General features: G+C 42.5%; 4 protein-coding genes across 6 annotated transcripts; 2 read left to right on the top strand and 2 right to left on the bottom strand.

The window, feature by feature from the left end:
- Nucleotides 1–1,799: 1,799 nt before the first annotated feature.
- On the bottom strand, nt 1,800–85,641 carry si:ch73-374l24.1 (protein kinase C alpha type). Its single transcript, XM_034592534.1, is given in 19 exon segments — nt 1,800–4,146; nt 5,687–5,827; nt 5,952–6,059; nt 6,413–6,493; nt 6,854–6,992; nt 7,686–7,748; nt 8,488–8,579; nt 9,178–9,351; nt 9,459–9,599; nt 12,951–12,980; nt 14,448–14,541; nt 15,865–15,999; nt 16,281–16,437; nt 24,444–24,556; nt 24,558–24,570; nt 25,939–26,050; nt 55,115–55,197; nt 85,055–85,086; nt 85,363–85,641. Coding segments are annotated over 19 exon segments (2,040 nt in total). The 5' UTR covers nt 85,530–85,641; the 3' UTR covers nt 1,800–3,981.
- LOC117765923 (cuticle collagen bli-1-like) lies at nt 83,481–84,717 on the top strand. The gene is made up of 4 exons (XM_034592539.1): nt 83,481–83,630; nt 83,720–83,778; nt 83,851–84,619; nt 84,694–84,717. The coding sequence occupies exons 1-4, from the start codon at nt 83,608–83,610 to the stop codon at nt 84,710–84,712; spliced, it is 870 nt and encodes a 289-aa protein (XP_034448430.1). The 5' UTR covers nt 83,481–83,607; the 3' UTR covers nt 84,713–84,717.
- Nucleotides 85,642–87,819: 2,178 nt separating the features above from the next.
- LOC117766073 lies at nt 87,820–111,412 on the top strand. The gene is made up of 9 exons (XM_034592785.1): nt 87,820–87,935; nt 88,024–88,082; nt 88,155–88,431; nt 88,544–88,682; nt 91,948–92,456; nt 93,549–93,554; nt 100,977–101,007; nt 101,084–101,091; nt 111,041–111,412. The coding sequence occupies exons 4-9, from the start codon at nt 88,592–88,594 to the stop codon at nt 111,410–111,412; spliced, it is 1,017 nt and encodes a 338-aa protein (XP_034448676.1). The 5' UTR covers nt 87,820–87,935; nt 88,024–88,082; nt 88,155–88,431; nt 88,544–88,591.
- A 4,362-nt stretch (nt 111,413–115,774) lies between these two features.
- apol (apolipoprotein L) lies at nt 115,775–119,962 on the bottom strand. 3 transcript variants are annotated; one of them, XM_034592537.1, is made up of 6 exons: nt 119,793–119,962; nt 118,367–118,555; nt 117,962–118,303; nt 117,761–117,871; nt 116,331–116,914; nt 115,775–116,246 (listed from the first exon to the last, which is right to left on the bottom strand). In XM_034592537.1, the coding sequence occupies exons 1-6, from the start codon at nt 119,804–119,806 to the stop codon at nt 115,900–115,902; spliced, it is 1,587 nt and encodes a 528-aa protein (XP_034448428.1). In that variant the 5' UTR covers nt 119,807–119,962; the 3' UTR covers nt 115,775–115,899. The 3 variants fall into 3 exon arrangements, with proteins under 3 accessions (XP_034448428.1, XP_034448427.1, XP_034448426.1); XM_034592536.1 differs by having other exon boundaries at nt 115,775–116,270; nt 116,334–116,914; XM_034592535.1 differs by having other exon boundaries at nt 115,775–116,914.
- Between the last annotated feature and the right edge of the window lie 1,503 nt (nt 119,963–121,465).

Below are 121,465 nucleotides of genomic sequence, written 5' to 3'. Positions count from 1 at the left end.
ATCACATACTGGAGTGAGACATCATCTGCAGTGACAGGGTGATGCTTCCCAACCCCCCGGACACATGAATGATCTATGTGATGTGACAGAGGGAAGAATCACCTAAAGGACGGATTGACAGAGGAGAGGCTCGGTGGTACAGCTGATGATGAGCTCATTTTGCAAGAGATGAGCTGCAATAATTATTTCCACCTCTAGGTTCTTGTGAGTTGACCTTTTTTTCTTCTTTTATGCACCACAGCATGAATTGAACCCACTGAGAAACCTCTGAGATGCTCAAGGTGTAAAATATTGAGACTCACAAAATCAGCTTGCCTCTTGTCCAGGAAGGTCTCAGCTCTTACTTTGAAATATGTTAAAGGTTCAGTGTGTAGAATTTAGTGACATCTAGTGGTGAAGTTGCATGTTGCAGCTGAATACCCCTCACCTCACCCTCCCCTTCTAAACATGAAAGAGAACCTGTGGAAGTCTTCAGTTGTTATAAAAACTCAAAAGGTGTTTAGTTTGTCCAGTTTGGGCTACTGTAAGAAAAACACCACTGTATAATGTCTGAAGCAATTTGCAATAGCTATCGTATGTTAAGCCTGATATGAAAATGTAAATATTAGCCTCAAGCTGATCATTTAGTCCAGATTTTACAAAGCTAAGTAAAGTGGTTTTTGATCAGGACCCGGTCTGATGTGGTTAAAGAATGAAATAACCTGTCTAATGTCCCTGTATTATAATTTTTACAAATCAGATGAAGGTTTCACAAAATTCAAACTGTATTTTTATCTAAATACAGTGGTTTTTGATCAGGATTATGGATTATATAGTGTGCACACAGGACTGTGGGTTGAAGATAAACATCAAAACCTCAATGAAACATGATACTGACCAGTGAATAAGTGAAATACATCTAAGTCTCAACTCCAGCTAAGAACAAGCGAGAATTAAAAAGTGATCTCATTGCATGCTGTGTTTTTTTTCTGCTCACCTGTTCGAGTCTCCGCTAAGCACAGAGTGAAAGTTGTGGATGTAAAAAAAGATCCTGTGGCTCAGTGATGGAGGAGAGAAGAAGTGTTTGTCTGTGAAGAGACGATCAGAAGAGAAACAAGAAGCGAAGCTGCTCGGTGATTCTGTGATTCTGTGATTCTGTGATTCCTTCAAGACGAACAGCAGCACGTCAGAGAATCACAGCGTCTGCTCCTCATTCAGGCTGCTGAACATGTGTGAGAGAGAGGGAGAGGGAGAGAGAGAGAGGGGGGGTGTTAGAGAGAGAGAGTGTATGTGTGTGAGTGTGTGTGAGAGAGCGAGGGGGGTGAGGGAGGAAGAGAGAGACCGGTGTGTGTGTGTGTGAGAGAGAGGGAGGGGGGTGAGGGAGGGAGAGAGAGTGTGTGTTTGTGAGAGAGAGTGTAGGTGTGTTTGTTAGAGAGAGAGGGGAACATGTGTGTATGTGTGTGTGTCTGTGAGAAAGAGAGAGTGTGCGTGTATGTATGAGAGAGATGGAGAGAGTGTGTGTGTGAGAGAGAGAGAGAGAGAGAGAGAGAGAGAGAGAGAGAGAGAGAGAGAGAGAGAGAGAGAGAGAGAGAGAGAGAGAGAGAGAGAGAGAGAGAGAGAGAGAGAGAGAGAGTGTGTGTGATTTTACTGTCGTGACAAAGTGTTATTTATTCCCCTTATTTAACTGTTGTTTGTAAATACACTGTTCTTTGTTAATAAATCAATATTGTTCTTTATTCGGTTTCCAGTCCAAGCCTAAAGTTGTCACTTGTAACATGATGTGTCACATGTGTCGAACACAAGAAACTTAACACAGCAGATTCATATCTTTCGTAGATTTCATACTTTATTAATGCACAGTATCCATCATACCACAATGAACAGAGGGACAAGAAAACTCAGGTAAACAAAAGCAGGGGCAGTGGAAGGAAACATACAAACATCCCTGTGGCTCTGGTTTTCCCGCCTGTAGTGGTACTGTACCCTGGTTGATTATCTCTGTAATGCGTCAAAAGGTTTTTCTGTTGTTTAACCTCTCCTTTAATACAGATTCTCAATGTGAGACATGTAAACATTCATTTTTCTCTTAAGCTTCAAAGTAAATCTAATTTTGGTCCAGATGTGACAGCTGCAGTTTACTGTTAAGTAACTAATTCTGTGGTTAAGAGCTGTGGCAGCTAAATTTGGCAGTACTACAAAACGTCATGGCTTTGTGCTGTGCTGCAGTAGAAGCCTTTTACAAAAAACCCTGCTGGACAAACCTAACTGGAAACAAGAAGAGTCAGTTTGGCACCATTAAACAATAAGCCAACACATCGGCTATTCAACCAAACAGGTCGGGCTCTGTGACGGTGGAGAAGAAGATGATGAGCAGTAAAGCAAACAGTGCTCGTTGGACTGGTTTGTCTCATTCTGTGCAACAAGGTGGTGGTGGTGGGGGGGCTCCATGCTCACACACCAGGGATCGCTGTATCATGCAGGGGTCTTTCTCATGCTAAGATCAGGTCTCGCCGCTGGCATGCACACACGATTCACAACGAAAAAGACATGTTTCTGAAATCCTCATACTATCTGCGTGAATTCAGCTCGTTACAGAGGGAGTCAGCCCTGAGTCGTCCAAGGCAAGAGGGCGTTCAAATGTTCCACGCTCGGGAGGTGCTGCATATTCTCTATATGACACTGAGTAGTAGAAAATAACGGAGAAGTCGTGGAAATACATGTAACAAGGTTTGCTGATACCAAAGCTACCAAAGATTCAGCCAAACGTTATGAATACCTTTTCTTGGGAGGAGGGGGGGTCGTCTAAACATAGAAATGTCCAAACCGTCTACGGTAATAAAAGCACATTCAGTTCATAGTATAAAATCTGCAAGTGACTTCTCTTTTTGAAACATCTCGTTTGAAACATATTTACAAAGAAAGAGGGGAGAAGAAAGGTTGACATACAACAGGACTTAAAAGTTGAGTTAAGCAGAACATAAAAACAGGAACGGAAACTCAACAGGATAAGACTCCTCGAAAACATACGACAATTAACACAGTTTATATCATAATACTAAAATTTACAATGATACTAGACATGTACTGCATCCTAGAGTCTACTGCTCATACAGAGTCAGAAAATAAGCATGCAACAGAGATCTGCTTTGTGCATATGGAAATAGCGTCTTTATATTTGAAAATACTGTCTCTCTGATTTTCTGACCCCTAAATCCTGCTTTCACGCACCGTCGGCAACATCCACTGCTCTGGAAAGCCCTCAGCAGATTGTAACCAGGAGCAGACTGTGCTTCCGTTTGTGTAGAATCGGATTTACAAGAGTTCCACGTCCTACAGAAAAAGATTTCAACGCTCCCTGTGTAAGGGTCTCGCTATGTTGACACTGCTGGGAAGGGCCAGAGGGGGAACAACCTTTACAAGGACTTCAGCAACTGCAAAAGAAATGTATTCTCCCACTTCCACTTTGGCACTCATGTGTACTGACACAACCTCTTTGTTGAGTATATAAATATAATTTACACGTGTAGCAGTTCAGAAGTAGATAAAGCCGGGACAGAGCAGAAAAAACATGTTCCGTTCTCGTCGTGCATTGCAGCTTGTTGCGTAGTAAGATGGGGGGGGAAGATAAGTGGGATGACGTGGATCTTGCATGTTTCATATCTAATGAGAGAGCGACTGATACCAGGACACATTCATACACGAGAAAAAAGGCTGAGGAACAGATAACGGTGAAGAATAAAGAACGTCATATGAGATGTTTTGGGGAAATGATGTAAAAATATCAGTGCCATGTTCTTTTTCCTCTCACTTCAGATTGGACATAACATGATTTCACCACAGCTCCTCTCTCCTGTGTCATTCCTTTACGCAGTTGTCCATAACCAGCAGACAGAACACTTTAGAGAATGATACGAGTCTGTTGACAGTGGGACGTCGGTTGGAGTTTGGAAGGGTCCTGTATTTTACTGACAGTCCGTGATTTTCCATGTTTCCACGCCTTCCTCATACCACGCTGTGCAGGGCTGGATGGAGGAACTGAGGGTTGACGTACGAGAAGCCGGCGAACTCGCTCTGGTCGATGTTGGCGATGACCAGCTGGTCGGGCGGGGTCAGCACGGGCTGAGTGCGCGTGAAGAACTTGTCGAAGTTCTCCGCTCCTTTGCCGCACTGAAAGAGATTAAAAGACAGGTCAGATGTGGAGAGGATTGATCATTGTCTCGATCTCTGAAAGACTTCGAAAAGAAGATTGTTTGACGGTAACAGGATTGTGGAGTCTTGATTAAAAAGACTTCTCCTCATGAGTCTTTTATTAGAAAGCTCCCCAGCGTTCCCAGAGGGGACAGAGCCTGATGTGTAGCTGGGCAGAAGTTGTAATTAGATCAGAAGCTGACCCTTCCACAGCAGAGGGCATCAGCATCTGTGTGCGGCTTCACTCGGGGCTGTTATGGGTCTCAGGAAGCTAAATATATATATGAGAATATTGCTGTGTATCAACAAGCAAAGGAGACGGATTCCTTCAGAATGAGTGATACACAACAAAACCAAATCTGAAGTTTAGAGCGGAATTATGCAAAACATTCTCTCAGGAGACGCATCAGCACGTCAGGTTTTTTTCAGCTGCTCTGTCGTTTTTACTGAAGCTGAGCCATACGCCTCAGATGGATCTTTTCTTTGCGAATCCCCTCAGACCAATTAGTGACGTGGTGAATGGGTTCACAACTGCGATCCGCCACACAAAAGCCCCTTGAATGGATGCATCCGCTTTTAGGAAATGTTTTCCTTCCCCCTCCGTTAGCGGAGACATACATCTGCTGCGTAACCCTGCATTTATTGTGGCCCTTTTGTGGAAGCAAAAGGGAACTTTGCTCTTAGAGATCTATTTTTAATCCATTGTGGCAGCGCTTCTGGTGCTTCAGGCGCTGGGGGCAGCGAGGGGATGGAGGACGCGGGGGTCTGCAAACAGAAAAGCAGCGTTCGTGGTGACAGGAGGAGGTTTAGGTGTCGGCTGGTGGCTGCAGCTGGGATCCAGCCTCGAGCTACACTGGCTGCATAAAGAACATTACACTGGGCCGAGGATGAATGAGGGCACAGTCATACAACATGCATCCATTCATGTATACACTCTTACAATATGCATCCATTCATGTATATACACTTAAAGACTCTCGGAGGAAGTATCTGACCACCGGAGGGCGAGAAAAGACTAAACAGGAGAGAAATAAAACACACAAAATTTTATGAATGTTTTCTGATACTGTTGCGTCAATTCATCCTGCACACGAGAACCTGAATGAAAGAGAAAACCATCTATTTTATCATCTTTTTATTACTTTCATTAACGGGAATGTTTTGCTGCCACTTACATCTCAAAATTTTTTAATTAAAGAGCAGAGATAGAATAGAATCACAGCAATGCATAAAAAGTTCTCAATGAAAATGTTGACCAGAATGTGGATATCTGACCAGAGCCCATTGGGTTCGAGTTGAGTCGGTCACTGTTTGTCTGTTACTGTCTGTTACTGTCTGTAATCAGGGAAAACAAGCAGTAACCATGGATGTGACATACAGGGTGACACAAATTCAGTGCAGCAGGACAGAAAAAAGCAGTATCACTGTTGGGTTCAGGCTAGTTTGTTTGTTTGTTTTGATCACACAAAAACTATTAAACCCATTTTTACCAAACTTGATGGAGGGATGGGACACTCACCACTTTGGGTTTAAAGGGCGGCTGGATCTCTCTGTTGGCCAGGCGATCCCAGTCGATGCGTCTGAAGAAGGCCTGCTCTCTGATGTCCCTCTCCCCCTCTAGGCTGCAGCCAAGACGCTTCGACGGATGTTTGGTCATCAGCTGGGGACAAACAGAGCGAGCAGGTTTAGAATAATATGACAGGGGCTGTTTGGTGCTTTAGGGAAAGTTAAGAATATTATAGTATAGTTATAAAATACTACTTGGTCATTTAAACATAACTTACTCCCTTGCAGATGGACACGGCTTCTTTTGACATGGATTTGGGGTAAGAAACATTGTGCTCCATGATGGACTGGAAGAGCTCGTCCTCATCTTCTCCATCAAACGGAGGCTGAAGAAGGAAAAACACAACACACTTTCAAAATCTAAACATTTCTTGTTTTGTCTGAAAAACAAACTTAAAGATGTTCAATTTAGTGTGATAGAAAAACAAACAGCAAACCCTCACAGGTGTTATCTTAATTTTTTATATTTATATTTCACAAAAGGATAAATCAACAAGTCTTCCAGGTCATGGATTAAACAACAACTATAACAACAATATGAACAGTATGACAATACAAATGAAAAATTTAATAAAATGAAATCTAATTCACACAAATTAGTTTTTCCAAAAAATAGCAGGATGTAAAAAAAAAAAATACCCCAAAAAATAACAAACTGATATAGACTGGGACAAGTTACCTGTCCTGCCAGCATCTCATACAGAAGAACTCCATAAGCCCACCAGTCCACTGATTTTCCGTAGGGTTGATATGCTATAATCTGTTAAAGACAAAAAAGATCAAAGTGGAATGATAACAGACACAGATTCAGAATTTGAAAAAACAGAGCACCACAAACACATTCTCTCATATTAACTCTCACCAGATCAACCATTGTTAAACACGCAGAAATAACAAAGGCACTTTCTCCCACCATCCAATTTGTCGTCCCACACCTCCCTCCCACACACAGACACACAAACACATTAACAATCAAAGAGCAACAATCATACCTGCACTCGCTTTTATTAGAGATACAAATTCTAAACATTTTGCAAAAGTCACAATTTGTGGTTTTCGCTTTTGAGAGAAATACAAAACCCACATACACACACAATCTGGAAGTAATCAGATACCTCACCTCTGGTGCGATGTAGTCCGGTGTGCCGCAGAAGGTGCGTGTGGACATGCCTTCATACATGTTCTCCTTACACATGCCAAAGTCCGCTATCTTGATGTGGCCCTCGGAGTCCAGCATCACGTTGTCGAGCTTCAGATCCCTGCAGCCGAGACGGGTTGTGAACATTCATGTACGTGTATATTTCTGGATTTGTGACCACTTTAATACTTTATGTGTGTTGATGTCCAGACTAAAGAGGAACACTGAAGAGTCAGACACCACTGCCTCTATCTCCACTGCACACATCATTCACTAGGTAACAAACCATAATTTCCTGGCCTCAGAATCTCGTCCTGCCTCCTCTGCAGTTCTTTGCTCTTATAATTCAGCCTCAGTCTCAGTTCCTCAGTTTCATCCACTCTTCTGACAGTTATATCTGTCACACAGTATCGTCCGGATGCCAGACACAACGCTGGCAGGATATGAAGGATGGAAGTGAGTCCAAGAGGAATGGGATAACTTCAGTCTCTGTGGAGTGCTTCTTTCAGTCCTTTCTACTTTTGCTTTTTACATCAGGGTGATTAGTCTGGATTCAAGCTGTATGTGCAGTTTAATCACAGTGAGAGCAGCAAGATTACACTCACCAACCCACCTACTTACCAACCAACCAACCAACCAACCAACCAACCAAGCCTCCTTCCTTCCTTCCTTCCTTCCTTCCTTCCTTCCTTCCTACCTACCTACCTACCTACCTACCTACCTACCTACCTACCTACCTACCTACCTACCTACCTACCTACCTACCTACCTGGTGTGTCTGTCTGAATGTGATGCCTCCCTCCGTGTCACCCACCTGTAGATGATTCCCTTTCGGTGCAAGAAGAACAAACCGACAGCAATCTCTGCAGCATAAAACCTGCATAATTGGAGAACAGAAAAACATCTTCATGAAAGGTATTTATGACTTCGGAAAAAAATACACAAACACAAGCCCGAAATATTAAATATGAATAACACCTGTGATTTGGAGGACAAAGCTCCTGGTTCACATGTGAACGGGGACCTTTATTGCAATTTTGGGACATTTTCTGTCTTTATTAGATAACAATAGTAGAGTGATAGCAGCATATTAGGGAGAAGAGAGATGGGGAATACCACTCTGTGAAAACCCTGGACAAACGTTCCCTCTCACAATCACACCAACAGTCAATTAATAGTCTCCAGTTAAGTGCAATCCCAGTCTGTCATTGGACTGTGGGAGGAAGCCGGAGAACCCAGACTCTGGGTACCAGTTTCCTCTGACGGAGACACGGGGGGGAACATGCAAACTCCACACAGAAAGACCCCGGCTGAACTAAGAATCTTCTTGCAGTGAGGTGACAGTGCTAACCACTGCACCGCTGTGCCGCCCACCATGAATATATACACACAAAATATCAAAAGTTATATACAGTCTTATTTATTCTCCTAACTCGACTTAGCTGTAAAACATTTAACCTGGCAGCATATCCCAGGGCCAAAATTCAACCATTCACTCGATTTCCAGTCTCCAATCAACCTGTGAGGTGACAGAGCTAATCGGCGTGCCGCCTCACAGCAGGAAATCTTAATTTCAAACATACAGTATGTCTGTGTATGAACTGTAGTGTCCTTACACTGCCTGTGGCTCCTTGAACTTGCCCACGCGCTGGATATGATACATGAGGTCTCCTCCATTAATGTACTCCATCACAAAGTAGAGTCGATCCTGCAAAGAAAAGCTCATTGTACAAAGAGCAACTCGACATATAAATGCCACACAGAAGTGAGCATTACGTTTAAATGAGCTTCAGGGGGAAAAGCACGTTTAATATTCAGACGGGATCTTGTCGAACAGTCTGTACGACACGGTTGACTGTCAGTAATATAAAAATGCCAAACATTATCAATTCTTCCAGTGTAGCAGCTTGGTCAGGTTATATACCTGCATTATAAGCCAGAATGCTTTTATCTGTAAATGTATTTTTTTATTCGACGACTCCTTGAGTCACCCTGTCCACGCACAGAGCTGACGTCATACTTCGCATTCATGGCTGGTCTGAGCTCAGTATCAATTTTCTCTGCAGGGGCACTGGCAAAAGGGTGTGAATAAATGTATGAAAGTATGAAAGGAAAATACAGATGTAATGACAGACAGATGAACCCAGAAGGACGCTTACATCAGTTTGAAATGCCAGGGATTGAATAGGCGGCTGATGAGGGAGCACAATGGCATCCGTTAAATAAAGTTAAATGTATTTTTTTGGAAGCAGTGTCGGAAGTAGGAGGAAATCATGATTTGGGCAACGGGTGAAGGTTTTACACACCACAGTCTGGAAGCAGGAGTGGAGCTGCGTGAGAAAAGGTGGTTTGTCTCTCTGGGCCAAGACCCTCTTCTCTATCATCGTACATTCAACGTCATCATCCTGGATCACCACGTCTTTCTTCAGGATCTTGATGGCGTACAGCTCCTCTGTCGACTTCGTCTCTGCCAACATGACCTACAGGCACAACGGATCAAAGGTCAATGGATTGGGGAGATTCTGAGCTTTGACAAAGGCATCACACATCATCAATGTCCCGTTATGTCCGTGTCCGTGGCTCTCACCTTGCCAAAGCTGCCCTTCCCCAGCAGGGCCAGGAAGTGGAAGTCACTGAGTCGGACCCGGTCCATGTTACTTGAAGGCAGACTGAAGCGCCGGTGGTCTGACGGCGTGATCACTTTCTTACCGTGGCCCAGTTTGGCTTTCTGTGGTGGACAGAGCATGAACACACACACACACAAACGCACAAAATATTAAAACTTTCAATTTGAATTTGTCTACTGGTGTGGGTGTCAACCATGAGATTTTATTGACATTGTTTGATAGTTTAGCATTCACAAAAAAAGCAAATCCTAAACCATGAATAAAATCTCAGGCGCATCAATGAGTCTGTTTTAGAAAGTAGGTAAAGCTTTGTATGAAGTTTCCTCTTCCCATTAGACTTAAGAGGAAATGGGACACTGGGTCGTGTTTCAAAAATCTCTCAAAATGGTGTGAAAATGCAAAAACCTGTCAAGGACATGAACTAATGATGAAGTGCAACATGTAATATATTTACATAACAATGTCAAAATGGAGAATTAAGAAATGTATCAAATGCTGAATTACACCCTTTTTAAAACACTTCTGTAAAAAAGGACGACATGACTGCTCCCAAAAGTGAAGCCAAAACATCTTAATGGCCACCTGGTGGCTGGCTGCTGTATAGGTCATAAATCCCACCTCCTCGATGTTAGCTCAGAGGAGAAGGGCCCGAAATAAAAAAAATCACAGTACACATCAAATACATTTTTCTCAAAGATGGTTTCTGTCATTTTAAGTAGTTTGTATCACACTGATGTTTGTTTTAAATTTTGATGATATAAAATGGGGTGAAACATCATGATTGACAGCTAAGACAGGCCTGTAATTGGTCAAGCATGTGTATGGTCGGGACCTCGCTACTGCGGCTCCATCCCCCCAATCACGACTGCAGACTCTGGCTCTAAATCGGCAAGATGGCGGCGTTTGTATCGGGGATATTTTGGCTTGATTTCTAGATAGAGGGAGGAAGTGGCGATGCGTCGTCCATCTTTATATACAGTCAGTGGTTAAATATGATAAACTGACATTACTATTACATTTTCACTCCCATTTAAGATATTTTTGCCTGCTGGTCATTACATCTTTATACATAATGATAAGGTCGTTTAACTATCAGCAATTATTACATTGTCATTGGCTACGGGGCGTCATGATAACTGGTTAGCTGCACATCAGCAAATCCTACTTCTCTGCTCTATTTCTATAGAGAGAGAACATAGTGATCTATTTTTAACACTGACACGCCACTTTCTTTGTTATACTCAGGCGTCCTCACAGTCATTCCACAGGATCTGACTATTGGTGCGTTTTAGGGGGAAATTGTGAGGTGGAGCCGTCAGCAGGCGGGGGGGGCCACTGTTGCAATGTTCCCTGTTGTTATAATGACCGGCCTGCCAAGTCTCTTTGAACAAAAAGAGCAATTAGGACTCTGCCAGCTCCCTTCATGGCTCCAGCGGTCGTCTGTTTCTGTCAGATAGAGTGGAGAAAGCAGGCGACCAGCGGGGCCACCGAGAGGCTGTTACCAGGCCGACCAGTTCACTGCTCTTGATTGGAAATACACTCTACGTTGTAAATGTCGCATATTTATTTGACTCGGGTTAAGTGGCTCTTTACGTGTACACCTCTGGGTCAATTAACATCACATCAGCATTAACTTTAAATAGGTGGTCACTTACTGAGAAAATACGATAATAACATCAGCGTGGTGCTGGTTCTAAATGCTGCTGTTATTTGTAAAACCAATTCATTGCAAAATTCATTTATGGTGTAATTTTCAGCAGGAAAGACAATTAGCCGACACACAAATATGAAGAGGAACATATCAATCGTATTTTTAAAAGCCATGACTTTAATATTCTATAGTAATGGGGGTACAAATGTGACCACTTCTACCATTCATACCAATAATTACTATTTAATATTTGAGTTGTTATTGTGGGTTTCATTATTATGTGTGGTGGCTAAACTTGCAGTTTCTAACGCATGGGTCACAATCCCACAATAGATCTGAGACGACCCAAAAAAGATGTAAAGGAAAAAAAGAAAGTCTTACTTTTCTCTGGCTTTTCTCTAATTTTTCTTTTTTTCTTGTAAAATACTGGATATTTTCACTCCCTCCAAGCCTCTAAAAATCCTTAAAATGACAAAAACCCAGAGGAGAAATTACTTTTTGGTTTTACTTCTTAATACTTACATATCCCATGTTCACATTGATTAATTTTTCAGGAATCAAAAGTCAATAACGTTGGGAGCCTGTGACACAAACCCTTCCTATGCACTGCCATAGGGATGTTCTTCTAGTTTATGTCTAACCAAGTGTGTGTGTGTGTGTGTGTGTGTGTGTGTGTGTGTGTGTGTGTGTGTGTGTGTGTGTGTGTGTGTGTGTGTGTTTGTGTGTGTGTGTGTGTTGACAACAGTTTAAGTAAACATTTTTGTGAATGTCAGTTCTACACAAAAAAGTTTGTGATTGTTGCCTTGGTCATGTGTTAAAGTTCTGTCAGCAGTAAACATCTGAACAATGTTTTCATCCTGTGATGACTTTGTTTACAGCATCCACACACTACAGAGACATGTAGTGGTCATTTTCAAATGACACTTTCTTACTGTTGTACAAATTACCTACGTACAAATGAGAAAACTTCACATCATACAATCGGTTCACAAAAACACTTCTACCTGCTGCAACACAAGCAAAAGTATTCACATCAGAGTGGTCACACACAGTTGTTAATAGAAACACACACAGTGCAGCCACACGTCAGTCTTATATCTTATACAGTAAATGGAACACTGCCATCGTGTGGAGAAATTCAGCATGCACACCAAGACCCCCTGTGCATTCATTCATACACTTACAGTGAACAGGTGAGTCCATGCTTCATGTCCTAACAGCCTTCTATAGTCCACACAGGACTAGTAGAGGACGAGCTGTGGACCACACTGTCAGCCAATGAGGAGCAGGTGGGATGTTCTCTTGGCCAATGACAGAACATGACAGCACCAGAGGCCTGATTGGACCCAGAATTTACTAACAATAATGCTGTTTGGTGAGGGTGTGTAAGATAGGAAGTAACTTAAAGCTAACGTGCAACACTCTTTAAATGTTATATTCATATCAATATTAAAACCTTGGCTGCAAATGACAGATTTGGTTGATCTGCCCATTGCAGCAGGGGATAAAGGTGTGGCGATATCTGTAGGTGTGGGATTAGGATGCAAAAGCAGGACAAAGTTGTATAAGTGTGTAAGAGGAATTAGAATTAACAAAAAGCACATAACTCTAATTTGATGTGTAAATACGAATGAGCAAATTAAGCTGTTTCAGCTTTAAGCTGTTGAGATGAGCCTTTGTTAGTAAATCAGATTAATTTGTGGAAGCCCAGCGGAGATCCACAAACAATCCCAGTACAGAACGTCAAGTGAGCGTGATGCAGGCTGGGGGTGAAAGAAAAAGAGACAAAGCAGGCAGCTACCTTGAGATAGTGGATATTTAACTGGCAGGCCTAGAAAGAAGAAGAAACTCACTCATTAGTCCTGTGAAAAGGCAAGTTGATGTGTGCGTGTGTGTGTGTCTTGCTGTGAACAAAACATGGAAAACAATAAACCATGCTCGTGTAGAAATGATCAGTCGTTATTTTGATACGCTTCAATCGCAAAGTCCGCAAACAGCAAAGTGAATCAAAGCCACAGCTAGAAAACAGATTAAATCTTTTTCTGTCACATCTGGCTGTATCTCACACTAGTTTCCACGGCAACCGCACTGTTGTGTGAAGACGGCAGCCTCGGAGGAGAGTCAAGGTCATTGTTGTACAGTACAACGAGAAGCAGAAAATTTAAAACAACCAGACTGGACGCCTTGAGAGCTGCTGTAAGTAGATGACATTTACACCAAGTTTTATAAAACACCTGCATGAACACCAGGAGCAGGACGCGGATAAAACTGAACTCTTCTTTCTCTACATAAATCCCATATATTTTTGCGACTTGTTTATGTGGTTTACTTCTAACTGTGTGTTAATATTATGGGAGTAAAGAGGTGTTTGACTTTTACTTTAAGTGTGGATGATGTATTGAGTTAACGTGAGTCAACAGAAGCCTGCAGTCAACAGAGCAGCCACTAGAGGGAGCCTTAGCTGCAATAAAGTTTTCCTTTGAGTTCATAAAGGACCATATCAGTATTTTTGCATGTTTATTTAATTTAAAAAAAAAATTATGTAAATGTTTTCATTCATTTCATACAAATAAACGACTTACACAATGAAGATCATGTTTGCTTTTATTTTATAGTATTGTAAGTTCATTAGAGACTGTTCAAATCATCATATAATTAAAACTACATTCCCTCTGATTATCTCTAGGCTTGTTTCGGCAATAATATGATTTTCTGCCAGGAAGGTAGAACAGAGAGAATATATGATTTTAGTAAATTGGATTTAACCTGCAAAACACAGGCACAAGTCTACGAAGAGATAAACACTATATAATAATAATAAAATAATGATGCAATTAAAAGGCGACCAAAATGAAAACAAATTATTGGGGATTTCTCTGGGTTTAAACATTGCTAAAAACATTTTTGGATAATGTAACAACAAAATATATCACATGGGTCTGGTTGTTTTTGGATAATCTAACGTAGGATTGTTGCATAACATCTATTTGAGAGTGTTGACAGTTATTATGTGCGACTGTAGACTTGATTCCATTGTTGTCTTTGTGCCCATCTTCATTAAACTGTAACCTTGTGCCTTTTGTGAAACTTTTCATAAAAATCAAGAGCATTCACTTTAAAGCCAGGAGACAGTGATCTCCGTCTCTTGGCAAACAGGATGAAAATCACCAGTGGGAATGGGACAGGGTTACCATGGTGACAGGGGAGAGAGAGGAACACATAAAAGTGAGTGTGGAAAAAGAAAATCTACTTGTGCTTCTATTAAATATAACAAATTCATAATCGGACAAGTCCTCACCTCAAACTTCTGTCTTAGCTCCAGGTCGACGTCGTCCACCTCGGGGATGGGAACGTTGTAGTACTCTCCCTCCTCCTGGTTCAGCAACTTGTACCTGAGACAAACAAAAAGAGGGAGAAAGGTGAACGTTTGCTCTTTAATTTATCCCCGGGGCTGTAAAACTATACATTTCCAATTTACTTTTAATCCATGATCCATGCATTTCTTCCTATGTCTCCCCTCACAGCTATAAATCTTTGTATTTCTGCACCACGTGGATCATAAATAGCTGCTTACTTGAGTGTTTGCAGGTCTGCTCTGTGTCAGCCGCACCAACCTGACTCTACTTCCCCTCTAATGTACACATCCTCAGGCGCCACTTGTCTATGCTGACCAGCACACAGAGGCACACTGTGGTGGGTTCAGGGCCGCGTGTGCCAGGCGTTCTTACGGGCAGGTATTTCCTGGAGCTTGTAACTGTCCTCAAAGCAACAGTCGATCAAGCTGGGTATAGGTTAAGTTGCGGCAGGTATGCTAACACGGATCCGTGGAAGAGCGGCTGCAATGTCTCTGTGAGTGTGTGTTTGTCAGGACGGGACAAAACGGGGGAGTCAGAGTCAGAGAGACAAGGAAATGGCGCCAGCAGGTGCTGTTTTCCAGAGTGAACGACTGTTATATGATGCGCTGCTGGTCTCAAGTGAAGTCACAATGCATTCGAGGGGGTCAGTGTAGCGTCAAGTTAACTGGTGTAAGAGAGACAGGTTTCAAAGTAAAGCAACCGCTCTCTTAAAGAGAACATCATTGCCTTTACTGTAATCCCTTCCTCACTGTAAAAGTTTGGAAGATTTAAAAGAATCTGCTTTGTATTGTTCTTCTTGTTTTGTTTTTGTGTTATTTACTGAATATTACTGCTCTTCATTGTTCTGTATTGTTTATTAATTGTACTCTGGTCTCATTTAAAAGAAGAGATCTCAATCTCAACAGGACCTGATCTGATCAAATGAAGGTTATATAGCCAGTAAGAGCAGGGCTGAGATCTGGAAGTCTCCTGGAAAAAGTAGAATTACCTCCCTGCAGTTGGATGCCTCCGCCAACCAGTGCAGTTTGTGTCTGCTTACTTTTTTTTCATATGAAGTCACAGTGAACTTGACCTTTGACCTTCAACCACAAATGATCTTATCAGTTCATCTTTGAGTCTAAGTGGACATTTGTACAAACTTTGAAGAAATGGGACAAACAACCGGTAAAACATAAAAGCCTCCAGACGCTGGCTGTTGCCGGGGTGGAGGCATGACATTCTGAACTAAGCTGTACAAATGCATCATGTAAAGACATAATTTCTTAGCAGGGTGGATGTGACAACTGGGTCTCTCCATCTTCAGAACCTGAAACTTGAGGTTTACTCATTTTCTTTTGAAAGTGAGTGAAACAAACTGACCATCCACATGTGGGAGCTTTGATGAGCTCGGACACTCCAAACGACATGGAGCCCATGAAGTCATTCCTGGTGGTCCGGTCCCAGTCCCACGCCTCAATGGACAGACGGCGGTCCTTATCTGACGCTTTCAGCTTGCTGAGCAGTAAGAGTAAAAGAAAAAGAACATGTGATGATGGAGACTGCAAGAATCAAATGCTTATTTTTCAACTCACGGTTTTACTCTTGCAAATTTAAAGCTATACATAGTTTAGGAATAACAGTACACACACACACACACACACACACACACACACCACACACACACACACACAACACACACACACACACACCACACACACACACACACACACACACACACACACACACACACACACACACACACACACACACACACACACACACAACCATTGACTCACAAGCTGAAGGACTCGTTCCAGCAGGGGTTGAGAGATGAACGGATGGTCCTGGTCTTCTGTTTGGTTTCATTCTTTGGGTCTGGGATGAGCTTGAGTTTAACATACGGGTCTGATAAACCGTTTGGATCCATCGGAATCAGGTTCCTGGCTTCACCCACTAGGAGAAGGGAAGACGACACAGACAGCATTAACGTGTGTGTGTGTGTGTGTGTGTGTGTGTGTGTGTGTGTGTGTGTGTGTGTGTGTGTGTGTGTGTGCGTGCCACATTCAGATGCCATGACTCCAAACAGACTCAAGGGCTTGAGTCCCATGAAGATGACCTCTCTGTGTTTTACGTTTGTACTTAAATTACCGATCTAACACAACTTTTTAGTGTCCATAGATAAATGGGTCAGCTCATCATTCAACGAATGGCTCAAACATTTATTCACTTGAAATTTACAGTGTGGGTGTTAGGGCACATGCACACATAAAAATTCAAACTAAAAAGCTTAAAAGTATGTATAAAATAAGATGTTCAAGTCAATGAGACAGGTGATGATTAGTGAATGGAGTGAATGGATTTCTTGCAGTGTTCGCTCTCCCTCTCTCTCTCTTTGTTAAGAAATAGGTGAGTAAGGGAGGCGTGACGTTTCCTTGTGTCATAACTGACAAATAGGAAGAAAAAAGCCTGTAACATAGCAACAGGAGCAGGGGGACGGGATGGCGTGAGCATGTCACCTTCACCATGGCGACAACATCTACTGTAAGTGGCCGTGGGGCTGACTCCATCACTGCCCCACTTAGCAATATCATGTGAACACATGCACAAGTGGAAGCTCCAGGACAAGAAAGAAGGAAGGAAGGAAAGAAGGTGATAGGAAGAAAGCAAAATACAAGGTAGAAAATAGAAAGAAAGAAAGAAAGAAAAAAACATAACTATAACAGATGGCAAGCAGAATCAGGATCCCACCAATCCTCTAAAACTGTGCTCTTCAGCTCCAGCCTCCATCTCTGCATATTCCCTGGAACCAGGAGGAAACTGAATGAGAGTCAAAACTCAGTGTAAACTCACATTGGCTGAGTCTTCATTAAAACAGCGGCAAAGCACACAAAGCAAACAGAAACACCAGACAAATGTCATGTGGAGTCACCGCAGCTCGTTTAGCTGCGTCTTTGTGAGATGTAATCGTATTTATATTGACATTTAGTTCTGCTCATCACTGGATGTGACAACACGGTTTGTAAGGCAACGTGTTTGAAAGGGATTGAGAGTTAAGAATGAGGCAAAAAACACAGCATAAGGACTAAAGAAGGGAGGGAACAGAGTTAAAAGTGAATGAAGTCAAAATAAGGACAAAATCTACTTCCTCTTTTAAACATGGACGTGTTCTGCGATTTATGTTGTGATTATTTTTATATTTAAAATGTTTATTCTCAAAATATTGGGACACTAAGGTTTGAGTTCCTTGAACAGCAACAGGAAGAAGAAAAGTGAATTGTGAAAACATGAATAATAAATACTGTTATTATGCTCTAACATTAATTCAACTATGTTTAATAAACTTTAATAAAAGTAAAACATTTGTCAAGATTAGTTGGAAGGAAAAGAACAGACAGTTAATTACAGTTATAACGTGTTGTTTAAAAACACAAATGATGATGGGAAGTCGCTGAATCTTCCAGAAATATTTTCATATTTTCATGACATCACGTTTTTTTCAAGCTTGTCAAGTTCCGTGCTGTAGAGGGCAGTGGAGTCTCTCCTTCAGATTTGAATATTTTATGGAAAAATCCAGAGTTAGAAGCTTTTACCTTGTTCATGAATGATCTGCTTAAACCTCATAGTTCACTTCTGATCCAACACACACACACACACACACACACACACACACACACACACACACACACACACACACACACACACACACACACACACACACACACACACACACACACACACACACACACACACACACACTAAAACATCACCATCAGCAGTGATCAAGGACCATCTCCGCTCTCTGTTGTTGCTTAGATACAACAGGAGCTGCTTGCCTTCTCTTCCTCCCCTCTCCTTCCTCCTTATGAGGTTGTTACCAATACAATTAGTGTGTGCACTTCCTGTGTGTGTGTGTGTGTGTGTGTGTGTGTGTGTGTGTGTGTGTTTTGCTCTTATCACACGTTTAGTGTAAAACTGACATGATGTAGAGAAAATGCGGACACACATTACGTTTTCCGTTAACTTGATTAGAGACTTCGCCGGTGTTTACGTTATGCACACATGTCACAGAAGAAGCTAAACCACCACAGTACATCCACTCTGCTTCTGTCTGAAACCATCCCACGCACAGAAGTGAAATGTTCTGCTTCTCAACAAAACACAACAGCGGCACTTAGCCGACACCGTTAGTCTGGATCCTCTGTGGTTAAGAGATAATGAGTGACAAGGTTCAAGTTCTTTCTTCTCCAAAAACGGTTATTTATCGTCTTGTATCTCAGATAATTTACCTGAAGTGATACGTGTTATTCTCTGCACTTAATGCTACTAACGTTATACCCAAACACAACATCAGCTTTAAATAGCTTCTCTACAAAAGATAGTCTGAATTTAAACTTCAGTCTGCAAAGGATTGCAAACATTAATATTTCCTCAAACATATAAAAAATATCTACGCCACCTTCATCGCTTAACAAAAAAAATGTTTCCACAGCAATTAGATGACATCATTTGGATCCTGGGGCAGGTGAGTGCAGGACTGTGTTGGGACAGTTCAGTGCAATCTCCCGAAAAGGTTTTTGAAATTCAAATGTGCAGTTGCATAACAATGCCATGTGCACAGAGTGGATGTCTGATAATCTGCGGGGGGGGGGGGGGGGGGGAGCCATGCAGCCAAACGGGGGCTGGATGGATCCCTGCTGTGCAGCGTCAGGCATCTGCATGCACGCGTCACAGTGGAGGGAGCAGGAGAACCGGGATGAACCGAAAATTTGTATTTATTGTTTTTTGTCGCTTAAAGGAAGTGTAATCTGGAGATTTAACAGACTGGGCTTCAGCAAGACACTTTTCAGTGAAGCGTGACTGTTGCTTTGAGTTTGTGGTAAAAATCCACCCACTCTCACAGAATACAATTCACGGAACAACTAAGATTTTTTTAATGTGAGAAGAAGAATAAGTGAATTATTGAGAGTCTTAATACATCAAAGCCAAAAGCAGAAACCAATATACAGAAAAAATTCACACAATTTCTTCAGCTGAGATGTACTGATAATGAAACTGGGCGAAAAACTAAACACCCTCCCACGAATATGCACCGCAGCCTTGTCAGATGTACGAAAATTGCATTTGTATGATAATTTTGCCCTTTGAAGTTCTTCTTCTGCATGTGATTATCTCCTGGTTAGGATGCTACCTTTTAGCCTCGGAGCTGTTAGCTTTAGCATCTGTCTTTTAGCATGATATCATGCACAGTATGTGGCTGTAGACTGTGTAGAAAGATGGACGACATGACAGCTCCTCAAAAGTAAAGCCAATGTGTCTCAATCTGGCTGCGTTGTAGGTCATAAACCCCACCTCGTCTGTGTTAGTGGATGGAATATGGACCAAACTAAAAAGTCAAAGTACATGTTGTTTTTTTTTCTCAAAGATGGTTTATATGATTTTAGGTATTTCTTATCCATTGCTGTATGTCCAAGTGTTTAATTAAAAAACAGCTCAGACTGACTCATGATTGGTCGAGCGAGTTCATGACAGCATCTGTATCTGGTATATTTTGAACTCATTTCTGGATGGTGGGAGAAAGAAGAGACTCTTTATATACAATCTATGTATCTAGCAATCAAGTGTATTTCAAAGACAACACATTATATAATAACATTAACCAATGTATGACCAGACTTATTGAGTATTAGTGTTTTCTTTCTTTCAGATATCGACACATATATGTTTCTCATGTGTGTGAAAAGTCAAGAGGAAGAAAAAGCCTAATATCAGACATGAGGCTTTTGTTTGTACCGCAGCCCTGATGGTGCTGAGCTGTCAGAGGATGAAACAAATTCTTGTTTAACTATGCTTTAAACCTGAGGCGGGCATGTCAGCAGTAGGAAATCACACTGCTGCGTGCTCACATTGGCCTGATCCTCATTTGCCCTGTGTGTGTGTGTGTGTGTGTGTGTGTGTGTGTGTGTGTGTGTGTGTGTGTGTGTGTGTGTGTGTGTGTGTGTGTGTGTGCAGACAGGTCATGGAGGGATGTTTGCATGTTTTCCTTTTCTTAAAACCCCGAAATAGACGTCTGCTTGTGTCCGTAGGTTATTTAAGTCACTTTAGCAAGAAGAGGCAGTGATCAGGGGGAGGAGTAAGAAAAGGATGAAGGAGGTAATCAGGGTAAGAGGGAGAAAAATAAAGAGCAAGATTAACAATCCAAACAAGAGGAGGAACAAAAGAGACAGAGGGTGTAGAAGAAGAGACAGAGACAGAAAAAGACAAGTCCCTCAACTGGGCAATGATTTCAGCTGGTTGAAGAAGAGATGATGAAAGGAAAAAGAACAGATGTTGATTTCTTATTGAGGAAGAAAATAAAGAAATGAGTGAATGGACAGAGCTCAGCAAGTATACGGAGAAAATGGAGGGGAAGACACGCCGAGGTCTCGGAGGAGCAGGTACGGGAAGATACAGGAAATGTCAATATTGGAAGAAGGGATGGAGAATAGAGTTAGAGGGGGAAAAAGCGGAGGGAGGAGAGAGGAGAGGAGGAGAGAGGAGGCGAGGGGGGGGGGGGGGGGGGGGGGGGTGGCGGGGTAGTGAGAGCCTGGGAGATGTGTCTGTTTTCTTGGTTGGAAAGATTTAATCAAGTTCACATCGGTGCGGTGAACCACACAGGCCCGCCACTTGTCTGTGGGAGCCAGAGGGGAGCGGGAGGACAAGCTGAGGCTTCACTGTTCAGTCCGCTGCCATTATAGAGGAAGAAAAAATAAATAAATAAAATAAAATACAGCAGAACAAACTCCACAGCTGCCGTCTCTTCATGCTGTATTGTTCTCAGTATTGATCTTTGTCTTCTCTTCTCTGTCTGGCTCCATCATTTTAATTCTTTTACCATTTCTTTCTATCTTGAGCTTTGGGAATTTAATGAGCAGCACCTACGATAGAGACCTTGTACTTACTAATGAATCAAATTACTGTGTGTAATGTGAAAAGTCATGAACCCGCAGATGACTCTACAGTTTCCCCTCAGCTCTACAGTGTTTTAGCATCTTTCAGCTGGGTGTTTTGGATTTCTGGCCTGCGACATCACCAATCTCATCTGTGATTTCAGGAGTTAAATCTCTGATAAACCAATTGCTAGAAAATAGTTTAGTGAACACTGAGGAGCATTTAGCAACTAAAAAGCCAGATCAAGACCAAAACAGAGCTAGAATGAGGTGGCCAGAGTCTAAATGAATGTTAGCACTGTTTTGTGCCTTTTGAATGTGTACATATGCTACTGTATGCAAACATGATTGACTTATAACTACAAAATAAATACACTGTCTGTCACATAGAGTGTATGAATATAGACAACATGACTGCTCCCCACAAGTAAAGCCAAAGTGTGGATTAGATTAATACAGCCATTTACAGTTTATATAAAGATTGGCTCAACGGATCACAATTGACAAAACTTAATAAGACAATAAATTAATAAAACTTAGTTTTTAAATCCAGACTCTCAAATGCAGTCCTTTTCATACCACTTTAAATGTCAAGAAAAACTATTTAAAGATGTCATCGTGACATCAGGGACATTATGATGAAATCATGATCAACAGCCTAAAGGATAATAAATGACCATGTGCAGCTCTGATAAGCAGCCGGATGATGAAGAGAAAATAGACACAGTAGTCAAGAGTTATTGAAATAGCAGGCATCACATATGTTAGTAGCAGGTGCTGCGGAGCATACTGTCGTATGTTTCCTTGAAGTTGACACAGTGTAAAGTGGCAGCAACACTTTGATAAACACTGGAACACTGGTGGGTGGTTTGGTGTGTGTGTGTGTGTGTGTGTGTGTGTGTGTGTGTGTGTGTGTGTGTGTGTGTGTGTGTGTGTGTGTGTGTGTGTGTGTGTGTGTGTGTACGCATCAAATCAAGGACAACACGAGGTGCGGGGGGAGAAAACGCACATCAATTTAACATGGTAACAGCCGTCTCTCCCACTCTGTGGATGAATATGAGCCAGCTCAGTTTCAGCTCTGTCCGACTGAGGTAACCATGCCAACAGGACCACCGCTGTCGCCACTGTCATCATCACCGCGGTCATCACCATCACACGCCGCAGTCAGATTCAAAGAGGGTCGCAAACATTAAGCAGAACAGGTAGCTGCCTGTGTTTCGTTCAGCAGTACAACAGAAGAAAGAGCTGGATGTTGTAGTTTAGTGTTGAGCAGCGCAAATAAAATCACCGGAAAATAATAAACTGAGCAATGCAAGTAGAGAGAACAAATGATATAAGTCACACACACGCACACACACACACACACACACACACACACACACACACACACACACACACACACACACACACACACACACACACACACACACACACACACACACACACACACACACACACACACACACACGCACACACGCACACACGTCACTGCTGCTGGAAGTGCAGACAATTCCAGGTTGATCCCCACTGAGTTAGAAACACTTTATTGGCCTCAGCATGTTCCTCATATTCCCTGACCAGCACTGTCTCGCCATGCTGCTTGTGTGTATGTATGTGTGCATGTGCATGAATGTGTGTGTGTATGTGCTTGTGTGCGACAGCGAGAGAGGTTGTGGATGTGACCCAGCAGTGATTTCTCTCTCTACCAAAGGCGTTTTAACACCGGAGAGTTCTCCACTCCAGGTTATGCTTTTGACTGACAGGATAATTAGGTGGTGTTGAAAAGACACACACACACACACACACACACACACACACACACACACACACACACACACACACACACACACACACACACACACACACACACACACACACACACACACACACACACACACACACACACACACACACGTCATGAAGGCCGTCATGACTTATGCTGACGCAGATGGAAACCACATTGTGTGATTTAAATCTTAATTTTGTTACAGATTTGAAAAAGGTTGGATTTTTTCACAGTAGCCGACCAGCTCAGAATTTCTCCTACTCTGAAATCAACTGATGATTCAAGTTTAAATCTCTTTTTAAACAAAAATCCAAACCTTTTTTTTGCACGATTTTATCCTTGTACTTATTTATGGTCTTTATTTGGCAGCATAGAGAAACAGTGAAGAGGGTATGACATGCAGGAAAGGTCACACAGCGGAAGTGCAGCTGTGAACAGTGTTGTTATACTGTATGAACACTAACCACTCAGCCATAATTGACATACTTGGCAAAACACATTTACATTAATAATGATTATTTTGCCCAATAATGCAGTAAAATAACAACTAGGCAGTAGTAGTACTTTTTGTTCAGTTATGATCACAACGCTTCTTGGTGAAGGTGAGAGGAAAGATTGAGGTCTCATTCCTATAATAAACACTGATTTGACAGTTTGAGACAGTTTTGATTTTTATTGGAGGCAATGGATGAAACTATGAAAAGACAGTGAGTCGTTTGTCTGTGACGCACCGAAACGTTTCATCATTGTTTCTCAGCTGCTCTTTTTTGCAGTGACTGTGTATCAGCCAAATCCTTTCTGTGCCAGAGGACGTCACATACACCTGTTCCCAGTGAACTGCTCTACTTACATACAGTTTTAATGTACTTGAATACTCTATATTTTACTTTAGCACTAATTATTTGGTTTAATTACTGATTAAGATTTAACACTGTTAAAATGGATACATTGCTACAGATTAGACTATACCGCCTTTAATAAAATAGTCAAATAACCTCCACATTAACTGGCTACATTGAAAAATCATATTCATATAAAAAATGTTAAATCAGGAGCAATATGTAAACTATATGACACTGAATTGGGCCACGTGATTTATCTGATGGTCTGTATAAAGAAGAAGTAGCTCCAAAATTTGGTATCAATTATCTGTATGAGGTGAAAGAATCCCAGAATAGTCCTGGGCCAACATGAACAGTGTTGTCAGAGTTTGACCTTGAACTGACAGAGACGAGTTTCAGACCAACCTGTCACGTGTAGCCTGTCCCCGCTGACCTCGATCTTGAGGAAGAGACGACCCCGGCGCTCTGTGTGGTCCATCCCACACAAGCTCGGCACGTTGACCACACATGGTTGTGCCGTTCATGTCGCAGGCTAGACAGAGACAGAAAACAGAGGGGAACATACAGAGTGTTGACTTTATCTGTCTTAAGGCCCAGTGTCATGATTGTTACTGTGAAACATTTTGAGGGTGAATCAAACAAAGGAATGGAGAACACAAGTGTGCTTGTACATAGTTCAGGATTTATAAGTTTTGTGGAAAATGTTTTTGCCGTTCAAGAAAATATAGACGAGTTGCACAACAAAATAAAGCAGCTGGAGCTCTGCTGAATTTTTTTAACAAAAGAATGAATTAAAGATAAATAAAACAAATGAAAGCAGATTCCTAGAAAGACTACAGGTCTTCAAGAGGACACGGAGCTGTGGTTTATTTCACTAAAATCTAACTTAACTTTAACTTCTCCATTTGTATCTAACAATACACTAAAGTAAAATAAATGATGAGACGCTAGTTGGGCTTTAATTTTTAAATTTGTGTTGCTTGTGACTCGTTCTTCTAATCTCACACACACACTCCCCCAGACACACACACACACACACTTCCACAACAGATGAGCGACCAGAGGGAGAGTGAACATTTGTTCCTCTCTTCCCCCTCGTTTCCTCCTCTGTCCCTTTCTGCCCTCTAACTTTTCTCTCCCTTTCTTCCCCTCTGTAATTCCAATCCAACCATCCATCTCTCCTGCTTCCTCCTCCGCTCGGCAGGCTTGTCAAGCTGACGTGCAGGGAGGAGACAAGGAGGGACGGAGACGGGGAAGCAGCTCGTAATAGCGATGGCCTCCCCGCATCAATTTGTTCTGGTGTGCTCCCATTACCATCTGCGATGAGGCCGCCACCAGAGTCCCGCAGATGGATAGACAGAGTAAGGTGAGGGGGGAGGGAGGGAGGGATGGATGGAGGGTGAAGGAGATTAAGTGGAAACAACTAGGGGGGTGGCAGAGGAATGTAAGAAATGTAATGTAAGGGGAAAAAGATGATGAAGAAGTGGGGTAGTAAAGGGAAAATAATCAGTGTAGAAGAAAGTGAAGAACGAGAAAAGAAGGGAGGAAAAGGAGCGTAAATCAAAATGGGGAAAGCTCATTGCAGGATGGGGGTCATACATGCAAAGAGGTGGGTGTGAGTGAAAAGAATGGGAGAGCAGAGAGGACCCAGCAGGTCGGGCTACTGAATTCTGCCCGAACCTCGGATGGAGCAGAGTGTAGTACAGTACAAGTCTATTCCCATCTGTTCTCATTAGGGCCGACAGAAACCAGCACAGCACATTCGACACAGGTGCACACACACACAGAGAGAGAGAGAGAGAGAGAGAGAGAGAGAGAGAGAGAGAGAGAGAGAGAGAGAGAGAGAGAGAGAGAGAGAGAGAGAGAGAGAGAGAGAGAGAGAGAGAGGGTGTGTACTCACTGTCACATTTCATCCCCTGGTGGATGAGGCCGTACAGCAGCGAACCACAGTGGTCGCAGAAGGTGGGACTGCCGTACGAGTGGATCTTGAACTTGTGCTTGCTTCTGGGGTCCTGGGCAGCGAAGAGAAAATATTATGGAACTTGTGGCAGGTTTTAAGTTTTAGATGAACTAATGAGCCGTTTTTATTGGCTGTGGTGATGCTGGTTGGTTGAAGCTTTCTTTATGAATACTGCAAACGTGACCTGCAGTCACCTCTTTATTCAAAGTTTAGTGAAGCTTGACTCAGAACCCTGCACTGGGAGACTCAGTAGTTGCTGTGTTTTGTCGTGGGCTTAGATTTATTCCTTTTAGATCTTTTGTAGGACACATCGTTGTGTTTATGGACTTTGGCCTGGATTTTCTTGTGTTTTGGTTTTTTCATTTCCAGGTAATTGTTTCCTGTTTTACTTTGAAACTTCTTTCCTTGTGTGCTGCCTTGGTGGAGGAGGTGGAGAGAATGTAAAGGGCTGTTTGTCACTGTGCCTGTAGTTTCATTCCACCATCGTTGAATCCATTCTCGTGTCTAATGATCGTCTCGCTTTAACTATTAGTTACAAATCACACCAATACTAACTATCATACATTGTGCCCATCGTAGCATCCAAGAATAACCCCCTCCCCCGAAAAGAACGAAACAAATAAACAAACAAAAAGACACATCCAGCTGGAAAGGATTTTGTCAGGTCGTTATCAGTGCGTGGGAACGTGTAAGGTTCATGTGATTTCGTGCTTGGTGTCAGTTATCTCCATCTTGTCGTCCTGGAAGACGGCCCCAGCAGCGTCCTCCCCGATTCAGGCTACAAATGTTCAGGCACAAATAAGCACCGTGCAGCGATCCTGTATGTGCCAGGAGCGAGCGAAACTGAGAACTGTTTAACTTGGCCTGACACATCTGGCTCTGGGGCTGAGTAAAAATTGAGCTGTAATGAGCAAATGGGGATTGATGCTGTGAGAGGCTTCCAAGAAAACAGGCAGGACAGTAGTGAACTGGTTGATATCATGATAAGTCTTTAAATGTTTTCTGCAGCACACGTGCATGAACGGTCAAAGCATCTGTGGAGGGATCTCCTCAGGTCTGTTCTGCAATTCTGCAGTGGCGATCGATACATACATTTTCCAGTCAGTATTTCCAGGTTTGCTAATTCCTACAATCACCACAAAACAAACATGGCTGTAATTAAAACCCTGCAATTGAGGCTGGATAAAGCCCCCCCCCCACTAGCATCGCCTCCATCAAGCTGAAACGTGTCAGAACGGCTGCATGTGTAATTATACAGGCCACTGACTGAGTAAGTGGGCCTGCATCATTGGAGAGTGCACACAAACACGCTTAATCAAGCAAGTAACATGACCCAAGAAGAAGACGGCGAATAGAGAGATGTAGAGGAGATGTTTGTGTATGGAAAACAGAGGAAGTTGTAGGGTGTGACTGACAGAGGATCAGTGAATAATCTGAAAAAAATTGCATATTCTCCTTTAAGTGAGCTTGTCTATATTTGATCTTTTTTCCTGGAGGCTTTTCTCGAGACAGAAAAGAAAACAACAAATGGCATAGTGGTCAGGCTCCTTGTGTCCTGCCTGCGTCTTCTCTCCCTCTGCAACCCGCATCCCATTTTCACCTCCACACTGTACGAACGCTCATTCGTTTCAACTTTTCAGAGGAGGCTTGCTCAGTGAACAACAGACATCCCGGACACAGGCAGCCACAGACGACCCAGTGCCTCCTTTACTCTCTCTCTCTCTCTCTGTCTTTGACTTCATCAGCCCTCTTCCTCTCTCCACGTCTCTGGATGTTTTTCACTTTTACGGCCGGCCGTCTCCACCCTCTCTCATCTTACTGCTGCCTTCATATATTTTCTCACCTTTACCCGGTGTTGTTTTCTCTTTGTATTCATTCCCCCCGTGCTCTTGGGAGTCACAGATAAAATGAAAGTGGAGGGATGTCCACTCACACCTATAGTTGGGTCGATTTCCGTTTTTTTTCTGCGGTCCAGGAGCTGATGCAAACCGGCTGAACTGTCAATTTACGATGTGACAGATTCTGTATCAGGAGCCTGTACCACCAGCATCACAGAGCTAAATCCAATTTGTACTGCAATAGCAACTAGAATGGCGCTCTGAGAGTGTGAACCTCGGCCAAGGCTCAACACTTCCCTTGAGAAACCATCCGGTCCTGTGACATGCCAGACTTGTTTCATGAAGAACCATGAATTATTCTATGAGAAACAAAGAACACTGTTGACACCTTGTGGCAAAATTTTTCACATTGGTCCGATGTTTGGCTTTATATCAAACCAGTAAGTGTGTTCGACTCGGTGCAGCCCGACGCAAGGAAGAGGCAGAGTACGAAGACACAATCCGTTCACTGCCCTCGACTTCAGCGTGTGTGTGTATGTGTGTGTGTGTGTGAGTGTGTACGCATGCTTTTACTCATCTTTGAGTCTTGTGTTGGTGCAAAAACCTGGAAAAGTGTGGATGCACGGTTGCAACCCTATTTTGTCTCTTCTCACCTCATCTGACCCAAAGTGACCAGTCCATCTTCTTGCTCTCAAAGCAACAATATAAATATATGATATATATCTAAGTTTAAGTATTTATATAAGTATAAATTAGCAGACGGCATATCACATGCAGCAACACGGAAAGGATTACACAGTGTAGGTCAGGAACCACAAGTATCTGGCTCACACCAGTATAAACTTCAGGTTTTGGATTTTGCCAGTACAAGAACGATTGCGAGCTGTTTCCTGCACCTTGAAGGATTTAAAGAGGTTGATCACTTTCCTTCCTTTGTTTTGATTATGTATCAAACATAATAATATGCATAATATCAAATGTGCAAATGCGTGAAGAGGTGGAACACTTGGCAGCTTTCATTCTGGCCCACGCTGCCACATCCATTTTTTCTTTTGGTGAAGTGAACACAGAGTTGTAGATGTTTTTGATTTCTTCCAGCAGAGTCAGAGGGCCCTCATTGCATGGTGCCAAACATGTCCAGCAGGAACACACTACTTATAGCAGCCATGATGGGGCTGTTTGGTTCTGACTGACCCGTTTGACAGTAAAACAAATTGTTCATAACTGTCTCTTCACACTGAGGCCATGGATAAAGGGCCCTTTGGACCTCTGGGTTTGGTTTGGCAAGTATTCAGTGATCCGTCCATGGGGAAGACGGAAGGAATCTAATCCTTGCTTTTGTTTTGCCACATGAAAACAAGCATGCACCCAAAACACACCTCAGCACTTTCCCTTTGGGTTGTTTCAGGTGATCTGTTTACGAGACACGCGAGTCCCTGACTCACAGTCAATCACGAATCACAGATGATACTATTTTGTTCTTGCAAAAACACATAAAAAACAAACATCTGAAAGTGGAGTGGCGCATGTTTAAAATTGTTATTTCCAAGCAGCTTGATGAGACATCACTTCAGACTGTATCTATCAAACATCCTGTCAGCCAGTTAAATACCGGACATCATGCAGCGCTGGGCAGAGACGCCGGCGGACAAACCGTTGACGCTAACAGACAGAGCTGCTGAGGCAAAACCAGGGGGGAAGATGGCTGCAGTGAGGCGAGATGATGCCGCTGCCGAATTCCTCGGAGCGTAACAAGAGCCCCATGAAGCAGAAGATGAGCGAGAAGTCGAAAGATGAGAGCAGAGTGACAATGAGTCAAACAGAGGATAGGGTAATTATAGTCAGGCATTGATGGGCAACTCATCGCAGGAGGTAACGATATCTAATTACTAATCAGACATTGTGGTCATAAAAAGTGAAGCGTAGCGCAAAAGAGCTGATGTGATTCATATCTGAGGTTAATTGGTTAACAAGCAACTCTTTAGAGCTCCATTTACATCTGCTTCATACAGTTTGGGTGAGTAATGTGTAATTTCCTCTTATGATGTTTCATAAGCAAAGGACTTTATTCAATCTGTGATATTCATCCTTGTTTGATTTGATGTGCATATGATGAGAAGCCTCCCGCCCACTGAAGTGTCCCTAAGCAACACACTCCATCTCCCCAGAGCCGCTGGGACGGAGAAAAGAAAGGGCAGTTTTTCTGCAGAGTCCAGTGAAATGTCACCTTTGTATGGAATCACACACATAGGCCCGACTTAAAGCTGCACTGAGGTTTACAAGTGAAAAACAACGTTTACTTTCAGTGATTCTCACCAAATTACAGTGTGAGTGTGTCCTTAACATGAACAAACGTGCTTTTGTTCCTTATAAAACATTTACATCTGCATTTGATTAATAATAATAATTAAATAATTGCTGCTTTTGATTGATTAATTCTATATTATTATTATTACTACTACTACAACAATATAAAGTGTAAACATTTGATTTACTGACTTTCAGAGTCACCAGGTACTGGCATTAATCAAAAGCATTTTGGGAAATGTGATGTGTGAGAGATGAAGGAGTTAAACAGAGAAGAAGATGACGTTAGCCCGCCTCTATCTCAACGTGGTCGAAGTGCTGCTACTGGAAATAGTGGGGCAAAAGTTATATAAACGATATTTATGGATTTAGACATCTTAAGACTTCACAAATAAACATATAAACAGACAAGATGACTGATTTGCTAAAATTATTTGATGCAGTGAAGCTTCATGTGGGATTTTCCTATTTGTTGTTTTACCCAACGGTCATTAGAACTATTTATGTACCACACAAACACACTTTATTCTAGAAAAATGATCCCGAGACATCACGATGAGGAATTTATCATCAACAAACACAAAAACTCTAAAAGTATTTAGACCAGAGTCATAGTGAGTGTGAGTGTGTGTGTTTGTTAGTGTGTGTGTGTGTGTGTGTGTCAGGATGAGGGACAAATGAACAACTGTACAGTTGCCATGGTGATAATGTCTTACAGAGGATTCTATGATGGATTGAGTCAGCGGAGAGAAAGCAAACAGAGAAGGAGGAAGAGAAGTAGAGAATAAATGAATTTGTGGTTAGATAAAAATTAAGTGTGTGCAGGTTTCGGCAGACATCTGCATGAAAGACAGCACAGCATCAAAGAGCATGCAGCTAGAGGTAAACTAAAAGAGGAGGTGAGCGCCATGGAGCAAAATTAGAGCAAGACAAAAGATGCAATGTTCTTTCTCCTCAAGGCTGGAGTTCAGCTGCTCGGCGGAAAATAAAGAGAAGATCAGGCAGCTGAGAGCATTATCAGATAAAGGTGGTCTGTTGTGAGTAAAGTCCAAACACACACTGCCCACAGCCATGATGGAGCAGATCTGACCTGTGGTGGAGAAGCGCACACACCACTTCATCAATGACCATCTCAAATAGAGTGTGTCTGCATGCGAGTGAAGGAGAAACAGACAGAGAGAGATTTGTACAGCGTTAACAAGCAGCCGACTGTTTAGAGAAATGAAAAAGATGAGAAAAAAGAAAGTCAGAACTGCAGCAACAGATCGAGAGGCAAACCAGAGTCACATGGACAGAAGAGGAGATGGATGTCAGAGACGAGGCTCGGCGGTGTCTGTTCTGTGGGTGTGTGGGTGGCATCCAAGTCACACCAAATCTCCAGGCCAAGAGTTGACACTTTGCACAGTCAGCCAGCCAGCCAGCCACCGTGGGCCCCGGCTAACAGTCGTGTGTCCACATTGTGGAGGCAAACTGTCACTCGCACAATTACACAGACTTAAATAGATGCAATTACACTTAACCATGACTGACTGCAGTTTGTATTTTTTGGGCCGGCGAACAAATATGAAATATTGAATCTACAAATGTCTGTGTGACTAACCCTCACATCCACTGTAAACTGCTGCAGTCTTCACTGAGCTTCATCTCCACTGGGAGCGTTTCAGAAAAGATCTTCAAATAATCTGCTCTTCAGCTGCCACATTAACAATATCACCTCGAGTCATTCAGGGCTACCACTAATGAGCATGTTCATTATTGATTAGTCTGCTGATTTGCTTCTTGATTCAAAGATTCATCATGAAATGTTGGAAGAGAGAGAATAATTACCCCAGCGAATATTCCTTCTTGTATCCAACTAACAGTCTGAAACTCAAAAATATTTAATTTATTCTGTCATATGAGGAAGTGATGCATCAAATCCTCACAATCAGAGAATATTTGACATTTCTGGTTCAAAACGACAAAAAATAGTATGAAAATATAACTTTTTTTATGTTGATCAGCTTATCAATATGCAGCTCATTTATTATCATTGCGGTAACAGATACTTGTATTAAACTTGGCTGATATAATAAATGCAGCTTCAGATGCTTTTGAATGTAAGGCGAAATAATAACATGAAAAAGCCAGTCAGAAGGAAGTTAGTGAAATCATTAAATATAAATTGTCATGTAAAATTTTCTGTGCAGAATTTCAATAAATTCAAGAAAATGTAACTATCAAGAAGGAGCTGAAACACAACGTTAGTGAAAAACAAAATGTATTTTAGCAAAAATCACAGATCCACTGGAAGTTCATTCTAAATATGCCTAAAACAAAGTGCTGATTTATTGTGTTTAAAACCTTTTTAGTTTGCTACAAAATATTAGCTCAAGTTCACTTATGCCAAATAGACCAATAATAAATTGTCTATAATCACTCTATCACACAAACAAAATCACACTCAAGCACACACTGAGCTATTCAAATACAGCCCCTGACAGGCACCCGGCTGGAGATTGCCCTCCACGCGATCAATTGTGCCACTTGCAGGAACTAATCTGTCTTCTGACACTGATAAAAACAATAATGAAGCAGTGACTCAGTCCATGAGAACAGAGGAGGGAGGACAGTGGTTGGAAAGAGCTGACATGGGATATATCAACAGTGGGAAACGGCAGCAGACACAGTGACTGAGGAATCCGGGCAAGACTTAGAGGAGGGAAAGAAGCAGACGAAGGCAAAAGGCTGGGAAACACAGATTTGGAAAACCTCATTATCATCTCTGCTATTATCTCACAACCATGACTGTGTTCTTTATCTGCAGATCATGTGCCTGTTCACGCTGTGGCTGTAAAAGGAGAAACTGTTGTATTGACAATCAATCACTGATCTAATTAGCAGGATGACATGTCTCTCCCTCTCTCCACCTGCAGCCACCTGTCAGTGTTTAATGGGCCGTCGCCTTCAGAATCTCCCACTGTAGCCTCATTATGTACAAGACACATTTATGGGCTGTAAATGAGGCAGCAAACAGAAACACTGATATCAAAGGAGTCGTATTAAACACGTGTTCTGGACTGTTTTGTTTCAGCGTGTGTGTGTGTGTGTGTGGTGTCCAGGTTTTACTCATTTTGTTGGGACCTTAAAGACTTGTCAATCTCATGGTCCCCATAACGTTACTCATGGGTACAGGGTACACCATGGACAGAGTCTCCAATTAGCCTAACCCCAATCTGCATGTCTTTGGAATGTGGGAGGAAGCCGGTGTTGGCGGGGGAAACCCATGCAGAGACCGAGAGAAGATGCAAACTCCACACGGAAAGCCGGGTGCTGCCCTTTTATCACATTGCATTGTACATTTTTATGTAAAATCATTATCTGAAAAGTAACTAGTGACTACAGCTGTGGTGCTACAGTATTTCCCTCTGAAAGTACCTTCCCACCACTGAGACAGACACACACACACACACACACACACACACACACACGCACACGCACACGCACACACACGCACACACACGCACACACACGCACGCACGCACACACACATGCACACACACACACACAGGTACACAGTAAAGTGAAACCGAGCAGATACTTCTGTCGGGTGTGTAATCCTTCCCTGCCGTGCTCTAATTAATGGTGGAGGAGAGATCCAGTGTTCGGTTGCATTCGCACTGCACCTCTGAACACCACGCACCCTTTCATCACAGCCCAACTTTCATCATCAAACACAGCATTTAATTAGACTGACTGGGATATGAGTCTGGCTTTCATATGCATGTGTGTGTGTGTGAATGTGTGTGTGTGTGTGTGTGTGTGTGTGTGTGTGTGTGTGTGTGTGTGTGTGTGTGTGTGTGTGTGTGTGTGTGTGTGTGTGTGGGGGCCTCTCTCTGACACAAGCTGCAGCTGAACCTTTGTTATATTCACACAGAGGCTTTCAACCTGTGAGAGTATCATCACTTCCTGGGTGGTCCTCCATCTGCCTGGAGGTCTCTGTGGCTGCCGTTGTCGGGCCCCGTTAAGAGACACCGGTGCTGATGGCTCCATCTCTGCTCGGTGGTAATTGAGCTGCGAGAGTGGCTGAGCTGTTCAGAGGATAGTTGACTTAGTCAAGAGGAAGTGGAGGATCCCACTCAGGGTGTTTCGAGTCCAGGCTTGGCACTGTGCCGATTCCAAGCAAACACACATGGCTACATACAGAATGTAAACACAACCAACAACTGCCTTTACCAATCAGACCTGGGAGCTGAGCTTTAGGTGGTACATTTATAAATGCAAATCCCATGGTAATTTGCAGTAGGTTAAAACTACATTATTCCTTTCGAGTTTCTCTCCATGATCTTCCTATGATGAAAAGTGCACTGATACCCTCAGATATCCACAGCTTGTGCGCACGCTCAGCGTATCTGCAAGTCTTCAAAAGTCTTTAAAAACACTGACTTCATTCTGATAAAATTCTCTGCAGGTAACAGGTACTGTATCTTGTTTACTGACAACGCCTGTTTTCATTATATTACATCATATGAGAGCTGTGAGCTTGAGAAATGAACTTGTGAACAGAAGGTTAGCAGCTTCATCCCTGGACCGGACAAATCTGGATGAGCAAAATAAAGGTGAAGCCTCCTATGGATGCCTTTGAGTCAGGCCCGTAACCCTTTGTAACCCTTTAACCCCCATCAGCTTCAAGCTCAGATCTCAGAGACTGTGGTTGTACCGAGCAGCTCCCAGCTGAGAAGAAAAGAAAACTGAGATAAAAATCTCATCTAAAATACAGAATCATTAAAAGAGGAGGTAAGACTGTAACAAAGGTGCCTGTGTGTCTTAACAATGAGAATGAGCCTCACATTTTCTGTCTTTATCAAAGGCTGCAAACATTTCCAATTAGGAACAGTCAGGAATGAACTAAATATAAAAGCTTCAACAACATTATGCAGATGAGGGACAAAAACAACAAGACCTTTAGTGAGCAGGTAGAGCTAAAAAAGGAGACATGCACAGAGTAATTGCTGCTTAAGGATATCTTAAGTGTTCTTCCTCACTTTTCCTGTTTGCTGCCGACATGTCTGACTCCGCTCAGCGGTGAATAATTATACAAGTCGTGTTACTGCACTGGATTTTCACATTGGGCAGTTTTACAAGGACTCAAGCAAACTATCTCTATACTGTCGTAAAAGTTCAAGAAAACAAAGGTAAAGCAAGGAAACGTTTCCGCTCATTTATCACCTGCCTTCCCACGGTGGGCAAGCGTCCCCGTTTTACCCCCCACTTCCCCCAGCGTGGTTATTAAAGCTTTGACTTGCGAGAGAACCGGACGACTGGCTGGTAACATACCTGCGCGTTAATCACTGCGACATCGCCATGGAAACCAAGGAGGACAGGCCCCAGGTGGCCATCTCGCTCTCGCCCTCTCTCACACACACGCATGTACATGGACACACACGCACGCGCGCGCACGCACGCACGCACGCACGCACGCACGCACGCACGCACGCACACACGCACACACGCACACACACACACACACAGAGTACTATCCATACCAACCACTAACAACTAAATTAGCTACTGATACTTTAAATCCCCCATTTATCATTTTAAACACATAAATGTAAATGATAAAACACTATAATGTATTAATCTCAGCCGCAGTCTAAAGTGTTTATTATGTTTTTGTCGGCAAGTATACAATCAAGGAATTTATAGGTCTCCCATGATGACATGTATTATAACAACTGAATTTATTGCCATTCATTATCTGTTTATGCATCAGACTCCATTTACTGGTGCCCCCTTGAGGAGTTACAGTTCAAGCTGAAGTTTCCAGTTTACATATAATATATATAAACATAAAATACGATATAAACAGAACATAGCCATGATTGGCAGAATAAATAATAAATACTACAGAGATTAAAAACAGCAGCTAGAACAAAACAGTGTCCAGTAATGTCATTTTCTCCATATTGTTAATGTGAGCATGGAATATGATTCAATATTTCAACTATATAAGCAGTGCGAATGCCACTGTGCCACTGTGCCAATCTAACTGTAAGAACAACAAGAGTATTCAAGTAAAAGTAATAGTGTATGAATATATAAATACACTATAGTGTTTCTGCATCTTTATAAACAGCCTATGAAGGTTAAATATAGGTGGACTTCAAGTATGTGGCCCCAGACCAGAGCTAAAAGCAACTTTATACAGTCATATATACAGTATATATCCTACTGTGAGTAAATAAAGTTGAACTCGTGGCTGTTTGTGACGAGCTGGACAGTAATTTGAGCACGTGTGCGGCATCATTAAGCTCCTGATACTTTACACGTCCTTCAAGATGCAATCAGCGCACCCACAGTATTCGATAATAATCATCTCTTTGATAAATCCCTCGGTGTTGATGAGCACCAGGAGTGCAGCTTTACACAAGTGCTTATAGGCCGACGAGCAAACAAACCCAGGAAATTGGAGAATGCACATCCAGCCTATGGAGTACATTAGAGAGATGGATAGCTAAAGCCCATAGAAGCAGAGGACTTAATTACACACATGGTAATCCTCTATAGCCATCTGTGAAAATAATGTGCTTGGAGGATGTTGGGGAAGATGAAATTATATTTCGTGGCGCAGCTGTTCGCCACATTTGGCAGTTGCCCGCCCCGGTTGGACCATTTTATTCTTTAATTGGGTGGATAAAAATTGATTTGGGCAGGTTGATATCATTTGGGCCACTTTACCATCGGGGCTGTTTCCATTTAGAAAACACTTGAGGTGCCGAGGGAGAGACACGAGACAAACACGCACGCATGAATAGTTATTGTTGTTGGGTTTTTCAATATAATCAGTGGTTGCAGCAGTGGCAAGAAAGTATTTACTCTAAAACACCTTGAATTTGTGTCAACAATAAAGTTTAAAAACCAAACCTCCAATCAAAGAACTTTCATTCTGTGTAGTTGTCAGTACATCCGATGGTGCAACTGCTTATCATGAATTTGATGAGTTCAACTTTAAGATTCGGGCCAAGTTGTAGCCCATATCCATGGCAACAATTCTAACCATGATTTACTTTCATCCTTCCATCATCTATACCACTTGTTCTTTAAGGGTCGCAGGTTAGCTGGAGCTAATCCCAGCTGACATTGGGCGAGAGGCGGGTTACACCCTGGACAGGTAGCCAGCATGACGCAGGGCCAAAATATAGAGAACAATTTACTCTCACATTCACACCTACGGTCAGTATCCAACTAACCTAACGCGAGTCTGCATGTTGGCTCCTCTGGGAGGAAACTCGAGAACCCGGAGAAAACCCACGGAGACAAGGGGAGAACATGCAAACACACATTTAGGCCACCAAACCGGGATTTGAACCAGCTATCTTCTTGTGATCTGAGGATTCCAGGATAAACGTCCTGTTGCCTGGAAAAGATTACACCTGTTCATGCAAGTGAAGACTTTTAATGTATAATTAATTATCATTATTACGTTTAACCATGATTAAGCAGTAACTCCTAAGGTTGTCGATATTCCCTAAAGTCAATGCAACTAATTATTGTAAAAATAGAAGATGTTTGCAAAATCTTTTTCAAGTCTCGGTAGCTCGCTGTAATTTTACCACATTGAATGGACAAGCCCTTCAGGGGTGAACAAAACCTAACAGCATGACTGCGGAGTTCCCAAATGTTAGAGCTAGATGTGTTAAATTATTAATTGTGCAAAACCAAATCTGTGTAGGAGGTTTTCCCCTGTTGTTGGAACTGTATCAGTGTGAGCAGGTTATACAAGACAATATGTGCTTCAGGCAGTACTGCTCTTCAACTCCTTGCAACACCAGCCCTAAAACGTGAGTCAACCACTGAGTCTTAGGCATTTGTTACCACAAATATGTCCATACAAATGTTATTGGTAACTCAAGTGTGTTTGGAATCAGAAGGCTTCATTCTAGTGTTGTTATATTTTATATTTTCCTCACACATGAAGTGAGTTCAGTTGGACTTTAAGGTGTTTCCATCCTCTCAATATGTAAACAGATGTTCTGGTGTCCTCTGTCTTTCTGCTAGATTAAGTCTGTGTGTGTTGTGATGTCATGTGTCCTAAACCCTCTGACGTCAACAGTGTGTGTGTGTGTGTGTGTGTGTGTGTGTGTGTGTGTGTGTGTGTGTGTGGATTATGTCAGATGCCCTGTAGCTGGCAGAGAGACTGCTTTGGCCCCTGATGTTTCTGTCAAGCATCCAAACAGCAGACGATTACCACTGTGCCACCTGATTGTGTGTGTGTGTGTGTGTGTGTGTGTGTGTGTGTGTGTGTGTGTGTGTGTGTGTGTGTGTGTGTGTGTGTGTGTGTGTGTGTGTGTGCGCATGGCTGCAAACATGCGTCCCTTACTATTTACGTCTCGACAATTACATAAGGAACCCAGCTGTTCTCTGTCACTTTGTCTTTCCTCAGTACAAATGCTGAATATTCAGCTTTGCTCCTGCCACTGTCCGGAGTTACGCTAAGTTTACGACCTCATGCCCCCCCCCCCCTGCTTCACTGTAGTACGTACTGACTTAAAAGCTATCAGATCTTGTCAGAGATATGCAGCTTTAGGATGAAGCGAAAAGATCAACAGCTGGCCCGTCAGAGGGCTGCTAATCCCAGAGGTGTTAGTGATATGGGAACATCCTCGTAAGGCTTATCCATACGTACCATACACCCTCATGATTAGACAGAGAAAACATCACTGATGATGAGATGAGACGTGTGGGTCTTAAATAAGATGAACCTCTAACCCCTGACTGTAAAACTCATCACAGATAAATGTGCAGTGCTTCAGTGCAGCAATACAAAATAAGTATTTGTATTAAAGTAAAAGATATTCACTCTATCGCCTCCCAATACAAATCCTGTTATGAATATCAAGTGTGCCATAAGCAAATGTGACTATTTCTTACAATATGAAGGATTAAGATTATCAGACAAGGAGATTCAGATCTACTTCCCCCTTTTGAAGCAGATTCACATTTCAGACTTTATATATACAATGTCGTTAGTAATATAATATCTTAATATCTTTGCAGCAACTCATAGATTCATCCGTCCCTTTTCCAAATGGGCTTTACATCTGTAACATGTGCAGGTGTAGTCTCTGTAGTACGACGGAGCATGAGGACTGCTTAAAGCGAATAAGAACGTGAGATTTTGAGAATAAAGAGAAAAAGTCTCAAAATTACAAGACTAAAGTAATAATATTTAAAAAAATAAACTCATTATATCATTAGGACAACGTTGTAATTTTAAGCTACATGTCATTTTAGAGGAGGAATATCAGAAGATCATCATCTTGTTAAATTATACTTTTGCACATAGGCACAACATTATTATATCAGGATTTTATGAAGACTGTGCAGGAAAGAACCACACCGACTGGAGTGGAACTCCAACAAGGAGCTGATTAGTTCTTAAAATTATGTTTTTTCTTTCTTTATTCTCAAAATAAAATGTATTCTCAATTAAAGATATATTCTTTTACATCATTATACTTAAAATCTCAGCTTCTGTAATATGGCCCTAATACTCCGCTACGTACAGTAGCTTTTGAGCTGTGAAAAAATGGAAAGAAAAACAACAGAAGTGACTAAAAATATTTAGTGATTAAAACTGATTGCTGATAAAAAGAGCAGTGAGTATGACTCAGTTGTTGTTCTTCTGATTGTATCACTGAAATCATTCACAGTGTATTTAAATACCTGCCTCTATCTGAGCATTTAATATAGAACAAATACAATATATCATTTCCAAAGAGAACATCTGTCCATGCTGAGCATGATATCTATGACATCTGATTACTTTATCTAAGACCAATTCTCCAAATGACAAACAAATGTCATTACAACAATCATAATCATCATAGAATTTTGCCTTGATACTGCCGACCAACTCTGACCTGACCTTTTACCCTCAATAGACTTAATGTACAGGGCTATAATACACTAAAATACAGTATATATCCATATATATATATATATGTTTTTTCCCTCTTCCTGGAAATCCTCATCAAAGAAATGTGCTCACAGTACCATTTAAACTGTAATAAGATGTATGAGGTGGTAAACTGATAATACAAAATAACGAGGACATTATGATGTGGTAGAAATACAGACCCCTACATACGACACCACGACACATAATTAACCCACTCATGACACAAATGTGTACATGCATGATTACTTCACACATCACATTTTCACGTGGCGCGGTTGACCTGATAGATCACTTAATACGGCGGTGGCGTCTGCGCCGGCTTGATTGCGCCCAAGACATTTAGAGAATATTAGAGGTTTGGGGGTTTGGGCAGATCTATTCTTGTCAGACTGGGTGTCGCAGACAGCGCTGACTAATGATCTGACGGGCTTGGCCGCTGCAGGAGGGATCAGTGACAGCTTAATGAGGCCAGAAGGCTTCTGTGCTTACAGAGATAGAGGGAGGAGGGTGGTGTGGAGGGAGATGCACAGAAAAAGGGAGGGTAAAAATGAACAGAAAAGAAAAAAACAGACAAGAGCAAACTGGAGGAAAGACAAAGCGAAGGAATGAGCAAAAAATAGAGATAAATAAGAGTGTAGGGACCATGCAGTTAAATGAATGGAGAAGGTGTAAGGTGTCCAGTGATGTCCTCCCACTCCTGACGTGTGTGTGTATGTGTGTGAGGAGCATCCCCAACTGCTCTGTGCATTTAATTAATCAAAAAGTGACAACTCTAGCGGGAGCTTTTTTTTTTGCATCCATCTTATCCCCCTCCTCCTCTTCTTGTGTTGGTGTGAGATGAGTCACCCACAGTAACAGTTAGGAAGGGCTGTCCCTCCTGTCGTCCGATGCTGGAGATGGGAGCTCTATCGCGGGTGCGAGGGTGGTTAGGCCTGCCTCGGCACGTTCGCCACCAAGAGACAGTCAGAGGAAGTTGGCAACCGACAGAGCGGAAAGGGAGAAAGAGAGTGTGGATGAGTGAGGGACGGAAATGTTTACATGACCAAAAATAATCACTCTTGAGTTCACCTGTTTATAAGTTTGAAACCTGTTGCTGCCTAAACCTATGTCATAGGTTACTCAGGACTTGCACGTCTGCGTCGGCCACGTCAACCGAAATGCTGCTCATTCACTTTGAATGGGGTGACGTCATGCGTTGCCAAACTGCATTGTGGTTCCGTTGCATTGCATTCTCGTGCTGCGCGAGTGGATGGAAGCAGCAGCCAATCAAATCGTGTTTAAACGAACACTCAAGTCAATCAACTCATGTCAGTTACTGCATGGGAGCTGTGTCACTACCTGAGACAACAAAGTAGGACGCGGATTGTGGCTGTTCTCAGTGGAGACCATCTTGGGTCATACAACCCCACCAGTACCACCCACTCCCCTGGGCAAAAAATATTTAAGGTGCACACCCGGGAGAGATAAAACACAAACACACATAGATGGACACACACACAGACGTTCACACATTCTACCTAATTGCACCCTGAGGACTTAGGCCCAGGCCTTGGGACATTTATTTTTCTTAATATAGAGGAGTACATAAGGTTAAACTGATTTGTGAACCAGTGAGTGATGATAATGTGTGTGTGCATGTGTGCATGTGTGTGTGTATGTGTGTGTGTGTGTGTGTGTGTGTGTGTGTGTGTGTGTGTGTGTGTGTGTGTGTGCGTGTGTGTGTGTGTGTGTGTGTGTATGCTCGGAAGGAAGACAGGAGGAGAGGAAGTGACGTCCACAGTGGAGCAACACACACTGAGGTGGCTTTGTTATAGAGACAGAGGCAGACAGAGTGGAATCTCAGCCCTGGCGCCTCATGGAAACTGATGGCTCTGTTTCAGCTCTAGATTTACCTGATGGCTGCTTTTTCAGGTCGTGGGTGATAAAGTGCGGCAGTACATCCAGGAAAAAACAAATCACAGCATTGGCATCACGCCTTGTACAGTGAACACTTCAACAAGTTGTCTCACTTTCCCAGGAGAAAAGCTGGTACTGTATGTGACACATCTCAGCCTGTTTTGGACATCATCATGCACACGGGAGAGGAATGTGTATTCTTGGACTGGAAATGCAGCAACAAACCTGCTACATCCCTTCCTCCTCCTGGTCTTCCTCCTCCTCCTCCCACCACCTCCCCAACTCTCCTGTGGTCCCTCCCCGGTGCTGACATTAAACATTGAGTGGCCGCGGCCTCCAGTCTGAGGAATAGGTCAGCTCCCTGGCTGCCGTCTGCCCACAAACACGCACTATTTACCATCCTGCAAATACACACACATGCACAGGCAGGCCACGAGTAGATACAGAGGCTCATGCACATACCCACTCATGCACATACCCACACATGCACACACACACCAGGTGTACTGTGGGTCTATAAATCTTTCATAAAACTCTCATCTGATAAATTCAATGTCATTACTTGATTATCCTCAAGTGGTAAATAACACTATTTATGATTTTGGCCTCAGTCAAGCTTTTTTTTTCCCCTTTAAAAGGTTTTGCAGATTAAGCTTGAGATTTACTTTTTATCTCATACTGTATATCTTCTTTCGGAGTTCACCAGCAAGCAACATAGAGGATTTCCTTTCATTTACTCTGCTGCATACAAACAATGTTTTTTTTTAAACGTGAGGTTTGCATGTCACATTTTAACCATAAACTTTATAATTCACAGGGTAACCCAGTCATTGTGGATTAGAGTTTGTCCGAGTGAAATATTTGAGCTAGAACTGTAAGAGTGTGAACTTTCGGAAAAGCAAAGCTAACAGTGTTGATTCTTCTGCTGACCAAATACTTAGTACACCAGGGCTTGAGGCAGAGAGAGATTAAGAGTGAGTGAGTGTGTGTGTGTGTGTGTGTGTGTGTGTGTGTGTGTGTAGTGTGTGTGTGTGTGTGTGTGTGTGTGTGTGTGTGTGTGTGTTGTGTGTTACTACAGCACGTCGAGCAGTGCATTATGACAGCAAAGCAACTTTTGTGTCCCTGGTTCAGTCTTTGCTGTTGCCATTTGTGATGACTGAATGACAATGGAAGCAAACGCAGGAGGGTGCAGGAAAGAAGTGAATGAACTTGAGGAAAATAGTAAAGTATGAGGACAAGGGGGAGGAAAGAAAGGAGGAATGGGGAGCAACGATTGTACAAACTCAATGTTATAATTTTGCGATTTACCGAGGTTCAGATTCCTAACCCACTGCGATGAGCTCATCCGTTTCATATTAGAGAAATCAACCTAAAATACCAAATACCAAAGAGAAAAAGACAGTGGCATTTAAATGAAACTCCACCTGTGTTACCACAAAACTCCGTGCACTCCAACGTATTGTTATGCACATTAATCATCGAGGACACAACCTAATTTGCGCTTTATGAAATTAGGCTCAGCAGTGAGGTGTTGTTCATGAGCAGCCATTAAGTTCCTGAATCAGGTTAGGCTCTGCGGTGCGCTTCCTCATCTCAAACACTTCCCATCAGGCCACTCAGAAGTCTTTCACCCGCTGAGGGTGCATGTTTTATGACTATTCATCTTCTGCACTTCACCTCAGCGGGAAGCGGGATGTGGCACCATCGTTAGTCTGTCTGCCCTAAATGAGCTTCCATTCATTCAGCAATTAGACCCAGCAATGAGTGCTTGTGTGTCTGGAATGAATAAAGACAGAGTAAGCGCCTTGTACATGAAGCACGGAACTAAAGATGCAGTTGTCGTGTCGGGGAGAGTTTGTTAAGGATCATGCAATTTAACACCTTTCATTCAGGTGAGCTGACTGTATGGAGGAATGAGTGCAAGGTTTCTTGGTGTAACATTAAATATTAAATTATTTCTTAAGAGACTCAAAGTTCAACTGGTATTAGCCACTTGCAAATTTTCCAGCTAATGTGATTTAATGGACCGAGCTCCTCAGGTAAACAGCATTTTCAGCTTCAAAGCTGATCTCAGGCAAGTTTAGTGTGGGGAGTGCAATGGGTCACGATAACAGAGCGTGTCGACCCGGGAGAGGAAAACATGTCAGAGAGGCTAAGAGTCCACCTTTCTGAGCAACTCTTCAGTAACACTGCACCAACAAGCACCGGCTCAGACTGACATTTCTGGGGCAGCTATCAGCGTGTGGGCGTGCGCTGTGTGTGTGTGTGTGTGTGTGTGTGTGTGTGTGTGTGTGTGTGTGTGTGTGTGTGTGTGTGTGTGTGTGTGTATGCGTGTGCGTGTGCGTGTGCGTGTGTGTGTACCTTACAGAGAGATGTACCCTAAGATTTGGTCTAAAACCAGTAGACTTTACATTAATAATGGGCTGAATTCAGGTGTGAAAGGTTCCTCACACCACGGCCCAGACTAACCGACCAAAACGAGGGGGCCTCAGTCGGGATCAAACTGAACCATGGTTCGGTTTGTGTGAAACATTCAGACCAATTGCCTACTGGTCTCTTCAGAATCGCAGTTGCCAAGGCTCGCATGGTTACTATTGTCTATATTGTTGAACAACGAGGACTTTCATTTAGCGCATTTGAGCTAGTGTCTAGTACTGCGCTCTCTTAATTTTCTCCATTCAAACGGAAAGTCCTCTACAGTAGCCATAGAGCTGACAACACTTCTTCTTCTGCCTCTTTCCAGGGCATCCCAAGGTGTTCCCCGACCAGATGGGTTATGCAATCCCTCCATCATGTTCAGGGTCTCTCCCTTTGTCTCTGACCATATGGACGAACCCTGTCTACCTCCACAGGGACGCATCCATGTGGCATCATAATTCAACCCCCAAACCACCTGCACTGACTTTTTTTTAGCCCCTTTCTGAAATCCTGCGATGCACTATTTCCTTCTGTCTCGACGCAAAATATATAACTCACCTAATACTACCATACTGTTGACTTCCAGAGAGATGGTCTACCTTATCTCATCGTCATTCAATATGCAACACAAGGAAGAAATGCTTCAAATGTTCATCTGTATTAGAAACAAAACGCAGATCTCTTATTTAAAGCTTTATTTAAAATAGGAAGGCACCGATCTTATTAAATCAGTTAATTGATTAAATAGTTTCTCCAGCCCTGACAGACTTATGTGATGTTTCTGCTTTCATTCCCATAGAAGATTGAGGGTTATAGGTTATAAACTTAAGAAAATAAGAGCTGGGATCAAACTGGCAGTTGGTTTTGAGTAATAGTAATTGATAACTTCATCTCAACAGGGATTTGTTGTTTGAAACTGTAAGGACTTGTTGAAATTGATTATCTTTAATCTAATCCAATAAAATGCCTCAGTTTCAAACTAAAACGCCTCCCTACAACCCTGGAAAGGATAAGTGGTACACATATGGACGGATGTCTTTGATGCCCTAAAAGAGGAAAGAGAGGACCAAGTGTTCTGATAACTCCTAAAAATGAGGAGAGAGAGCAGATGCAACTGGCAAAGAGGGAACACACACACACACACACACACACACACACACACACACACACACACACACACACACACACACACACACACCACACACACCACACACCACACACACACACACACACACACACACACACACACCATACGGCACAGCAGAATGTGGAGAACACACCAACACTGGCATCCAACAGTGCGACTTGCACATGTACAAGGACACAAGGGTGATCATGCTCCGTGTACGTCATCATCTGACCATCTCTACAGTAACTGTCAGAGGGTCTGTGCATGTCGGCCACTCACAGGTCACTCGGTCTCCTCATGCTCCTCTCAGGCTGTGCTCATTGGCCTGATTACCGCTCCTCCTCTTGTTCATCACAGCCCAGCAGGGATTGGCCTTTTGACACGCACAACATACTACAAACCACACTCTCCTCCTCCTCTCCTTCACTGCATATGACACATCTCCCTAATTTTCTCCTCCATTGTCCCTGCAGGCTGAAAGCCCTCCAGCTCCCAGACTTCTCCCTTTGCTCTACTTTTCCTTCTTGAGGGTTCATGCAGAGGGAGGTGACAACCTTGTACATTTTCCTCTTCTGTTTAACCATCTTTGCTCAATTTCCATGTGCTAGTTTGTACTTCGCATTACCAACTGTCCCTCCCCCTCTTCTTCTTCTCCTCCGATCAACATCTCCCTTCTCCTCTGTCTTCATTATCCACTCCTCCTCCCACTCTCTGAGATTATTTTAAAGACCAGGATGTCAGGTGCAGCAACTCACTGTTCTTTTCCCCGGGAGAAGATTCACTAAATTCCTCTTAATTTAATAAAACTTTGAAGGGAACTCAATGCCCTGACCTCATAATTCCCTCCTACCCTATCTTGATGTCTCAGTTCTCCCTTTATACATGGTCTCACTGTCTTTTCCTGCATGTTTGGGCACATTTTGAATTCCCCTTATAAAAAAGGAGAAAATGAATTCTCATCCAAACATGACCTACTCCCATTAATTAACATTTCAGGAGGAAGTTGGACATAATTGGCATGCGGGGCATGTTGCTCAGCACAATGAAGCTTTATCTGCGCTGAAATATTATCCATTTATCTTGGAGATGATAATTACGCTGCATAAAATAAGGCATTGGTCACACTAGGCTGCAAACACTGTGAGGCTTTAATAGGATGCAGAGGAAACACTTCTGCATTAGCTCTTTTACTCTTTAACCGAAAAACAACATTTGAAACAAAGTGTCCCGTGTGTAACATACCGGCTGTGTGGGCTTAAAACCAGCCCGCGGCTTTAATTATGGCAAAGTCCACTGATATTAAGCTGCTTTCTGCTTCGCTCATAATTCACTATCATTCTTTAACTTTATTACCACCGGAACAGTCTGACCCAAGTGTTCTGCTGAAGCTCTACTAACTTTTCTCCCTTTTTTTTAATTGCCTCACACTCGTGTCTTCATCCCCGGCTCCCTCTCCTCTTCAGGTCTTTGGGGTTTATTAAGGCAGAGGGCTTCTGTCATTGTCGGCCTACAAGTGGATTTTAATGAGGCACGCTGTTAATAACATCCACTCATCACACATGCTGCGAAGCACACACACGCATAGAAACATATTAACGTACAAACACACGCAGTGGGGTTACGTAATAACTCTATTAAACATGTTTCAAGAGCAAAGCACACAGAGGGAAGTGTAGGAGACTGTTTTATGAGGCTGTTATGTAAATATGTTTTGGTTTTTTTTACAATTTTCTAATATTAGTTTCTTGTCAACACAATGGTCAGTGCAGGTCAACAAATTTGATATTTTTTCGACTCAGTGACGAATTGATCGATGTAAAAATGGACAGATTGCTTGATAAAATGAAAAATATTGTTGGTTAAAGTCCGTCCAGCAAATGTAGTCCGAGGCAAGTCGAGTACAAAATGCCAGCTGTGAGAGGCTGATTATTGGCCCACACGGCTCAGACCTTTTAAACTGTGCCCCACCCACTGATGGAGGAGCGGCGCTGCTGTAACAGAGGCAGGCGTTTGCAGAAGTCAGCTGGTGGCTGCGCTTCTGTACAGACGCCCCACTGAGTGTGTTTTGCTAAGGTGGCCATTTTCCGACGCGAGTGTAGCTGGGTGACAGATAATTAGGGCAGAGAGACCTGAGGTGAGGAGAGGAAGACTATGAGTGAGAGCCGACAGAGTGTTTTCCTTTTCTCTGCAGCGCAGCCTGGGGACAGTCAGGCAAACGGCGTTCTTCACACTCCAGCATTTAGACGTGCCGCATTTAAGGAACGTGTGATGTTTTCATTTGCACACCCTATCAACAACACCAAAAAGAGATCATCTGACAGCTAGTGTATTCTGTCCCCGTGCACCACTCACACTCAGGCAGAGGCATAAACATGGCAGGGATAAAAATAACAAGATTTGTTTACAGTAGAAGATGATGTCACAGTTCTCTTCTGTTTATATGAACGTCTTACACAAATTACAGTGTCTGTGGTTGAACGTCCCAGTGAGTCAGTTAAAGATCCCACTGGGAGCCGTCACTGACTGCAGGTGAAAACAATGTGTCCCCTTCAAGCCCAAATATTCATTTACTATCTAACTAACTAACACACTGGCTTATGTAACCAGGCATTAGGCCCATAACTGCAGATTGCAATTTGATATCTGTAATTAAATCAGCAGCTTATGTAATCACTCAGATTTCTCCAGCTGTTCCAACATCTGAGATTTGCGAACGTATTGATGGTTGTAGCAGGAATATTCATGCACATATTCGTATCCCATTACGTGTAATATCAAATATATGATGACCTAAACCTGCCTCATCTGTATTTACTTTTTAATCTTAAGCATTAACACTGTTGAAACAGTGGAAACACAATATTTCCTCCCATTAAGAGCAGTGTGTGTGAAATGACCAGAGGCCGTGTCAGCCTGGGACATCTGGTGAGCCTGAAGTCATGTTGCTTACTACTCAACAGTCAGACAGATTGTGATTTTTGGCTGAAGAGCTGCGTCATGTCCACAGCCCCTCAGTGCAGCCATGTTACATAATCTAATCTAAAGAACTGATCTGCTCCTCTGGGTTAATAACACACAGACGGGCTTTCATCTGCTCAGCTAAACTCTCTGACTTACTGCACATATTGTATAGGTTACCACAAGTTACTTCATCGTCTCTGGCTGCTTATCATTTGCCCTGTGTTTTGCACCGCGCGCTGAACGGGGTTTGACTCTCTAATCTGTAATCTGCTCTCGGTGCATTTCGGCATTAACATGTGGAGAGATTTGACATTGTGTAAGCTGCTGAATCGGCCGTGTTATTGCGCGAGCTCGCCCAGCTGTTGCAGCAGGTTGGAGAGCTGAGCTGCTGGGAGGGTAATGGCTCGAGACTGGCACAGTAATGGTGCAGGAAGCCACGGGAAATGTGGACTAGTTTGCTAACAAGGCCGGGCCGACGCTACGAAGGAACTTTGCTGAATCCATGATACCTGTGCAGGAGGAAACCACTGGTATCTGAGTTTGAAAGTGAAGTTATTCAGTCAAGCATATAATAATCAGCTACATGGTGATTTTACAATGACCATGTTTGGAAGGGGAGGGTGGGGTGAGGGGTATTCAGCTGCAACATGCAACTTCACCACTAGATGTCCCGAATTTCTACACACTGAACCTTTAAGTGAAGGTGACAAAGTAAGTGAAAGAAAAGTCCCCAGAGCTGCACTGATGCCCAATAACTGCGTCGGAACCGAGGCTGCGGCCTCTGAGGCTGAAAAAACAAAGCAGCGTTCAGCAGTCACAGCTGCCGACAGCAGGACGAGGAGGCAGAAGGAACAAGGGATTTGCCATGTTTCACCTCTCCACCTGTCAATGTGTCAAAGTGATGCAGAAACATGCAGGAACTCAACAGCTTTCATCTGAGTCACTGTGAAGCTTTGACTCTGTCTTTCAGTGCAGGTTGACAGTAGGCAGATGACAGCTGACAGGTACTGACACCAGACAATAAACCAGCCAGCAATCCTGTTTTTCTGCACAAATAAGTGGGACATCAACAATATGAGTTCCCCTGGGGAATCAGGCTCGCTTTGAGTATTTATGAGCACATAATCGTGTCATATTTGTCTCAGAAAAAGCGGCAGTGATATATTAGGGAGAATTAGTTAAACGCAGCTAAATAACCTAAGCCAATGGTTGGAGCAAGTAAATCAACCAGCAGGACATGTGGCTGTGTGTTGTTTTCTCTGCCTCTTTCTCTTTGTGGGAGAATAATACTGCACGTGAGATGGACACAATAGACACATTTACATAGACAGCAATGTTCCAATATTAACCCATATAGTCTGAATAAGACACGTAAACAGCATTTTCTGATTACTTTCATCTGAATAAGGTCATACTCTAAATAAGCAATAGACCAATAAAGGCCTGTGGATTGTTCTGATCTTAGACATCTATACGTATTAATTACATGATGGCATCCTAATGGAGTTTTCACATCATTTTCTGTTTACATCTGTTTACATGTATTACCTCATGGAATTGCAAATTCACTGAAATCTAATTAGATCCTCTAATCCTCATGGGGTACCTGTGTTGGTGAACCCCAAAACAGATATTTGATGGTGAGTTCCATTGATGCATCGAAGTCCCTCCCCCAAACAAAATATATTCGGGACAGCTCTGAAACTGAGTCCTAAAAAGAATTTTCCTCATTGTTCAAAATAAATGTCAGCAGCACACTAAATCCCACGAGTATGTCAAAGATGTCATACGTCCTGTGAAGCAATAACACGTGATAAATAAAACACATGGAGATGGATGAAAAAAAGAAAAGCCATCTTTAAACTACACTGTGCAGCAGTGTTGATAATGAACAGGGCAAAAGACAGATGGCAGGAAAGAGGATTTGCCAAAGAGAGTAACGGCAATATAAGCATGTAAAGCATAATCTGCCCGTGTCACACTAATCAAATCTGTCACTGCAATGAAGTCATATCACCCCCCAAAAAACAGAAAGGAGGTTCTCAAAGAGACTTGATCTGGTTAGAGGTATTGGCCCATTGTGCTGATGTAAAGTTGATTGTGAAAGCCATATTGTTTCTCTATGGATGAGTCACCTTCATTCACTGGTTCCAGAGAGATCCTTGACTGACAATACAGCACTATTTACCACCTACACATCACTACGTGTTGAATGAGAAACAGAGAGAGAGAGAAGAGAGAGAAGAGAGAGAGAGAGGAGAGAGGAGAGAACTTTTCACTCAAATGCTAATGTGAACATCTCTCCCTCTCCATCTCTTCTCCATGTTGTTCTGTGAGTGGATCAAAGCATCTGCGGGACAGATGACGCCATTCACACACCAAGGCGGATACAATGGGGGGTAGAGGATGTACGTGTGTGTGTGTGCGTGGTTGTGTTGTGTGTGGTGTGTGTGCTCGCTTTTGTTACCTATTCAGAACCGTTCGAAGCATAAACAAAGGAACAGTGGACCTCATGGGGACCAAAGCTCAGTCCTAATGACACAAAAGTTAATTTCTGAGGTGCTGGTTAAGGTTAGAGGTAAGATTTGAATTGTGGTTAGGTTAGGGTTCGGCATGAATTTGTCATGGTTAAGTTTAGGGTTATGGTTTTGGCTGTCCACAATCAATACAGTTCAATACAAGGTCCTAATGAGAATAGCTGCGCAAACCTGTGTGTGTGTGTGTGCGCAAGTGAGTGAGAGAGAGAGAGAGAAAGAGAAAGAATCTCTCTCTATCCGAGCTCCAAGCCAAATTCAAAGTGTCACCACGTAGATTCAGATGCTGAGGGGCAGAGATGGAGGAGTGAAGATGGAAGGAAGGAGAGAGGGATGGAGGGATAGGTGTCCGTGACTCACTCACTCAATCCCTGCTCAGTTGTTCTCGCTGAATTCAAAACATAAAACCATATTAATTAATAAATCATGGACAACAAACCACGTAGCTCGGCCTAAAATGCATATTTTTGCTGTTGGACCGGCTCCTGTTGGTCACAAGAGTATTCAGGCAGTAAGTGCAACACAGAATTTAATTCATTATTAAGGACTTATTTTAACAAACCTTATGCCTCATGTGTAACACTGAACCTAAAAATTACTTTGGTAAATTTTATGTGAGTAATATTTTACAGCTTATTAGCCTACAGAACTTGGTGCTAATTCTAAAGGACTTTCTAGGATCATTTATATACCTATTTATATACCTAAAGCAAATTGCATGAGACCATTCTATACCACATCACTTTAAGGGAAATTAAAAATAATGTTTTCTGGAAATTAGCTGTTAAACGCCTGAAAGATGAAGCAATGCCATAATTTTCATTATTGATTATTCAGCCGATTTTCTCGATCAACCCATCAATCAATCTTTTGTTCTACAAAATATCTGAAAACAGGTCGTTAAAGCCAATGAGGACATGTTAATATGTTAATGTTATGGTAAGCAGTTTAGCCAATGGAGGGTTTTCCTCCACAAAGAAATGTTAGTGTGTGTGTTTCTCAGATTCATAGAGTCATGGATTTATTGAGAATAAGGAAGAATACAGTAAAGGACAAACTGTTGTTATTCTGAAAAAGTGTGAAAAACTGACTGGAAATAAAAGAAAGAAAAGAGTGGTTGTGCATGAGCTAATCCCATTATCAACATTTGGAATTCAAAGAGGTCCCTCCCCAATGGGCTGTATTCACTCTGTGCCAAAGCAAAAGCCACGTGGGTAGATAATGAGCCACAGAAACAGGCAGATTCAAAATTCACAATGGGCAGTTGAAGCCAGTGATGTAGGGTCTGTGTGTTTATGTGTGTGTGTATTTGTACTGATATCTTTTCTGAGGACCATTTTTACGTTCGGGTCTTATGAAGTGAGGAAACTTTTGCCGATCCTCATTTTTTCATTGGGCTGTTGAGGGTTAGAATTAGGTTTAGATGAGGGTTAGACATTTAGTCGTGATGGTTACGGTTAGGCCGAGGAGCTTGGGAACACATTATGCTAATGAGTGTCCTCACTAAGATAGAAGTACAAATAATTGTACATAAGAGAAAGGGAATAAATATATAAAAGAAGAGTAGAAAGACAGAGAATTTTTTTGCGGCTGGGACGATGGACAGAAAGAGCTGAGGTAAAGAGTGGTTAAATAACAAGAAGGTAGCCTAGCAGTGATAAAGTGATAAAATGAAAAATAGGTCAAGAATAATGAGCCTTTAAGACACAAAGATGAAGAGAAGCCAATACAGAGCCACAGCTTTGATATAGGTTGATAAAACACCAGACGTTAACGTTAAAGTGTGCTCTTGATCAACTGGGACGCTGCAAAAGCATCACTAAACTGCATTGACTTTCCGTCCATTTAACACATTGTAATGACTCCTGATAATATTTAATGAGGAGACGATGGGAATCGCTGCGAGGAGTCTCGTCATTGCAGTTAATCAAGTGTATCAGACAATTCAGATGCTAAAAAAACACAGGTTTTGATGTTGCCGCTGTGTAAACATGAGAGAATAGTGGTGTGGGCATGTTTCTCCATCTTAATTGGTTAGCAAGGGAAAATTCATTAGTTGGTATTTCAGTCTGATGAAGAGTGAGGATTACAGTGTTTAATTGGCTTTTTGTGTTTGCAAATGTGCAGTGGTGATGCAGAGAGTAGTGATTTACATGTGTTCCAATACCAGCAGTGGAAATTACTCAGATACTGACAAAAATGGTTGGGCAACGGTGGGTACACAAATCTATTAAAACGACCCAAGATGGTTTCACACAAACAAACGGCAATCACTTCTTATAAGTACTTATATAGTACTGTTTGAAGAGTGGCGAAAAAGAAGTGATTCTGGTAGCGTAGTCAGAGCTAGATATAATGTCACCAATTTGGCAACATTTCAGGAACTGGAACTTCCCACACAAGTAAAACGGCGACGTGTACGCATGAAAGACTTCCGTTTCGAGGGGTGGCACTGGTGTTGCCAATTACAACACTAGCAATAGGCCATACAACAATGAATAACGTTGTGGTATCGGACTCGGTTCTCTGTATCAGCCAATACGTGAAGTCCAGGTATCGGAATAAGTAACGGAAGGAGCATCTCTGCTACTGATGAGATGATACAAAGGCTTGTCCTCTAAATGTGAGCATGGACTATAGTGTTTCTTGGTTTACTTTCTTTGCTGATGCGTGTTTGAACTAAACAGACACCATGTGCATGTTGCAGCTGTGCTTAACCTCCTCTCTTATCTAACCAAGGACAGATCTCTTTCCTGGCCGGAGGGAAGAGGAGAGCGAGGTTCAACTTTTACAGCAGGTTCACACGTGGACCCCCAAACAGAGCTATTACACCTGGAGGGACCACAGAGGTCAGACTCCAACACTGATAAAACATCACCACTCTGCCCCCGACAGCATCGCATCAGCTGGGGGGAAAGAGAGGAGGCTGATGAGGGACGATGTTATCGAACCTGACGCGTGGATGCCACAAACCTGCTGATACAGAAAAATCAATATGGTGATATATTGCTATACACTCGTGTCATAACATAATATTGATTGAAATGGCGTAGAGATGAGAGAAGCAAACGAGAGAGACTCTATAATCACTTTACCCTGTAATTGTAATATCTGTGCCAAATTCAGATTTGTAAGCACTAACAGGACAAAATGACTCCATTAGTTTCCACTCAAATCATCGAAATAAGGCACAGAGTCACATTAAACTTGTTTGTTCACCATATGGAAGCAAGTCGTGCCCATAAAGATTTGAATCTCATAAGCAACCAAACTCTGTTCAACTTAATCATCACTGAATAAATAATGTTGAAAATTAATATTTAATAGCAATTAAACATTTTATTTTGAAAACCATCCACGTATATGTAATCTGAATTAGCCTCTTTGACCTTTTCAGTTTGCATTTCCGTTTCATCTTAGTTAATCAAGTGTATCAGACAATTCAGATGCTAAAAAAACACAGGTTTTGATGTTGCCGCTGTGTAAACATGAGAGAATAGTGGTGTGGGCATGTTTCTCCATCTTAATTGGTTTAGCAAGGGAAAATTCATTAGTTGGTATTTCAGTCTGATGAAGAGTGAGGATATAGTGTTTAATTGGCTTTTTTGTGTTAGCCTCTTTGACCTTTCAGTTTGCATTTCCGTTTCATTCAGCCTCCATGTGAATGGAGAGAATAAGTGAACCAGTTCATTTTGTTAATTTCATCATGGTTTTACTACCAGCATCTCCAACGTCAAGCGCAGTACTCAACACTCGCTCAAATGCACCAGATTAACATCTTCGTTGTTCAGATGTGATATTGTCTGAGGCACTTTCTTCACTACTTCCTGTAATTAGTCTGGAAGTCTGAATTATTCCAAAAAGTGTTTTCAAACTGCTAACAAAGCAAAGCATGGTTCAGTTTGATCCAGACTGAAATCCCCCTCTTAACACCTTTCATACCTGTTTTTTTTGGTTCAGACTAAACCAAAGTCTGCAGGCCCAGACCAAACAAGGTAAATCCTCTTTGTGTACTGAGGGACGTCCTCAGGTGTCTGGACATTTGGAGAAAAGGCTGAAAGGAGAGGTTGTGTATAAAGTATCAACTTACGTCTGTGTCAGGGCCCTTGTCGGCTCCGGGACAGGAGAAGGTGACAAACTCATGGCAGCGTTTGTGAACCACAAAACAACACACTAAGAGGAAAGAGAGAGAGAGAAGAGAGTTTATAATACAACATTGTGAACAGTTTGTCTCATTTTGTTCTTACATGCGCATAATGTGCGCACACCTGCCAAATCTGCCTCTTAAAACACAAACACACACAAGTATTACATCCTTCTGTCGAGTATTTTATGCAAGTTGTCTGACAAATGGACAATTATTTTCAAATCATTCTTAAAATGAGTCGAAGCCTGTCCCATATGGACTCATAAGAAAATGCAAACAGATAAACAGACTCACACACGTGTGCACCCACACTCACACCCACACAAATAATGTCACTGTGTTCTGCAGCCCTCAGCTCTTTAAAATCTGTTGGGTTGACGCCGATTGCATCATTGTCTCCCACTGAACTCGTCCAAAGTGTCACTCTGCGTGACATGACTGACACGACACCTGATGCTGCTGTCACGTCAGCTACGGTGGCATTTACATTCGGACCCTGCCGCAGATTTTGGGAGGGAAAAGCAAAAGTGTGGACATCTGTGACAGCTAGAACACAAGCCGACTCTCTCCGACTCGCACTCTGTGTTTCCAACTGTATTTTCTCCTGCCATTAGTTAAAATTCCTCTTTCTTTCTTTGTCGTTCTCACACAATCTGTCTGTGTCTCTCATTGTCAAGCTGGCGGCTTGTTCATGTGCACTTCTGTGCTCTAGCACCCTCGTGTTTGTGTGGATTTTTGTCTCTAACTCTGCCAGCTACGTCGCAGTTGCCAGAAAATCTGACGGGCACTGGTTAAACGGGAGAAATTAGTTTACGGAGAAGTCCAAAGGAACAGCAGGGGATCAATTCAAAAGGCTTTATTGTATCAAGATGCTCAGTTAGATTTATGATAGATAGATGGGTGAATGGAATGATGAATTCTGAGGCAGTAGCAGTGAAGAGCTCCAGTACAAATCCATTCATTTGAGTAATAAAGAGGAAATTAGGCAGCGAGAGAGAAGGGGGTTATTAAGCTCATCAAAATAATAACACTTGTTAATCTGAGCTCTAATGTTGACGTCTGAGCCGTTTGTTTTTGCACAATGTGCATTTTAAAAATGACAGAGTCAGGTTGAGTTCTACGTACAGCTAGAACCATCTGTGTGAAATATCACCTTAAAGTTTTAGCTAGCTCTGTCTAACACTACTCTACTGGAAATCACTTCCTCTTCGCTGCTCTAAAACGGGTACTTGCCAGTGAAGTGATTTCTGGGAAAAGAAAATTTCAGTAATACTTTTGCAATTTACTTTTAAGATGTTGTATCAGATCGGTACATATATAGATTCATGTACTCGCTGATGCCTTCAAATGCCTTCAAGATTTCCCCCATGGGGAAATCTTTCTTGGGCCACAGAGAACAGGACATTGTGCAACAAACGACAAAAAAACAGTTCAGAAGGACATCTTGTGTAAGACCCAGAAAAAAAATGCAGAATAAAAGTGAGTTGAATGTTGCACCTGCCCTAAAAACACTTAAAATGATAAAACACTAAAAGTATATAATGCTTGAAAGATGAAAAACTTGCATTAAAACCTTAAAACCAGGGTGTGAAATGTGCCAGACAAAGTGCAAAGGTTATTGATATACATCAAATCAACATGTTTCCTTATTGTGTAGTGTGATGGACGTTGGGATGAACATCTCGTGTTGTTATTAGATTCTAAAAGGGACCTAATTCAGATTGGATTCAGTAATTACTCAATCATATTAACACTATATATTTGCACAGTCTTGGGTTTATTTTTTTATTTCTCATCACAGGTTGTGTAAAAACAGACAAAATCCAGTGTAGAAGCTTTTTACTTTTTTTCCAGCAAGTCTTTAGAAATCTGTGACTACTGAGTATATTAGCAGTTGTTTTGGTAGTGACCTCAGAGCCTTCATTCCCACATCACATCCACCCACCACTCACCCCGAAGTCAAACTTTCAATCCTCCCATCCCACATGCTGCCCACTCTGCTGTCAATGAAATTAAAATATTTGCTCACATGCAAAGAAGAAGTAAAAAACACATGATATCTGCTCAGTATTCTCATCCTGGGTGCAGCAACTCTGCAACAAACACTTTTACTCAGCGGGATTAACTCTGAGCGCAACCGTCAGGTTTCTCTTTTCCTCTCCACAGCCTACTTACAGCATGTGAAGCACGGCTGTAATGACGTTCAAACTACTTTCTCTCCCTCCATCTATCAGGGCTCCTCACACTCGCAGCCACACACCCACTGGTCCATCGCCACCCCTGCTTGGTGCTGATCTCAGACCAGTTTCTGTTCATGCTGTAGTGTGGAGCTGAGCAGACTGACTTGACACTGATCTCAGATCAGAGGTGAAGAAGGGGCAGCTAATCTATGTACAGTGGAGGGGATAAATCTAGTTTTGGAGTGTATGTGTGTAGAACAGTCAACGCAAAGGATTTTAGTTGGAGAAAATACACTGTCTCTGTCTTGTGTAAGTCTGGCTAAGCTTGCCTGACACACACACACACACACACACACACACACACACACACACACACACACACACACACACACACACACACACACACACACACACACACACACACACACACACACACACACAAATCTAAAAACTGTTTTAAGAAACCAACATGCTGCAGTGGCTGAAACACAGATGCATGCTGGGAGCTTGTGGGGCATCAAATGTGCCCACCAATGAGGAATAATAAGAAAAGCTTCCTCATACACCGCACATCTACACTTTCTCTGTGTTGGCTGAATCAATAAAAATGTGTTTATCCACACTCCCATAAAAAGAGAGAATAACAACAGAAGAAACATGCACTAATGCGAGGGAAACTCAACAGGGAGAATTGTCTCAGTCTCCAGGTGGTTCAGTCGTCTTAGAGGACAGAGTGAAGCAGCAGGAACAGAGGTGACATAGTGACATAGTGTATCATCAGGGCTATTATGATTAATTACCTTGGGCTTTGTTTCAGCAGCTTAATTGCATAAGCACATAGATAAGGGGCTTTGGCATTACAGAGCAGCTTACACAACCCAAACACTTTATTTCGAGTGAAAGCACATTATACACTACGTTTGCATGCATAATTTGAGCGTTTATCTCTACGGGTGGCCATTTTGTGGCACGTTTTCACGCATGCAGTGTTGCATGCAGGTGGCATTTCTACACCTCTCCATCCTCTATCCCCCTGTCTCCCCACCACTGATTCTTTAAAGTGTGGATTTGGCCCTGGGTAATCTGGTGAAATTGGGTGCCTATCAAGCCACTGTTAATAGAATTATGCAGCGCTGCAGCCCAGAAGAAAAGGCTTGCAGTGGAGATAAGGGAGACAAGGCCGGACACCTGTAGCGCCAGACCAACTCAATACCCTCCAGACACCTTCAATTGATCTGGCCCCCAGAGTGCATCTGAACACAAAGAGAACTGAAGCTTTGATCTGAGATCCACAGGAGGAGAGCAGGGAAGAGTGCGAGAGAAGGGATGAACGGGCGGAGATGGAGGAAACAAGTCCCCAGGGGTCAAGGCTTCCTGCGACTGTAGAGATGGATGTTCCGAGGAAGTCTAAAACGTCTTTATCTGCTCAAACAACTGTGTTACTCTTGCAGCTACATCAATTTTAGTGGCAAAAGATTGCAGAGGTGAAGTAAGCTGACAGCTTTGAAAATGACAGAAGCTGACACAAATTGTCTGGAAATTATGCACAAATATAAACACAGACAAAGACGAGCTTTTCCCTCCTGGTGACGGCTCGTGCTCTTTCTTTAAATTGTCATTTCAGGTTAAAAAAAAAAAGAAAAATGGCGAGAAGAGAGTGGAGAGGAGGGTATTTTGTCCTTGCTTGGTTATTTTTAGGCTCAATTCCGGCCAGAACTGGAACAAGGTGTATCGAACCCCACCATGGCAGCGTGGAAGAAAAAGAGGGAAGACATTTCCTCCACACCTGGCCAGTGGATACTATAAATACACAGGCGACACGTGTCCATGTACAAACACCGTGACATACATAATCACAGGCCGGCGAATGATGAATGAAGAGCTATTCCTGTCACGAGCCTGTGTAAGTGCTGAATGAGAGAGGTAGAAAAAGGCTGGGAGAGAGCCATAGAGAGAATCAAACAACGGGGCCAACGGGAAGCGCTGTAGCCCACATGCAGCGGCGAGACCTACTCATAGCCTGTGTCAAGTTCTCGTAAAATTTTGATGGAGTTCAAGGGTCAAAGAGAAACGATATCTGTCTGTTGTTTACCGTCCAGATCATTTTCACAACCCTCCTGCGCTCAAGCCGAGACACACACGATTTCATCTGCACAGCACATCAGTCCGCACGTTTACTGCCTGACATGAGGCTTTACAGGCCAATTCCATCTCTGTCCAGCACTAATCTAAGTCCACACTGTGGCCAGATGTGATATTCATGTGTACAAAATGTCTGTCAGCACCGCCACAGAAGCATAAAGCAATATTTCACACAAGTTTCATTTCTCTTCCAGAGATCTCCAAATTCAATAGTGACCTTTGAACTCCCACCGCTGCAGAGAGTGACACATCTGAAGTTCCCAGAGCCCCAGGTCACATGACCCATAACCACCAGCTCTCTCTGGAGGCCGGTGTAGATGGATGGCTTGTGACTGCAGACGGACTGACAGTGAGGACAGTGAGGACAGTCAGAGAGGCCAAGCAGTGGCCTTTCTACACAATATGCCTGTGGATATTTTGGGACAGAGATTTGAGTTGCCCTGGTGTTTCTCCTGTATCTATAATGTACACACAATGTTTGTGGGTCATTTATATCTGTAATATTTCCATTGGCCGTTGGCAAAGAACTTACATTAGCCAATGAGATCTCACTGTTTCCATCATTTTCATCATACAATAGGGCAATGCACAATGAAGATATAGAGAATAGAACTCTTTCTGCTTTCAGATATTTAGCCATATTCTTTTTTAAGTAATAGCTGCCTATATAATGTCTCAGATAATTTTATATAATATATGATCTAATATTAGTGATCACGAATCCAAGCGACCAAAATGAGTTGGACATCTGTGGGAAGCTCAGAGTAGAACTGCTGCTCCTTCACGTCGAAAGGCAGTCGAGGTTGTTCAGGCATCTAACGACAGTGCCAGTACGATGCCACCTGGGCACTTTCCAATGGAGGCTCACCGGGTACGCCCAGGTGGGCAGTGACCCCCAACTCTCTGGAGGGACGACATATCCTATCTAGCCTGGGATCCCCAAGTGGGGCTGGAAAATGTGGCTGGGACGAGGGATCCCTGGAACATCCCGCTTAGCCATCTGCCACCGGTAAAGTGATCTCAAATGAGCCGCGGATGGATGGATGGACAGACGAACAGATGGATGAAAATATTAGGTTAACTATCTTCAGTCAAATTCACTGGATTTACAAAAGCAGACATTCCCATCTGGTTATTTCTGCCGATGTATCCTATCAGGATATGGGTCGATATCATGTTACATACTATACATATAAGACACTATAAATGTCATAATGTATGTATTTTATATTCCTTTTACTTATTTTGTTTCATTTATTAAATGTATTTTATGTTTTATTTCAGCTCGGTTCACAGTTACACAATGGGACAACACTGTAGCGAACTTAATTGCCTCAGTATATCACAATATAAGTCTCTGTCCTCTTTCCGCCACCCGAGGGAGATGCAGTGTGTGTGATACACTGTATACCGACGAACAGTGTTCACCTGCAGAGGGAGGAAGCGAACAGAGCCACGGCGACAACAAAGGCATGGAAACTCTACTTCAGCACATACATTCAATTATGCATGCTATAGGCTCATAAAGGACAAAGACGTCCAGAACCCCATGTGCAGAACTAAAAGTGATTACATGACCCTGAAAGCAACAGCAAAGATGTTCCACTGATGCAATGAGTTACAAGGAAAAGGAAAGAAGAGATGGGATGGGACGGGCGAACGAATACAGCAAAGATGAAGAGATAGAGAGAGACAAGATATGATGATGAGAACAGAAAAGAGCAGAATACATTTCCTCCTGCTTGTGTCTCCTCAAGGAGAGCACATGGAATTAGTAAAACTTCCTAAGAATTCTGTTTGTGTCTGGCAATTATCTCCATCACCATAATATTGTGCTCTATGAATATGGATGAGTGTGTGTGTGTGTGTGTGTGTGTGTGTGTGTGTGTGTGTGTGTGTGTGTGTGTGTGTGTGTGTGTGTGTGTGTGTGTGTGTGTGTGTGTGTGTGTGTGTGTGTTTATATATATGCCTATGTCAGGAATTATGCAATTTCTGCATGGGACCAGAGAATCGCAGGGAAGAGAGACGAAAACACCTCAGGAGATTCGACACAGCAGGGAGGCTGCTCAGTTTTTAACAAAGCAAAACAAAACCATCACGACAGACGCAAGTGAATCACTGTGTTCATATTCAGTTACAGAGGAAAGGGCCTCATAGCATCTGATTGGCTGAGAGGAGGCGTTCGAGGAGGAGTTCAAGGTGAATTTTTCTATGTAAAACTGCGTCACAGTGCTTCTGTGGTCGAAAAGGTCCTCAGTCTCCCCCCCAAAACTGTGATGCAGGTTGGCAACATGTGGCTTGGGACGCATTTTTCTGTCTGAACCCGTCTGAGCCCGAGAGTAAATGAACTGAATCCGACCCGAACTCGACTTGAGCCTGATGTAGTTGTAAGCTGCACTGAGTTTGTGTTACCACATGGGTATTTCTTATTTTTTCCGATAACAGACATGTGCAGTAAAGAAATTTAGCCCAGCCACAGTGACTGAAAATTTCCGACCCTTCCTGGCCTGACAGATCCAGATGGGTCCAGACGGCCTCGGGTCAGGTATCCACACTGTAGTTGGCAGGTGATGGCAGTTTTCCCCTAGGCTTGCTCTGTGTTGGATTATGCATGTCTGGATAGCTTAGACACACACTAAGGAAACGGTCACAAATATGTGAATGTAGAAGTGGAAAAATGTTGCTCTCCTGTTCACTCCATATCAGGGTAACATTTCTAAGACTGCTTTTTTGCTCCTGGGTGAAGGTTGTTGTTTTAAATGAGCAAATAATGACAAACACTTGATAAACAGCAAAAGAATTTACAAATCTGAGAAAGATTCATTATTTGTTAAACCTCCTTCTCAACAATAAATGAGCATTATAGCGATATATACTGGACTTTTGTTATATCGCTATTGACGGAAATTAAATTGCTATATCTATTGATATTCTTTCACTGCCCAGCCCTAACCCAGACAATAAAGAAGATGCCCCCAGGGTGTATGCTGGTGTTTTTTTCTGCACGAAAGAGCTCCACCAGAGGACAGTAAAAACTGTAATACTCAAAATATGCTAACGGCATGGCTCTATGGATGATGATGTGGGTTTGGGATTTTATTTTTTCTCAGCAGCCATTATATTGCCCTGAACTTTGTACAGACCTTGGTCCCCAGTGGATGAATTGTAATAACTCTGATCCCCAGACCTGCTCTTTTGTTCAATTCTTATATTTATGACAAAGTACACCAAGTCTTTCTTGTATAATAATTACTTGCTTTTCAAAACTTTCAGCTTCGCGTTTCGTAGCCGTCTCTTACATGCTGAAAATGGCGTAAATGTACATTCAGCCCACACTCTTTACAGCACTAATAGTGTTTGTATAAGAAATGGCCACAGGGGGACTGGATCAATTATTCCAAACTACAGGTGGGAGTGTTTGGCTGCCAGACATCTCTGAGTCACACATGGGAGAAGTGATACTGCCTCATGAATTAAATATGACTCAGACATGCTCACATACATAGGATTAAGCAGGGAGACGCATACTGTTGTGTCTGTTATGAGTTGGCCCTTAAAATTGAACTGAATTGAATTCCTTTCATTATAATTCATTCTTCTTGTTTATGAAGCACTTTGTAACCTTGTTGAGATGAGTGCTATACAAATAAAGTAGTTATTATTATACTACATACATAATGTGAATACACATTTATGCCATTTGATTTGATTTGATTAATTTGTACACAAATGTTTATGCACACAAATGCACACAGATGCTCATTGTAATACGCAGGCATGCAAACATACACACATTAAAACATGTTTATTCAATGCCTTTGAGTAAGTACACATACAGTGTACACTCACTACGTCTGATTCTCATGTCTCTTCATCTTAGAAACACACACAGAAACACACACACACACTAGCAAGTGATGTATCGCCTGCAGTGGTCTGGCTCAGAGCCCCTTGTGTCCATGTATCAGGTGTCACAGTGGTAGTATAGTAATGAGTCTGTGTGGCTGTGGTCCACACAGTAGCTGTCAGACTGTCAAGGCAGCGCACAGACAGGACTGAATTAGATCATACAAAGGACCAACTATCAGTGGGAGCTGTAAGCAAATGAATACATGTAAAAACAGAAAACCTATACAAGCATACATCCTCAAACCCAGTCAGTCGCTAGAGGTATTGGTTTACTTGACTATGGCTTCTTTGTGCACAGCCTACACACACACAGAACAGGCGGTTGGGCAAATGGCAAAGGTCACGGCCAAGTCCAAGTCTGATGCCTGGGGACAGGCTGATACCACACATCAGCATCAGAGCATCTTCCACTCCTGCGGCACTGCATGTCCTCAACCAATTTGTTTGCGACCAGTGAAGTCAAGGCTAAATTTGTCTCAGGACATTTTGAAACATAAATAACTGACTTTGTTTCCCCCTCATTTCACTCACTTTCCATAAATCCTCTCAACCACTCGTTTTTCATCTTTTCACCGTCTTTCATTTTCTCTCTCAAACACCAAATGAAAGAGAAGCCAGAACGAAACGTGTTACAAAACAACGACCTTCGTCAAAACTCACTTCTTGAAAAGCGGGAGAAGGAATCATTATGTATAAAAATGTGCTTTAATTAAGACATAATAATAATGCGGCATAGTCCAAGGCACACTATTCAGTGAGTATATACAAATGTTATATAATACTGTGGATTATATAAGATGCAAACAAATGAGCACCAAATTCCACTTCTGGCCATAAGTTATGTGAAGCTACAGGCAGACAGACAACTGGAAGGCTTTAATGTCAACTCAATACGATGTGGCAGGCTTTGATGTTTCCTCTTGACCTTTGTCTTGCCTCGTGCTGTTTCTTACACTTTGACTTCTTCTTATACTTAACGAGCAGAGATTTTTTTTTACCTCTTCTGTAATCCTGATTATTTTTCTTGCATTTTCTTACAGCAACAACCGTACATGCTGATGAGCTTCAGAAATCTGAGCCACGTACTTCACACACACACACACACTGCTGCGGATTCTTCTTCGCCACCGGGTGAAAGGGTTTTGTTTTCTTGGATCTTTAGTAAAGCAGTTTTTATAATAAGCTCCTGAAAACTTCGTCAGTGTGTCCAGCATTAAAGTGACTCTATGTAACTTTTGAAAGAAGAGAAGGCAAATGTGCTGAATTCACTAGAATTAAAAAAGACATTACAAAAATACCCTCAGTTTTTTTTTTTAATCCTCCTACAGCCTTTGTTGACCAGTAGCCCGATGGCTAATACTAATGTGCAACTTCATGTAACTTAATTTTTTACCACTAAACGTCACTGCATCACTTGGCTGACTTTAAGACCCTACTGTTACATTTCATTTTGGTATGTAAAACATGACAAACGGCTTCAGCTTTGATAAAAACTGCACTTGACAATTTTTTTTACTAGTGGTGCTCTCGCTGAGCTGAATGAATCATACTGAATTTATGCATGAATCATCTTTCTACCCCTGTGATAAGCGAAGTCTAACTCGAGTCAAATGAACAAACACAACGCCTAAATTACATGAATCACCACAGCCTATTGTGAGCATGAAAACACCAGGTAGTAAATCGTGACATTATAGCAGTAACAAATAATTCTGAGGTATTGTAGCACACGGTTAAAGATAGTAGAGGCATCAGAGACACTGCTGATTATCTATCAAACTGGTATAGTAATAAAACAGGATAAGACAACAGCAGCAAATAAGCTGAATCTATAATAGAGAGGAAGGGTGTGAAAAGAATTCTATGGAAGGAAACAAATTGAGACAGGAGGCACTAAAGTAAATTTTGACTTTGAATTATCTGATTGTGAGTCGGCAGGCAGACAACAAAGTAGTTAGCTGTTTCCCTCTTCTCATTTTAATGAGCCAATGATCTGATCCTGGGTCAGCTGGGGCAAGTTTACAGCACAGCAGCCAAGTTGTCAAGAACAGGCAGGACAACTCTCACCACGAGGCCTGCTCTCTGCCCACACGTACACACAGACACAGACGCACGCACGCACGCACACGCACACGCACACACTAGCCTCTAACCTTAACCATCACATCTAAATGACTAACCTTAAAACCAGCCAAACTGTCCTCACAACCTCAAAATGTCCTCACAATGATGGTATTGAAACAAAATTGTCCCTCATAACTATAGATAGGCATGTGCACACACCACACACACACACACACAGATATGCACCCACTCATACATGCACATATTGTACATATACACACATCCACACACAAACACATGCTCTTATCCAGATGTTGGGAGAAAACTCACAGATGGACACTTAAGCTGTTTTAAGACATGACCTATGGGTAGAGACCGGAGAATCAGTTATGGAGTTTACCCGTAGTTTGCCTTTTACACATGCACAATGCAGCATCAAATCCTCCGCATTATTCAGGAGAGAGGTGGAGCAGCCGGGTGTAGAAGACAGAGGCAGGAAGTGAGGTATTAACCCCGCTGCCGAGATCACGTGATCATGTTTACAACACCCCGAGACCGTCATCAGCTCTTATCGCCACAAACTCTCTTGACATCTTCGTCGGTGTCTTCTACGTGTATGACGCCGCTTTTTCGCCAGGAGATATTTGTTTTCTTTTCGGGGTTTTTTCACTTTTTGCGTCTGTCGCGAAAGTCCGCAGAAACTACGGAGCGTCTCACTCAGACATTTGCGTTCACACATGGACCTCCGCAGAAAATACAGAAGAACTGCGGAGTCCAGTGCATGTCTGAAAGCAGCTTTACACATTCCGACACAGCCTCCTCAAAGATGCAGAGACACACTCTCTCTCTCATACACACACACACACACACACACACACACACACACCCTCCCCCCCCCCACACCCTCACTCTTTGTCCCTCTCTTAAGCCGACCAGAAATTTATTTTTGTAGCACGAAAACTGCAGAGCCCCAGAGAAACACAGTCATGCTGTATTGAGGTCAAGAGGCTTGAGCCAGAAAACCTGGCCATTGTAAGTAGCGGAGCAGTCAGTAAACTGTAGTGTTGCTGCAGCATCTTTACTGCTGATTAAATGGTACTCGGCTGAGAAAGGGAGCATGACTCTTCTCATCACTGGGCGTCTCAGTGCTTGACTAATTAGCCTAGTTAATCCACATGCCTGCATTCAGGCCTGCGTAGAGCGATTAGTCAGCCTGTCGAGCGCCTGGCACGTACCATTTGGAGCCGAATAAGGGAGAAAAAAAAACGAAAGGCAGCAGCTGTGGTGAAATGGTATTCTGTTCTTTCTGCAAGATGGTTTCAATTAGCACTTGCTACCTCCGATGCCACCCATTCTTTTACCTCTGACTCTTTTTTCTGTTCAGTTTCAGCAACAATGAGTTGACCTTTTCCGCTCCGCTCCTGAGAGGGCATTAAAGATGGCAGTGTCGACCAGGTCAGTCAGACCTTATTGCTGCTAAAAGGGCTTTTTGACACTTTTTGTTGTTTGCGTAGCTATGCATAGACTAATCCATGGATACATGCGCATCCACAAAACTTTTAGTCTACGTGAGTGACTGAGGATGTATTTCTTAAACTGAGAAAGTCAAGAAAAGTCAAAGAGATCAGAGGGAGATAAAGAAGCCTATACCTATTATATATAGTATATGTGGTCAGCTCTTCTGCTGTCTCCTGCACTAAATAACTCATGATCCAACTGAGCAGACAGGGGACTATATGTCAGTGAAAATGGAAATGCATGAGCTTGACTTGTATCCCTTTTAACATGTCACACAGGTTGAATGGATGATTTGATGATACATGAATGCCCACATTCACCTTTTGTCTTCAGTTATTTGATAGTTTTAAAGGAACTTTCCACTGAAAGCATGTATATACCCTCACTTATATTTAGACATAACCCAAGGTGCTCAATGTACAACCTTTGACCTTCAGGTGACGCCATAAAAAAAGTCTGTTTGATTGATTGTTTGACTGTTCAAGCCTTCGTGACAAAGATTTACATAATTCTATCAGCAGCAGTTTTAGGTCAAGGTTACAGGCTACAAAGACCTCATCAGTGCAGACCACACACTGTACACAAGAATGAATGACATGACAGCTCCTAAAAAATGAAGCCAAAGTGTCTCCATCTCCCCTAGGTTGCTAGCTGCAGAATAGGCCCTTCCTCCTCCATGTTAGTTGATGGGACATGGACCGAACTAAAAAGTCTAAGTACACGTCAAATACAATTTTCTCAAAGTTGGTTCCTGTCATCGTACGTAGTTCTTATCACACGGATGCATGTTCAAGTATTAATTTTCGTTTGATTGTTATGTTTGATATCGATAAAAACTACTAAACTGATTTTCATGACATTATGTGAAGGGGTAGGGCATGAGCCAAGGAAGAAAGCATTACATTTTGGATCTGATCCGCATCAGAATCCCTCTTTATATACATTGCAGAGATGTCCCTCAAAGCCTGGCGTAATAAACATATTCTTTACAAAGAAATGCCCATGATTTCAATTGGTTCTTTGTTGCAGGAGCACAAATTCCCAGCCACATTTCACACAAATTAGCTTTACCTAGACAAGCATGACCTTGTCTAGGTAGCTGTGGCTCCACGTGAAGAGCTTCTCTTACAGATGGAAGCCTAATTTCTCACTCAACGGCTTCCACCGCCACACTGTTCCAAAGGGATCTGCTCCGTCCACACTGCCGGCCCGAGATCAAAGAGCTGTTGACACAGTCTGAACTGACTTGTCAAGGCTACCGTGTCTGTCTGACATTCAGTTTGCATTACAGAGCCTGCAAGGGTGTTGCAGAGATAATGTGCTTTTGTATTATCTGCTAGATGGAAACAGACTGCAGCGTGTGAAAGACACAGCAGCCGTCCACCATAGATGAGTCCGTGCATGTGCGTGTACAGTATGCGAGTAGGTGTGAGCGGCCGTGTTGTCCGTTGCCATGCGGGGTGTGGTTGATGCATTGCTTACTTTCCCTGCTCTGCAGAGAGATATGTTGGTCCTTTCTCACCAGCAACAGCTCCTACGGAGTCTGTTACAGGAAACTCGTGAACACGTGTTCATGCAACATAGTTACCAAATGCAAAATTAAAATGAATTCAATTAAGATGCATGACCACAGCTAAAAAAATTAGTTGATCAATTTTATCAACACAAAATAATTGGCAACAGCTCTGACATTAAATTAATGATTGAAGTCATTTTCTAACCCAAGCCAAACATTTAATGGATCAAGCTTCTTGCAGTAGCGATCGGGAGATGGAGGTAAGGAGTTCCCGCGGCTACACGCACTCGACCAATCACAAGTCAGTCAATCATGACGTGTCACCCCGTTTTTTATATCATCAAATGACACAAACCATCTCTGAGAAAAATGTATTAGACACGTGCTTTGACTTTTTAGTTTGATCCATGTCCCATCCACTAACATAGAGGAGGCAGGGTTCATGACCTATACTGCAGCCAGTCACCAGGTGGCGATCAAGACACTTTGGCTTCACTTTTGGACGGCAGTGATGGCGTCCATCTTTCTATACAGAGGCATGGCTGATGGTTTGTTAATATCCTACTGAAAATCTGTGTAGTACTTATTACCTTGCCCTTTGAAAAAGAACATAATATATAAACAGGTCAAATTAAGGTAAATGGAGATTCCAAATCAATACCAACAAGGCTCAACACAGACTACAGCAGCAAACTGAGCTTCACTTCCTCTTTCAGTCATGCCAACAACAGACTTATGATCCTAATGACACATAACAACTAAGAGCTCCTCATTCAGCATTAGCATTTCCTCCCTCTGGCTTGAATACTGAACTAGCGGGGCAGCCCCTTCCATCATTTTGCATGTTTATATTTCCTGTCTAGACACAGAGCAATAAAAACACTGTACAGTCATTTGTGACTGAAAACAAGTTTGTGTTCATTTTCATGCTTTTCTTGCCTGCTTTCATTAAGTCCCTAAAATCTTTCGAATCGACACTCTTGCCAGGACGCTGGCTCTCGAATATGACAGTTGGTTAGAAACGATGCAACCGCCTGAAGCCCACACACGTCCTTTATAGGACAGCAAAGGTAACAGTGTTAATGATTAAATGTTTTAATTCTTCTAACTGATAGATTTTACAGAAATTACTGTATTTGTGTCTGATCAAGCATTATTTGGGCTTTTGTTCTGAATTTAATCTTTTTATGTTGTCCAAGATAAAGTGAAGAGGCTGTTTACACAAAAGACATGAGAGTTAAAGAAGGACACACATAAACAACAGAGAGCAAAGAGTCTAAGAAACACTCTCCCCATAATTTCATTAGTGGAGCCCTGGAGACGATAAACACAGATCAAAAGGGATAAAATTCCTTCCATTCTACCATGCAGATGCCAAAAAAAACATGGTCGCAAAGCGCTGACTCTCCCCCGTGGTGCCTGTTGCTATATTTGCCCAGAGTGGAGCGGGGAGGCTGGGAAAGACGAGGAGGGGACACAACCGTGACACCTTCAATTAGAGGCTCGGACTTGACAGGCCCGGTCTCCTGTCCTCACCCTCCCGCTCCACCAGGGGAGAGCGAAGTGAGAACAAGATGGAGTTCCTGTGAACGGGCATGAGAATGCATGCATGTAGAGGACAGAGTGGATGGAGGTGGAAGGTTCCTATGTGCATTGATGTGTTCAGACAAGCGGCTGCGTCTGAAATAATTCAGTTCGTCATTGAAGCAGCTTGTAGCACATTAACAGCCTGTCAGAATATAGGCATCTGATATCATACAGAACGACTATGTGCATTCTAGTGTGTGTGTGTGTGTGTGTGTGTGTGTGTGTGTGTGTGTGTGTGTGTGTGTGTGTGTGTGTGTGTGTGTGTGTGTGTGTGTGTGTGTGTGTGTGTGTGTGTGTGTGTAGTTTACTCTTGTGTGTTTCCCCTTTCATGTGGGCCTGGAGCCTTCTCTGGACATTTCACTTATCATCACAGTATATCATCGTCCTGCAGTTTTTCATGACATTAACTCACGTCTGTTGCTGTTTGATGTTTGTTTTTTTACACACAGATAGAAAAACAAAACCCTTACTCTCCATAAATGTGACAAATGTGGTCACCCAGTAATAGCTCATCAAGCAAGAAGAGTGGGAAACCCCATTAAAGAAAAAATGTAGTGACTGCATATCTGGAGTGACGACAGAAATCTGACTTTTTGACATAACAGAAATTGCTATACTTTAGAAACGTGTCATTTTTGAGGGAGAAAAAACAATATGGGAATTTCACAAGACCTATAGAGACTGAGGTAAAAAACAAACTACTGACACTGTTGTTAGTAGCTGCTTTCAGACATGCACCGAAGTCTGGATATTCACTTGACCTGGACACATTTTGGGATGTTTTCTTGCCAGCCCCCAAATAAAAGTGTCGGAGTAAGCCCATGTGAGAATACAGCAGGAAACTGTTCAATTCACCAGCAAGCGAGTGGGCGCATTGCTGATGTTTTCTAATATTTGATGGATACTATACGCAAAAAATACAAATATCTACAGAAAGAATTGAGAGCTGTTGATGTGCTGTAAACAAAACCCTGTGATCTCTGCAGCTGGACTTTCATGTCATGTCCTGCCTCCGGTGATAGCTGGTGAGACAGTCTAAGTTAAAGCTAGTTCAGCAACATTTCTGTTTCCTTGAATAGACACGTTAGTTGATACCCGACCAGACCTGAGCCCAACAGGACCAACAGAGACAAGTGTGGATGAATATTTAGAAACGATGCTTTGGTTTGGATCTTCCTACTTGACATGGTGCTTCAAGGTCTCTTTAGTAAAAAATATAGTGTAAAAATAAATACAAATTATGCAACTTCTTTCATGTTAGTCTACATGACAACACAACAATGCAGCCAGACAGGCACTAAATACTCACAATGTGTGAATGTGCTAGAACACACTATCTATAGCTTATATTATACAATTGCCTTTTCATGGCCATTTACAAGATGCCCACACATGTGTAATCACGGTAAACAGGAAAGTTGTGACCATGGCAACAACAAGTCAGATAAATATAGGTAAAAATAGGCAATGAAATGAGTGTACCAAGTGTACAAAATATACAACTTTATCTACAGACAGATATTATGGATAGAAAAAGTACATGAAGACAGTTCGGTGACATAGGATAATTGTGCCCAGATTTAACAGATACAGTATGTGGGTTGTATACTGTATTTGTGCATATAATAATGATAATACATTTTATTTATACAGCACCTTTCATACATAAAATGCAGCTCAAATGCTTCACAATAAAATTAAAGACATGAAATATGTATAAATGAAGATGGATAGATATGAATAGGTATATAATATGATATTAATATAAAAATTATATATATATATATATATATGTATATATATGTATCATTACTCATAAATGTAAAGTAAAGATAAAATAAAATGTGCGTAGAAGTGGGTAATCTTGTGTGAGCAAAATTGATATGTAACCATGAGAGGAAGCAATGGTGAGTAGTGTTGTGGTTTTGTGATATGACAGTAAAAAACGAAACTAATCCTGCACAAAGTAAATTATTACCTGACAGAGTACAATGTTATCAGTGTTCTGGGATTCTAGTGGAATTAATTTGGTTACCTTTTAACTCACCTATCTAAATATATTTCAATTGAATATGAATCTATCGATTCGTTAAGAATTTATTAATTTATATATTTGGTTGAAATGGACAAAGACAGCAGACGAGAACACATTTAATTTTTCTCTGTAGATTGTCAAATAAGGGAACAATATCTGATCATGTTTTATAAAAGGTCTGCGAATAGAAATCAGCATAAAAAGGTAAAACACTGAGGTTTCACAACTTATGCTTCAGTTATACTTTAAACCTGCTTTTTTCCCTCAACTCTCTTTCACTACTGCCATTGTAGGTAAAATACTCAGGCTCATTTAAATTTCCAAGCTCATCCTGCACAGTACCTCGCATTCAGTTACAACATTTGCATATTTTAATTTGTTTACAGTGTGGAATCCGTATCCGCTGGTAAATATGTAGACAGATGGACTGTCAGGTAAAAAGGGGAGCGAGGTGTGAGGATGACTAAGAGCCTCGCTGCAGTCTCTTACTGGGTGACCCTCACGCTGTACAACACACACACACACACACACACACACACGCTTACAGCACCACAGGAGCAGGAAGAGGGAGCGCACGCTTCAGAAAACTGGCACACACATTTTCTAACCCTCTGCCTCTCCCTGTCTGTCCCCCTGCATCTTTGTCCTTGCACAGAAATAGCAAAAAATATGACTGGGGCTGGGAAAGTCCCATGTGTTCATCTTAGCCCCACACTCTGTGCTTTTTCTCCATTACGTTGCATTTAGTCACATTTTATCTGCACCTTTCTCATCTCGCGTTTGATTTGTCTTTTTCTGTAGTGACTATAGCAAAACATAAGAAACCAACAGTCCCCTTATGATACCACATTTAAATTCACTGGATCCACATTCTGATTTTGATCCAGTGAATTTTGAATGTTTCTTGGATCACCACCAAAATGGAATGGGTTCTGCTCAGTGCTGAAGAATACGCATGATGACATTATATTAAGGTTATTGATTTTCATCCCACAATGACCTTTTCCTGGATAGACAACTCAGACGATTGCAACCTTTTGTGCGAAGGTGAATGCGCAGTATGAGATCACAGAGAGGAGCAACAAATTAAAACTAGATTGTCATGTTTAGCTTTTCATCCCTGGACCCGAGGACACTCTCGTCACACACAGCGGCATGAGATACAGACCCAGCGAGCTCCAAATCCTCCCGAGTGCACATTGTGATCACCTTATGTGGGTCAAGATGTGATATCTCTGACTTAAACCATTCCCGAAATAGCTGTGGGTGTAATCACCGCTGAATTCATTCAGTACAGCTGGAGTGCGGAGACACACAGAGGTGAGCACTTGAGTCTTTCTGTCTAAAACAGACAGCTACGTTTTTTTTGCACACTCCGCACACAAGCACACACTTTATTAATACGCTCACCTTGAGTTTGCGACCAAGTAACATTTAACAAATTACACGTCGTCATGGCAACAGATGGTTTCAGTGGAGTGACGAGGTTAAATGGCCGATGCTTGAGTGTAGGTCTTATGTGTTGATGGCGTCTTTTATTAGTATATATCACTGGTGAACATCTATAATGGATGAAGGTTCAACATGCTGCCAATCTTTTTACTCAGATAGAGGAAAAGGCTACTCCTCACCTCTGTCTGCACATGGATGAAATAATACAAGACGGACGCAATAGCATGAGCATTCAATAATCTACCAACGAAGAAGTCATTTTGTAGCACAAGTTCTAAAAGTGTGGGGGAAAGTTATCAGCAGATTTGCGGCTGCACTCGGAGCCAGACGTTTATTGCATCTCGTCAGGAATCTCTTCTGGGTCTCCTCTCGCTGCCATTTTTGGAAACAGCACAGATTAAATCACAGCACAGTGACTGCTTCTGTCACGCTCTATTGTTGTTTATGCACAGAGCACAGGCAAATGCATTTATACGTTTTTCGAGGATAGTATCACGCACATCTTTCGAGAATCTGCAGCACACTCTCTCGTCTCTAAATAGCGTCCCTCCCAGCCCTCCCTAAAAAATGGTCTTTGGCCTTTGTTCGTTAAAATAAAGATTATGAGGGAACAGCATGTGTCATCGCATTACACTTTATTGTGTCACAGCGAAAACACACAGGCAGCTCCCCGACAATTAACTACCCACTCTCAGCTGAGTAATGCCGAGCCTCCAAAAAAGACCCCTTTTTAATGTCACCCCATGACATTGTGTTATGCAAGCAAAACAATTTGACATGATCGGCTGAGACAGTCTGTTAAAATGAAAATATTGCACTCGTGGCGGTGACTGCTGCACTGAAAACGGGGGCAGAGTCTGTCCAGAACTGGATTCTCCTCCCCTGTAGGTCTGGGATTTGAGCTCTTCATTCATATCTTGATTTACATACTGTCTTAGCGTTTCACCCAGACAGGCTCACAAACGAATCGTCATTGCTACTGAGGCCTGTTTTATTTGCATAAATGGAGGCTGAGGAGGTGATGCCAAGCTCCCGTGTTGAATCATCATTTAAGGATTATTTGGAAACAAGGGGTGTTTAATGTTGCGTTCTTTTTTTTTTTCGAGAGGGAAGTAATCGCCTGGGGTACGTTACTTGGCACAGATTTGGCACTTCACAGGCAAAGCGAGGGGCCAAGAACTGTTACCATGGTAACTTTGACACACCATATTGGCATATTCGGTAAGAAATTACAGTAGCTTTTTCATGATGAGTACAAATATATCGACAAACTATGGAGTTAGTTGAAGAGATTTCGTGACATTTAAAGCAGAAGACATTTGAGTGGGAAAGGTGACTGTGAACATGCAGTGAGCTGCAGGGCGCTTGTTCCTGCTTATAAAAGCAGTTGCATTTCTGCAGAGATTGTTATCAGTGTTTGGAATCCCAAATGCTGTTTGTTTTTTTTTACTATTTATTGCATGTTTCTGCAGAAAGTAGTAATTACCTCTCTTAAAAATAGTCGTCCTTGTAAATGGCAACTGTTCCCAAACTAGATTCAAATTCTATCTACGCACAAGGGATCCACATTAAAATATACATGCATATTAATACTTTTTAAAAATGTTATCTCAATTTCATCAGCCTCCTGCAGTCACATCCGAGCCGATGCAAACTGTCTGCTGCTGCTCCACGTTGAAAGTGTTTCACTGGCAAAACGCAAGCCTGCTTTTTTTATGACAGAAAATTTAATGTATCTGTCGACATACATCCACTAAATGGAGGCACTTGCACATCAACCGTGACACAAATAAACGACACAACTCCAAAGTGAATTTTGTGACTATTCACATTAAGCGTGATTTAGCAAATAAATTATAAAATGTCAACAAAAAAAAAAGCACCTGGAATGGAATCAACATTAAGCAATGGTGATCTGGTACAAGACCCAATATTGATGGAGAGGAGAACTGATGGTTTCAGGAGCTTACACTGTATCACAATAGCTAAAGGATTCATTTGAGTTTCTTGATGAATTAATTTGAGGTCCCCTTTGTTTGTTAACAGTCCCATTCATTTCCTACGACAGGAGTTGTGTCGCCTGCTGCTTGATCCCAGCTTCAAGTCGGCTACATCATCCTTTTAAAGACAAAAGTAACTGTGAGACAATTATTTTAGATAAATGAAGAAATAAACTTATGTCAGAATGCGGAGGAATTGGCTCTTCTTATACTAGTGCTTTCAAATGTGACGTCAACAACGAGCACTCTGATTGGTTGGATGTGTAGGTGTCAGAAGAGAAACCTTGGAAAAAAAGAAATCGACCTTGGTCCACAAAAAAAAGAAAAAAGCCTCAATATCATGCAGTTAAATTCTGCTGCTGATGTGAAAGCTCGCAGTGACTGGAGTGGATAAAGATTAATATAACGAAATAAACACTTCTAGTGTGCCTTGAGACAACAATCATATGGTGTTAGGGCACTGGCCAGCTTACAGTACAGTACGTATAAATGCTCTAAATCATCACCTAGCCTCCTCTATGCTTCCCCCTGCCATCTTCCTTTTATTCTTGGTGCCAATCCGCTCTTTTCCTTATCGTCACCCCCTCTTCACAGTGAGGAATTAGAAATGAGAGCTCTTTGTCTTGCACCCAGACTGTGGCAATCCCCTTATATTGACACATAAGAAGGTCTTGTGTCACTGTGGCTTTAGGGGAGCTAACTGCCACACATCTAAATGCCTTTTGGGTGCAGGCTGTTAAGGTTCTCCATCTGACAAACCCCCCCTCAATGCAGACAGAGGATAATGCGAGTGTGGCTGCATTTGAAGATACACTCAGTATTTCAATCTATAATGTACAGATCATACTAGACGTTGTGTTTGTGGTTTGTTTGTAGATGAGAGAAAAGACCACCAGTAGTATCTGAATGAAAATGCAGTGCAATAGTACATTTTGAGTCTAGATTCTGTTGAAAGGGGAATTACAGAAACACACACACACACACACACACACACACACACACACACACACACACACACACACACACACACACACACACACACACACACACACACACACACACACACACACACACACACACACACACACACACACACACACACACACACACACACACACACACACACACACACACTTCCTAAAAGGTCTGAACAGGAAACATTGCACTCTGTGGTTGTTAAATATTGCATGTGATTTTAACTGGCCAAATAAAAAGGACCGAAGGGCTCCACCAAGATTGGAGGAGATCCGGTAATGTAAAACACACATTAAAACTGCCCAGAAGAGCTGTTACCATGATAACAACATGCAAGTGGCCCACTTTGTTGCTATAGTCGTCTTGAGTGAAGGAGTGGAGAGAAAGAGAGCGAGAGAAGGAGAGTAACGGAGGGAGGGAGAGAGACCCAGCACTCAATAGTACAAAGGGGCATTTTGAATATGGAGCAGAGACGAGCAGAGGGAGAATCAGCCAACACATACAGTAATTATCCCAGTCAGCTTAGCCTCCACTATTAAGCTGTTTTCAGCCATGCACTGAGGTCCAGACATGTTCCTGAAAATCATCCGGAGGGGCTGAATGTGAGAACGCAAATGTCCTAGTCAGTTTGTTACAAGTGACGGACGCAAAAAAGGAAAGAAAACAAATATCTCAGGATGACAAAGAGGTCGCACGCACGTAGAAAACGCCAACAAAGATTGGCAATTTGACAATAAGGGCCAATGTCAATGTGCTGCTCCACAACGGAATTTATACGACATGTCCTGCCCCCCTGCATCTTCTACTATGTAGAAACTGTTCAATGTATTAAACAGTGTGTTATCGTGAATTTCTTTTCTTGCGCCGATTGGTTTTTCTGTCGTGAGAGACAAAAGCTTGTATTGAACAGGCTTCACTTTTCTGGCACATGTAAGCTATTATATAAAAAAATACAAATCCAGGGCTTTTAAATTAATGGATTCTCTAACTCGTGCAGTTTCCCACGTGGCAGAATGATCAGTCAAGTACAGCAAAACAACACCCACAATGTTGAGGAGGAGATTGATATGTATATCTTTTTTTTAAATCCATATTAAACCAACAAAGCATAGATCTGTTTCATAAAAAAGATTGAATGAATTAACATATCCAGGCCATGTTTACAGTCAGAGCAGAGATGGAGCAGGAGGACCCTTCAGATCTCAGCCGCATCACTTCAGAGGAGCGGCACTGAATCGTACTACTGTGTAAGATGTTTATTGTTTGGATCCCCCCACCCACAGCTCTCGCCCTCACTTCCTCTTGATTGGTAAATGAGGTACCGCCGCTCCTTTCTGAGTGCAGAAAGTGATTGGCTCCGCTTCCAACCTGCCATTAGGGCTCAGCGACAGCCGTGTTAGAGGCATGTGTCAGCCCTCCTCATGCTAACTGACACATACATGATGTCACCCACTTGGGCAACAAATGTCTCAGGGAGCGGTGGAGGAGCCCACACCGAACACCCTCATCGTGATAAAGATCTCATCATTACCACTTGATGAGCACTGGGTTGGAGATGAGAGGAGGCAAACTGGCTGCATTTCACATGCAAATAGATTTCAAACTGAACAAAACGGGCTGCTTACAGTGATGGAGACGTCACCATGGAAGCAAAGAGTGGACTATGCACAGCAATATCGGACAGTAAGGAGCAGTAAGGCTGCAAACATCTACTCTGCTAGATGTCCTGGGAAATAAAGCACTGATCTCTACGATACAAACAATTGATTTGTCTTTATCTATATGATTTAAGTTATTGTAATGGTTGTGTTAATTATTTGAGGTATAAATAGATATTACACCAGGAGACCCCAGAAAGAGTGTTACAATAGAGTGGCTAATCGAGATCTAAATTAACTTTAAACTATATTAAAAGGATTTTAAAGTCACAGATGGCCAGGTACAAAGAGCCTCTAAATTGTCCATGGGTGTAAACGTGTTGGCCCTGCGACACACTGGCGACCTGTCCAGGGTGTACGCCGCCTCTAGCACAATGTCAGCTGGGATTGGCTACAGCCCCCTTCCCCTCCAACCCTGAAAGGATAAGTTATCTAGATAATGGATGGTTAGGAGTACTCTATAGATGATTTTAGATAAACAAGGCATGAAAATACCCTGGAAATGTGAATGGGGTGAATGGCCTCCTATGAACTTACAGTGAATTATCACCCGAGTCTGCAGCTCTCCTCTGCTTTACAGATCAATATCATGATTTCAGCTCATTGTTTAGCTGTCCATCCGCAACTTAACAGTTTTGGTTCACCCTCACCGCTCTTATTGCATCTATTTTCAGCTGCAGCACACAGCTGTTTGCAGCAAATAAGCTCTGAACCCATTGAACCTCCTGTACTACAACCTGCTCAGCACCAAACAGCTCACAGACAGCTGATGAACACAGTGGAGCTTTTACTACACGACTGAAAATCAATGTTGCCCTGCCTGCTGGATGTGTAAATAAGCAAATCAACTGTAAGTGTGATTGTGAGAGTGAATGGTTGTTTCTCTCTCTCTCTCTCTTGCTTTCTCTCTCTCTATATATAGTATATTGGTCCTGTAATACACTGGCGACGTGTCCAGGGTGCACTTTGCCTCTCACCCGGAGCGATAAGTCAAGTGGCGAAAAAAGTCTCTTATTGCAGCTATAAGTCAAATTGATCCAAACGCAGCTTATAAAACAGCTTTAAGACCATATTCGTGGAGCATGATCAGTGCAGGCGTCGCTTCGACAAGAACTGCTACGAGTCTGAGAAGAAGAGGCCTTTCACCACCTTCCGCACACAAGACAATCCCAGACATGACGACTTAAGATGTAACTTGGCCACAGTTTATAATCGCTCATCAAGTCGACATAATATCTACAACTGTTTTCACTCTTCTCTCTTTCATCCGCTCTGAGTAGTCACACTGTTTGCTTTATCTTTGCCAAAACTCTGTAGCAAGAAGCCAGACTGTGTGAAAGGCCTCTTTCAATTCATTGTCTCTCTCACCCCAACACTGCCACCCATGCAACTGCAGATCCTCCTGTGTTTATTTAGTCTCCTGTGTTCACCTTTGCACATTCTCGCCTTCTTTCCACCCTGTCTACATTGTTGCATCCGCTTCTTCTTCTTCTACTTCTGACTGCCTCTCCCTCCATGTCTCACCTTTCTTCCTTGTGTCCAGACAGAGTGCTCGCTTCCCCTGCGACGGGTTCCCAACACTCCAGATGACACAGTCACTTCCACAGATGCGCAACTTTAGCGTGGGGGGAGGATGGGGGAGGTGAGGGGGAGAGCAGAGCATCCACCATGGTGTTGGTGAGTGAGTGATCCGGCAATGAAATCGCTCTCACTCTCACACCACTGGTTTTAATGAGAGGATCTGACGTCTGGTGAAAAGTTCAGAGATCAGGCAACACTGTTTAACACTACGACATTTGGGCAGTAACAGTAATCCGACAGAAATTGATCATTCACATGTCAGACCTCAATTAAACTAATACATGTTTAACTACCTGTGCCAATGAGGTTATCTCATCTCAGTTGATGTGTCTGTTATACCTCTTATACACCAAAATTAGCAGTTATATGCAGTTTTTTTAAACGTGGGTAAACGTGCAAAAAAATTAATACATTTCCATTGCAGACAAAAACTAGATGTAAGCGTGTTTTAGTTTTGTTTTTTTTAATTAGCTTTACTTAGGAGGATTTTGCAAAAACTACTGGACAGTTTACCACAATGCAGAATGGGTCAGAGAAGAACCCCTTAAAGGTTCAGTGTGTAGAATTTAGTGAGACCTAGAGGTGAAGTTGCATGTTGCAGCTGAATACGCCTCACCTCACCCTCCCCTTCCAAACATGAAAGAGAACCTGTGGTAGCCTTCAGCTGTCATAAGACTCAAACAGTGTTTAGTTTGTCCAGTTTTGGCTACTGTAAAAAATATGACGGCCTCCTTAGAAAGGACCCGCTCTAGATGGAAATATAAAGTGTTTAAACATGAAGAGCCCATTCTAGGGCAAAGAAAACAACAATTCCTACAATTTAGATGATTACACCCTAGTGAAAACATCACTAGGGATTTTCTATATTCATCTTCTAGCCTAAAGATCCCTTTCACCTAAATCTTACACACTGGATCTTTCCATTTTGTTGTGGTACCGGATCAGGGGGCAGATCCAGGTATTGTTTTTCACTTCTTTAACAGTGTGAGATAGATAATAATTCACAGATCTTGATCGGCATGTTCAGGGGACAGTGATGTAATGGTAAGGTGAGTGTATAATGGTCATGCATGTATAGGACATAACTCAGCATGTCCATATGACAGGATGTATCACAGTTGCAGACTCTCCACAGTGGTCCAAGTCACAGCCAACGAGACTCACACATTGTCCCTCTCTGAAAATACAAAACACCGTACTGCAATTCAACTGTCAGGTAAAATGACGTGGTTTTTTTTATATACTGAGGTGAGTCAGATCTAATAGAGTTCCTATGGTGACCAGAATAAGTAAGTTACAGTGAATGTGAAGCTTCTGAACAAAACATTATTACATTTGATGTTGGTTATTAAAGCTGGAGTGTGGGAACTTTAAATGCAAAGTAACGCCAGTAACATTCAAGCTCTTGCCCAAACAAGTTCACAGAATACTGGCAGGTAACTCTCTCTCTCTCTCTGTATATGTCTGTGGCGGCACTCCCATGCTGTGCATCAGCAGCGATGCGTTTTACTTCTACCAGCAAGTTTGCTAAACCTGAAGATGGGAACAACAATAGCGATGGAGACTGAATAGGCCAAAGCAAATGGGAGAATGGCAGGGGAAGCTCAGGATGCATCTGAGGTCTCTGATGCTCAAGTTCACTTTTTTTAGAGGAAAGGTTAGAGTCTAACACAGGAAGTGATCAATGGAAAAGACAAACCCAGACAATGATTGGAGTGTATTTTTGGAGTGCAATTAGAAGAGAAGGGACGGAGGGACGCCACCCTACTGTTCCTTGACAAGTTGAAATTTGTAAAATATTCGTTGTAGGATATGTAGCTATTACATTTACTAATATAATTGTTGTCTTAGGACTGCAGACATTTCTCTGATTGTGTCATTCCTCTCACTGCCAGAAGGAGGAGACAATAGTTCAGAATTAAGTAATTCATTCATCTGTAATTCTGTCACACGCATCCTTCATCCCCAACCAGGCAGAAGGAGAGGTTAGGAACTGCAGTCCCCCACCCACACAGAGGCATTTCCTCTACTTTGGGTGGCGCTCCACTTCTTGCCATTATGCAGTTGAGTTGGGCGATCACAGGAGACTAAAAACACATCAACTTATATAAACCCTGAAGGGAAATTGATAAAGATGAATGATCATAGGAGCCGTGCTTACTCATCTTTTTAATAACTCTTAGAAGCCAGGTGAGCTGTACCTCATTCAGGGAACATTTTCACCATCAGCGGCATATATTACAATGATCGCAAGAGGCATAAATGCTTAGCTTAGTTCTTAGCTTAGCTTAGGAGTTTGCGGCTCTTTGAGGATTTGCTCTTGAGCCTTTTGCATGAAGTTTTCACTCACAGAGAGAAATATGCCTTGATTTCCAGTCTTAAAAGAACATATATTTGAGCTACAGTCTCTCTGCCCTTGGCTGACTCAAAGCCCCATGCAATAACAATCCAGTGTCGTATGTCTGTATAGTGTTATCAACAATTACAAAAGTCATTATGCATCGAAACCATAAAGAAACTAGAATTCTATCCTTGCAGTTGCATCTTGTCTGCAGTCGGTCAACTTATATCCAAGTCTGTTCGGATTCTTGTGAAGACTTTGAAGGAATATAATAAAACATTATCATAATTAGCATATTAATTCTTGAGTTATGGCCCCAAAAAGTATTCCGGAAGTTTGCATTGACCTTGACCTTAGACCTTTGACTTTTAACTACCAACGTCTATTTAGTTTGTCCTCACGTCCAGGTGAACGTTTGAACAACTTAGACAAAATTCCCTCACACCCTACCCAGAGATATGGCAAGAATTGGACAGAGGGAAACACAAAGCCTGACACATAAAGAGAGAGGCCTGTACATGATGGCCTCTGGAGGATTATCCCACTATACGCTTCTGGGAAAAAGCAATGCATTCCTTATGCACACTCTGCAGGAACAAGCCCCGTCTACATCCAAGAACACAAACCTGTCAGCCCACTTCCATAATATATTCAAACTCTGCTGGAAAACAGAGCAGCAAGAAGACAGGTCATCCCATGCACACATACTGTATGTACACACCTAACCGGAAAGTGAGGAGTTTGAAATCGTTTAGGAAAAAGGCAGGTGAAACATAAATCAGGTGCAATGTCATTACTGTTATTCAGTCATTTTTCTATCTCCTATGGCTCCATGATGCAAAAAAACACTGTGGTTTTCTAAAGGTGGAGTTAAAGCTTTTGCTTGAATGCATAAAAAGCATAACTGTCCATGTGGATGTGGTACAGAGAGAGAACGTTGTTCAGCCAGAGAGTTAATTAGAGCCACAGATCTTTTCACTGAAGCGTGTCTCTGTAGCATGACCCTGCACAGTGACACTCACTGGATTGAGAGGACACAGATGCTAGTTACTGTGGTGCAAAGACACCAGGACAGGTCAGTGGGGACTAGATGCTGGTGAAAAATAAACGTGATTAATGATGGGTCTTTTAAGGATTATGACCGTTGACATGTAATGTTTAAAATCAGAGAATGGAGGTCAATGTTCTTCAAATAGACAAACATCAGAGAAGGTTTCAGCATAAACACACTGGGCACAATAATAAGTCTGGATTTCCAGCTGACCAGTGGGTGGCAGTGTTGTCCGGCTGCCACACCTGTTAATGATTCGGCCGCAGATTGCTCTGCGTGCAGCTGCTGGCAATGTTCTTCATTAAGTGAGACCTGATAAGAAGGAGACACGGGACAAGCAGAGGTTACACTCGGGTTCAGTCAGTCCTTGGGATCACTCATACCACAGCTTCTGAGGAGGACAGGTGTTGCGTCTCAACTAACAGCCATGGCTCTTGGATGCTTTTTGTGGTATGTTTTCTGAGCGGCATGAGTTTCTGAGCACTTTTTAAAATAGTGACTTTAATTAGATGGTTGTGCTTTACTGGCTTCTCTTGCAGGATTTCAGGGATTTGCTTTTTGCTGTTTAATGGCAGTGTTGGTTTACCAGCCATAAAAGGTAATGACTCTTCTTAATTACCACATCAGGCCTCAGGAATATCTGTTTAATCTATAATTGTTAATCCTGCAGGGTATGGATATCCGTACATAGCTGACTCACGCAACATGGAAGATGAAGCGCTGAAGTTTGTTGACTGGCAGGCTTCCAATGGCCAGCCGAGTGGCGCTGCTTACACAAGCTACAACAATCCTTCAGCTGCATGGCAGCCGGTCGCAACTCGACAAACGGTGCCTAGTGCTCCTGCAGTAGAGAGCTTTGTTAATAGTGAGTCAGGGGACTGGAACCTGAGGAACTCCAACGCGCCACTCAACTTTCCTTTAAGCCACAAGCCGAGTAACCCAGCAAGGCCTCAGCCAGGCCCCAACACTGGCTCCAGTACACATGGCGGGGGCTCCCAAACTGTTCCCCATCTTGTCTATGAGGAAGTCTTTCAGTATCCCTCAGAAAATGCGGCGCAGTCCCCAAGTACTGGTGGTGTCTCTAATACTGCAGGAGGGGCCGGTTATATGAGCACAGGTTATTCCTCAGAGCCCTCCTACCAAAAGTACCCAGCTAATGCAGGACCCCAACAGGTCGCTACATCTGCTCAAATGAGTTACCAACCACAAAACCCAGTCGCCAGCCCAGAGAAAGAGGTTTCCGTGAGAGTGAGTGAACCTCTCCTCCCTCCTCCTCCACCTTCATCCTACATTGTCCAGTCCAGAGATGCCTACCGGAGATCCAGGTACCTCTTCAACAAATCCAGATACTCGCCAGGATTTGCCCCTCCACTGGCTGTAAGATCAGTGCCTGCAAGGCGTCAACCAGCTGCCCCTGTGGGTGTGAAGAACCCTCAAGGGTATGTCCTCCACTTAAACGTGACGTCTCTTTAACGCTTGTGAAAATATGCCTAATCATTGCGTTTCCTTCCAGACCACGCATACATGGATAGTGTCCTCAAAAGGTAAATGTTTTGATTTTAACATTAAACATCTCAAAGTGAAAGCTCCAATGACTAACACCTGCCTTCTTGGTTGCAGAACGATGTGTGCTCCAGAAAATAAACTTTTTTTAAAAGTTCAACAATTTGCTGTGTGCTTCAATGTGACTAGATTACCAACCTCCAAGCAGTATTTGCTTACAACACAATTGCACATGCTTAATGGTAGATAAGCAAAATGAAAGAACCAAACAATGGTGCAACTTTAGTGGTAAATTTCATATGGGTGTCCTTTGGGTCAAATGCAGGTTTTTGACATTGCACTGTTGCTGCCTCCTGTGTTGAGTCATTTACCTTGGCATTGAAATCCTTGTTTCCCAAATCCCCTGCAAGAAAAAGGCACAAGTGTTAAAACAAATGGGAGGTGCCCTGTTCTGTCAGTGAAACGTAAAATCAACTCAAACTTTGTCACCAGTTTATAAAAGTTATTTTATTCCAGTTTAATATCTGCAAAAGTCGACCACAGCAGAAATGTGCTCATGACTTAAACGTACATCTGCGTTACTGATGTAAACACTCACTGCTGCACAACTTTTGCATAAAGAAATTCACTTCAACACTGATCAGAGGCATTGAAATGACCGGTGGTGTGTGTCTCTTACCAGATGAAGTCCGTGCAGTGGCTGCAGAACGTAGGCTGCTTGAAAAACCTCGCGGTGAATTTGTGGTTTTTCACTTCGTGCACGTTTTTCTGGCGCAAAGCACCTTTGCGGGCGAACCGGTTTCCGACCCCTGCGGAGTCATTGTAGTGTAAAAGGTGGTCAGCCATGATGGAAAAGAAAAAAGGGGGGGCAAACTCTGCAGCCCTTGCCGTTGTCCCGACAGATGAGTGAAGGTGCTGGTTGTGTCCTCACAGCTCCGGAGGAGTGGCGCTGTTCCTCAGTCCGGGCACTCACCTGCTCTGAGCCTGCACCGCAGCTCAGCGCGTCTTTTTCATTCACTGTGACGTGGGGCCAGTCCGCCTTCACGTGCTGTGGGAAATTCTCACTTCAGCAGGGAACTTTTGGAGAACGTCAAACTGACCACGACGATCAGTGTATTTCATAGATACTAAAGTGTGTGGGGGGGGGGGGGGGAGCCTTTAACTATAGTATGAAACACTTAATTACTTACAAGGCATTCATGGTCGGACGTATCTTTAATCCCAAAGTTGACCTGCTCTGGCAGAGGCTTTTAACAGATCCAAACTCTGAGCTATAGAATTAAAGAGGGAAGAGCTTAAGAAATAAAAGTTGTAAGACTCTGGGACACTTTGCCTGTGGAAAACAGCAGGTTGTGTCCGTAGCTTCCTTTTGAATCCAAGCTTAAAACAGTTTTATTGTATCCCACATTCTGTGATTTTACAAATGTAATGGTGGTCCTGCTTAAATTTTAGTTTTTGCTTATTTGTTATATTTTATTTTGAAGCATTTTTACTTTATTTCGAGAAGTGCTGCAAATATATTATTTCAGTCATAACTTCCTTTTAAGCATCTTGAAAGAAACCTAATCTTGGCCTCAGACATGGCCCTGATGAGCTTTCAGTATGAAGGACTGTTTTTGCAATACACTAAAATAGGTGAGAGACTTAAGATAAGGAACTTATTGATCCCACACTGGGGAAATTTAACTTTTTACAGCATCACATTGTCAAAATACAGAGAAGTATGTATATAATATACACTTTCACTACAGGCAGTATAGTATATATCCTATTCGTGTTATGTATAGGGAGATCTTGAAATAAATGTATGCATATAAGCATATATACTTGTATGGTGTATGAATATAAAAATGTGTTATACATGTTTGATTTCTATTCAAACACTGTAGAATGTTGTGTTTTTTTAACAAGCAGAATGTAATTTTACTGAAGAGCTCAATCTGTTCTGACACAACTCGACAAATTACACCAGAAACACAACGAAAGAAAAACATACGAGGAGCACTTGAAGGCGACATGTTTCTCCATCCGTTGCTGATTATACCACAAACAGCGTTTGTTCACCACCCAGTGGAATGAATATACGCTGCAGGTTTTGATGAAGCTGAGAATCATGTATCAGCAAAAACAAATGTTTTCCGTCCTGATTGAGTGTGTTTTAGTTAAAACAGCGACATGATGAAATCTTAGGCTTTAAATTAAATCAATACTGTAACACAGTTTATCTTTTGGTCTCATAAATATCTTGCCTTAAAACAAGTTCAGAAGTACAGATAACTAGCAACCAGAACAAGTGAAATGCAAATAAATGGTTTCAATATGTGATACAAAGTCAGATAGTATTCAGACTTTCTGTACACTTTATTATGTTGCACATTTCAAATTAAATGGATATAAATGTCATTTTATCCTATCAATGATCCGTCCCCACTTCGTTAATATATTCAAACTCCGCTGACAAACGGAGCAGCAAGAAGGCAGGTCAGCCCATGCACACATACTGTATGTACACACCTAATCGAAAGTGAGGAGTTTGAAATGGTTTAGGAAAAAGGCAGGTGAAACATAATTCAGGTGCAATGTCATTACTGCAAAAAACACTGGTTTTCTAAAGGTGGCGTTAAAGCTTTTGCTTGAATGCATAAAAAGCATAACTGTCCATGTGGATGTGGTACAGAGAGAGAACGTTGTTCAGCCAGAGAGTTAATTAGATCCACGGATCTTTTCACTGAAGCGTGTCTCTGTAGCATGACCCTGCACAGTGACACTCACTGGATTGAGAGGACACAGATGCTAGTTACTGTGGTGCAAAGACACCAGGACAGGTCAGTGGGGACTAGATGCTGGTGAAAAACAAACGTGATTAATGATGGGTCTTTTATAGATTACTGACTGTTGACATGTAATGTTTAAAATCAGATAAAGGTGGTAAATGTTCTTCGAATAGACAAACATCAGAGAAGGTTTCAGCATAAACACACTGGGCACAATAATAAGTCTGGATTTCCAGCTGACCAGTGGGTGGCAGTGTTGTCCGGCTGCCACACCTGTTAATGATTCGGCCGCAGATTGCTCTGCGTGCAGCTGCTGCCAATGTTCTTCATTAAGTGAGACCTGATAAGAAGGAGACACGGGACAAGCAAAGGTTATACTCGGGTTCAGTCAGTCCTTGGGATCACTCATACCACAGCTTCTGAGGAGGACAGGCGTTGCGTCTCAACTAACAGCCATGGCTCTTGGATGCTTTTTGTGGTATGTTTTCTGAGTTGATGAGTTTCTGAGCACTTTTTAAAATAGTGACTTTAATTAGATGTTTGTGCTTTACTGGCTTCTCTTGCAGGATTTCAGGGATTTGCTTTTTGCTGTTTGATGGCAGTGTTGGTTTACCAGCCATAAAAGGTAATGACTCTCCTTAATTACCACATCAGGCCTCAGGAATATCTGTTTAATCTATAATTGTTAATCCTGCAGGGTATGGATATCCGTACATAGCTGACTCACGCAACATGGAAGAGGAAGCGCTTATGTTTGATGACTGGCAGGCTTCCAATGGCCAGCCGAGTGGCGCTGCTTACACAAGCTACAACAATCCTTCAGCTGCGTGGCAGCCGGTCGCAACTGGACAAACGGTGCCTAGTGCTCCTGCAGTAGAGAGCTTTGTTAATAGTGAGTCAGGGGACTGGAACCTGAGGAACTCCAACGCGCCACTCAACTTTCCTTTAAGCCACAAGCCGAGTAACCCAGCAAGGCCTCAGCCAGGCCCCAACACTGGCTCCAGTACACATGGCGGGGGCTCCCAGAATGTTCCCCATCTTGTCTATGAGGAAGTCATTCAGTATCCCTCCGAAAATGCGGCGCAGTCCCCAAGTGATGGTGGTGTCTCTAATACTGCAGGAGGGGCCGGTTATATGAGCACAGGTTATTCCTCAGAGCCCTCCTACCAAAAGTACCCAGCTAATGCAGGACCCCAACAGGTCGCTACATCTGCTCAAATGAGTTACCAACCACAAAACCCAGTCGCCAGCCCAGAGAAAGAAGTTTCCGTGAGAGTGAGTGAACCTCTCCTCCCTCCTCCTCCTCCACCACCACCTTCATCCTACATTGTCCAGTCCAGAGATGCCTACCGGAGATCCAGCTACCTCTTCAACAAATCCAGATACTCGCCAGGATTTGCCCCTCCACTGGCTGTAAGATCAGTGCCTGCAAGGCGTCAACCAGCTGCCCCTGTGGGTGTGAAGAACCCTCAAGGGTATGTCCTCCACTTAAACGTGACGTCTCTTTAAAGCTTGTGAAAATATGCCTAATCATTGCGTTTCCTTCCAGACCACGCATACATGGATAGTGTCCTCAAAAGGTAAATGTCTTGATTTTAACATTAAACATCTCAAAGTGAAAGCTCCAATGACTAACCCCTGCCTTCTTGGTTGCAGAACGATGTGTGCTCCAGAAAATAAACTCTTTTTTTAAAAGTTCAACAATTTGCTGTGTGCTTCAATGTGACTAGATTACCAACCTCCAAGCAGTATTTGCTTACAACACAATTGCACATGCTTAATGGTAGATAAGCAAAATGACAGAACCAAACAAAATGGTGCGACTTTAGTGGTAAATTTATTATGGGTGTCCTTTGGGTCAAATGCAGGTCATGTAGGGAGACTCCCACTGTATTGTGACGACACAATACATAGGAAGCTCATTCCAGTCACTCAAGCATGACGTTTCTGACGTAGAGTAACCATAACAAAACGTACGAGTGGTATTTTTTTTTTCAGTGTTTTGGGGTTGGTAGACATGCCAGATATCCAAATTAACGTGTAGAAGCACTAAAGTGGAATTTTCATAATGTCCCCTTTAAGAAATAAAAGTTGTTAGACACTTTGCCTGAGGAAAAAAGCAAGATGTGTCAGTGGCTTCCATTTTTGAATCCAAGCTTAAAACAGTTTTATTGTACCCCATGTTCTGTGATTTTTACAAATCTAATGGTGGTCCTGCTTAAATTTTAGATTTTGCTTATTTGTTATGTTTAGTTTCTATGTAGTGTCTTATTTTGAAGCATTTTTACTTTATTTCAACAAGTGCTGCAAATATATTATTTCAGTCATAACTTTTAAGAATCTTTTGAAAGAAACCTTATCTTGGCCTCAGACATGGCCCTCATGAGCTTTATCAGTATGAAGGACTGTTTTTGTGATACACTACAATAGGTGGGGGACTTAAGATAAGGAACTTATTGATCCCACACTGGGGAAATTTTACAGCATCACATCGTCAAAATACAGAGAAGTATGTATATAATATACACTTTCACTACAGGCAGTATAGTATATATCCTATTCCTGTTATGTATAGGGAGATATTGAAATAAATGTATGCATATAAGCATATATACTTGTATGAATATAAAAATGTGTTGTTAAATTTCTATTCAAACACTTGAATTTTTTTTTTTTAACAAGCAGATTGTAATTTTAATGAACTAAATTTTTTTCTTGCAAATATCGACAAATTACATCAGAAACACAGCGAAAGAAAAACATACGAGGAGCACTTGAAGGGGACATATTTCACCATCCATTGCTGATTATACCACAAACAGCGTTTGTTCACCACCCAGTGGAATTAAAATACGCTGCAGGTTTTGATGAAGCTGAGAATCGTGTATCAGCAAAAACAAATGTTTTCCATCCTGACTGAGTCTGTGTTTTAGTTAAAACAGCGACATGATGAAATCTTAGGCTTTAAATTAAATCAATACTGTAACACAGTTTATCTTTTGGTCTCATAAATATCTTGCCTTAAAACAAGTTCAGAAGTACAGATAACTAGCAACCGGAACAAGTGAAATGCAAATAAATGGTTTCAATATGTGATACAAAGTCAGATAGTATTCAGACTTTCTGTACACTTTATTATGTTGCACATTTCAAATTAAATGGATATAAATGTCATTTTATCCTATCAATGATCCGTCCCCACTTCGTTAATATATTCAAACTCCGCTGACAAACGGAGCAGCAAGAAGGCAGGTCAGCCCATGCACACATACTGTATGTACACACCTAATCGAAAGTGAGGAGTTTGAAATCGTTTTGGAAAAAGGCAGGTGAAACATAATTCAGGTGCAATGTCATTACTGCAAAAAACACTGGTTTTCTAAAGGTGGCGTTAAAGCTTTTGCTTGAATGCATAAAAAGCATAACTGTCCATGTGGATGTGGTACAGAGAGAGAACGTTGTTCAGCCAGAGAGTTAATTAGAGCCACAGATCTTTTCACTGAAGCGTGTCTCTGTAGCATGACCCTGCACAGTGACAATCACTGGATTGAGAGGACACAGATGCTAGTTACTGTGGTGCAAAGACACCAGGACAGGTCAGTGGGGGACAAGATGCTGGTGAAAAACAAACATGATTAATGATGGGTCTTTTATAGATTACTGACTGTTGACATGTAATGTTTAAAATCAGAGAATGGTGGTCAAAGTTTTTCGAATAGACAAACATCAGAGAAGGTTTCAGCATCAACACACTGGGCACAATAATAAGTCTGGATTTCCCGCTGACCAGTGGGTGGCAGTGTTGTCCGGCTGCCACACCTGTTAATGATTCGGCCGCAGATTGCTCTGCGTGCAGCTGCTGGCAATGTTCTTCATTAAGTGAGACCTGATAAGAAGGAGACACGGTACAAGCAGAGGTTACACTCGGGTTCAGTCAGTCCTTGGGATCACTCATACCACAGCTTCTGAGGAGGACAGGCGTTGCGTCTCAACTAACAGCCATGGCTCTTGGATGCTTTTTGTGGTATGTTTTCTGAGCGGCATGAGTTTCTGAGCACTTTTTAAAATAGTGACTTTAATTAGATGTTTGTGCTTCTCTTGCAGGATTTCAGGGATTTGCTTTTTGCTGTTTGATGGCAGTGTTGGTTTACCAGCCATAAAAGGTAATGACTCTCCTTAATTACCACATCAGGCCTCAGGAATATCTGTTTAATCTATAATTGTTAATCCTGCAGGGTATGGATATCCGTACATAGCTGACTCACGCAACATGGAAGAGGAAGCGCTTATGTTTGATGACTGGCAGGCTTCCAATGGCCAGCCGAGTGGTGCTGCTTACACAAGCTACAACAATCCTTCAGCTGCATGGCAGCCGGTCGCAACTGGACAAACGGTGCCTAGTGCTCCTGCAGTAGAGAGCTTTGTTAATAGTGAGTCAGGGGACTGGAACCTGAGGAACTCCAACGCGCCACTCTACTTTCCTTTAAGCCACAAGCCGAGTAACCCAGCAAGGCCTCAGCCAGGCCCCAACACTGGCTCCAGTACACATGGCGGGGGCTCCCAAAATGTTCCCCATCTTGTCTATGAGGAAGTCTTTCAGTATCCCTCAGAAAATGCGGCGCAGTCCCCAAGTGATGGTGGTGTCTCTAATACTGCAGGAGGGGCCGGTTATATGAGCACAGGTTATTCCTCAGAGCCCTCCTACCAAAAGTACCCAGCTAATGCAGGAGCTCAACAGGTCGCTACATCTGCTCAAATGAGTTACCAACCACAAAACCCAGTCGCCAGCCCAGAGAAAGAAGTTTCCGTGAGAGTGAGTGAACCTCTCCTCCCTCCTCCACCACCTTCATCCTACATTGTCCAGTCCAGAGATTCCTACCGGAGATCCAGGTACCTCTTCAACAAATCCAGATACTCGCCAGGATTTGCCCCTCCACTGGCTGTAAGATCAGTGCCTGCAAGGCGTCAACCAGCTGCCCCTGTGGGTGTGAAGAACCCTGTAACAATTCGCCTCGTTTCGTTGGAAGGGGAAAGTCACTACGCTATTTTAAAAAGGAGCACGGGCGGACCTGTCCCGCTGTGTACGGACGCCGCCGCCTGACAATTTACAATAAACGAATACTCTTTCTATAAGGCCGATAACCTTGTTATCGGCCCCATCACATATGAAATAATATATATATATAAACGAAATAAACACAGAGATGTTGTATACAATGGTCTGTATTGACACCCAACCCAATCAAACCCACGTACCCCCTGGACGTGTGCCCGCCAACAAAGCTGAAAACGTGAACATAACACCACAATTTACACCAATCCCATACATCAATATTTCCCCAGCCCCTCGTTCATACAATCCCTGAACGTCCCAAAGCAAAAATGTATGCCGGTGTGGCGTGGCGAGATGCCGCAAACAATACCAAACTGGGTCCGCGCTATCCTCTCCACCTCTGAGCGGCCAGAAAAATAGTTCCGTCCTTGCGGAAATCCTTGCAAGTCACCCAGGCAAATAATCCCGTTTTCGGAAGTAATCCCTTGTAGGTCTTCCGGACCGCTGTCGACTGGAACGTGGCTGGTCCTCTGCCGGCCCGCATACACCAAAACAACCCCCCCCCTGCCGTGCCGTCACTTCCCCTCATTTATCACATTTTGGTGTTAAAGAAACAAATACATACACCATAACACATTCAATAAACAAATTATATATGGAGATCCCTTCCCTTGTCCTTATACCTTAAGGCCTCTGACAGTTTGGGCTATGTACAGCACTTATAAAACATGTAGACAAAAAGGCACAGATTTATCTGTCCTCCCTAACACATTTCCTGTACATCAGGTGAACTTAGGTGACCTTTACACTCCCCCCCCCCAGCCAGCGGCTTATCGGGACCATAGTAGGGTTTCAGGTCAACCACATTTATATTGTCCACCTTCATCTTGTCAGACAACCAACGAACTCGGTAATTTATAGGACCTAACCTTTTCTCTACCCTTACGGGCCCTGACCATCTGGGTGCAAATTTGGCAGAGAATTTAGCTGAGGCTTTAGACAATGGGTGTGCCCTAACCCAGACCAGATCCCCAACAGCAAAGTGTACATCTTTGCGTCGTGCATTATAATACCTGGCTTGTCTGGCTTTGGCCACCCCAACATGTCTTTCCACCTCCTTGAGCAATTGTGTGTGTGAGTGTAGGATGTGGTAAGCTGATGTGCTAGGTGCAGGGGATTTGTGTATGAGACGCTCTAGTGGGCCTTTGAGGGTGCGCCCAAGAGCTAACACTGCAGGGGTCACACCAGTGGTCTCGTGCACTGCAGTGTTGATAGCCAACCTAAATTCTGGCAGCCACCGGTCCCAGTCATAATGGTAGTCCCCCACAAAAGAGGCGATCATTGTCTTCAATGTCCTATTAACCCTCTCTGTCAGATTGGTCTGTGGGTGGTAGGCCGTAGTGAGCTTATGGGTTATGCCCCACGACTGACAGAGACTAGCCATCAGCTGGCTTGTGAATTGGGGGCCCCGGTCGGACACCAGGTAGCTGGGAACCCCCCAGCGAGTGAAAATGTCGTTTTTCAGGACCTGACATCCTTCAGGGCGAAAAGCTCCACCCATTTGGTGTAGTAATCCACGACTACCATCAGCACTGAATTCCGGGCTTTGCTGAGGGGTAGGGGTCCCATGAAGTCTACTCCAATCATTTCCCCAGGAGACGTGACCTCTGTGGTCTGGAGTTGCCCAGCTGGTTTCTCATTAGAAGGCTTATATTGCTGGCATACAGTACAAGCTCGGACATGGCTCCACACATCTTTACGGACCGTTGGCCACCACGCCACCTCCAGGATTTTTAGGAGGGTTTTCATCCTCCCCAGATGTCCTCCAAAAGGGCTGTCATGGAAATAAGCCAGAAACTCTGGCACAAGTACAGCGGGGGCAACCATCTGGTAATTAAATCCCCCATACTTTGAAGGCACACCTCGGTATAGCACTCCTTGTTGGTATTCATAGTGAATGCGACCTGGTGTGGGCTGCTCGATGGAAAGGCCAAGCTCTTTACAAAGTATGTCGGACTGCTGGGCGCTTTCGATATCCTGCAGGGAGCTGGGTAAGGCAGACCAGTACGATTTTGCCCCAGCAACGCAAACGTTCCCTTCCGATAATGGTGGTGCCCGGGATAGAGCATCGGGGACAACATTACAGCAGCCCTTTTTATAGTTGACTCTGAATGAGTAAGGCTGGAGCCGCAGAGTCCATCTGGTCAGGCGAGACGATGTCTTAGGGCAGTTAAAGGCCCAGGTTAGAGCGCTGTGGTCTGTGAATACTTCGAATGTCTCTCCATCTAGGTAGTGCCGCCATTTCTCCACTGCCCAGACGACGGCTAGGCACTCCTTCTCCGAGGTGGAGTACCTCAGTTCAGCACCCTGCAGTGTTCGTGAGGCAAAGGCTATAACCTTCTCCTCTCCCTCGATAGTCTGCATCAGGACGGCCCCTAGTCCCACGTCGCTGGCATCACAGTGAACCTGAAAGCCAAGGAGGGGCCGCGGCTGAGCCAACACTGGTGGTGACTGCAACATACTCTTGAGGTGCTCAAAGGCGACTTGACATTGCTCCGTCCACTCCCACAATACTCCTTTCCTCTTGAGGTTATTCAGGGGAGCCACAATGTCCGCCATCCTGGGTAGAAACTTGTGGTACCAGCCTACTAATACAAGGAATCTTTGGAGACTCTTCAAGTCTGTGGGTGCTGGATAGGCTGATATGGCCACAACCTTTGCTGGGTCCACGGACACCCCTTCCCCGGATACTATATGCCCCAAAAATGTAGCTGACTCTGAAGATGGCATTTCTTCACATTGAGCGTTAGATTGGCCTCGTGCAGCTTTTGGAAGACCGCATCCAGGTCTCGTAGATGCTGCTCCTGAGTCTTGGAAAAAATGATGATGTCATCTATATAGACAAAACTGATTTTCCCCTTTAACCCCACAAGGACAGTTTCCATCAGCCGCTGAAAAGTGGCACCCGCGTTCCGCAGACCAAATGGCATAACCCTAAACTGGAAGAGGCCTAAATGGGTGGTCATGGCGGTCTTCCTTTTGCTCTCTTCGTCCATGGCCACCTGCCAGTAACCGCTCTGGAGATCCAGTGAGCTAAAATATTGGGCACCCTGCAAGGACTCCAGAATTTCATGCACCAACGGCATTGGATATGCATCGTGATGTGTTTTGGCATTGAGGCCTCTATAGTCCACACAAAAACGGGGTGTCCCATCCTTCCTTGGGACTAAGACCACTGGGGAGGCCCAGGCAGAGGCGGAAGGCTCTATTACCCCCTCACTGAGCATCTTCTTAATCTGCTCCTCGATGACTGCTTGTTTATGCAGTGATGCTCTATAGGCTCTCCTTCGCACTGGCAGCTCATCTGTGGTCATGATTTTGTGCCTTACGACCTCAGTTGCACCCGTAGACTCTGTCCAAACGGTAGACCACTTCTGCAGCAGTGGTCTAACCACCTCCGGTTGAGCCTCTAAGAGAGGAAGGCTGGGCTGCTCGATGCTAGCATTTTCCCACACCGCCATGTAGAAATTGACTACTGAGTCTTGAAACCCCCATTGCAATGCATCCCGGGTTTTGGGTAAAAACTTATGCTCTTTCCCCCCCGGCATAACATACTTCCTCAGGTGGGGCATCAAAACTATCTGGCTCGCACACATAAAGTCTAGACCAAGCAGTAGAGGCATGTACAGCTGATCGTCCCTAAGTATGTGTACGCTGATGGAGATGTGAGTGTCATGGAGGGTGAGGAGCAGGTTAGTTTTTCCTAGAGCCTTACTCTCTTGTCCATTGGCCATAACAAACCTTGGGACTTCGCTCACGTTCAGAGTCTCTCCAGCCCTCCTTAGGTTGTTCCATAGGGTTCTGTTCATCAATGAGTATGTGCATCCTGAGTCAAGGACGGCATCCCCCTCGGATCCTCGGACCCTTATTGGTACCACCAGGAGGGTTGGAATGCCCTGAACCAAGGCCACATCTGCACCATGTCCACGCCCCTGCCCATGCTCGGGTTTCCTGCTGGACTTTTTGCTAGTACGGTCCGCAGAGTTGGACTGCTGTACGCGGTTCCAATAGTCTTTGGAGTTGCTCCAGTCTTTCTCTATCAAGGACCCCACCTTAACCAGTTGGTCGACCGTGGACACAATGCCACGTAGGCCACTGGCCAGCCTCGGATTACATGCTCTGAGGATTCGCCGCACAACCTCCTCCTCTGCCATATCGTGACTCCACTTCAGGCAGAGTGCCCGGTGATCATAGGCAAAGTCCCTCAGGCACTGGTTGGGTGATTGCACACTAGCCCGGAGCTGCTCCTCAATCTCAGACTGGTAATCAGTGGGCAAGAAAGCTTCAAGGAATGCATTTTTGAACATCGACCAATTACATATTTTGCTGCGGGCGGCTAACCACCAGCTCCGGGCTGATCCTTTTAGAACGGCGTTGAGGGTGCCCAAGAACTCAAAGTCACTCAGTGGTCTTAGAGTAAGAAAGTTCTCACACTGTTCAATGAAATCAGTGACATCAGCTGAACTTCTCGAGTCACCAAACTGGGGAAACTCCATTCTAATAGGTGGTTTAGCCGACACTGCAGCCGAGGTTGGGAGTAAAACATCCCCTCCAGATGTTGGGCGGCCGGCCGGCACGACCACAGCAGGAGTGGAGAAACTAACCGGCTTCCATGAAGACCGGCTTTTGTTGATGGTCTTCTTAAGTTCTTCATCCCAACGTTTATCCCTCCGCTGCAGGCAAGATACCAGAGCTAGATCAAATTTCTGCAGCCTCATGTCAATGTACTCCTTCGCCTCCCTAGCCATGGCATCAATTGCTGCTCTGAGCCCCTCCTCCCGATTGAGTGTACTATCGGCTGCTTCCTTAACCCGGTTCTCAAAGGCCTCCATTCTTAACTGCAAGTCCTGCAGTTGTTCTGCTACTCCAATGGCCCCTGTATCCTCACTGTCATCCGACTGATGTTGATCCTCATCCTGGGGGTCAAGATACATGGATTCCAGCATGCTGGTTACCTCACTGAGGCCACTGCGGTTGTGTCTACAGGTAACATGTCGATAAGTGTCATCATCAGCCGGGTAGGGGATATTTTGAGCCAAATCTATGAGGGGCAGTGAACTCTCTTCAGGTGCATCATCACCCCTGGGTGACCCCTGCTGCCTTATAGTAGCCATTTGAATTGTAAAGGGAAGCTAAGCCACCAGGACAACGTGTGCTTAATGTTGTGGTATGCGTTAATAAAAGGATGTACTCACTGTACCGTAATTATGCAATTTATATGTATATATATATATATATATATATATATATATATGGGTAGGACAAGTTTCAGCTACCTCTGCTCTGATCCTGCTCTTCACAAATCAATTAATTAAACCGAACATTCACTGAGCATATAATACAGTTATGGGGAAAACACAACCCCGTTATCTAACTTACTTCTTAATGAAATACCGTTAACCCGGAAACTGCCGTGATACTGCGGTCTTAGCTGTATCACAACACAATTTTCGGCCCTTGTTATTTTAACTTAAAAAACAAAAGACCGAATGAAAAAAAAACCCGGGTCAAGCGAGCATGATCCGTACACAGCGATATCGACATTAATTTTATCATCCACTAGGCCCCATACTGGCCACCACTCTGTAACAATTCGCCTCGTTTCGTTGGAAGGGGAAAGTCACTACGCTATTTTAAAAAGGAGCACGGGCGGACCTGTCCCGCTGTGTACGGACGCCGCCGCCTGACAATTTACAATAAACGAATACTCTTTCTATAAGGCCGATAACCTTGTTATCGGCCCCATCACATATGAAATAATATATATATAAACGAAATAAACACAGAGATGTTGTATACAATGGTCTGTATTGACACCCAACCCAATCAAACCCACGTACCCCCTGGACGTGTGCCCGCCAACAAAGCTGAAAACGTGAACATAACACCACAATTTACACCAATCCCATACATCAATATTTCCCCAGCCCCTCTGTGGCAATCGACCTTGCCACGGGGCTCTCCCACACACGGCCAGAGACGGAAGTGTTCCTCTTAAACATTCTTTATTCACAAATAAACATAAATTCAAACTACAACTTAAAGTAGACTGGCTTTGCAGCTCAGTCCGGGCGTCTCTCCAGTGTCTGCGTCTCTCCAGTGTCTGAGTCTCTGGGTTCGTCCTGAGGCAGTGCAGACACTGCCTTTTAAGCACGAGGACCAATCAGCTAACAGCTCTCACCTGCGCTGATTGATCCTCTCTAGCAGGTGAGGGTGCTCTCCCAGCCCCCTCACCTCCACATACCTCCACCGCAAATTTCAGGCCAGGGATTTATCCCGGCCTGACCTACTCCCCCCCCCAACGGACCAGGAGAGGAAGCCCATCCACCGCGGCTCTCCGGAGGTCGAGCAGGTGGGCGACGACGTACGCAGCGTCTCTCCGGAGGCCGGCCAGGTGGGCGACGCCGCCCGGGCGCCCCGGCAAAAGGTACCGGGCCTGCCGGTGTCGGCCTCTCCGCCGACAGGGGACCTGGGACAGGGGCTGCAGGCGTCGGTCTCTCCGCCGACGCAGGAACTGCAGGGGACGCTGGCTGTACCGCCAGCCTGGGTGCGGGGACAGGGGACGCTGGCTTCACCGCCAGCCTAGGTGCGGGGACAGGGGACGCTGGCTTCACCGCCAGCCTGGGTCCGGGGCCCGGGGACGCTGGCTTCACCGCCAGCCTGGGTGCGGGAACAGGGGACGCTGGCTTCACCGCCAGCCTGGGTGCAGGGACAGGGGACGCTGGCTTCACCGCCAGCCTGGGTGCAGGGACAGGGAACGCTGGCTTCACCGCCAGCCTAGGTGCAGGGACAGGGGACGCTGGCTTCACCGCCAGCCTGGGTGTAGGGACAGGGAACGCTGGCTTCACCGCCAGCCTAGGTGCAGGGACAGTGGACGCTGGCTTCACCGCCAGCCTGGGTGCAGGGACAGGGGACGCTGTCTTCACCGCCAGCCTAGGTGCAGGGACAGGGGACGCTGGCTTCACCGCCAGCCTGGGTGCCGGGACAGGGGGAGTCGGCTTCACCGCCGACCTGGGTGCAGGGACAGGGGACGCTGGCTTCACCGCCAGCCTGGGTGCCGGGACAGGGGGAGTCGGCTTCACCGCCGACCTGGGTGCCTGAACAGGGCACGCTGGCTTCACCGCCAGCTTAGGTGCAGGGACAGGGGACGCTGGCGTCACCGCCAGCCTTGGTGCAGGGACAGGGGACGCTGGCTTCACCGCCAGCCTGGGTGCAGGGACAGGGGGCGTCGGCTTCACCGCCGACCTTGGTGCGGGTACAGGGGATGCTGGCTTTACCGCCAGCCTTGGTGCAGGGGCCGGAAGGGGGTTGGAGACCGGAGCATCCGTCGACGTCATCGCCTCCATCTTCACCTGCCTCAGGAGCGCCTCCAGCTCTCGCCTGGTCCTCGCGCTCTCCTCCCGGTACGCAGTCACCAGGTCCCCCATCCTCGGTACCAGTTCCCATACCGCCTGCTCGTCCACGTCTGTGGCTGTGTGGAGCCCCATGTTGGGCGCCAGTGTGGCAATTGACCTTGCCACGGGGCTCTCCCACACACGGCCAGAGACGGAAGTGTTCCTCTTAAACATTCTTTATTCACAAATAAACATAAATTCAAACTACAACTTAAATTAGACTGGCTTTGCAGCTCAGTCCGGGCGTCTCTCCAGTGTCTGCGTCTCTCCAGTGTCTGAGTCTCTGGGTTCGTCCTGAGGCAGTGCAGACACTGCCTTTTAAGCACGAGGACCAATCAGCTAACAGCTCTCACCTGCGCTGATTGATCCTCTCTAGCAGGTGAGGGTGCTCTCCCAGCCCCCTCACCTCCACACCCTCGTTCATACAATCCCCGAACGTCCCAAAGCAAAAATGTATGCCGGTGTGGCGTGGCGAGATGCCGCAAACAATACCAAACTGGGTCCGCGCTATCCTCTCCACCTCTGAGCGGCCAGAAAAATAGTTCCGTCCTTGCGGAAATCCTTGCAAGTCACCCAGGCAAATAATCCCGTTTTCGGAAGTAATCCCTTGTAGGTCTTCCGGACCGCTGTCGACTGGAACGTGGCTGGTCCTCTGCCGGCCCGCATACACCAAAACAACCCCCCCTGCCGTGCCGTCACTTCCCCTCATTTATCACATTTTGGTGTTAAAGAAACAAATACATACACCATAACACATTCAATAAACAAATTATATATGGAGATCCCTTCCCTTGTCCTTATACCTTAAGGCCTCTGACAGTTTGGGCTATGTACAGCACTTATAAAACATGTAGACAAAAAGGTACAGATTTATCTGTCCTCCCTAACACATTTCCTGTACATCAGGTGAACTTAGGTGACCTTTACAACCCTAAAGGGTATGTCCTCCACTTAAACGTGACGTCTCTTTAACGCTTGTGAAAATATGCCTAATCATTGCGTTTCCTTCCAGACCACGCATACATGGATAGTGTCCTCAAAAGGTAAATGTTTTGATTTTAACATTAAACATCTCAAAGTGAAAGCTCCAATGACTAACCCCTGCCTTCTTGGTTGCAGAACGATGTGTGCTCCAGAAAATAAACTCTTTTTTTAAAAGTTCAACAATTTGCTGTGTGCTTCAATGTGACTAGATTACCAACCTCCAAGCAGTATTTGCTTACAACACAATTGCACATGCTTAATGGTAGATAGGCAAAATGAAAGAACCAAACAAAATGGTGCAATGTTAGTGGTAAATTTCATATGGGTGTCCTTTGGGTCAAATGCAGGTTTTTGACATTGCACTGTTGCTGCCTCCTGTGTTGAGTCATTTACCTTGGCATTGAAATCCTTGTTTCCCAAATCCCCCGCAAGAAAAAGGCACAAGTGTTAAAACAAATGGGAGGTGCCCTTTCTGTCAGTGAAACGTAAAATCAACTCAAACTTTGTCACCAGTTTATAAAAGTTATTTTATTGCAGTTTAATATTTTTAAATCTGCAAAAGTCGACCACAGCAGAAATGTGCTCATGACTTAAACGTACATCTGCGTTACTGATGTAAACATTCACTGCTGCACAACTTTTGCATAAAGAAATTCACTTCAACACTGATCAGAGGCAGTGAAATGACCGGTGGTGTGTGTCTCTTACCAGATGAAGTCCGTGCAGTGGCTGCAGAACGTAGGCTGCTTGAAAAACCTCATGGTGAATTTGTGGTTTTTCACTTCGTGCACGTTTTTCTGGCGCAAAGCACCTTTGCGGCGGAACCGGTTTCCGACCCCTGCGGAGTCATTGTAGTGTAAAAGGTGGTCAGCCATGATGGAAAAGAAAAAAAGGGGGGGGCAAACTCCGCAGCCCTTGCCGTTGTCCCGACAGATGAGTGAAGGTGCTGGTTGTGTCCTCACAGCTCCGGAGGAGTGGCGCTGTTCCTCAGTCCGCGCACTCACCTGCTCTGAGCCTGCACCGCAGCTCAGCGCGTCTTTTTCATTCACTGTGACGTGGGGCCAGTCCGCCTTCACGTGCTGTGGGAAATTCTCACTTCAACAGGGAACTTTTGGAGAACGTCAAACTGACCACGACGATCAGTGTATTTCATAGATACTAAAGTGTGTGGGGGGGGGGGGAGCCTTTAACTATAGTATGAAACACTTAATTACTTACAAGGCATTCATGGTCGGACGTATCTTTAATCCCAAAGTTGACCTGCTCTGGCAGAGGCTTTTAACAGATCCAAACTCTGAGCTATAGAATTAAAGAGGGAAGAGCTTAAGAAATAAAAGTTGTAAGACTCTGAGACACTTTGCCTGTGGAAAATGTTAAGACTAAAATCTATCTTTTTCTTTGTGTGTGTCTGTGAAGATGGCAATGAAACTGAACTCTAAACAAATGCAGTATGTTAGACAGGGGCAGGGGCAGTTTGGGCTGAATATGTGGAGAATGTGTGGCCTTCACATAGTGACTTTTAGTAGCCGTTGCTGGCTGGTTTTAATCTTGAAGTTGGTTAGTGTGTGTGTGTGTGTGTGCGTCACATCGCAGTTCAGTCTCGCACCTGTCTGATAATGCCTGTTGTGGAGACTGTACATCTGTGGCATACAATACACTGTACTTTAACTTGTTCTCATACCTAACTTACTATATTACAGCCTAAACTCCATTAGCTTTATGCAACATCACACATACATGAATGCACTGTGCTCATAAGAAACTGTGACCTACGCCTTAGAAAGAATTCAAGCAGCTGCCATTAAGGTCTGAAGGGCAGATAGGAAAGGTGTTGTTTTGTCTAGAAAATGCACATGCTTAGACACACAGAACATACAGCCGTCCAATGTCAAGGCTTGTTATTAAAACACAAAACCAAACACTGTCAGAATGTGAAGATTTTCCCAGCTACTGTCAAAGGAGGGGCAAACCTGGGGCGGCTCCTCATCATTCGCAGACTCCAGGGCCAAGAGGATGGGACCACGCCTGCGCACCAGCAAGGGAGAGCCAAGGTCTAAACCATGGTGACTCCCCCTCGTTATTGACCAATGAAGTTATACCTACTACTATAAGTACTGTACCCGTCGTCCGTTCGGGCCGACTCTTGACTACCCCGTGCTACTAGAAAGCAGAGGCTGTGTATTCAGTGCCCATAGCTATGTGCACATAGCTATGCTGTACCTTTTCATTGCTTCTGAATAAATACTCGTTGAACCAAACCGAGACGGCTCTTCTCATATCTCGGGACAAAAGAACACGACAAAAACAGCAGGTTGTGTCCGTAGCTTCCTTTTTGAATCCAAGCTTAAAACATAGTTTTATTGTACCCCACATTCTGTGATTTTACAAATGTAATGGTGGTCCTGCTTAAATTTTAGTTTTTGCTTATTTGTTATATTTTATTTTGAAGCATTTTTACTTTATTTCGAGAAGTACTGCAAATATATTATTTCAGTCATAACTTCCTTTTAAGCATCTTTTGAAACAAACCTAATCTTGGCCTCAGACATGGCCCTTATGAGCTTTATCAGTATGAAGGACTATTTTTGCGATACACTACAATAGGTGAGAGACGAAATACAAAACTGTGTTTTTAGGTGCTTTCTAGGCACTTTTTGACGTTTTTAACCTATTTTGGAGGTCATACCAAAGTATGACTTTTTTTCATTTTTTTTCCTCATATTTTGGACGAAATACAAAACTGTGTTTTTAGGTGCTTTCTAGGCACTTTTTGACGTTTTTAACCTATTTTGGAGGTCATACCAAAGTATGACTTTTTTTCATTTTTTTTTCTCATATTTTGGACGAAATACAAAACTGTGTTTTTAGGTGCTTTCTAGCCACTTTTTGACGTTTTTAACCTATTTTGGAGGTCATACCAAAGTATGACTTTTTTTCATTTTTTTGCTCATATTTTGGACGAAATACAAAACTGTGTTTTTAGGTGCTTTCTAGCCACTTTTTGACGTTTTTAACCTATTTTGGAGGTCATACCAAAGTATGACTTTTTTTCATTTTTTTGCTCATATTTTGGACGAATTACAAAACTGTGTTTTTAGGTGCTTTCTCGGCACTTTTTGACGTTTTTAACCTATTTTGGACGTCATACCAAAATATGACTTTTTTTCATTTTTTTTTTTCTCATATTTTGGACGAAATACAAAACTGTGTTTTTAGGTGCTTTCTAGGCACTTTTTGACGTTTTTAACCTATTTTGGAGGTCATACCAAAGTATGACTTTTTTTCATTTTTTTTCTCATATTTTGGACGAAATACAAAACTGTGTTTTTAGGTGCTTTCTAGGCACTTTTTGACGTTTTTAACCTATTTTGGAGGTCATACCAAAGTATGACTTTTTTTCATTTTTTTTTTCTCATATTTTGGACGAAATACAAAACTGTGTTTTTAGGTGCTTTCTAGGCACTTTTTGACGTTTTTAACCTATTTTGGAGGTCATACCAAAGTATGACTTTTTTTCATTTTTTTTCTCATATTTTGGACGAATAACAAAACTGTGTTTTTAGGTGCTTTCTAGGCACTTTTTGACGTTTTTAACCTATTTTGGAGGTCATACCAAAGTATGACTTTTTTTCATTTTTGTTTTCTCATATTTTGGACGAAATACAAAACTGTGTTTTTAGGTGCTTTCTAGGCACTTTTTGACGTTTTTAACCTATTTTGGAGGTCATACCAAAGTATGACTTTTTTTCATTTTTTTTCTCATATTTTGGACGAATAACAAAACTGTGTTTTTAGGTGCTTTCTAGGCACTTTTTGACGTTTTTAACCTATTTTGAACGTCATACCAAAATATGACTTTTTTTCATTTTTTTTTTCTCATATTTTGGACGAAATACAAAACTGTGTTTTTAGGTGCTTTCTCGGCACTTTTTGACGTTTTTAACCTATTTTGGAGGTCATACCAAAGTATGACTTTTTTTCATTTTTTTTAAATATTTTGGACGAAATACAAAACTGTGTTTTTAGGTGCTTTCTAGGCACTTTTTGACGTTTTTAACCTATTTTGGAGGTCATACCAAAGTATGACTTTTTTTCATTTTTTTTTTCTCATATTTTGGACGAAATACAAAACTGTGTTTTTAGGTGCTTTCTAGCCACTTTTTGACGTTTTTAACCTATTTTGGATGTCATACCAAAGTATGACTTTTTTTCATTTTTTTTCCTCATATTTTGGACGAAATACAAAACTGTGTTTTTAGGTGCTTTCTAGCGACTTTTTGACGTTTTTAACCTATTTTGGACGTCATACCAAAGTATGACTTTTTTTCATTTTTTTTTCTCATATTTTGGACGAAATACAAAACTGTGTTTTTAGGTGCTTTCTAGCCACTTTTTGACGTTTTTAACCTATTTTGGAGGTCATACCAAAGTATGACTTTTTTTCATTTTTTTTTTCTGATATTTTGGACGAAATACAAAACTGTGTTTTTAGGTGCTTTCTCGGCACGTTTTGACGTTTTTAACCTATTTTGGACGTCATACCAAAATATGACTTTTTTTCATTTTTTTTTTCTGATATTTTGGACGAAATACAAAACTGTGTTTTTAGGTGCTTTCTCGGCACGTTTTGACGTTTTTAACCTATTTTGGACGTCATACCAAAATATGACTTTTTTTCGGTTTTTTTTCTCATATTTTGAACGAAATACAAAACTGTGTTTTTAGGTGCTCTCTAGGCACTTTTTTACGTTTTTAACCTATTTTGGACGTCATACCAAAATATGACTTTTTTTCATTTTTTTTCTCATATTTTGGACGAAATACAAAACTGTGTTTTTAGGTGCTTTCTAGGCACTTTTTGACGTTTTTAACCTATTTTGGACGTCATACCAAAATATGACTTTTTTTCATTTTTTTTTTCTGATATTTTGGACGAAATACAAAACTGTGTTTTTAGGTGCTTTCTCGGCACGTTTTGACGTTTTTAACCTATTTTGGACGTCATACCAAAATATGACTTTTTTTCATTTTTTTTTCTCATATTTTGGACGAAATACAAAACTGTGTTTTTAGGTGCTTTCTAGCCACTTTTTGACGTTTTTAACCTATTTTGGAGGTCATACCAAAGTATGACTTTTTTTCATTTTTTTTTTCTCATATTTTGGACGAAATACAAAACTGTGTTTTTAGGTGCTTTCTCGGCACGTTTTGACGTTTTTAACCTATTTTGGACGTCATACCAAAATATGACTTTTTTTCATTTTTTTTTTCTGATATTTTGGACGAAATACAAAACTGTGTTTTTAGGTGCTTTCTCGGCACGTTTTGACGTTTTTAACCTATTTTGGACGTCATACCAAAATATGACTTTTTTTCGTTTTTTTTTCTCATATTTTGAACGAAATACAAAACTGTGTTTTTAGGTGCTCTCTAGGCACTTTTTGACGTTTTTAACCTATTTTGGACGTCATACCAAAATATGACTTTTTTTCATTTTTTTTCTCATATTTTGGACGAAATACAAAACTGTGTTTTTAGGTGCTTTCTAGGCACTTTTTGACGTTTTTAACCTATTTTGGACGTCATACTAAAATATGACTTTTTTTCATTTTTTTTTTCTGATATTTTGGACGAAATACAAAACTGTGTTTTTAGGTGCTTTCTCGGCACGTTTTGACGTTTTTAACCTATTTTGGACGTCATACCAAAATATGACTTTTTTTCATTTTTTTTTCTCATATTTTGGACGAAATACAAAACTGTGTTTTTAGGTGCTTTCTAGGCACTTTTTGACGTTTTTAACCTATTTTGGACGTCATACCAAAGTATGACTTTTTTTCATTTTTTTTTCTCATATTTTGGACGAAATACAAAACTGTGTTTTTAGGTGCTTTCTAGCCACTTTTTGACGTTTTTAACCTATTTTGGACGTCATACTAAAATATGACTTTTTTTCATTTTTTTTTTCTGATATTTTGGACGAAATACAAAACTGTGTTTTTAGGTGCTTTCTAGCCACTTTTTGACGTTTTTAACCTATTTTGGACGTCATACTAAAATATGACTTTTTTTCATTTTTTTTTCTCATATTTTGGACGAAATACAAAACTGTGTTTTTAGGTGCTTTCTCGGCACGTTTTGACGTTTTTAACCTATTTTGGACGTCATACCAAAATATGACTTTTTTTCGTTTTTTTTTCTCATATTTTGAACGAAATACAAAACTGTGTTTTTAGGTGCTCTCTAGGCACTTTTTGACGTTTTTAACCTATTTTGGACGTCATACCAAAATATGACTTTTTTTCATTTTTTTTCTCATATTTTGGACGAAATACAAAACTGTGTTTTTAGGTGCTTTCTAGGCACTTTTTGACGTTTTTAACCTATTTTGGACGTCATACTAAAATATGACTTTTTTTCATTTTTTTTTTCTGATATTTTGGACGAAATACAAAACTGTGTTTTTAGGTGCTTTCTCGGCACGTTTTGACGTTTTTAACCTATTTTGGACGTCATACCAAAATATGACTTTTTTTCATTTTTTTTTTCTCATATTTTGGACGAAATACAAAACTGTGTTTTTAGGTGCTTTCTAGGCACTTTTTGACGTTTTTAACCTATTTTGGACGTCATACCAAAATATGACTTTTTTTCATTTTTTTTTCTCATATTTTGAAAGAAATACAAAACTGTGTTTTTAGGTGCTTTCTAGGCACTTTTTGACGTTTTTAACCTATTTTGGAGGTCATACCAAAGTATGACTTTTTTTCATTTTTTTTCTCATATTTTGGACGAAATACAAAACTGTGTTTTTAGGTGCTTTCTAGGCACTTTTTGACGTTTTTAACCTATTTTGGACGTCATACCAAAATATGACTTTTTTTCATTTTTTTTCCTCATATTTTGGACGAAATACAAAACTGTGTTTTTAGGTGCTTTCTAGGCACTTTTTGACGTTTTTAACCTATTTTGGACGTCATACCAAAATATGACTTTTTTTCATTTTTTTTTCTCATATTTTGGACGAAATACAAAACTGTGTTTTTAGGTGCTTTCTAGGCACTTTTTGACGTTTTTAACCTATTTTGGAGGTCATACCAAAGTATGACTTTTTTTCATTTTTTTGCTCATATTTTGGACGAAATACAAAACTGTGTTTTTAGGTGCTTTCTCGGCACTTTTTGACGTTTTTAACCTATTTTGGACGTCATACCAATAGCAACCAATAGCAAGTGGCAAATTGTATTACCACTATCTTCGTGGTTGTTTCTTTTTGTTGTTTGTTTGTCTGTTTGTGGTCATTCTGTCTCTGTTTACTATTTGGTATTATGTGTCTTTGCAGTTAATTTTGTTGTCTCTTTTTGGGTGCTTTAGTCTCTCTGTCGTTGTTTGGTGTTGTTTTGTAGTTTTTAGTCTATTTGTTTGGTTCTGATTGCAGGAGCCAGTAAAATAACAAAATAAATTTCGGCAGAAATAACACTACAAAAGTAAAACAGGATTCCAAAAAACAAAGATCAAAACTCAATATGCAATGAAACACTAGGGGAACAGGAAAAAACATCAAAGCACAAGGCATACGTCCAAGAAGACACTGGAAACATGACAGCGAATAAGGAGCAAATTTTCTAAATTAAACAGGAAATGCAAAACTCAGAATGAACAAAAATCTAAACCCAAGGAAAAAACGCCATAACGAAAAGTGTTCAACAAAATCCAAAAAGTCTTTAGCTTAGATCTCAGAGCTCAGATGACGTTGTAGTTGTTTTGTATCTCTTTGTAGTTTATAATCTCTTTGTGGTTGTTTTCTGTTTCGTTGTGATGGTTTTGTTTCTCTTTCCATTTTGTGTTTGACTGTGTCAGGTCATACGTTACATGTGTCAGAGCCTTTGTTCAAAGTAACTGTTGACATGTCTAGGTCAGGGAGCTCAATGTCAGCAGGTGTCTTCATTCACTACACTTTACCTTAAATGGAAAATAGTTGTTGGTTGTTAAAGATCTCAAATATGTATAGCAGTTTTAAAAAAGCACAAAAACTTTAACTCCAAAAGAGCACTTGAAGAAAGGTACTTAGGCTACTTTCCACTTGTGGATTTCTATGTTTATTTGATACCAAAAAGTAAAAACAAACTCAGAAGGAACAAGTTTGTGTGTACTATAAGTATTAAAAACACTTGAAATATTGTCTCTCTCTTTTCTGCACTAAAGTCAAACTTTACCTTGCAGCAGACATTTCCCCTTCTGCCTTCACTTCTTTACTGGAGCTTCGTTGCTTCGCTGGTCTCTCTGATACAATGAAAACCGACTGCTTGTTTCTGGACGGCTTGTTGCAAGAACTAAATCCTCAGCAAGCTTGAAAAAAGTTGACACCCTTGTTTGGTTTCCTTTTCCTTTCTCCACATCAGCAGGATGGGCCATACCCAGTCCTGCAGATAACTCTTTCAACTCTGAAACTCAGTTTGGTAGCGAAAGTGAATTCAAAAATAAGTAAATTTAAATAATTAGGTTGAATTTGGGTAATCTGAGACATTGTGAGGGACACCTAAACTCCAGTTTGTTTAATTCATGTTAAAAAATCTAGTCAACAGGACCTTTACTGTAGTCAATCATTATAACCCTGGAATTGCTTGACAAGGTCAATAAGATTAATGTTAATGATATAAATGTGTCATAAATAAGACAATGTTCCTCATTGTTAAATAATTTTGTCTGTGATGTATTCAAGCAACAAAATATGCATTGATTTGTTTAAAATTTGTTTTATCTATTTATTTCCTCCAATCATGACAGCCTCAAAAAGTGGAGACTAAGAGTCCTGATCGCCCACTGGAGGCTGCCTGCAGGAGAGGTCATAGATCCTGCATCCTCCATGGTAATGGATGGGACATATACTAGAAACACTAAAAAGTCAAAGTACACATCAAAATAAATGTCTGAGTTAAAATGAATAGACACCAGTTAATGTTACATTAAGAGCTTCATTACATCCAGTGCATTTTAATTTTTGCATGTCTTCAATAAAAATGGGTCTAATGGACTTTGATGTTTTAGAATTAACAGTTTGCATTTGTATCATGTCACAGTATCACACCGTAGATTGAATGTGAAGATGGTCGACATGACAGCTCACAAAAGAGAAACCTAAGAGTCATTAGCGCCCCTGGTGGCTGCCTGCATTATAGGTCATAAATCCTGCCTCCTCCTTGTAAGCAGATGGGAGACAGACTAAAATAACTAAAAAGTCCAAATACACATCAATATGTGGCTTTCTGTCATTTTAGGTAGTTTTTCTCACACTGATGTTCAAGTGTCATTTGATTACCATGTAACGTTATGGTTTTCACGGAGACGTGGCTCGACCCCTCGATCCCGGACTCCGCCATTGTTCCCGAGGGGGTCTCCATTCACAGCCACGACCGGACAATAAACTTGGGGAAGAGCAAGGGAGGAGGTGTCTGCTGCATGGTGAACAATCTGTGGTGCTCAGATGTGGAGATTATTTATTCGGGCTGTTCTCCGGACCTGGAGCACCTCATGATCAGATGCCGACCTTATTATATCCCGAGGGAGTTTACATCGGTCGTTATAACAGCGGTCTGTATTCCACCACATGCCGACACTAATCAGGCCCTGGACGAGCTGCTTGCGGTTATCGACAGGACAGAGACCTCAAGGCCGGAGGCTGCGTTTATTGTGGCCGGTGATTTTAACAACGCCAAGATGAGGAAAATCCTGCCGAGATACCATCAACACATCAGCTGTCCTACGCGTGGTGAGAACACACTCGACCATGTTCACACTCCCTTCCAGGATGCATATAAGGCCCTCCCTCGCCCCCCATTCGGCAAATCAGATCACGTCTCAGTTCTGCTGCTGCCTTCCAATAGGCAGAAACTCAAACGTGACAGACCGGTGACTCGGACCAGTCATCGGTGGTCCGACCACTCAGACTCGGCTCTACGGGACTGCTTCAGCACTACGGAGTGGTGTGTGTTCCAGGATGACAACATCAACACGTACACGGACATCTGCTACATCAGCAAATGCATCGATGACGTCGTACCGAGGATTACTGTATGAACATTCCCAAACCAGAAGCCCTGGATTAATGGTGACGTCCATGCCAAACTCAAAGCACGGACCGACGCCTACAACTCAGGTGATCTGGAGGAGTACAGGAAGTCCAGGTACACGCTCCGGAGTGTTATTAGAAGTGCCAAGAGACATTACAGGGACAAGGTGGAGTCTCACTACCAGGGCTCCAACACGAGGAACATGAGGGCTGGACTCAAAACCATCTCAGACTACAAAAGAAAGACCAGCAGTGCTGAGGTTGTGTCTGCATCTCTCCCAGAGGAACTGAACACCTTTTATGCTCACTTTGAGAGCAACTGTGGAGATACAAGAGGCCAAGAAGGACTGCTGCCCCCCGGTAACATCCAGGGCAGATGTGTGGAGATCACTTAACCGGATTAACACACGCAAGGCACCTGGACCTGATGGCATCCCTGGCCGAGCTCTCAAGGTGTGTGCAGATCAGCTGTCAGATGTGTTCACAGACATTTTCAACATGTCACTGCTCCAGTCTGTAGTCCCTGCATGCTTCAAGGAGACCATCATTGTCCCGGGTCCGAAGAAAACAAAAACCCTCTGCCTGAACGACTACCGCCCAGTAGCACTCACCTCCACCATCATGAAGTGTTTTGAGCGGTTAGTCAAATCCTTCATCACCTCCTCCCTCCCTGACTCACTGGACCCACTTCAGTTTGCCAACAGGCCAAATAGGTCACCTGCAGATGTTATCTCCCTCAGCCTTCACACTGCCCTCTCCCACCTGGACCAGAGGGACACATATGTGAGAATGCTGTTCATTGACTACAGTTCAGCATTCAATACCATCGTGCCCCTGAAGCTCGTGTGATGGAAATCTGAAAATACAAGAGGCTGGAACACCAAATTTGTCTTTGTGTATTTTAATAGGGGCTTTCTGCAGAAAGGATCAACACAGAGAGTCACAGGGATCTCAGAGTGAATATGGAGAACAGTCAATTGCAAGGATCTTATATAGGAGAACTAAGGCTGTTTGTCTGAGACAGTTCAGACTGGTTCTGTAGGCGCAGTTTGAGACAGGAATCAAGACACAGAAAACTGATTTACATATGTTTCCTTTGGAGATAAAGCAGACATAAATTCAATTCTTTGGAGAATTAATAAGTGATAAAAAAGGTCATAAGGGTTTCAGGTCATAAAAGTTCAGATCATAAACAGTTCACGTCATAAAAGTATTTAGACAGGTTATATATGTATTTAGACAGGTCTGCAAAAACTTACTTTTCAACTACAAAATAGGTTTCAACCACACTTAGTTATTTTCCCACTACATCAGCCAATCAAGGATATTCCACCCTAACTGTTTGGCTGCTTTGGCGGAAGGTTCAGGATCCTGCTGAAACGTCAACTTTGTGTTTTGATGTCATTTGGATAAATCTGAGCACAGAATGATTCCATGTAGCTCAGCATTCACCCTACTGTTGCTATCACCAGTGAAATCCTCTGTTGTTCTTGTCATGAAGTCGTCTTTTCGTTTTCTGGACTAACTGTACAGTTACAAAGAGGTTTTACTTCACTGTTCAAAGGATTTTTGTCTCAAACAGAAGACATGTTGTCCTCAGTCGATCAGCTTGTTTCACCACTTAACCTATTTTTTTTTTCAAGACGTACCCAACTGTTGATTTTGACAAATCAACCCTTTTTAACTTTCATAATCACCTCTTTGATCCTCAACACACAGCTGCCCAAAACACATTTACAAGCCAAGTTCCCTTTTATCTATTTATTAGATTGTACAAGAATAATGTGCAAATTGAATTGTACATATAAATAATACAGATTATACAGATTGGCCATATTATTGTGATCAGACAGTACTCAAAACTTCTTGTTTTTGTCTTTACAGTTTGTTTCTAGCTCACTAGTGAAATACTGGTGAGTTACAGTCTAAATGGATTTTAAAAAGTTGACCGCAGGACCTTGTGATGGAAATTTGACCTGGTGAGACTTCTGAAATAACGATTTATTTTATGCAGATGCAATGGATAAATGTTTGTGTGTGAAGAGTTGAACTGTGTGTGTGTGTGTGTGTGTGTGTGTGTGTGTGTGTGTGTGTATGTGAACTGTGTGTGTGTGCGTGCGTGCGTGCGTGCGTGTGTGCGAGCCTCCTGGCCAAGCCAAAACCCAGATAATATATAGTGCGGTATAACGGTAACATTTTCCATTACATTCCTCCCTTTGATCAAACAATGATCACAACAGTATATACAAAACATCATAATAAACATCAGACCCAGAAATTCACAAAGATTCAATCTAGGACATCATGAACATGGTGATAATCATATGTTCCTCCCAAAATAAGCATTGCAGGTCATCTGAAGAGATGCAATGCATCACAAAGGTCAAATGTCCTATTTGAAAATTATTTAGTCTGACTAAAAGTTTAAAATAAAATGCTAGCAATGACTTAGATATTTTGTCATGTAAAAGGGGAAATAAAAGTTGCTGTTCTGTAAAAACATCTGTTATTTCATGTTTTATAGAAGTCTAACATATATAAAATAAACAACTAATAAAACAATAAAAAAACATAGGTAAAATAAACAACTCACAGCTAAAACACCAGATAAGATGGACTCTCTCGTCCCATTAACACAAATTGCTCTTGAATACATATAAAACATTTGACACAGGATATATGTTACCAGCTCAGTAAACTGCTTCTCTAATTGAATTGTTAAAATCCAAACATTCATATTGTACAATTACAAAATTATGGGGACATTTACTAACTGAGCTTTTTACCTTGACACCCTTGGAATAAGAACAGTTTAATAATCACATCAAATAGGAGCACTAAAATTGATTAAACAAAAGATATCCTCAAACATAAAGTTAAACTGGGACTTAAATATTTGAATTCATTACAAAGTATTATAAAGAATTAGTCACAGAAAAGGTTGACAGTCCTGTAAATCATTTAGAATGTCTTAATTATCTATGGAGTTAAAGCAACAGAATCATAATTATTAGAATTATAAGAATTCACTGTCTGATTACTAGAAATCACACTTGTTACAGAAATCATGGAAAGCAGTAGGGATTTGTCTCAGGTAGAAACAAACATGGATGGTCTCTCCCACAGGGGTGAAGTCCTGATATCTACATCATCATTTACATTATCTGCGTGTTTCTCTTTGCTCATAGGGAACTCAGAGGTGCGTAGTCTTAGTCAAGTCTTTGTTCTTCTGCGTCAGTCAAGTCTTTGTTCTGCGTCGGTCTAGTCTCAATATGTTTGGGTGAGAGGGATTTGCCCTCTGCTGTGATCACATGACCCAGAAAAGTTACTTTTGTCGAAGAAATTGCAGTTTAGATTTTTCACAGGAAAAATAGGCGTGCGTACTGGTGAGTGATGCCATGGAATGATTATACTTACTTTTCGTAATGATTCAAAAACTGGAGTAATGCCTTTAATGGCTTCAGTTTTTAATGGATATTACTGTTGGCAGGGCCTGAAGTCAGATTTAGGCGTTATATTAAGCCAACGTCATGTTTGCCTTGAGCCCACAGTGTCTTAGGGATTTCCTGTAAGGCGGAGATGTTCGCAACAGCTATTTGAGACAAAAAATGATGAGTCGACGACATTAAAGTTACCAGATGAACAGTTCTCTGCGCGTCCACTGTAACAGAAAAAAAACGTTTTATATGCATGCAGTTGGGGGGTGATGTACAATGCAGAGAAAGTAATTTGAAATTTCTAAGCATGTGATTGCTTCTAATATCAATGTGTGTGTGTCACTATCCTGTTTGTGTGGTGTGGGTGTGATACCGTGTATCTCAGGCATCGAATGAATCAGAGTTTCCACCGCTCTCTCCTGGCCCCCCTGCTCCAATCTGCCTGAGCAGCTCCACCCCGTCCCTCCGGACACTCCTTCGCCCAATGTCCTTTCTTTCCACACCTATAGCAGGTGCGGGGGCCGCCTCTGCCCCTTCCTCTGAAACCATCGTGTCCTCTGTTGAACCGGTGTCCTCTGCTGCTTGTTTGGTGATTGTACATGGTAGAGGATGTCTGTGAGTTTTGAAGTGTCTGATACATGGTAAGGTCTTTTAGTCTTTGTTGGGCCTTGTAGTTTTCTTCAACATGCAGAGCATATCGTCAAACTTCAGTCAGTTTTGCTTTCATGTCAGCTTCTGACCAAGGACAGAGAACCATCGTCAGACCACCTTGTCCGGCTGCGGGTTACAGGAGGTCTGCTTCTGTTGTCTGCTGTTCTGTTCGTGGAGTCTGGTGGATGGGCAGTTGTTGGTGGAGGAATATAGGGCGGAGGTGAACTGGCTGGGGCTGAAGCCACTTCAGGTCCCTGAAGAGGGGCACAGTCGAGATCGTGGTCCACTCTGACACACTGAGGCACTGTAGCATACAAAGAAACCTTTTTCTGTGCAGATTTATCTGTTCATTCACATTCATTTGCCATTTTATCACATTCATTCCCTTGGGTAACACACGGCATTTGTTTTGCATTCTTTCTTCTTTCCCTACATCCACATTCCTTCTTCCACACACTCAGTGCTTTCAAATGTGTTTCAATTTCATTGAGATCCTTCTTAGACACTTTTCTTTTTGACTTTTTCTTTTTAATTCCCAATTGTATTTTCTATCCCAACCGTAGTAATTGTCTTGGACTAACTGTTCCCCCACTGGGGAAGCCGAAATCTTTTATCCATATTGATAAGGGTCTGGTGGCAATCTCACCATATTTAGTTGGCATTATATTCAACTTTTAAGCCTCAAAATCAAATTATTAGGGTTCCATTTAGCTCTTTTTGTGGAGAATTGTGACAACTTTAATACAAAGATACTCTCTCTGCTCTGAGCACTACTGTGTTAAGCAAAACTTCTTTTATTTCAGTTTTTCTTCCATTTTATCAGGAGAAAATTCCATTTCTACTTCTCTTTGCTTCTTCACATCCATCTCTGGATAAAATGGTGTCTCCAGAAGAGCTTTTTTTTTCTCTGACGTCTCCCGGCCCTCACACAGGGAGTCGTGGATCCCCTTCCATGAATCCATCTCTGAGCTCCACAGAGTAGCTCTGGCCCTGATCCACTGTGAGCACTCGGTCTCATTGCCTTTTGCCAGACTGATGCTGTCCTTACAGATGAAGAAGATATCCATGCCGAGGAAGAGAGCATTGAGTGCTATGAAACCTGCCCTGGCTGACTTGGAAAGAGCGAGAGGCCCTTTGGCGACTGCCTGACCAATATCTGGGATGTCTGCGGCCACCCTGGGCACGTTACGTAATGATTTACCTTCCTGAGCCACCACCTTACCAACACCTGCAATCAACTCTTCGTTTTTCAACAACTTAGTAGCAGAGGCAGCATCAACTAATGCATCAATACCTTTTGCAATAACACCAACTTTACCAAGACCCTTGCTAACTCCCAGAGCCACTGTGATGATACTCTCTTCCATTTTGGTGTCGGCTTGACTGGTCACCTTGTCCAGACATTCCTGGAGACTCTGCACATCCTCCATGAATTTCTGGAAAACCTCTCTGGCTTTGTTCTGTTGAGTTGCATTTACTCCGATCTCTGTGAAGGTGGTGACAGCGCTGTTGACTCCGCTGGTGATTCCCATACCTATCCCTGTCATTGTCAGAGCTAGAGACACCCCTGCCGTCACAGGAATTAACGCCAAGCCAACAATGGAGAGCACACCTCCAACCGCCCCAACCGAGCTGCCTACCACGCTGGAGACCTTTGCCCCCATATTCATCCTGTCGAGCTGAATAGCCCCCTCCTCTAGGTCGTTGAGAAACTCCAGCATCCTGTCCTGTCGCTTGCTGAAGTCACTGATGAAGTCACAAAACGATTCCTCTTGAAACAAGAACACCATCCTGAAGTGCTTGTTCATCCTGATGAAGACAAAAGAGGGAATTAAGTGTAAAATAAATTCAAATTTCAAAGTTTCGGATGCACCTTAAAGGCGCCACAAACTTAACATTGTCACATTTTTAATACCCTGTCCTTGTGCTAATTGTTTTTGCTGATCTCTCTTTTCTTCTGGAATTTTTAACTCCCTCCCAATGACTATAAATTCTACCAGTTATCGCCCAGCCTGCAGGGAACTACGCTGTCCGATTCAACAGTTAAATCCTCAGGCATGGGCAAAGGCGGTGGAGAGAATAAAAACAGTATTCCAATAGAGTTACAAGGTGCAAAAATAAAATATAACTGCAAAATGTGCAAATTAAAGCCAGATCATACAAAAAAGATAAAAGAACAACAACAAAACAGTAAAGGAACAACATAAAAAAATTAAATAGGATATATATATATATATATATATATATATATATATATATATATATATATATATATATAAACTGAGGCACTGATCTGATGTAAAGTTTGTGCCAAACTGTAGCTTAAACCATAAAAACATGTCCCCCCCATTTTTTTTAAGCCTGGATCGTGGGACTTTAAACAGCATTTGATTATCTGATCAGGAGTAAAATGATAAATAACATGACCAACACGTACAGGCTTAACAAAAAAGGGCCAAGGACGGAGCCTTGTGGGACCCCACATCCCATGAACGCAATAGAAAAACTGAATGAAAAAACTAATAAATTAAAAGCAGTTCCGTCTATAGGCCCACCAGGTTCCTGAATCTGTTCAGAAGAGTTGTATGATCTGCTGTAACAAAGGTTGCACTCAAGTCCAGTAAGTAGTTTGAAAGCAGCTTAAACAACACTTACCTGATCTCATCCAGCTGATTAATATGATCAAGCATCCTCCGCATGTCATCTCTAGACAGATCCACGTCGAAGTTCACCACAGTTTCCGTCGTCATTTTCAAATGAAAGTCACTGAGGGAGTTGTGAAAGACAGTTACACTTACTTCCTGCACTAAATGTTGCCCACTGCTAAATGTGTCATGTTGTTGCACGTCTGTTCACCTTTTTCCTAACGTCTCGCAGATTTTCTGTGTGGTCCGTATGTACTTGTCCAACTCATAAGAGAGCACTTCCACATTCTGAAGTCTGGGCAGGAAGAAGACTTGTGCGTCTCTTTTGAACTCGAGGAGGAGAGGGCAGATTAGCCGTGCCGCAGTGATGACAACCTGAACACAATCGAGGGTGATCCCTTTGGGCAGACATAGCGCCTGGTTCTCCGTAAACACATGGAGCGAAGTGACCGCCAGCTTCTCCACTGCATCCAGGAAGTATTCGAGCTTCGCCAGGCCAACCAAAGTGTCCTTGAGCACGGCATCCAGCTCCTCCTGCAGCTTTGCACGCCTGCTGTCTGCGGTCACTTGGGTCATCTTGCTCTTCAAATATTCCCAAAAGGCATAACCTTTTTGCTCTGACTTAGAAACATGGTCGATGTTAAGGTTGATGATGTCAACCCTCTCTTTGATATCTATCATCATGTTTAATTCTGTCTCCCTACGGAGCCCCCATTTAGAGACGTCCTCATAGAATCCTCTTACAGTGTCGATGTAGATGAGGGTGTCTGTGACATAGCGGCACAACACCTGCTGTAGCTCTTTTCTGTAATAAGACATAAAGCATCAATCACTTTGGGACATTTCATTTAACTCACTGAGCAGAAAATGTCACTGAAAGACTGAATGTATCTCCATCATAAATTTGAAGTGCCTTTTTGTCTCTTTGTGGATGTCTTGGTTCCTTGTAGATCATTTTTGTTGGTTTGTAGTTGTTTCTTTGTAGTCATTTACCGTGTCTTTTGTCTGTTTTCTTTTTTTTTTGGTGACAATGTATCTCTTTGTGGTTGTTGTGTGTCTGTGGTTGTTTTGTAGTCATTTTATGTCTATTTGTGGTTGTTATGTTGTCACTTTGTTCTCTTGGTGGTTGCTTTGTTTCTCTTCTTCTTTGTTTGGTTTATTGGCAAGTGGCAAATTGCATTACCACTCTTGATACTATTACGTCACCACAATAGTAAAGTCCTGAAATATCAAAGTCCATTGGACACACTTTAATTCAGGACATGCAGGAAGTAAACTGCACTGGATGTAATAAAGCTCCTTTTTATTACTCCTCTTTATTTTTTGTTTCTGCACTTTGGACATAATATAAACTGAAAAGGTTTGTGCTGAGTTTATTGTTGCTAAACAGATCTGTCCTAACAGTTTGACAACAGGAACTCCCAGATATAAGATACTTGAAGCAAGCAAAAAACACAAATACAGTGCAGCACTTGAGTAAATGTACCCACTCTTCGTGGTTGTTTCTTCTTGTTGTTTTGTTTCTGTTTGTGGTCATTCTGTCTCTGTTTACTATTTGGTATTATGTGTGTCAGGAATAGGGGGAAAGCAGGTTCTGAATGCAGGAGCCAGTAAAATAACAAAAAAATGTTCGGCAGAAATAACACTACAAAAGCAAAACAGGATTCCAAAAAACAAAGATCAAAACTCAACATGCAATTAAACTATAGGGGAACAGGAAAAAACAGCACAGCACAAGGCATACGACCAAGAAGACACTGGAAACATGACAGCGAATAAGGAGCAAATTTTCTAAATTAAATAGGAAACGCAAAACTCAGAATGAACAAAAATCTAAACCCAAGGAAAAAACGCCATAACGAAACTCCAAAAGAGCACTTGAAGAAAGGTACTTAGGCTACTTTCCACTTGTGGATTTCTATGTTTATTTGATACAAAATGTAAAAACAAACTCAGAAGGAACAAGTTTGTGTGTACTATAAGGATTAAAAACACTTGAAATATTGTCTCTCTCTCTTTTCTGCACTAAAGTCAAACTTTACCTTGCAGCAGACATTTCCCCTTCTGCCTTCACTTCTTTACTGGGGCTTCGTTGCTTCGCTGGTCTCTCTGATACAATGAAAACCGACTGCTTGTTTCTGGACGGCTTGTTGCAAGAACTAAATACTCAGGCTTGAAAAAAGTTGACACACTTGTTTGGTTTCATTTTCCTTTCTCCACATCAGCAGGTTGGGCCACACCCATACCTGCACTTAACTCTTTCAACTCTGAAACTCAGTTTGGTAGCGAAAAAATATGTAAATAAATACAAAATTTGGGTGAATTCGGGTAATCTGAGACATTGTGAGGGACACCTAAACTCCAGTTTGTTTAATTCATGTTAAAAAAATCTAGTCAACAGGACTTTTACTGTCGTCAATCATTACAATGGAATTGCTTGACATGGTCAATAAGATTAATGTTAATGATATAAATGTGTCATAAATAAGACAATGTTCCTCATTGTTAATTTAGTTTGGGATGTATTCAAGCAACAGAATATGCATTGATTTGTTTAAAATTTGTTTTATCTAGTTATTTTCTTCAATCATGACAGCCTCAAAAAGTGGAGCCTAAGAGTCCTGATCGCCCACTGGTGGCTGTCTGCAGTATAGGTAATAGATCCTGCTTCCTCCATGGTAATGGATGGGACATATACTAGAAAAAGCGTTGAAGAGGCACCAGATTAAAAAAGCAGGCTTTCACTTATTTTATGATAAAATGGCTTGAAATAAAAATAAATATAAAGATAATAATAATAATATTTTTTTATGAATAGAAACAAGTGGTCCACTCTGACTGTCTGTTGTGGGTGTCTGTGTGTGTGTGTGTGTGTGTGTGTGTGTGTGTGTGTGTGTGTGTGTGTTTTCGAGGGGCAGAGCAGGGACACATTTATATCAAAGCGCTCACTCAGCTGCTCTCGGCTCAGCGCAGACACTCAGTGATCAGAGTGGGAATGCTGCTGACATGGCAGAGTCCTCACATGCAAGACAGCAGCTAAACACCAGTGGAAAGTAACTGAGTACATTTACTCAAGTGCTGCACTGCATTTGTGTTTTTTGCTTGCTTAAAGTATCTTATATCTGGGAGTTGCTGTTGTCAAACTGTTAGGACAGATCTGTTTAGCAACAATAAACTCAGCACAAACCTTTTCAGTTTATCTTATGTCCAAAGTGCAGCAACAAAAAAATAAAGAAGAGCAAGAAAAATGAATGAAATGAAAGTGTGTCCAATGGACTATGATATTTCAGGACTTTACTATTGTGGTGACGTAATAGTATCAAACCATAGACAGTAAAGTTGTATGACATGTCAGCACCCAAAAGTGAAGCCAAATCATTTTGAACGCCCCCTGGTGGCTGGCTGCCACATAGGTCATATATATTTATAACCCTCATAGTTATTATCACACTGATGTATGTTCAGGTGTTCATGTTTCTGACAAGCTTGGTTTTAATAAGTTACTTGATCACATAAAAACGGGATGAAATTTCACGATTGACAGCTGACTTGGTCGAGCGCATGTATCAAGACCATTTACTTCAATTGTATAGAATTTGGCTGCAACTCTGTTTACCCCTGAAACTCCAAAAGGGTTTTGTGGACTCAACACTTCACCCACTCCTCCATCGGCATAGTGATGAGTGTAAAATGAGTGAATTTAAATTTATGAACT

This window comes from Hippoglossus hippoglossus, chromosome 8, assembly GCF_009819705.1.
Source record: "Hippoglossus hippoglossus isolate fHipHip1 chromosome 8, fHipHip1.pri, whole genome shotgun sequence".
Classification (NCBI taxonomy): Eukaryota; Metazoa; Chordata; class Actinopteri; order Pleuronectiformes; family Pleuronectidae; genus Hippoglossus; species Hippoglossus hippoglossus.
Note: the sequence above shows the minus strand (reverse complement) of the source record. Positions and strands in the feature narration are given on the sequence as shown.

Bases quoted from the DNA above. Each gene is read 5' to 3' on its own strand.
- LOC117766073 (XM_034592785.1), top strand. From the start codon at position 88,592: ATGAGCACAGGTTATTCCTCAGAGCCCTCCTACCAAAAGTACCCAGCT. The intron at 88,683-91,947 runs ACCAACCACAAA...TTCCTTTAAGCC, and splicing joins TACATCTGCTCAAATGAGTT to ACAAGCCGAGTAACCCAGCA.
- LOC117765923 (XM_034592539.1), top strand. From the start codon at position 83,608: ATGGCTCTTGGATGCTTTTTGTG. The intron at 83,631-83,719 runs GTATGTTTTCTG...CTTCTCTTGCAG, and splicing joins GCTCTTGGATGCTTTTTGTG to GATTTCAGGGATTTGCTTTT. The intron at 83,779-83,850 runs GTAATGACTCTT...TTAATCCTGCAG, and splicing joins TGGTTTACCAGCCATAAAAG to GGTATGGATATCCGTACATA.
- apol (XM_034592535.1), bottom strand. The intron at 117,872-117,961 runs GTGAACAGACGT...CAACTCCCTCAG, and splicing joins TGCGAGACGTTAGGAAAAAG to TGACTTTCATTTGAAAATGA. The intron at 116,915-117,760 runs GTAAGTGTTGTT...TGTCTTCATCAG, and splicing joins AATCAGCTGGATGAGATCAG to GATGAACAAGCACTTCAGGA.